The following is a 138,050-nucleotide window of genomic DNA, read 5'->3' as shown; positions in this document are numbered from 1 at the left end:
ATTTGAATATGCATTGTCTGATGAGAATATTGAAACTAAGGCAGTGTAAAAGAGGATTGCTTTACAAGGAAAGTCTCCGGGGACTGTCTCTATTGGGCTCTTTGTTTGCTTTGAAGGTCTTGGTGTTTCAGTAGCTTTTCCATCGCTGCTGCTTTGCTTATCTTAGCAATGAATTGTTTTGTTCGGTCAAAGGACCTGACAGTGAAAACTGCAGCAGCATGAACAAAAATAGGGAAGGATAGTATACAGGCTGATAAACGACTACGTTTTAGCTGTATAGGGTAAAAATATATCTAAATTCCAGGTTTCCACCACAAACAAACAGCCATGTCTACATGAATAAAATTAGGATTGAATCGAAACGCTATAGTGTTAGCAGTTAGAAGATTTCAACAACTAATTTAATTTTCTCAAAATTTAACAATTATTTGTGACCTGTGGGTCTTGAATAATTGATACATTTATACTCTTAAATCTTTTCATGAATTTTCTTTTATATTTGCTGTATTAATCACGCATTTGACTCACGTCTATTACTTTTTATTAATATTGAGGAACATTTATCATTATTAACTTATTATCAACATATATTGAATTTAACCTATAAATATAAATGGTGATAATAAGTAAAATCAACCGATAATGTTGACTTAAAAAAATGATGGATTGTGAGATCTCAACCCTTGGATTCAACTTATCATTACATATGGATGCAATAAAGTTGATATTTTAAATCCTTGTGAGATTTTTCATAATATACATCTTATCAAAAAAAAAAAATTTCATCTTGAATATCTTTTTTGGTATTTTCTAACTTGTTTCCGGTAATAACCAAGTGTACTACTATATATATTTTTTATTTCATTTTCTTTGGCTTGTACGATAGAATTTAAAAGAACAAAGCTTTCATCAGATAATTAATTAATAGTCTATGCTAGTATTTATCTTAGCATAGCATACTCTATGCTAGCATTTATCTGAAAAGTGACTATGACCGGAACTATATCTCTTATTGACCAAGCATTCTGATCCAAAACCATTAAAGGAGTACTCTGCATAAAATTTAGGTTCCATTTTACTTGTTGCTTGTACTATTTATATCTTCTAATTTGTTATAATTCAAATATAATTATAGATTATAAAAGCTAAATCATATCATACCAAATAAAAAATATTACATGAAGGTCCAACATGCAACATCAATTCAAATATATTGGTTCTATATAAAATAAAATTATAAATCTTGTTATGTATGAAGATTGACTATCATCATATTACCTTGTAATAACTTCTAAAATCTTAAGAATATAAACATCAAACTAGGAAAAAAAAAAGATCATTGCATGCATCTTTTGTTATTAAACAAACAAAAGTTACTCCATCATAATCCCAAAGATCAAAATCACAAAACCTTGCTCAAATTATTCTACGTCAGCATGAGGCATTAGTAACATCATTGCTCCAATTTTAGGGTTTTTTGAACCTCGTTCATCACCAGCTTTTGCTAGGGTTTTCATTGACATGGGCATGAGGGATGAGTGACCTCAGCTACTGCCCCAACAATATTAAGGCTCCCTCACCATATTTTCTTTGCCCGAGCATTAAATGCATTTTTTGCCAGACTTTTGTTTGCATGCATGGCTGGTCACAGGCTTGAAATTTGATGCTGGCCGCAGGGCTCCACGTACTTAGGACTTAATTGGAGTCGGGACCAAATCGTGTCCGAACATCGGGGCTTTCATTTGGTCCTAGCCAGAGGACCAAATTAATTCCATTCTCTAAATGCTGGATATTGCTACTGACTGCTGCATCTAGGGTTCTTGTCAGTCCATTATTTTTTTGTCATCTACTCTTTCTTAATTTGAAAGTGAGATTTCGTTGAAGAAATAGCTAAAATTTTGATTTGTTAATTATTTTTATTACACTTATATATTTTTAATTAGTAAAATGAAATATAATTGTAACACAAAACTGAACCTGAGAGTATTCAAATTTTATGATCATATTCTTAATCTATGGTCACATTTTTGTACGATTATATATAAATTAGTTATTAAATCAATGTAATTCTAATGTATAGTAGCCAATCAAAAACTTTTTTAATGTATAGTACTATATATAAAGAACATTCAATTTCAACTATAAGTGGATATGATCAGCTATTTGTTTGATGCGATGCTTGCTTTTAGGTGAATATTTTGTTCCAATTCAAGAATTTGAACTATGAAGCTTTTAATAGTCATGTCATTAATATACTGAATTTTATTTGAGAAAAAAAAAACGTAGCATATTTCAACTTCATATGTACCAAGAAACCATGATTTAAACAAATGAAGAAATAACATGAATGAGGAACCAATAAAGCATACAAACCACTCTCTTTGGCTGACCAACTTGTCTGACCAAGTGAAGAAATAACATGAATGAACAGAATTTGATGCATTTGTCTGACCAACTTGAAAGGCAGAGAAGCTACGTATTCCTTAATTAATTAGCAGCACCTCTCTTTGCCTCTCCCTGTAAACATAAGCACATGTGAAGCATGTTCTTTTACCATCTTTGCGTATGACCATTTGAGTGTCAAGCTCCATTATTGTATATATAATGTTCAGACACTTGTGGCATAAGGTCGAAGCCAGTCATTTTTGTTAAAAAAGAAAAAGAAAAAAGAAAAATTCTTGCTGTTAAATTCAGCAACAAATGAGAAGAATGTAACATGTAATTTTTTTAGGCTGCTGGGGTTACAGTCAATGTTTTTTTTTTTTTTAAACTCAATCAATCAATAACTTTTTTAATGATAATAGATCACAAAATATCCAAAAGTGCATAGCAATGCCAAGACCAGTAAAGTCCCGCATTGCATGGTTACATCTAAGAAGAACACCTTAAAGCAATCTAAAAACAATAGCTGTAAAACAAAACAATACAGCCCAACATTTCTACTCACCATAACAAAACAGGAGAGCAAATTCAAATAAAACATATGACTAATCCTGTTAATCGAAACAGCCTCATACTAGTTAACATTACCACCATTAGGGTCAATGTTATAATGGTTATTCTCATTCTAACTTAATATCCATGTAGTTTTTGCTGTAAAAAAACCGAAGAATACATTCATATGGTTTAAATAATTATCCCCTATAGAGAAAAGGAAAGGAAAAAGAAGAAGATCAGAGGAGGAAGAACCAGTATAACTGCTTGTAACTTTGAAATCGACTAATAAATTTGTCCAATCAGAGAATGGCAGTGACACGTTGGCTTGCATTTAATATATATTGTGGTATCACTTGTCAAAAGGTGGACTGTGGTCCTTTCAGCCACCAAGGTCGATGGCTATTAAAGGTTGCTAAATAATTGATGTAAACAGTAAACAGAGATGTAGACAGTAAAGTCAGCTATGCGACTCTATGGTTGTAATCTAATGTTCCTTCTTTAGCCTTGTCAAATTAAACTTTATTGTCGACCAAGGGAAAAGACATGTGAATTCCATGTAGTTTAATCAAAATCATGTCGTCTTGTTGTAGCCTAAATTATTAAGCCCGAATCGTTCTTTAGATAAAGAAAAGGATTTTACTCTTGTCTTTATGAATAGCATAAAGAAATGAAGATTGAACTTTGCATGACCAAAGTGAAATTACTTTAGCCAAGAACTATCGAGAAAAGCAATAAAGAAGCAGACTTGACTGGAATTTCTAACATGTTGATCAGGTACCCAGATATTGCTATTTCATTTCATATTTCAATTATCAACATACCTTCAGATGGACTTTAAAACATTCAGGAGTTAATAGTAATCAGTGTGAGAATCTCATATTTAGAGTAAACACATCATTAAATAAAAAGCTTATGGCTTGACTTTTTTTCAACTTATTTATCTTTAATTGAAAAGAGAAGCCAAGTTAAATAAAGATATTGAGAAGCTCTTAAAAAAATAATTTTTTTTAAACCAAAATTTTAAAACAATGAGCTTTAAGAAAAGCTTTAGAGAGGATTTCAAAAATACCTCCTTTTCAAGAAATTTTTTTTTGTTTAAAAAATGTCTTCATCTATTAAATATAATCTCAACATTATCTATTTCTATTTTTATATGATTTATTATTAATTATAAATTTTATGATATATAAAAATACTTTTTATATTTATAAAAAAGTAAACTTTTTTTAATTATGGATAAAAGAATTTACGATTAATAGAAAATTGTTTATTAAATACATTTTACGATAATTTTAACTAAAAATTAATTTGTTAAACAGTTTATTTATAAAAAAACTTATAAAAATAAATTTACAAAACAAATTTAACTTAAATTTAAAAATTATTATTTTTTATAAAAACTTCATAATAATCTTTAAACTAAAAAAAACCAAACCAAACCAATCTGGCTCGTAGGCTACATCTGCGTCCCCGCTGAAAAGAGATTCTTTGACTGTCAGCTCTGTCTCTCAATCATCATGAGGAATATTTTTTTGAAAGTTTCATTGCCTTAACCAAATCTTAGTAAAGTGGGTTCAAAATCTAGGGCCAGATGCACTGGAACACATTAGACCCTGAGAAAAATGAAATCTTCAGATTACATTCTATATTCCATTAATACACAGAATGATACACGTTTGTTTCAGGGGTATAGATTACGGTCTTTACTCTTTATACAGGAAATAAAGTTAGCCAAGGAAGATATCCATAGCCCCAATTCCTGAAACAAACCACGGGCAAGATATCACAATTTCAACCCCGAATGATTTCTCCAGAGGACTATCAGCTATTTATCCCAGCCCATTGTTTCCTCAAATTTGAATTCAGTGTCAATTCCAGCTTGTTGCCACCAAGAAGTGTAACCGAATCGATGACTCGAATTTGCTTCCAGGGAGAGGTCAGGAAGGTCAAACCACATACTGTCACTGTCCACTGATTGAGAAGACGGGGACCCCTGGGTTTCGCATGACATTGTGGTGGAACTTGGGGACTGAGGAGCGGGCATCTCATCCTGACTTGGCACCGTCTTGACTTCAATCATGGCATTGTGCTGGTCAAACATGGCATAGGCTGCCTTATTAGCAGCTTCTTGAATGTCCCTACGGGCAGAACTGGCAGGGCGAGGAAGTTCATGAGCTGACTCAGGAAAATTCAAGTAAGCCGAGTTACCTTTTATTGCCATCGAGGCCACATCATGGGCTCGAGCTGCCATTTCTGCTGTAGGGAATGTTCCAAGCCAAATTCTTGATTTCTTCCTTGGCTCGCGTATTTCAGACACCCATTTCCCCCAGCTTCGCATCCTCACACCACGATAAGTGGGGTGCCTATAGGCTTTTCCTTTCTTAAAACTCTTCTCACCTCTCTCATTGGCTTCCGTCAATCTTTTTTCTCTAATTGATCTTTTCTTCCTGAAAGATTGCTTTATGTACTTCAAATCCATAAATGCTAAAGAAGAAGGGAATGCAAAGGTGTTGATGGAGCAAGAGTCTGAAGGAGAACAAAGCCCTGAACCAGACTAGAACAACTTAATACCTGTCTTGCTATGATTGAGAGCTATTGAATTTTTTGTACTAGTTGAGTAAGGCAATGAACAAAACTGGGAGAGTTTGCGTGCCTTTAATACTCTTCAATGGGCCCTTAGGGTAAAAGATAACAAGATATAAGTTTAAATACACCGCCCAATTTCAATGAAAGGAGCCACAGTACTGCCTACTGAGTACTGAACCTGAGTTTTCCTTCACTGTCTAGGCTACTCGACACCTTGTGGATAATATAGAACCCCTCTGGAAGAAAATTGAGAACTCTGACGTCATTAAAAAATAGAGAGAGAGAGAGAGAAAGAAGGAAGTTGGAGCAATGATAGAAGATTAATTTCTCAAAATTTAGACCCATTATTGACGTCAGATGAGTTGTATGGGTTTCTTTTCGACCTTTTCTCTACTGCTATATGGATGTATACGTGGGAAGTAAACACCACATGGACCCGTTGAAACCATGCATTTCACATGGCAACTAGAGCATTCGGGCCCCATCTATTCCACCCTGTTATCCCCACTTGCAAAAACAAAGCAACACACAACCCATCATTCCTTTAAGTACGTCTTTCCATGGCAAGCTTAATTTTCCATCAATCGTATTCGTCCCGGTTCAACGGAGTAACGAAGAAAAATCTTTTCGCATCTCCGTGCCCCTTGTATTCTAGCGTGGTGCTATTAGCTCCAGCAGACGTGGGTGATTCGTCACTGTTTTGGAATTTTGCAATGTTGAAATCTGGGCGACCTTCGCTTGTTCTGTACATTTCGTTCAAGCAGGACAAGTTCTGGCAATCATATATAACACTGATTCTGCTAACGTTTTGTTAGATAATCACTAAGATTTGCTTGGTAAAAGATGATTTGGTTAAAGATTAAATAAGACTGCAAAAGGTCATTTGAATTTGGGTAGTGGAGTGAAGAGTCTCCTGATAAGGTAAACATCAGCTTGAAATGCATGAGATCAGAATTTGAGATGCATTGAACCATGATGAAGCAATGTCACACTAATTTCAGTTATTTGCCTATATATGTCTGCTTTCTGCAGCACCATTCTTTTTGGTGTTTAAGGTGGAGTAGTTAAATGAAAAATGCCATGATTAGCAAGGTATTTGGATAGTTTTTTTTTATATATATTCACCACCATTGTGAAATATATATAGATAAATAGATAATAGAGGTAGCAAAAGATTTTTCTACTAGTGCTTTGAAGGAAGGAAACAATAGGTAAACATCAGACTTATATCTTATAGGGAACAACCAAATGTATTTGGTAAAATGATCTACATATATAATATGATAATGAAAACCATCTATGGAAATAATATGTGCTGGATCCCAAACATCAGTATAAAGTAAGTCTAAAGGCTCTGAACTTGTCAAACTTGATTGATTAAATGGAAGTTTGTAACTTTTATTACATGGACAGAAGTTACAGTGGACAATATATTGGGAGAATCAAAAGATAAACCAACTGATCTACGCATATGACTCAGGAATTGGAGGATGGACGACCAAGTCCATTGTGAAGGGAATTTTACAAAGAGCAAGGTCGTTGCAGCACTTGAAGAATGTGGCAAGTGTCTTTAAAGCTCATATATGTCATTCCTACTCGGACTCAGAGCGAAGTTAGAGCATTTTTAAGGGGTTTAAACAAAAAAAAAAAGGAATTGAACGGTCAACAAGAATTTTATATATCATTTAATTCTCACATACAATACATGTATGTTCACTTATATAAGTTAAAAGAATAAATACCAAAACACAAAGTATCATAATGTAGTTGACTTTCATAAATAAATATCACTTACAATTATCTTTTAAGAGAATTGTGCTTGTCGGTTTTTAGATTCAAATTTATCTATTATTGAATCTGTATTGAAAGTAGTAGCTATTTCTTTCAAAATGTAAATAACTAAAATCAAAAGGTTCCTATACAAAGTATTTATCATCAATTTCAAGAATTCATTGCTGCTTGGCAAACAATATTTAGGCCAATACCACATCAACATCAGGTCAAGCATTACCCATACAAATAATCCTTTTTCTATGCCAAAAGCGAAAGGGGGCATGATGATTTTTCAAATTATAAATATATTTTTAAAAAATCCAAAAAAAGAAAATACTCAATAAAAAATGAAAAAAAAGTTTGATTGAAGTGACGAATAGCTTCAGCTTCTAATTCTTTGGAAAGATTAACAGTAAAAAGAAACCTTCACTTGAAAACAAGAGTCAGGGGCGGCTTTGTGTGTTATGCAGAAATTGATAGCTTCCTAAGGAAACTTTCCTCTAAATGATTTCATTTGTGATTGATATATTGGATTTTTTCAATTGTTAATTAGCATTTTCTACTTATGATAAACTTAGATTTATATAAATCTAGTGAGTTTAAGTTAGTGGATTTACTCTTTTTTTTTTAAATTTGATAAGCTTAGTATATTAGGTTAGAATTTATATATGTTGGGCTTAGCTAGTAAGAATAAGTTTCATAATATTTTAAAAGCCAAGTTAAAAAGTTAAAAAAAATAATTATATGTAATAAAATTAAAATATTTGGGGGGGCCATGGCTCTTTTATAACAAAGAGAAGCCTCCTTAGTCAAACCTTTCATTAATGGTGTTCTCCGCCTTAGTCAAAACTTTCACTAATGGTGTCTTGTTGCTCAAATCCAACAGCATCATTATTAATCTTGCAAAGTCTAAGCACTAACCTGGTAACTTTTCAAGCTTAAAACACATGACTCTCCAACACTACAACTCAAGTTATGGATTGTTATATAGATCTTAACAATCATATTCACATCTAATGTGAGATGTATATGAAATATGAAGTATCACAATCTCATCCACTCAAATCTTTATTGTATTTATTAAGGTCACATATCAAGGCCTATTCTCACCAGCGCAATGTGAAAGTCTACATAGGATTAGTGCAAATTTTGATACCATTTGTAACGACTTAAGTCCAAACACTGATTCAGTAACTTTTCGAGCCTAAACTATGTGCTTCTTAAAAGTTCAAGTTCAAGTTGTTAGCAGTGATTAACTTAAATTATTATATAGGTTGGAATGAGGTATCACGATCCCCCATTCAAATCTTCAATGTCTTCGTCAAGGCTCAGTAGCACAACGTGGAAGCCTACATCAAGTTGATATTATTTTGCAATGACCTAAGTTCAAATACTAGCCCAGTAACTTTTCAAAACAGAAAGTAAGAGAAGAACAACAGAAAAAAAAAAAAAAACCACTTGACTGGCGGCTGCTAGAATAGGAGAAAGATCAGCTGCAAAGAGACAGAGCATGCAATAGCTGGATAAAAGAGTTATGAGAAGCACTTGTAACATATTTTTTTTCCTTGAATAAGTGAAGTTGTTGCTATTGGGAGTAGGTGTGGAATTGCTTCTGGAATAACCTTCTTTATGAGAGTAGCTGTTGATAGTTGAGCCATGCCTAACTCATCAATAGTGCTCTTCATGTGCTGCAAGTAGCCTGCAATATCCCTCTTCTTGGTTGATGGAGAAGTTTCTTTTTCAATGACATAACTCTGGTGCGATTCTTGTTGGCGACCATTTTAGATAAATTTTTCCATGCTTCTTGAGAAGTTGAAGTTCGTGTTGTTGCAATGAGTGGGACAATGGACTCTGAAATAGATGCCGCAAATGGAATGCAAAACAAACTGATCATGCCTATACCAGAAATTGTATTCAAGATTTAAGTTAGGTGTGTTACCAGTTGTGAGCATGGCTTAATTAAAGATAAGGATTCTTTCCAAAGATATAACTAGTAAGATCATGGCCTGTAAGAACAGTCTTAAATTGGATTTGCCAAGAAAGAAAATTAATAGGGGTTGATTTGAGAGGCAGCTGTGCTGCTGCATTGACAGAAATGTGAGCAGTGGTACTATTGGAAATGTTTTGAGGAAGAGTTGGTTGCTGCAAGCATGAGGAAAAAGGTGAAGGATCGAGATGCTAGTGAAGCAAATTGCTTTAATACCATAAAAGATTTGGTGAATTTGAAATGGTCTTAATTTTTCATTGCCGATTTACATGTATACATATACAAGTCTTATCTTATATAGTTACAATTCAAATATGTGTTACAATGAGTCAATCAAATAACAAAGAATATTGAAGATTGATTTGCAGTTCTGATCGGAATCAGAATGGTATTTGATTCAAAATTCTCTACTCAGCTGGCTGCATAATTTGTAGATGAGTCTGCTGAGCTCGCTGCGTATAGTGCTGATGTGTATTGAGCTACTATTCTTGGAATTGCTGCTGTTACGCTTTGCTTTGAGTAGCTGCTGGCGCTGGTTTTAATTGTTGCTGCTGCTTATCTGTTGGTTTTTTGCTAAATGTCTTCTCATAGGATGCTTTTTTCTGAGCTTTATGACTTTGATCCTTTACAATGATGAGACAAACCTTTTTTCTTTCTTTTCCAAATAAAAAAGGCCTACTGTCAAAGTTTAATGTAATATGCATATATGGCGGCATTGGTAGATGCTTCACATTTCTTGCCACTGGCCACAATATATTAAGTTTTAATTATCTTGAAAGTAATTAAAAAGGAAACCCAAAAAGCAGTTTTGAGACATGAATTGAATCAGATTCATATAGAGACAAGATTGAAGCCCAAATACTTTCTTGGTGACTAGGTGTTGAAAAATCAGAAGAGTATTCAGTGATTATTCTGTATTCTTTTCTCACGAAAATTATTACGTATGTAAATAAATAGAATTATAAATGGATAAAGGAAGGAAAGGACGAAAAATTTCTTTTGCGAGGGCTAAAATGTTTCTCCACCAGCCAAGCAGCCCTTTGTTTTATTTGTCAATGAGACACTGTAATCATTTGACAAGTTTTTCATACTGTATCAAGGTCTATTTCCAGGCCGAAAGCTTTTTCTGCCCCAACAGTATTCCTTTTGTGGAATATCCAACATACAAAAGTGTTGGCATTCATTTAAAGCGCAATAACCTACCATTGGACCACTCCTGGTCTCAACTTTCGTGGGCCTACAGGTATCGAGCCCGTCGCAACTTTTTCCCCCAGTCCGGACCCTCCCAGGACCAGGGTTACATCACCACGTCTTCAAATGCGCACCTTGTTCACCTGTTCTGTCAATTCCACTTGTTTATCAACAGGTTGAGTTTTGAATTTGGTCCTCCCTGGCGTCATATAGTCACAATCCTAAACAAGCATTTAATTTTTTGAATATATATATATATATATATATTGTACACTTCTCAATTATTTTTTGCTAAATCATTTTACACTTTGAAATATATTTTATAACAATATATAATTCCAAAAACTACTATTGACATTATTGCAATGGAGTTTAGTCAAAGTAATTTGAGGTTGTTTTTTTTTTCAGAGGGAACCTTTTTTATTAAAATTTGAAACTTTAATTAAAAATTTTGGCATTCAAATTTTAAGATGGATATTATGATATTAATAAGATGAAATCTCCGATTATCTAATCGAAATTATATTTATGAAAAGAAATATCAAAGTTTGATACAGTTGCTTGATTAACTTTTTTAAATCAACTTTGAGTCTAAAAAATGAAACTTAATTGAGTTTATGTAAATTATGTAGGTAGCTATCTAATTACAGTTTTCTTATATGAATTCTAATTCTCTTCGATTTGGCCTTTAATTAGATAGATATCTAATTATGGGTTTAGTAAAATGTCTTACATATTAGCAAAATCAATGATAAAGATTCATTTACAACTCAAATTATCCCAAGAGTTCAAGACTACTCACTCCAAAAAAAAAAAAAAGAGTTCAAGACTAGGATTAGGATCAATCATTTTACATCATGAAACTAATCTAAAAAATTATTTACTCTAGATGATTTAATGAAGTGTCGTTCCTAATTTTTGGCTAGAAATTGTTTAGTTGATAAAGGAGAAAGCAATGCATAGTGGTAAAAAAAATTGCAAAATTTGTTTCCAGGACAAATTAGGTAGGTTAAATGCTCATTTTAAGATTTACTGTTTGTCAGATATTTCGTTTCAGCAACTTATAATTTCATTTAAATTAAAATGTAACGTTTTGTATTTTATTTATTTAGAGAAAATTGATGACAAAAGTTATCAAATAATAATAAGATTGACATTTTATGTTAAGGTAATCTTAACAAGTATAGATTTGAATTTCTTAATTCTATTAATAGTAATGTAATAACTTTTGTCACCAATTTTCTTTAAACATATAAGATGGGAAAAAAATTACATTTTAATTTGAGCAGTTTTTTTTAATATTTATGATTTTAAACCATTAAGAAGGGGAGACAAACTTTTTCTTTTTCATATATTTCAATTTTCTTGTCTTAGAGTTTGAATTTAAAATCTTAAAATCTTAAATTCTAATGGTGGGATGTTCTTTAAAGGAATACAATTTCCTTTTTAGTTATGCGTTGTTCTTTTATTAAAAATTTAATATTTTATTTTTTTCACCTAATAATTTATTTATCTATGAGATATATAATTTTTTGACAAGTTGACAAGTTGATCTATGACATTTTATGATGAAGGATGAATAAATTTCGCTTTTTCCTGCTACAAATTCCAAAACCTCAGCTTGGAGGCTTGCACATATACCACGCACTCGTTATCTGTTTCTGCCCTAAGAATTTTCATTTGGTGGAAGTGGTTTGAAATATGTGGAAGATATAACATGCAAATTAGTGTTGGTAGTCATTTACAGCGCAAGAACATGCCACTGGACCACTCCTCGTTTTGGATTGCACCTGGGCTGGGACTTCGGAAACTTTGTCGGCAAATATTTAACGCTCACCTTGTTCACGTGTTCTTCAATTCTTTATTTTTTTTTTGATAAATCAGAAGATTTTTTCTTTTTAAAGGCATTAGCTATGCTTGTGTTAAAAAGGCCTAGTGGTTGTCAGATGGCCTCTCGGGAGGCTGTACAAAGCATCCAGATGACGCCAGACAAAAAGAAAAATGGCAAAATATGTACCCTCGCCCACTGCGGGCTAAAAATCAGTAGATTCTATTGATATTAGCAAATAAGACGAGAAAATTTTCTCCCTTCTAGGTGAGGACAGTTTCTCATCTCTTTATTGCCTTCCGCGTGTTCTAGTGCCTCATCACCACCTCTGTTACAAACCAAACCCCGCACTACTAGTCCCTTAAAAAATCACTCATTGTCCTTACTTAACTACAGGATTCCCTATAACACCTACACACAAGATGCTGATACATAGAGTCAGCCTAAATCTGTCCATGTTGTAGGCATTACACCCATTAATCTAAGTCTTACATGCACCTTAACAACACCGATGTGTCCACTGATAGAGATAACCACCCATTAATCTCATGTTTTGGGTTTGTGTTCATATATTTTACTTGGTGGATTCAACTCAACTTAATTACAGCTTGCCTATATGAATTCTAACCCTTTCAAATTGGGCTTTTAATTAGATAGATGTCTTACGTATTTGCAAAATCAATGATAAAGATTAATTTACAACCCAAATTGTACAGAGTATATTTTGAATGTCTCCACTAACAAATCCTTGACGGGTTACCACTATCTGAAGAATTCAAGACTTGAACTAGGATCAATCATTTTAAATCATAAAACTAATTTAAAAGATTATTTACTGTACCTGATTTAACGAAGTGTTATTCCTAATTTTTGGTTAGAAAAGCTTTAGATAGTGTTTGGTATGAGAGAAATGAGAGTATATTCTCTGCAATGTGTCCAATTAAATTACATTACAGTGTTTATTTTGTAACATATCATTGTAATGTAAGATTGCAATGCAATCACGTTACAGCCAAATGATGTAATGTGATTGCAGTTCAAAACCAATGCAATCACATTATATTATACTCTGTAATATTATTAAAAATATTTTTACCCTTCAATTTTATTACTTTCTTAAAAATATTTCATAATACCATAATTAAAATAAAAAATATTAAAATAAAATATATAATATAAGAATTAGAAATTAAAATAAAATAAAATATAAGAAATTAAAATTTATGTATTATAGGTAAAGAAATTAAAATAAAATATATAATATAAAAAATGATAATAAAAAATAAAAATAAAAATATGACATTAAAAATATATTTAAGAGATAATATTAGATAAAAATTAACAATAAAAAATAAAAATATATTAAACTTATATTTTAATAAATAAAAATAATTTTAAAAATTAATATTATATTTTTAATAAAATACTTATAAATTAAATGTTACAATGTTATCTTTTTTATATTATAATTATTAATTTATTTATATATTAAATACTGTAATATTATTTTTTTTATAATCATGTTATTTACAATCATATTATTTATAATCATATTATCTGTAATTATATTTTATTATAAAATATCAAACGTCATCTTAATTCGTAGTAATTTTCTGCAAGGTGATGCAACCATCGTGTGACTTGGGGCGCTTGGAAAATAAAAACTTGGATAGCGTCCCTCTTCTCTAGCATATACGATTCTCTCTCATTACATATGAGATGAACAGCTTACACGCAAAAAAGGTGAAAGAAAAATTGAAAAAAATTAGAGCAAAAAGTAAAGAGAAAAAAACAAAGATTGACACTAAAACTAGTGAACAAGAAGAATAAAAAGAAAAAGCTGACAATCAAAAAAGGAAAATTAAGTTGCAAAGGCAAATTAGAGGAGTGGCGAAAAAGTTGAAGTTTGAGGTGCAAAAGAGAGATAACGTTTTCAGCTCTTCATTATCCTAACAGTAGTATTTTTTTTTATCTAAATATATAATATTAAAAATATATATATTAGGTAGATGACGTAATAATATAAAAGGGGCATCAAAGAAGGCACAATAGGGATTTTTGTTGTTAAAAAACTCTCCCCAATTATAACACGATACATGAAAATTTTTTACTTTGGAAAACAAGTTACGTCTTCTCTTCTCCAAGTGAAACTCTTCATGATTTCCACCTTCCTTTAACAAATTAAATTTTACACTAAAATCCCAATGGACAAAGTATTGTTTTTTTGCATGTTTTGAATCAATTCCTTCTCATCTTACAGCAAAAACTAAAATCATTCGAGAAATTTCATTCATAAATCCCGTAAGTATCAAGGTGAAAGATAGAACAGGATGAAGAATAAAGCAAAGCAGTTTAATCAGAGGGAAGAAAGTACTAAACAAACGTGTAAAGAGGGAATAAATTAAAACGAATCAAGTGTATTCTAACTTATTTCAAAAGGTAAATAAATCTGACGTCGAGGTATGTTTTAATTGGGCTTGCAATAGTTTGGTTTTACCGGCGATCTTGATAGAATTTTAGCTCAATAGTTTAATATGTTTCTACATAATCTGCGAAAGCAAGTTAATTTGTTTTCTAATTTAATTATATATTTATTCAGGTTTGGTTCAATGCGTGGCTAATTAATTACCTGATGAAAAAGGTGGTCTTTTTCTGTTCTAATTAATTAGCTAATTTGTTATTTTAAGATTAGGCAAAGGCTTTACCTATATTTCACAACATCTTAATTTGAATAGGACGGGGAATAAATTAAATTCTTGTAAAATCTTGAAATCATGGAAACTCTCGTTTGTTTGTATTTGAGGTTTTGTACATGATTTGGTGCATTTTCTTCTCATTTGTTTCTCCCTCTTTTCCTTCTTTCTCTTAAGGGTTGCATATGGTTGGATTTGATTTGATTTTGAAAAAAAGTTAACTTAAAAATCGAAACTGAAATTGAAATGAATAGGCATTAAAATAGACTTGGCTCTAATTGAATTCCAACAATTTAGTTTCTTGATGCAAATTTTATTTACAATTCACGGTATGCATCATCAGCTGAGGAAGGACTTCCCCTCGATTACAAAAGCAGCAGCGTCTCAACCCCAAAGGTAGCCCGGCGAAAACATGAACACATCCTCGGAGGTAAGCACAACCTAAGAGGTCAGTCACTGAAAAAAGAAAAGCAGAGCAGAGCACAAGCAAGCAACTGCTGTGAGCATGAACAAAATAGAAGCAAGAAAAGGACCCCTGTACAATATCAACAACGAAAAGTATCAGAGACAGAAAGCATCCCAACAGGTGCAGTCATAATATCCATCGATGATGACCACATAGTAATTCAAACCCAGCAACCAGCAATATCCCAAAAATTTCAGACAAAGAGCCTGCAACAAGTCTCCAAACTATGGATCCAGAGCACCTGCAGAACACGGAAGGTCTGATCACCCACAGCGCATTACCAGTCACAGAATACAACCTCGAAAACAAGTTTCTTGATTTTTTTTAAAATTTAAAGATCTTTTTGAATATTATTTTTAATTTATTTACTTACATTTTAAAAAATTAAATTTATATTTTGAAATATATAAAAAGTAATATAGAAATTAATAAAAGTTGAAATTTGATTCGGTTTGGTTCTGATAATTATGATTTTTATTTTATAAATCGAAAAGCGAATCAAATCAAATTGGAATTTCAATCTCCACTCTAGAAACAAATAAAATATAAGAAATTGGTCATGCCATCTCCAACCATGCATATATGTGATGTTTTACGGTGAGGACTCAAGCGCCGAAAGGATGACTTCAAGGTTCTGTTCATATATTGGGAAGAGAAAGTATTTCCCATCATGACTCTGTGCAACTCAACAATTTGTTTCATTAAAAGTGAAAAAAAAAAAAGAAACAGTTTGATTTTGCATCAACGATAAGCAAGTACTGGCAGCAGAAGGTTTTGAGAGCTGTGCCGCCGTTCGGGCTTTAGCTGCCATGGTTACAACAATGTGTCAAGATAGGAGAAGCTGCCAGGGGCAGAACTAAGGGGGTGACGTGTGGTGACGACCATCACTTCTTAATTTTTAATTTTTTTTGTTATTATAGGTATAAAACTTTATATATATATATATATATATATATATATATATATATTATAANTATATATATATATATATATATATATATATATATATTTATAGATATAAAGTAGAGTTTTTCACAATTAGATGATGCTTGTATATGCAATTTGCAATTCACTCTAGACAATGTTTCTCAAGGGACAAGATCAGTGGACGGACGCATATTTCTTTAAACTGAAAAGTATATGGCAAGAGCTAAAAAATTATCGACCACTGTCTCATTGTGATTATGGCAAATGTAGCCAAGGGTGCTTTAAGAAATACTTAGATCAACAATAGAGAGATATGGTGTTTAGGTTTCTTAATGGCCTGAATGGATCGTTTTTAGCTTTGCTATCTCATATCATTATGATGAAGCCATTCCCTTGATTGATAAGGCATACAACATAGTCCTACAAGAGGAGACTCAGAGAAAGTTACTGATTCTATCACAACCTACATTAGAGTCCTCAGCCATGATGGTTATTGCTGGCAACAAGAAGAAGATAAAATCAGAGATGTTGTGTAGCCATTGTGGGAAGAAAAGACATTTGAAGGAGAAATGTTACAGGCTAATTGGCTTTCTAGATGATTTCAAGTTCACTAAAGGGAAGCAGAATGGTAGGAGGAGCAGTTCAGGAATGCTTAAAAATTCTTCAATGAATAGTGTTTCTATTGTTGAATCTACCCAGATCGAATAGGACGAGGATTCAGGAAACAACTCTTTTTCTCAAATATCATTTACTAAAGCACAAATTCAGAAACTACTAACTCTCATCAATGAGAATGAGTCAGATGTTGATGGTGGCATTACTTCAAACACACAGCAAACCAAACCTTCCTTAGTGTGACCTCTGCCTTAGCTGGTATAATCTTTGATCATTTTTGCTTATGCACATCATATACTCATATGACCATGCCATATCATGCATATAATAACATGATAAAACATGATTCTTGGATAATGGACACTGGTGCATCCGATCATGTAGCATGCTCACTTGACAGATTCACATTCATTAAGCTTGTGACATATTGTTATGTCCACCTTCCAAACAATGCTAGAGCAGCAGTAACACATATTGGTATAGTCAAATTAACTTCTACATTGACCTTGTATAATGTCCTATATGTGCATTCATTCAAATTTAATCTTGTATCTGTAAATCAGTTCACAAAATCAAAGGATCATTTCCTATTCTTTATTGATTCTTGTTGTGTAATTCAGGACCTAAGATCATCGACTATGATTGGGGTTGCTAAGGTCTTATCAGGGTTATACTTCATGCAAGATAATCAAGATGCACAATCTTTTGACAAATATAGTCTTGATAAACTTGTGAAAATTCCATCTGGTGTCTTTGTGAATTCTTGTTCTAAGGTTTCCAAACATTTCAATCTTGGGCATTGTAGACTTTGGCCATTTTCCAATTGATAAAATAAAGTTGTTACATAAACTTTTTCCTGAGATTACTTATAATGATGAGTTTTATTGTGATGTTTGCCCTTTAGCCAAACAAAAGAAATTGCCTTTTCCAAAACATATTCAGAATACTACTGTTATTTTTGAACTATTACATGTTGATATTTAGAGGCCTTTTACTCTTTGTACAATTACTGGAAATCGCTACATCCTTACACTTGTTGATGATTTCAGTTGGTTCACATGGATTTTCCTTATGCAAGCCAAATCAGATGTTTAAACCATCATATCTACATTTTTTAATCTAGTAAAAAACCAATTTAACTGTACTATCAAACAAATTCCAACTGATAATGATCCAAAATTTAATTTGAAAAAGTTTTATGCTTCAAATAGAGTTGTGCATCAATTATTTTGTGTTAAAACACCACAGCAAAATGGTGTTGTTGAAAGAAAACACCAAACTTTGTCAGTGGTAATAAGATCTTTATCATTCCAATCCAGTCTATCAAAAAAATTCTGGGGAGATGCTAGGGATGTCAACGGATACCTTATTATAGAGTACCCGTGGGTATTTGACCCAATTACACCAAGTTAGGGTATTTCATAAACAAGTTCGGGACGGGTTCAAGTTATGATTTCACTACCCAAATCGGGTTCGGATACCACCCCTTGGGTACCTGTTACCCGAACTTGATTATTATTAATAAATATTTATTATTATTTTAATAATTAAATTAAAAATTTACAATTTTTATCAACTTTACAAGTAATTTTTTTGTTAAAAACTAACAAATATATGAAAAGTATAGTTACTTTAATTATTAATAGTAAGGACATTAATATATTTTTAAATTAAAAAATTATTAGATTGTTTATTATGTTTAAATAATTTGAATATTATATCATATTATAAAAGGATATAATTACTATTATATATATAATTTTAATATAAATATATTATTTTTATTTCCTTTTATAAAAATAATGATTAGCATCTTTTCGTGTTATATATGACAAATTTTAAGAAGAAGAANTAATCATATAATATATATATATATATATATATATACTTATAGAAAGCTTTTGAGATTAGAATAGTTTTAGACCCTAAATGTTTTTTTTTAATTTCATGAAATTAAGAACAAATCCTTATAATTAATTAAATTAATTCATGAAACTATTGTTATTAATTAACTTATAATGGCTTTTAATATATATAGTTTATATATTGTGTTAATTTATGAGGAATATAATTACTATTTTATATATTCAAATATTTTGTATGTATGTGTGTGTATATATATGTACTTTAAATATAAATATATTTACTTTTTATTTTGTATTAACATTGTAAAAATTATAACTCATAAAATTATTAAGTACAGTATATATACCTTTATTTATATAAACTTATAACATAAAAATCTAAGGGAAAATTATGAGATTAGAAAAGTTAATTGGGTAATTGGGTACTCATGAAGAAGATTTTAATAATTTTTTTATTTAATCGGATATTTAAACGGATTAGGATAATTATAGGATAGTGAGATGTATTAGGGTTAATGTTAGGGTAATAATTTTTATATTATTCGGGTAGTTAATAGAGTTAAGGTATTTAATTTTTAATAGGGTTAGAGTTTGAGTATTTCAAAATTAACAGATACCCTATCTGTTGACATCCCTAGGAGATGCTATACTTACTGTTTCTCACATCATTAATAGATTTTGATAACTGATTTTTGTATTTTCATTGACAGTTCGTTAGTGAGTTGGAAATCTAGGAAACAAACAGTGGTAATACGCAGCTCAACAAAGGCAGAATATCAGTCTATGGCATCACCAAGCTGGGAAATCACTTGGTTGAAGTATCTGCTAGCAGATTTTGATGTTGTTCATGACAGTGCAGTGAAACTACATTGTGATAACAAATCTGCTCTTTACATATGCAAGAATCCAATTTTGCAAGAGAGAACCAAACACATTAAGATTGACTGCCACTACATTCGAGACAAAGTGATGGCAAGAGAGATTGAAACAGTCTACATGCACACCAGTGCCTCAAATTGCAAACTTATCGACAAAAGCACTACAGCCACAACAATTTCACCATTTACTCAGCAAGATGAGTGTTATTAATATACTCACTCAAGAGTGTTAATTGGTATATTAGCATATGTGTAATTAATCTAAGTTACAACTGTAAATAGTCTTTATTACTTTTACTACTTACTGTAACCAAATTTTGACTAGTTGTTAGATTTAGAATAGCTTTTTTTATCTTACAGCCGAAGGCCTATAACTAGTTATAAATAACTGATTGTAAATACTTTCTGTGTGATAACGAATGACTATTTATTTTTCCAATCAGCTTTTTCCTCCTTTGAAATGGGACTTTTGCTTTCAAGCAACCATCAAGGTCTGCTTCATACTCAAATCCGATTTCTAATGTCTTAAGAGTCTTTATCAATTAGACGAGAGATTTTAATAAAATCACTTTAAAAAAATAAAAAAAAAATATAAACCAGTACTAACATACTCATCACTACTCAAATCTCGATAATTGCTAGGCAGGTTAACAACTTTTGACTGAAAAGACGATTATATTCAGCAATCAAATAAACGGAAGATAGCGACAAAATTAAAGAAAGAAAACAAAGAGCGGGCATACCCTTACTCCAGCCTATTTATTTTGCAGTGTCGCCTGCAAAAGGAGCTTCGCATTGAAATAAAGGGAATACGAATTTATGATTGTTTCGCCATCGTAATTGCATTAGGCATGGCATGGCTTTAGCCATTTCCTCACTATAATGGAGGCAGCCAAAACTCGCGAATTTACCATAATCGACTAAACAAAGAACAATAGCATCTAAATTTGGGTGAAAAGTAAGCGGTGTAGGGTATTTAAAGGATCTATTGATGTCTTGGCTGCGGCAGCTGAACTTTAAAGACCACCGGTTATAATCTCTAGAGTCAACGAATTGGTGATTAAGCTCCCAAATCTTCAAACTTGAGCCATCACTGATTGCAAATTTAATGTGGTCGTTGCTCAACCCAATACATGCTGCCTCATTAATCTTAGCCGTCCCTGGAATCTCAATTTCTTGAACCACCCAAGGCTTTCTAGCTTCCTTGTTGACAACAAATCTTAAAATATGCCCTGACATAGACAATCTATAAATCACACCTTTGAGGTAAACAGATTGTTTCACCCATTTAGCTCGGCTGACATTGTCGTCTCTTAGCTGAATCCTCGAACTACTCCACTTACCAGTCTCAGACGAATATACATCCAAATTTTTAGCACGAAATCGTACGATTTTGAAGTGGGATGATTCAGCCGGATGATAAGCCAAAGCAGCGTAATTGTATAAAGCAGAGTTCGGTTTAGGCTTACAAATTACAAAATATTGTCTGGTTAAGGGGTTAATCACATAATAACTGTACATCCTTAGGCGTCCTCTATATTTTCCAACCTCCGATTCCTTGACAATGGATCGAACTTCCGATTTGTGACAATGGCACAGCAAAAGCAAGCCATTGCAACTTTCTTGCAAACCACTGCTCAATTTGAAAGGCAAACTCTCTTCAAAAGCGAAAGAAGCATGGAAACGGAGTTTCCCTGATAAAGGATCCCCTGACCAAGGTTGGTAAGACAAGTGTTGGACTTCTGCAAGTGGTCTATTCATATTTGCATTCTTATATAGGAATCCAGAATATATGGGAGAGCAAGCGGCAGTGATCAAACGGCGCCATTCTTTGGAAACGCACTTAAATTTTCCGCGATCTTTTATGTCTAATCTACGGAAGACGTCTTCTTTCAGGTCATCGGCTAATTCATCAAAGCTCGTCTTGTTTACGCCCTTAGTCTTCTTCAGCTGTTTACTTCTCTGTTTGCCCATCTTTTTATTCTTCCAGGAACCTGTTAATGGAAAAGATATTTTAACAGAAAAATTAACTAAGTTTATTGTCTCACCGAAAGAAATCGTTCACACGAAGGACAAAATTTAACTAGCTAGACAGGCTACTGACAAGAAAAAGAAAATTACCTATGCTTCTGTCACCGATGAGAAAATAGTACTCCCTAGGTTGAGTTAGGGTCAAGTCCTATACACAGCAGGAAGTATTAAGATTCTAAATATAAATGATGTACAATATTTTAATTCTTTTCAAAATTAAACTTTGTTCTACTCTTTATCATGCAAGTGATTTTTTAATGTATATGTTTCCTATATAATATGCATTAGTTTTAATTTATTTAAAAAGATAAAAGCAGAAAAATAATTTGTGGCTTTTATTACGAATTAATAGAAAAAAGAATACAAAGTGATTTCAACCTCCAACATGGGTATAGCAAATGCCAATTGAACTAGGATTTTTATCCAACCCAATTACATCTTCACTACTTAAACAAAGCCCAAATGGCTCACTACAGCAACAGATGAACATGCCCCAGAGCTCATACGCAAAGCTCTGTAAGACCCTTTGTATACGAAGCCAATCCAGATCAATCAGCAACCTCAACTTAAAGAATTGAGATTTCGCTTTTCCTAATCCAACAGTAGAAGCAGTCTGTCAAAACCAGACTACGTTTTTTAATAGCTTTCCCACATTGAACATGCCCTGCAACATTGGATTTAAACCTATTAATAATGCCACAGTTTGCTCCAAGGCTGACAGGAAAATTGAGGTGTAATTTGACCTCTGTGAGGGTTAACACCATTTGGGTAGCTGTCCATGTCCCGATGAATTATTTAACATTTGATTCTTTGGCTACGGAATAATCATTAAGTAGGATTCGTGTTGTGGCCTAGCATGTTTGCAAATATCATTGCTAAAAGCTCGTTTTTTTTTTTTTCTCTTCCTTTTCGGTTTCTCATGAGCATAATGTTGTTAATATAGAATTGTGCCTTCAAGTTTTCCGGTTGTTGCCTTGTACTAATTTATATACATAACAAATAACAACTTGGTGATTGACAACTCGGAAGCTTAGCCTTGGAGCCATTCATTCTGCCTTTTATAATAAGATTTGCACGTTTTTTATGGCCTATATTCATGTTTAAGCAATTAGCTGGGTTGCCAAATAAGCCAGAGTAGTAAAGTTTCTGCACTATTCTGTTAAGTTATATATTTACCGATGACAAAATTAATCATTTTTCCATCACTTCCATAGTTACTTCAGGCACATGTTTAATTCGTATTTCTGCATATAAAGAAAGATACTTGTATGACAAGGTTTCTTTCTAACAAGAGGTAATTAACTGGGAAAGAACCTCATCAATCAATTAGCCACCATATTCTGTGCAGTTACATATATATGGATTGATACTTTGAAATAAAGAAATAAAAACAAACCCAATTTCATAAAAAGAAAAGGTAAATGCAAGCAGGTACTTCCAACCTCAAAATGCTATTCTTTATTCTCAACGTGTCTTTGCTTTTCAACAATGCATTCACTTGTTTAATATAATCAATTTTTACGAACTGTCACGTTCCTGCAAAGTCTTTCACGGTGAACCCAACCTTGTCAAACCTCCCCTTTTCACTGCTTTGTCTAAATTTCAAATAATCTGCACAAACAAATGGCTTATAGATCCTCAAGTTGTCTTCTCCCACAACTTCATTAGGGGCAAATATCACTTTTTCATCTTCAAAGCACCAAAAGAAGGCCAAAGAAAACCGATTCACTATTCTCTTTAAAACAACTCTGTGTTCTGATGAACTTAACTTCCCATTGCTCCATGCGTGCATCAGGTCACCAATATTCACAACAAGTGTGTCTTCACAAGGGTTTATGTCCATCCACTTTCCTTCCTTTGATCTCACTTGGAGTCCCCCAATTTCATCTTGATAAACAATTGTTACACAGCTCATGTCTGTGTGCATGCCTAGCCCATCTACTTCTTCTTCTTTCATGCTCTTCGGGGGAGTGTAGTTGTTTATTCTCAAATAACCATGACAGTTGCCGAATTCAGACTCAAAAGATTTCTTTTCCAAATCTTCTCCCAAGCTTTTCAGTATAGCTTTTACTATCTCCTTTGATAGCTTGGTCATCAAGCTCCCGTATTCTTTCAATACCTCACTAGCAACAGAACAAGCCAAAAAAAGAAAAAACATATTAAGTTGTAGAACTGGATCACTTATATAATCACATTAAAACAAAATAACTAGTGAATATCATTCTGTCACTTATAAGTTACAGCTCTTGCCTCAATGATAAACGAGAAGCACATTTGTATCAGTCCTAGTATGTAATCTAAAAACTTTCTGTTTCTACAAAAAGCCATATATGCATGGTACACATAAATTCATGTTGTTACCACCTAGTGATTAAAAGAAATACTATTGCAATAGAGTTGATGTTGTTTTTACCTGAACTCTGAATTTGGCTGTTCGAAGAGAACATCCACCGAACTTTGTGCAGAAGCAAAGAAGTCCGGTCCGGACACTCGAAGACTCTCAAAGAAAGGGGAAGCAATGAAATGAGGGGTGTAGGTTTTTAAGGATGAAGTTGGACCGAGCTTGAGTTTGGACTCATCAGGGAGACTAAAGAGATGGTTTGAGAGGGAGTACAGCTTCCTGTAAAGATCTTTGGAGACTCCATGATTGGTTATGCGGAAGAAGCCCCATTCTCTGCAGGCTAGAGTGAGGGAGGAGAGGGAGGATGGACTCAAGGGCTGGGAGAGGTCAAATACAGGAAGTTCTACAGAAGTCTTGGTTTCAGGCATTATTTTATCTGTACATATGGAAAATGAAATAGTTTGTTCAGTTGGCTTGAGGTCTTACTCTTATATATAGCTAGTTGCCTAGAGATATGCAGGCTGGAGAGAAAGAAATTGACATTCAAATGCACATGACAGATGTACGAATTTATAATATTCAATTAGATTCTAGGTCCTACTTGACACCATAATTGTTTGATATATAGGAATAACCTAACCTTGGTCTATCCAATGTTAATCAACCCTTGATTAAAAGCTAAAGGTCGAAAGTTCAAATCTTCTCACTCCCTTGGCTTTGCTAATATCATTTGTACCTAAAACTTATAGTCCTGTGTATTTAGCAGATTTATATAGGCCAAGTCCCTAATCCAAAAGGAAATCAAAAGTCTTTCTATTCTATTTTTTTCCATCAGGGCTTTTCTTGATGAAATCTTTTTTAGTCCTTGGCAAATGATCCCATCCCTGCGTCTGATAATTTTGAAGAGAGCCCATATAACCATCTTTCTGAAGGAAGGAAACCAGAGAAGTCAAATCAAGTAGGAAGAAAAAAAGATTCTAATATTACTATTCTAATTTACTAAAAAAACTTGACAACTGTTGAAGAAAAGGGACTTCAGATCAACAGAAATACATGCGTACAAATTTAGCCACAAATGATTAAAGTATTGGGGTAGACAACCCTGTTATAAATTATAAAAGGCCTCAATTTATATATACTAGTTTTGTATGTATCTTAAGGTCAACTAGGATTAGGACAAACTCACAGTTGTCAATTAGAACCCATGGGCCAAATGCAGGGACCTTTTAAGAGTTGACTGAAGTTAATGTGAAGGTCAACATAACAGCTTGGCTATTCCTTAAAGAAAACAATGTGGGATTTTTAAAATGAGCAGAAGGTCATAAAAGAGTGGCTTGGCTTTGTTCATATGCAAGCAAATAGGCAGCAGCAGGCAGGAATGATGGCAATCTGCTGGTCATGAGTAACTTGACAAATTCTATCAATGCATAAGCTTTTTTGAGCTTAAATTCTTGTGAAGGAGGTGTTGACTACCTAACCATGTCAAACTGAAAATCCCAAATAAAGGTGCTGCTGTTATATGTTATGCATTAGACTTAAAAATTTCTTCTCAGTTTTTAAACTCCTGGGAGCAAATAAATTCTTGAATTAAAGAAAGAAATTGCAGATCCCAAATTTCATAGATTGTAACAAAGAAATTTTTTACATTATCACTCTTTTGACTGCTAGGTTTCAAAATCTAGAGCTTAAACATGTCAAACTGAAGATCCCAGATAGTGGTGCCAGTGTTACATGTTATGCAGCCAAATGCATTAGACCCATAAATTCCTTCTTCTCAGTTTTTCTACTGCTGGGAGCAAACAATTCTTGAATTAAAAGAAAAAACTGCAGATCCCAAATTTCATAGATTGTAACAGAGGAATTTTTAAATTATCACTCTATTGACTGGTTGCTCTGCTTTCTTTCTTGCGAGTGCTGTTTGCCAGCTTCAGACCAACTTACCATGGCTAATTTTTTTTTCTTGAAAATTAAGTGGATCATTTCATTATATAGAACTATTACTTACAAAATCAAACAATTATCAACTGTTATTCCTCCAGTCAATTACTGTCTTAGAATGGCTTACAAAAAAATAGCCATGACCATACCCTGTTAAACTATACAGAGTACATGAAGCCCCCACCCTGCTATCAGACTCAAACAATCATCTCAGAACAGCAAAAGAAATCTCAACAAGGGAATCAACAGACTCAAATCAATAAGCCACAGCCACCATCGCAAAAAAGAACATGTAAGAGTAAGAAACGTGACCTGCGGCCTCTTTCTTGTTCTTACTTCTCCTAGAACCGGTCAAGGGACGAAATTCCTCTTGACCTCCCATTTCATGTCACCATGGCGTTACGAAGTTAAGGATAAATGCACAATAGATCGTTGGATCTATCCACACTCAACTTGGTTAGATTGTCAGCTCTATCATTTCCTGACCTTGGGATGTTTCTAATCTGCCAACCAAGAGGTTTTTCTCGAAGCGCTTTGATTTTTAAGATCAATTGCCTCAAATTCCAGGGTGAGGAATCCGGTTTATCAATTCAAGTAACGACGTTTTTGGAGTCACATTTGATGATAACGCCACCTGAAGACACCCAAGCAGAAGCTACAAAGATCACTAATGCCTCTCTCAATATCCTCCAATTCCTAAATAACCCAGGCATCCTCTAGTAGAGCTCCATCCGTGTTGAACTTGAACCATCTTGCTGGCCGGCAATTTCCATTTAACCAATGTTTTAGGAACTTTTCTCCTATCAGCAGCCAAATTTGTCAATGGGGAACTAAAAATATCAGGAATAGTAGGATTCTCATTAGGCCATTTATATTTTGCCCACCAAGCCACCCTAGTCCTAATGATGTCCAGTATTTTCAGTAAGTCCCAACCTATCCCATCAAATACCATTTCATTTCTAAAAAGCCAAATTGACCAAATGATAGTTAAAAAAGACATTCTCTAAATTTTCTTCCTATTAACTTCAACGTGACAAGCATTCCAAGCCATAAAAAAAATCAGTTGGTTCTTTCGGCATACATCCTTTAATTCCCCCCTCTTCAAATCATGAATACCAAACTTTCCATGATTTCGTACAAGTGAAGAAGAGGTGACTTACCGATTCAGCTTCCATGTTGCACAGCATGCATAAAGCCAAATCCCTTAGCATGAAATTCCTCTTGACGAGTTCCTCTTTGACCACCACTCTTCATTTGATCACTTGCCATACGAACAACTATACTTTGAGAGGAGCGAACCTGGCCCACATGCTTCACCAAAGATCAATAGATGCCTCATTATTTTGTAAGGCCAATCTATAGAAGGAATTTGGTGAATAGCTTCCCTTTAGTGTGAATTTCCATATCAACTTGTCATTCATCTCCTAGTTAAGGACAATGCTGTTGAGGCAGTCATTAAATAGTTCCCAAGAATCAGTTTCCCAATCAAAAACTCTTATCCGATGGTCCACTTGCCATTGCCACACACCGTTCACCTTCAATCCAAATTCACAAACTTTGCCGGATTTGTTGATGGCGAAGGCAAATATCCGAGGAAAGGCAATACGAAGGGTAATGCCTTCAATCCACTTGTCATCCCAAAAATTAAAGTTGGTGTCATTTCCAATTAAGTATCTCATACCAGCACACAACAAAGTAGAAAAATTCCCTGAAGAGGTTAGTGGACAAATAATGTTCCCCCAAGTTAGAAGCAACAAGGCTCAAATTATCCCCATAGTTTTAGTGATGATGACTTCTCTCCGAAGACACTCACTCTCTCCACTATATCTCCAAATCTATTTATTTAGTAGAACTACGTTTTTCAGCCGGAGATCTATAAAACCAAGTCTCCGCTATCTTTAAAGTTGCATATCGAGTCACAATCCACCCAATTTATGACAAAAAGGCATCTCCTATTTGAAAAGTGCTAGCGGATCTGCACATTTGGTATTGCAATTGCAACATAAATGAAAAATAGCATTGAAATCAGTTATAAGACAACTGCAGCGATCATAGAATGAAGGCAAGTAGCTCCTCTCTTGTTTCTGCAATGAAAGCAATAGTTATTGCCGAAATCTGACAAGTAGTGATCACAGATAAGTTTCTGATCAAAATTGAAAAGAGCTGATAGATAGGGAGCCCTTGCAAGGAGTGATCCGAAGCCTTAGATATCAAAATTGAAAGTATCCTCCCTTAGTTTTACCAGGGTGAAAGATTAGTTTTAGCATTAGCATAACAGCTTGAGCGCCATCTAGCTTTGTAGTTGGGGTCCAAAGGCTGCCTTGGACGTGAAGACAATGCGAAACAAGGTTACCTTCAATTCAAATGTGCGGATCAACAAATGCGTCTGAGATTGCGGTTGTTGGTTGCGTTTAAGAAGTTCAGTTTACTGACATTGCCACCCTACAACGCGTTTGTGAGTATATTTCTTGCATGAGTAGCGGGGCTTTTAAACCTACGCAAGGATTGGGTAACAAAGCAGCAACAAAGCACATGGCTTATGGCTGCAACACCACGACCAACAATTAAGGGGGTGATTGGTACGGATGATGGGAAGGGCAACTGGGCAAGGGCCAAAGAAGGCGTAGACTGATGGGGGTATCAACCCATTACTATCACCTTGGCGGTTCCGGTTGGCGGCTAGGATCTACTATCTCTAAATTGTTCTGGACCTGAGATGTTGATACGTAGCCAATCTGGAGAGGCATCCCAATCTTTGACTCATTGATGGGAACAAAGTCAACTATGGTACCTTGATCTTCTACCAATTGGACTCCTTTAACTCAAAACTATTTGCCAAACTTGGCTGCATCATATATAACTTCATGGAAAGAGTTGTTAGCCCTGTCCTTCGCCAAACCTTCTACTAAGATGTAAGTCATGTCTAAAGATGTGATGGATATATATCTTGTAATCAGGTTTTATTATATTACTTGATCTAATTAAGTAAGACTAAATTACCTTATAATTGTATTTGATTAATTATTTTAGAATATTTTTTATTTAAACATGATTATAAATAATAATTTTTAACTATTAAATTTTAATTATATATAATATTACTTTTTATTATAAACTTTTATAATTAACGAAATACTTATTAAAATTCATTAGTTGTTTTAAATATGATTTTAAACTTTAATTTATTTTTTATGAATTAATTTTAATTTATTAATTTAATTTTTATTAATAGTATGTATAAAATTTATTTTAAATTTATTTTAATCGAATAATTAACATGTACAGATATTTAACATGTAGTATTTAAGATATTCGGATGCAAATTGAGTAGTAAATAAAAAAATTAATCGAATATTTATAAGATTCGAGTAACCTATCAAATGATAAGATTTAGATTACAACATTTCAAAAATAATAAATATCTTGTCCATTGACATCCCTAGACATATCCACCCGTCCCTTTTCCATTTTCTCCATCTTTACTAAATAAAATTCGACCAGAAATGTTTAGTCAAAAATACCCTGTAAACTCTCTGGACCATCAATTGTCTAAAGCTTAAATAGTTAATACAGCAGAGTTGGTGACACATTAAACATGTATAGTGGGCCTGTAAAAGTACTGGGGCATCACATGTGAATTGAGGCATGTGCCATTACTTGTGTTGTCCCACACAAGGGTAAGATAATGTAAGAAAGAGACAAGATCTTATCTATTCATAACTTGCTTGTCCACTAACTGCATGATGAGTGCTGTCAGTTTTTGATATACACCCAGGCCTACAGAAACAGCTAATGATAAAGACTCACATTAATATCCATGTTCAGTACTCATTTTTCTCCTTTTTATCATGTAGCCACTTTCCTTTTTTGTAAAATTTAATTGATTTTGATAATAATTTTTTTTTATAATATCTCGGGAATGAAAAATTTTAAATTTAGAACTTTTCAAAATTTATAATAAATAATAATGAAAATTGATTTTGTTTGATAAAAATATTATGAAATTGAACATTCAACTTTCAATTGTGAAATAAAGGAAAATATATTCCTCTACAAAAGTCTAAGAAACAGAGACAATAGTTGTTCAAATGTTATGTTAAACAGTTAAAGTCTTATTGTGTACCCAAAATATCTTAAAATTATATATGTGAATTTTTTTTTCTCTCCCCTCTAGTAGAAATTATTGTATCAATTATTATCCACAAAGAATCTAAGCTACTAGCAAGTCAGTGGCTGAGATAGGATAAAAGGTTGTCTCCATGAACCAGACCGACCTGAGCAGAACCACTCTCCCAGAGGCACAAAGCAATTAGTTACCTTCTTGTAGTGGAAATGGAGCAGAGCTCATGGGATTTCTGGGTAGAAGAAGCACTTTTAAAGGTTGAATCTCTCAAGTTGCTTCGGCCTATAAGGCCCATTCAGCTCTCAAAAAAACAAGCAACAGAAAAGAGAGACGATGAAGAATACGAGGTATTCAATGAACTGCAACCATGGGATCGGTCCACTGTTGAAGTCTCCATCTCAGAGTCTTTCTTCCAGCAGTGGCTTCGTGGTAGGCGCATTTTTCTTCACAAAGTTAATAGTGCATGGTTGCTAGGAAAGGCAATGGTCTTCCGACCACATTTAAGGCTTTTGAGTCATCATACACGCACCTTTATGTTGTTATTCTTTTCTTTCTTCCTAATTACTAATTGCAAACCGGAGTCCAATTTAGTTTTGCTTCTTAGTCATGGTCAGTAATGAAGATCGAAGGGAGTCACCACCTCACTTGAAGCTGAACCGAGCTGATCATTTCATTATGTAAAATCCCAAATATATACCTTAGGGTCATAGTCTACGTACTACCATTTATAAGTCATTTGTTTGTTTATTCTCGATTTGAAATTCTAACAGGGTACTTTATTTTCCCACGTGCCCCTCATTATTTCCTCTCAAGCAGACGTATACTTACGTTAATATTCCAACAATGATATATCAAAATTGGCTTTTGGTTGTAATCCTATAGGAGATAATGAAGTCTTGCGGAGAGATGATTTACCTGTTGATAAAGACAATGCAAACCAACAGAAATTGAAGAAGCTAGTTCTATTCTGTGGTAATGATTTCTTAGGCTTGAGTTCGCATCCAACAATAGCAAAAGCTACTGCTAAGGTATTCGTCATAATTGGTTACTTCCCAAGGAATTGAAATAATGAAACGCCGTCTTCATAGTAAGCAGATTATATGATCTGATCTGGAATTTCTCTCTAAGAGATTTTTCAACTTTAAATCAGGCTGCTACGGAACATGGAATGGGCCCTAGGGGATCTGCGTTGATTTGTGGATACACCAATTACCACAGATCTTTGGAATCTAGCTTGGCGGACTTGTTGAAGAAAGAGGTAATAAACTTTTTGCACGTGTAAATACTCGAGCATTTCACTCATCATGATCTCACTGTTTAAAAAATAAATTGGTTATTTAATATTTCCCCCCTTTATATAAAAAAAAAAAAATCCCATTCCCTCAAGTCAAAAAAAGAAAAAAAATTTGCACCGTATAAATAGAGCGCCCTGAGTTTATTATCCTTAGTTCAGTGATGTCTGCTGCTTGCTTTGATTTTAGTAAAATAACAGCATAATTTATCAAAAGGGTTAGTATTTTATTGGATTGAAGATATATTGTGAGTTCACCCTTGACATTTGCATAGTCAATTCTTATATTTTAGACTGGAAATTAACTGATCCATCCTTGTTTCCAATTCATGCTCCCAGGACTGTCTTCTTTGTCCTACAGGGTATGCAGCTAATACAGCCCTAATGGTAGCGATTGGAAGCATTGCTCCTCTATTGGCTGCAGGGAAGAAGCCGTCTAAGGAGGAAAAAATTGCCATATTTTCTGATGCACTTAACCATTTGTCAATAATTGAAGGAATTTATCTTGCTGGACGACGTGGAGGTGTGGAACTTTTTGTATATAGACACTGCGACATGTCTCATCTTAACGAACTCTTGTAGGTTCATTTTACATTTAGAATTCAATACCATTATTGTTTTGGATTTATTTTGACAAGGGTTTACGCATATTATACATAGCAATGAGTTTTGGTCTTTTACAGAACAAGCTGCAAAATGAAGAAAAAAGTTGTGGTGACAGATAGGTTTGTCATGTTGATTACTGAATTGCTACTTTCAATAGCCACTACATTCACGTTTTCTGTTTTTTGAAGCTGAGAAGATTAAATCTACTGATTGAGGATTCTGAAACTGATCGCCAGGACCTGAATTCTGTCTTTTGCAGCTTGTTTAGTATGGATGGAGACTTTGCACCAATGCTAGAGTTGGCTGAGCTTCGCAAAAAGCATGGATTTTTGCTTGTGATCGATGATGTAAGTCCACTATGTTTTTACAGATGATAAAAGTTGCTGCTTCTTCATGTCTGTCCTTGTAGGCAAAGATCAATTACCTATGGACCGGATAGCCGAAGAATCAAACTTTAAAATAGAAAAAAAGTCTGAAAACGAGATTCTTAAATAAATCCCTGTTAGATTCTTTTACTATGCATTTCTAGTCGAGCCTGATACAGACCAAGATACCATCTCTTCAATGTTTCAGGCTCATGCAACATTTGTATGTGGAGAAAACGGTGGAGGAGTGGCTGAGAAATTCAACTGTGAAACAGATGTCGACATATACACTGGTTCTCTGAGTAAGGCAGCAGCTACTCTTGGTGGATTCATAGCCTGCAGGTAACTTCAAATACCTTCAAATAGGTCTCCCAAAAAAGGAATTAAACAAAGAATCCAATGGTACTGTCCACTGTATAGGATTAGGAGCATATAACATTATGTTTCATCAGTTTGTGATTCTGAATGCCACATGAACAGCAAAAAGTGGAAGCAATTCATTCAATCAAGGGGACGCGCTTTTATATTTTCAACCACTGCTCCAGTGCCCTTCACTTCAGCCTTACATGGTAAACTGCACTTTCTTCTTGTTAGCAACTATTCACTCGCCTAAATACTATACTTGAACCGTATTGTAGACAGATGGTGCGTACTTGGATGTAGGAATCTTGCATTCATGTTATAAATGCTTTCTGTCACGGACAATGTCGACTTTGCAGCTGCTGTTATTGTAGCGAGAAAAGAAACATGGCGCAGAAAGGCAATTCAGGAGAGGATGCGAGAGTTCCATGCTCTTACTGGAATCCCCATTACAAGTCACATAATATCAATTGTTGTCCGAACTGAAGAGAAAGCTGTCCAAGCTAGCCGGTTTGTGCTGTCTCCCCTTCTCTGTCTTTGACTATGTTTCATCCACCGAACAAATTCATCTGACAGTGTCAATTGCCATGGAATAGGTATATGGTGAAGTCTGGTTTCTACGTGACTCCAATCAGACCTCCAGGAGTCAGTCCTGATTCATGCAGGTTGGTTCGCCCTTTCCTTACTACCCTTACCTAGGCATGTTTATCTGATTTTCCTGCATCTAGTTGTTTAGCCTGGAATAGCCTAGTCTAGCAATACAATTGTACCATTGTGCACTTTGTAATCTTTTTGCTTTTGATCTATCCTTTTTCTTCTCGTTTTCATTGTCAGATTGCGAGTGACTCTTACTGCAGCACACACAACATATGACATAAAGAGACTTGCAGCAGCACTCTCCAATTGCATCAATTTCCAAGATATCAGTAGCCGTCACTCTAATTTACTTGCCAAGCTGTAGAATTTCGATTGCCTTTTCGATCATATAGATCCATCATCTATGGATCATATCGATCCATGATCTAGGGACCATATCATTTTATATTTATCGAATGTCCTTGAAGAAAAATTGTACCAAGTCGAATTGAAACATGTTTGCAAATAAAGATGGAGCAGAAATAAACCATTTATCTACATAGAATCGCTCTATGAAATCTTTGTTTATGGCCAACAAACATAAATTTTTTTTCCCAAAAGAAATTGCCAAATTACCACAAATTTACATTACGCGCGCCCTGCACCGCATCCAAGGTCTTGAGTGGTAGGATAGCTGGAGTAAGTAGAAGAAGCAGCTTCAAAGCTTTAATCTCTCACGAGCTGCTTGCACCTATTTAAAGGCCTATTCTATCTCTCCAGTCAACAAGAAGAAGAAACAAAAGGCAATCAAGAAGACTACGAGGTTACTCCCCAAAATGCAGCAGCCTTGGGACTGGTCCACAGTTCACTGTTCAGGTTTCAGTTCCAGTCTATTTTTCACTCTTGGATTGGGTCTTGACTTTGTGCGGTTTATTGGATGTCTTTTGGGTGTGATATTTTGGACTTTTTTATAGAGAAATTCTGAAGAAGAGTTGCAAGATGTTTCAAGATTTCTTTTTTTTTTTTTGAAAAGTAACAAATTTCATTCAACCCGAGAGTAAAGCTCCTTTGCCAAGAGCAAAAAGAGGATTTGAGGGCATTGTGCATCTCTCTAGTATAACGGCCTAAAAGCCTCAGTATTCTCTGTACAAGAACAGTATCTCTCATGACACAAAATAACTCATCAGTCACCAAAAACAAAAAATAAATCCCCTCCCTCTTACATGCAACAGTGTACCCACCTCTTGCAACACAAAGCACACTATTTAAGTCATCAACAAAGTTGAAAAACTTAAAGCATCAAAATCAAGTCCAACAATCAACAAAGATAGAACCAGGGGATAAAACACAAACAAACTCACAGAAAGCAGTAAGTGAGATTCCACTTCCCCTTCCAGTTCCTGCATCCCGATCAAATTCTCCCATCAGCTTTAATAAAAATGTGAAGGAGCTCCTCTTGTCAGTTAATCCCAGCTTTAGCAAGGTTGTCAGCCATTTAATTTTTCTCTCTATCGTCATAATGTGCGGGTCCAAGAATCCGACGATTAGTACATGAAAAATTTAGAGAGTCGGTACCAATTTTTTTTATTTAGGTGCGATTAGTCACTTATTATGTTAGTTCTTTTTAACGGGATCTTGAATTGATTTTAGGTTCGTCAAAAGAACAATAACTTAATTTGCGATTTTTTAGAATTGAGTTCGGGAGTACAGTTACGCATGAGTAAAGATTAGCACCCTCGTAACGCCCGTTCCACGAATGACACCATTAATCATATGTTATCCTGTTATAACCAAAATTGTTGATTTTATACTCATGTTTCTTTAATTATTATTTATTTACTTTATTCTCTATTTTATTAACAAATTAAAATATTTTATTTAAGTTTACGGATGTGATGTGCACATAATGCAATTATGAAATGTATAGTATAAAATCCGGATAATGCCAAACAAAAACTTTTTGTTGAAGATATTTCCTAAATTCGCTCATTGTATTGGTGGGATTCGTGGATATTCTCTCATATAGTGTATTACCCGGGAAACTCGCCTTCACAAATTTAACGAGTAAACCCCATCATCGGGGTAGTTGTTTGCATGTAAAAACAATATTTTCATGAATACAAATCCTAATACAAGCAGAAACCTATTATTAAATATGTTTTTCGAGCCTTCCCATCATACTGGTAGGATTCAAAAGTATTTTTTTTCAAGGTATCTTTTTACTTAGAGAATTTTTCGAAAGAACTCGCCTTCGCAAATTCCTTCGAAAAGTCCAATCATCAAGGCCTCAACTCATGCATATAACACATCTACATGCCATGACATTTAACGATGCACTTATGATGTGTAATATACCTATAAATTTTAATATTCGTTTCTTAATCTTCCTACAATTCTTTTATTATCTTTTTGAAATTTCTTTTTTTGTTGTTTATCTTTATGTGTGTATATATATATCATCAAATAATATTTTATATTTATTATTTTCATCTAACTATATTTTATTTTATTATATATATTTTTTATACTTAAGTATTTATCGATTTTGAGACATATATTATCCTTTTACCCAAAATCTATTTTTTTAAACTTAAAAATTTTATTTCATAATTATTATATATATATATATATATTTTTTTTTTATAACTCAACTTCTTTCCTGCATTTTTATTAACCTATCCTATTTTCTTTTTGACTAACTATTCTATTATTTTTATATATTTTTTATTATTATTTTTTTTTTATTGGGACTTAAAATTAAAATCTTCTCATCATACTAGTGGGATCTTAATCAAAATCTTTAACTTAAAAAAATTCATTCAAAATTGTAATTTATCGCATTCCGAATGAATATCTCATCATCCGTATTAATCATAAGACAATCATTATATTTTTATATTTATAATTCCATACTATATCATATTCTTTTATTATATTTTTCTATATGCCTATATAAAAGATAAATTTATATAACTAAATATTTTATTTCTAGTATGTGCCTAACTTACTTTTTTATTAAATATATTTTATATTTACGTTTATTCATTTAACTCATTTTCATATGATTATCTATTTTAATATTATTTTCACTCCTTATTTAATCTAATTTTTTATGACTAAATATCCAATATATATATATATATATTTTACATTTTTCTACCTTTTTAACCATTAATTCTTTTATAACTAGATGACATCTTTGTCCCTTAAAACCCTCCCAAGTCCGGCCTCACCTAGACAGCTTTTGGCTGCCTCGTCGACATTAAATTTCAATTCTCCTAGGTCTGGTTTACTCCATCTTTCAGCCACTCTCTCTCTTTTTGCATTCTTTACAATAACTCTTCGAGTTGGGTTCCTAAAAGTGTCTAAAACAAAATCGTATTTAAAAGGCCACCTAGCTTTTGTGCCAGTGGCCACTCTGAGCGTACTTACGTGAAACACCTGTTCAGCATCCCACACCATTCCTCTGAAAACTATGTCATTCCGCTGAAGCCATATTGACCATGAGATGGCATAGAAAGCCATTTCCCACAACTTGTGTTCCCTTTAAAATAAAAGATGTTTCACGACAATAAGGGAATTGAGAGTAATAACGAAATTTAAAATTTTACATGAAAAGTGTATATATATATATACATATATTAAATTTTATATGGCCGCCACACTCAGCATCCCTTAGCTCCAGTACTCTGATTGAGAGATTTTGGACTGATTCAGAAGTAACAAAACAATATGAATGCCTGGGGCAGGTTGTAGATTTGTCTATAGTCACTGACATAAGGATGATCAAAATCTCTGATTTGCTGTGATTCGCTAAGATTCAGATAAGGGCTGAAAGGCGGTGAAGAAAATAGCAGTGAGAGAGGAAGGAAGGCGGCTAAATTCTTTTTCAGATTAGTGTACAGGGATAGAGTTAGAGAGCCTGAAAAGTGTGAATGCAATGCATATTTTCAGACGTCGTTCCCTATCCGGCTATCACCTGAAACATGGTCTAGTATTATTTTCATATCTCACAAGTTCTAGTAACCTTCAACTATCCAATGGTTGACTCTGGAGTTAATTTTGGAGATGAAGATTCCATCCCTTTGCCACCGTAAATATCCACCAAACAGTGCATGAAGCCAGCTTCTGCGCAAAAAGACATGAAACTATGCGAGCCGGGCTCGAAAATGACAGTGTCAAAATGGTTTATTTAAATCTTTACAATGGGACTGTAAGATTAAGACCAAAGACCAATTTGGATAATTCTGTGTTCGATGGACAGTCATGTCTGTGGATGAGGTAGTTTTTGCTATGACTCCAATGATAAGTGGCTATGCCTTTACCATTTTCACATGGATCTTGGCTATGGCAACAACTTTGCACCACTAAGAAAAATTCTTCAAACTGCGAAAGGGTGGACAATGGGGAAGGTCGAGCACCGTTCCACCAATTTTAGGGTTTGACTTGTTTCAGATTTAGTTCATTTTGAGTATTTGTATTCATGCATCTTTGGTCAAAGTTCCATCTCATTTTAAAGTTTGGGTATGTCATGGCTATTTTCTGAATTTTGATAAGAAAATTGTCTTAAATTAATTAAAACCATTTTTTATATGAATTATTTAAAAGTCTTACCTACTCATCTTCAGATATAATAATTTTGCTTTTTTTTATCATTTATTTTCTGTCATTTTCAATTATTAGATTACCCTAATTTAATTCAAAAAATACTGATATGAAAAAAAGTGCAACATTTTGCGTATCGCGTAATATTCCTTTTGATTTCAATTCAATATCATATATTAATCTTAATTGTAGGTTTTGATTAAAAATTTTTATTGGAAATATTCTATATAGTAAAATAACCAATATCTATACATATATCAATAATAAAGAAAAATATCTATTTAACATTATGTGCATCACCATTGATGTCATTCCCACAATAATTAATACATCCAAATGAGTCGATTATAATCATCGAAATTGAAAGGAAAATATCAATTGAATATTGTCTATAAATAATCTAATAATTCAAAAGGAATCTATTACGTCCAAATGAGTCAATTATATCATAAAACAGTTTAGGCTTGAGTTAATAGTTCTTGTTTTGCATATATGAAGCCATGTCAGTCTACGACAAATGTTTATAATATCAAACACATTCATAATTTTTTTTATCTTTTATATTATATAGTGGCAAGCAAATTTGTATGTATACTAGTTTTTTTTTTTTAAGATGATTTTATTAACCTCAGCAATTCGTATGCTATTTTAAATTTCTTGTTGTTTAGCAATAGATTTTTCATAATATATTGACATGGTCCGAGCAAAGAAAATTATACACTTCCAAAAGAAAGTACAAAACAGTAATTGGCTGTAAGATCCTATTTCCCCATCTCCTAACTTACAATGTAGGAAGAAAAAAACTGCTATTGTTGTTTTTTTATAACTTAAAAACTTTAAGCAACTACAGTTAAAAAAAAGTTAATCTAATCATTAGTGTTTAGCCTAATTATTTTATAATAGTTGAGACTTTGGTATAAATTGTGTTGAGTTCATGTGAATTTAAGTTTGAGGTTGTTGGCTTTTTATATCGATGTTGTTTTCATTGATTTCTGGAGAATAAAATATAAAAATCTTTCTAAATACACTTTTTAAGTTGACTTTGACCTTTTTTATTTCAAAATGTATTTTTTTGAACAGTCTAATATGGTTAATAAAATATTAAAACCCTAAAATACCCATATTCCTTTCCCTCACTGATTTTGTTGTCTTCTAAAAATTTTCTCCCTCTACACTTTCTCTCTATTTCTTATTTCTTGTCAATATCAATCACCACTTCCATCCCTACTTTCATTTCTCGTTTTCTTAAATGTAAAACCCAATGGCAACAAAATTAAACAAAAGTTTTAAAATAAAATCACTTCTCTAATTAAATGATAAATCCAATAGACTTGAAACACATGAGAGTAGGGCTACCTTCATCAACAATAGAGGATAGATTTGATTTCACCAAGCTTTTGTAAATACCTGAGCATTTGTCTCATTTGTTGGTGTATAATTTTTCTGCCTAAAGAGTAGGGTTTTAGATTTAAAATGTTCTAAGGTAAAATTTTATAAAATTTGAGTTAATATTTTTGATAAAATATTGTAAATTTATTTAATTTTTGTCATTGGTATTGGAAAATTCATTATATGGTGTTCGTATGTTAGTGATAAAGATTTTGGGTTATAGTCATGGTGGTGCATATAGACCGAAAAGGGGAGAGAACAAATTGGGAGGGATAAAGGGGAAGAAAAAGAGAGGAACCCTAGTGTTTTTCGACACCAGCAAGAAGAGAACGAGAGGAAGGGAAAGAATAAAGAGAAAACAGAAAAACAAGGAAAATAATAAAAAAATTGTACCTAATTTAATTTAATTAGAATATTATTAATTATTTTATTTTTTTTACTTCAAAATTATCAGCCTTTTTCAATTATTAATAAAATAACACTAAATAATATATGTCTTTCCATGCACTTTTGTGGAAGAAATTTCTGTGAAAATTACCTTTGCTAATGCTACTCAACCTTGGGCTCAACTCCTCCAAAGTTATGCTAAATTTACGAAATACGAAGGGATTAAATTAAGAAGGATTCCTCATTTTGTCCTAACTATTCCAGATATTGGATATAAAGCAATTAGGTTTTAAACATCTTTAGTAGAATCTCATAATAAAAGCTGTTAAGCAGTATGAATCGCTGTGATATGGTGGTCCCTTCACCGCAGTTCCGTCTTCTTGCGGTTGTTGCCATTGTAAGCACTGATCTGCAATGATATTCTTATTTATGCTTTCCGAAAAAGAAAACAAGATGCATTGCAAGATTCATTTGTTCTTATGTAATTAATTATAAAATAAAAATATGTTCTGTTTTAATCAATTATATCTCTAGTGATTTTTATCAAATTATATATATTCCAAGCTGATTTGTGGAATCGCGTCCAAATTAAAAGAAAACAATTAAATTGGATTTAAATGATCGGGTGTTTTCATTTTTTAACAATTAAGGTCTATATATTTGATAAGAGGTTCCACTATAAATATGGATGGACATGATCAAGTAGAAATCAGTGCACTAAGTAGAGCACAATTAGGGCGCCTCTTCCCTATTTTACACAAACACATTGCCCCAAAGATATTTGCTTTGAAAATAGAAATTATGGGGAAGAGCTCATGGGATTTGTGGATCGAAGAAGCACTTGCAAAACTCGAATCTCGCAAAATGTTTATGCCTCTAAGACCCATGCATTTACCCACTCTAAAACAACAACAAGAAGCTCAAACAGATGAATATGAGACATTCCATGGGATTCAGCCTTGGGATCGACTCTCTATCCAAATTTCACTCCCGGATACTTTCTTCCAGCGTTTACTCGATGGTATCAATTTCCTTCACCAAACTTAACATACGTTACACGTACTACGTATACATAGGTTTTATAATTAATGCGGTTACTAATAGATATATTACTGGTGGCTCTGTGTACGTGAAGGAACTGAACTTAACTGCAAAAATGGAAGAGACGATGGTAAACTCAGTCCAAACCAGCAGCAGCAATGCAAGAAGCTAATTCTATTTGCTGGCAATGATTTCTTGGGTTTGTGTAGGCATCCTTCAATTGCAAAAGCTACAGCAAAGGTATGCTTGTTTTTTTTTTTTTTGGGTTAAAGAAAAATTTATGTTGGCTTATTCCTATATTCAATTGACGAATGAATTCGAGCTTCAACTTAAAAAATCAGGCTGCAGAGGTACATGGAACAGGTCCCAGTGGTCTCCACTAATCTGCGGATACACCGATTACCACAAAGCACTAGAGTCGAGCTTGGCCAAATTAAAGAAGAAAGAGGTAGGACACAAACTTTGCCTGCTCTATTTAACTATAACAAAAATAATTTAAAAAAACTAAAAATATGGTGTTAACAAGATCCAATAAAATGGTAAACAAAACTATTTATCAATTTGTGAAGTTTAGTAATTAGTGTATCAGCTATGTACATGTCACATAATAATTAATAAGTAACAAAAAAGAATAATACTATATATATATATATATGTATGTATTTAATTGAAGAAATGGTGTCACATGACACCACTTATTCACTGAAATGTCAAAAATTTTTATTTGTTATACTATTTTATATTAGAATTTTATGTAGTTAATGATGTTAATAAACTCATTAATTTTTTTTAATTTTGTAGGAGTGAGTAAAAAACTCAAGTCAAAGTAGATTTATCAAAAAGTAATTTATATACTAATATTTAAATACTACATGAAAAGATAAAAAATTTTCTTTAAATATTAATTTTTTTAGTTATTATTATTATTTAGTTATGACCCGACCCAAAAACACTCTTAGCTTCACCCTATCCAATATGCTAAGTTTATCAGATTTTCAAAAATAAGATTAAGTCTACTAATAAAAATTTATTAAATTTTAATATAAATTTAAATCTATCATAATATAATATATTTTAACCGTCCAGCCTAATAGCTCAAATGTTAATTAACAATGTTTTTTAAGTCTAATGTCTTGTAAATTTTATTTAATTTTTTATATGAATAAGATTGGATTATATATAAAATTTTGATTGACCATTTAGTGTCTTTTTCTATTTGACTCCTTTCAAAAATACCTTTGTGGTGATTAACTAATTTTCTTTTTAGTCTCCGGGCAATACCCAATAATATTTTATATATATATATAAGGAACGAGAAGAAAACATGGGGTTTGAATGGCCTTACAAGAATGACTTGTCTGTGTCAGATTATTGTACTTCTTCTTGGATCATTCTAAATTTTTTATTACAGAAATTTCAAGCAGAAACTAACAAGGGGGGGCATTTGGACGTATGCTCCAGGCCTGTCTTCTTTGCCCTACAGGGTTTTCAGCCAATTTGGCCGTGATGGTAGCAATAGGAAGTCTTGCCCCGCTGTTGCGTGCGGGGAGGGGGCCAACAAAGGAAGAAAAGATTGCCATATTTTCTGATTCGCTTAACCACGCATCCATAGTTGACGGTATTAAACTGGCTGAACGATATGGATGTGTTAAATTTATGTATAAACACTGTGACATGTTTCATCTCAACGCACTCTTGTAAGTTTATTTTTATATTCACAATTTTATATTTTTTTCATGTGTTTCTACATTACTAACCTATAACAATGAATGGCATCCGAATATTAGATTTATTAATTAATATATTATTTTTTATTTAAAAAGTAAAATTTGAATTTTTTTTCTATTATTAAAAAAAAAACAATGAACGTTTTTGTTTTTGATATTCTCCTTTACTTTCGCAGAACAAACTGTAACATGAAGAGAAAAGTGGTGGTGACTGACAGGATAGCTATGTTGACTATTGAATTTCTTCTTTCGGTTTTCAATGCATTCATCCTATTTTAGCTGGGAAATTAATCTTGGAAAGGCGCAATAAGCTTTGAACTCTGCTTTTAACAGGATAACTTGAGCATTATCTTACGCAAAAAGCGTTAAATAAAGACAAAAAAAAGTCAAACTGCAAGTTCTTTGAATGGGGAACATCTAAAAGATGCTGTAACCCTATAATTACTCCACATAACTCACCAATAGCATATTCTATGTTAATGGAGAAATATTAGTAAGTGTGATTTAATTTCCAACACAAGATTCCATTTATGTGAATTTCTGATCTCTGAATGCTACTTGAACAGCCAAATCTGGAAGCAATTCATTCAATCAAGGGGTCGTTCTTTTATGTTTTCAACAGCTCTGCCGGTTCCCTTGACTGCTGCCTCATATGGTAATGTTCAAATTTTGTTTTCTAATTCCATGAGTACAGAAGTTTGGGCTTCATGATAAATGCATTGGGTTGCATAAATGATTCTTTTCTCTCATATACATCTTAGTTTACTTCCACAATCAAATAATATGTAAGGGATCCAGTGATGAGCGTTTTAAAGAAGTAGAATTGAGACAAAGAAAGCAACTGGCTATGTGAGAGTACGTAGCCGATTAATGTCTAATTCTTCGGCTGCTGACTATGTTGAGTACAACGTATGAATGTTTCAGCCTCCATCGCGGTGGCAAGAAATGAACAATGGCGTAGAAGGGAAATTCGGAAACGGATGCGAGAGTTCCAAGCTCTGACTGGAATCCCTGTCACAAGTCAGATAGTATCCGTTGTGGTAGGAAATGAAGACACGACGTTGAAAGCTGGCCGGTTTGTTCCATCTCACCCTTCGATCTGAGCAGTCTCTCTCTTTCTCTCACTGATTATGTTCATCACTAAGCAGCTTCTAACAGTACTGTCAAATTTGCCATTGAATATAGGGAATTGTTAGAATCTGGTTTCTACGTGGTCCCAGTCGGACCCCCAGCAGTTCCTCCCAACACTTGCAGGTTTCATTTCCTTGTCCTTGTTACATCCCTTCGATATACCAATGGGCATTTTCTTGTCCTACTGGGTTCATTCCTTTTTCACATTATTCCTCCCAATGGTTTTTTTTTTCCGGGCTACGGTTGACTCTGACTGCGGTACACACAACAGAGGACATAAAAGCTTTGGTAAAAGTACCATCCAATCACGTCAACTTTCAAGATAACAGAAGCTATAACTACGATTTATATGCCAAGCTTTAGAATATATGTGTGAATGTGTGACTAGTTTGGATCATGAACGTAGTAGATCCATTATTGTTTATTGTCAACAGACAATGGTGCTAATGTTTGCTGTATGGTTTTCGAATTTGGTTGGAATGGCTTGACCCGAATGTATTTGAGTTTCTCAAGTGCTTTCTTTCGTGTATTTTTTTTCTTGCACACAAATTACAATGCTGAGCCCAAATTTGTTCTGTGATTTTAATTCTTCGCCCCTTTCATCTCTTACCAACTTAATTGCTTAATTTAACAAGAAATTTTTTCAAGCGCCTCATGCATATAAGTAAATTCCACAGCAATAATATATTAATCTAAAAAGTTATTGTTTTTTTTTTCTATTTTTAATAGTTGAAATGTTTAAAATATTATTTTAATTTACGAGTCAAATCAAATAAATTTATCAATAGAATATAAAAATTACAAATTAAAAAACAACGGGGAATGTGTAACAATCACTTATTCTTGCAGTAGTAACAAAACAATCATAAACTTGTCAAGATTTTAAATAAATTTACACCTATTTTCTATCTCACTTCCTTATCTCTCATCATTAGAGTCTACTAGGTGGCCCTAATAGAACACGTGAAGTGGTAGTAAAATAAAAAAGAGTAAAACTTGTACATAAAAATTCTTATTTTGATAAGTTTCTTAATACCAAAGTTATTAATTTAACACTAATAAATTTTGAATCAAACTACTTGAAAGCATAGAATAATGCTAAAATTTTTTTGAAAAAAACGATAAAAGAATTTTTTTGGCAGCAAATTAAAATAAAATAAATAAAATATTATTATTATTAAAGTTTAAAATTATATTCAAATATTTAATTTATTGATTAATACATAATTTTTTACTTAAAAATAAAATTCAAACCTTCACTCCAATTATAAAAAAAAAAAAAATTCTAAAGTTAAGCCAATCAGAAAGAATCATTGTTTTTAAGCTAACTTGGCACTTTTCATGGGATTTTGCCTGACGCTTAACAAAGTCAGCAAAAAAGCCAAAAAGCAACTATCGTTGTTCTCAAGGTCTTGACTGCTAGCTGCCGCTGGTCCCTTATTTCCGTGTAGCACTGCTTTCTCTTATCTCACAAAAGCGGATACTTTTTTATCAATTCCTTTTTTTGGAACCAAAAGAAGAACAAAAAGCAAAAAGCGCAAACCTTTTGGAAAATGGAGGCGAACAGCTTGTGGCAAAAATGGGTTGAGCAAGCGGTTTCAAAGCTCGAATCTCTCAAACTGCTTCGATCTTTAAGACCCCTTTATCTTTCCAGCGTGCGACAGGAAGTGGCCAATGTTGGAATTTCCAATGAAGAAGAGTACGAGTTGTTCGATGCAGTGCAGCCATGGGATCGTTCCTCCATCGAAGTCTCTATCTCTGAAGCCACTTACCGTAAGTGGCTTCTTGAGGTTCCCAGTTCTGGTATTTCTTTTTTCTTTAATTTCTTTCTTTGGATTTTCTGTTTGAAAAGAAATAATGGGTTCTTTTTAATTTTGCTTATATAGTTATGGAAAATGGTGAATGTTAAATGGATGAATGTAGTAGATGCCAAGTACCCTTTTCTTCTTCTTCTTCTTCTTCTTTGATTAGAAAATGAGTGAACTTTGCTCCAAAAATGATAAACTTTTGAGTTTTGTTTGTTGAATTTTGCTCCTTGGGCTTGTAGGAGATGAGATTGTCCTTAGAGAAGGATTAGCTGATGATAAATTTGGCACGTGTCAGCAGCAATTCAAGCGGCTAATTTTGTTCTCTGGAAATGATTATTTGGGCTTGAGTTCACATCCAGCAGTTCGAAAAGCGGCTGCAAAGGTTTGCTTCATGATTGACTTGTCATTTTATGACATAATTTTCTGCCATATTTGTTGATTAAATATTTTTCTTTTGCTAAATTAATTTCATAACAGGCAGTCCAAGAGTATGGAATGGGCCCAAGGGGCTCTGCTTTAATCTGTGGATATACTTACCACCATAGATTACTGGAGTCAAGCTTGGCAAGTTTAAAGAAGAAGGAGGTATAGACCTCGGATTAGATTTTACACCTAGAGTTGCTAACATTTAATTCTTTCTTTTCTTTTATTTAAGTCATTATTGGTATGTTCAATTCATTAAGGGGTTAAACATGTTTGGAGAATAATAATTAATGATAAAGCTTGAATGACACAATTGATATTTTGTCCACAACTGGATTATAAGTTCTAAACTGGTTTTTGAAATCCAAGATCTGTTATGTGGACTATAGTCATTGTAATATTCTTATTCTTTCAATTTTTGTTCTTTTGACCATCAATATTCTGTTCTACACTTTCAACTGAAAACTGATGCTTTCCTTCTCCCACTTTATGCTTTAGGATTGTCTTCTTTGTCCTACAGGGTTTTCAGCCAATATGGCATTTATGGTAGCACTTGGAAACATAGCAACTCTCCTTGCGGCAGGCAACAAGCCTTCGAAGGATGAAAAAATTGCCATTTTTTCTGATGAACTGAACCATGCATCAATAATCGATGGTATTCGTCTTGCTGAAAGACAAAGAAGTGTAGAATTCTTTGTATATAAACACTGTGACATGTCCCATCTCAACGCACTGTTGTAGGTTTTTACTTTTCACATAGATTCTCTGATGATCCTTCCCTTTCTAGGGCTTCCTATAACCATGCTACATAATGACAAACGTTTTCCTATTTTGACAGATCAAGTTGCAAAATGAAGAAAAAGGTTGTTGTGACAGATAGGTTAGTCATGTTACAACTGTTTGTTACAATGCCATTTTTTATGCTATAAAAACACAATAAACAAGCTTTCTCCTGTGTTTTAATGCTTATTTGGATGTCCGAGAAGATTGGCTTTAATTTTTGGCACTCTGTTTGTTGCAACTGTACCTTGCATGTTTTGCATCTTATCAACCAAATATGTGTTGAATATAACCAGATTTTGGCAAATGTGTTCGTTTATGAAAGAGGCATTATCTACCATATTTTGCAAATTACTTTTCATGTCTTATGACTGCATGGTTGAAAACCTGATTTCTTTGTCTGTTTGTTTGACTGGTATTATATGTTCTTGATTCTCTTCTACAGCTTGTTTAGCATGGATGGAGACTTTGCACCTATGGTGGAGCTTGTGGAGCTACGCAAGAAGCATAGCTTCTTGTTAGTCATTGATGATGTAAGTTCACACTGGCATTTATGTAACTGAAAGAAGCGATTAGGTATCTATGTGGTAGATAATTTTTTCAGGATTTAATTTAGCTCTTCAATATATTAAATTTTGTACTTCTACATATTTCATTTGAAGAAAAAGAAAAGATCTAACTTAAGACAATGAACTTAATCTTGTTGAAGTATTCTCCATTTATTCTCAGTCATTAGCTAAACAGCCTAGACTTTCATAGAGATTGTGCAAAGTATAGATGAGATAGCTTCTTCCTTGTTACATGATACATCTATAGTATATGGCATCAATAACCAAAACATTGTGTTCCTATTCTTTCCAGGCACATGGAACATTTGTTTGTGGCAAGAGTGGCGGAGGAGTGGCAGAGGAATTCGATTGTGAAAGAGATGTTGACATATGCATTGGAACTTTGAGCAAGGCAGCAGGTTGTCAAGGTGGATTCATTGCCTGCAGGTAATTGATAGATTTGCATTTCAGTTTTTTTTCGTAATTTTCATTTTAGCAGTTGGTTGAGCTTATTTGTTGGCTTACTGTTTTTTCTTTTAAACTCTAATGTGCTTGCCTTCAGACCCCCACCCCCTTTTTTTGGGCATAAGAACTTTGGTCTTTATTGTTGCATGTAGTTGTTGCTCTTATTCACACAATGTTATTAAGTGAGTTTGTCTTATTTACTGAGTGTAGCACAGTTATTCTTTGTTGTGGAAGCAATAAGAGACCAAATTTGTGGATACTGGTTCATTCCCTGTGGTAGCAGTTACAATTGTAATATGTTCCAATTTAGTATGCCCAATTTTGAGGGCCCTTGTTGACTTATAATCATCTAGACATGTGATGCATCTATAGGTTTGTCCTGTATAGGTCTGTCCTCTTTATAATCATTTGATATTTATCTATAAGTTTGCAGAGCTACAATTTGATAACTATATGAATATGCACTTTTAAAAGGAGAATCTTTGTCTATTCAGATTCTTCCATGCTAATGTAAAATATATATTTTGTTTGTTTTTCTGGGGGAAAATGCTTTCAAATTACACTGTAGCATGACATAGTTCATATTTATATAAAAATTCTTCATGATGTTTCCCCTTAAGATATGTGAGCTCACAATGTATATTGACTTCTGTTTTCCAGGTTTCTCCACATCTCTCTTGCATATACTAACTCACCAAAAATACTTGTGTAGTATAGGGAGCACCCTGAATTGAATGTTTCATGTCCTTTTATGTGCATATATCATATTTACTCAGACCTGTTTGGATACCATGTGGTCAGCAAAAAGTGGAAGCAACTCATCCAATCAAGGGGCCGTTCCTTCATATTTTCTACTGCGGCTCCAGTTCCTTTAGCCGCTGCTGCGCATGGTAAACTTCAGCATCATTTTCATTGAGACACACATTCCTTTTAATTTTGTCTTTTTTGTTAATGCACAGAATTTCAGCAAAAACAGATCTGTTCTTCTCTATTCTGTTAATTATTACCACAAACAGGATTTATTTCTTTTGGAGTAATGATCCCTATAGGATGTAGTCAGGGAGAATTAACTTCTAGGAATAAAAGACAGGTAGGGTAGGGGTGGGAGAGAGCACAGTTGCTTAGCTGTGTGATTGTTGACTGTTAGGAGTCATGCTCCTAGAATATAAGGTTAAGTGATCATAGAATGTACAATATCAGAAGTGATTCCTCTTTTTCCCTTATGTGCAGATGTAATTGTAGCTTTTGCCTTCTTGCTAACCACATAAATACAACTTAGCAGCTGCTGTTATTGTGGCAAAAAGAGAGATGTGGCGTAGAAGAGCACTTTGGGACCGGGTGCAGGACTTTCGTGCTCTGACTGGAATCCCTATCTCCAGTCCAATAATATCTCTTATTGTGGGAAGCGAAGAGAAAGCCCTGAAAGCTAGCAGGTTTCATCTCTCTTGCCCCCTTCTTTCTTCCTGTTTGGCTGCGAGTGACTGTAGTCATTTCTACGCACAGCTTCTAACTGTTCCATCTCTCATGGAACAGGCAGTTGCTGAAATCCAGCTTCCACGTGACTGCAATCAGACCACCAACAGTGCCGCCCAACTCTTGCAGGTTTGTTGCACTTAATAATCATCATCCATCTTGTCAGTTTTAGTTGTCTGGTAACTTTCTTGGTATCATATCCCCTATTCCTCTAGTAGTTAATACTTAGTAGTCTACTTTGGGCATTTCTTGTTTAACCTTATGTGGAATTGAGGCATTTAGCATAAAGCTGTTGCCAATCCTTTGGCAGAAATGATTTGAATGATGCCTGGATGAGGGCCGTTGCAAGTGATATTGATTTGCAATTACTTTCAAATATCCTTCATTCAAGATAGAAAGCATGCTGCTTCTTTTTTTCTTTCATATTTCCAATTCCTGGTGTTTTATTTCCTACACGTCAACCTAGATCACCCCATTTTAAGCCCGATGAACTAAGCGTTAGCAATAAGGTAGTGTGAAGTTGTTCCCAGAGCAGTGAATACCATTAATCCACCAATCCATTCTATGTGAAGGCGTACAGCTAATGATGCATCATATACCAGTCCAAAAACACAAGGAATAATGGAATTAATTATCATGTTTTTTCACTTGTACATTTATTTAGGTTGCGAATCGCTCTGAGTGCAGCACACACAACTGATGATGTGAAGAAGCTCACAGCTGCACTTTCCAGTTACATCAACTTTCGAGATATTGGCAGTAATTATAGCCTCAACATATATTCTAAGCTATAGGATCTGATTATTTTTGAAGGACTGCAAAGGTTTAACATGTGTACTTATGTAAGAGAACAGGCATGTAATAATGTGGATGATTGAGATAAACTGATTTAGATCAGGATTCAATTTGAATGGGCTTGGCTTTGCCATACATTTATTCATCATCCATAAACTATAATGATTTTTGGGTTCAGAGGACTCGAGATTAATTTTAAAAATTTTAAGGCCTTCCTGTCCAATTTTGTCTGTTTGTGTGGGCATTCTTGAGTTTTTTAATTTTTTTTCTCCAAATCTGTGAGGGAGAACCGGGGCCAAGGAGAGGATAAGCGGAAGGGGGGCAGGCTATGGTAGAAAGAGAGCAACGGCCTGATGAGAGGTGAGGAGAGCGGAGGGGCGATGAGTAAAGGGCGGAGGAAAGGAGAGAAAAAGTTGCGCAAGTTGGATGGTTGATCTGCCGAAAGGGCCACATTGGCACCGAGCAGGTAGGGATGGCAATGGGTATCTGGATACTTGTGAATATATTATTCGGTTATATAAGATATATAAAATTAGGAAATCTTATAATAAGGTTTGGAGATAGTAATTTCATTACTGATGTCAGGTTTGAGTATCATTTCTTGAGTTTTCGATACTCTAATCTGATTATGTTTTTTTTTTAATTTCATGTTATTAAAGATAAATTCATATTATAAATAAAATTAATTTATGAAATTATAATAATTAATTAACTTGTAATTTTTTTAATATATATACTCCATATATTGTGTTAATTTATAAAGAATATAATTGTTATTATATATACTTTTAATATANTTTTTTGTTAACATTACAAAAAATTATAACTTATAAAATTATTAATTATAATATATATATATTTTTTTATTTATATAAACTTATAATATATATATATATATATATTTAAAGAGAAGTTGTGAGATTAGAATAATTTTAGAACTTAATTATTTTTTTTAATTTTTTATAATTAAGGACAAACTTATATAATTAATTAAACTTATAATGTTGTTGTCTTATTGTAAATTTGTAATGTTGTTTAAGTTGTTATTTAATTATTTATTTTTAGTTATTTAAGTTGATTTTTGAGATATTTGTTTTTGATTATTTAAATTTAAATTTTATTGTTTGTGTACTTTTATAAATTTAATTATTAGTAAATTATATTGAATATGGATGAGAAATAGTATTGTATATCGATACAACTATAGATTCGGATTCGGATAATTAAGTATCTATAAAAAGTATTTTAATAATTTTTTTTCATGAGTAGGTTTTTAAATGGGTTTAAATAATTATATAGTACTAAGTGTGTTTTAAAGTTCAGATTAGGATAGTAAAATTTAAAAATATGCGGGACAGTTATAGGTTCGGGCATCTCATTTTTTAATTAGGTTCAAGTACTTCAAAATTAATGGATATCCTACTTATTAACATCTTTATAAGCCGGGTCGAATCGGCTGCCTCTTGACTCGTCAATGAGGGTATGGGCCACATGTTGCCTCTTTTGTTGATGAGGAAACTAAGGGGAGAAAAAAAAAAGCGAAAATGAAGGAAATAAAAGGAAGGAGAAGAAAAAAAAAGGGAAAGAAAAAGTTTTGGACATTTTCTCATATTTCCCCTTCTTTGTTTTTTTAAATACATTTATTCAATTAATTTGTTTTGTCATTGAATAAAAATATTTTTGGTTGTTTATAAGGAGGAAGAAAAATATATAAGAAGGAAAAAAAGGAAAAAATGAAAGAATATGAATTTCCTCTCATTTTTAATTATTCTTTTCTTTTAGATAATTTCATTTAAAAATTATAATTCAGAATAATTTTAAACAAAATATGAAGATTTTTTTCTTAAAAATTTAAAGAGAGAAGGAAAGATAAAAAGTAAAGGATAAAAAAATGAAGCATAGGCTTTGGACTCCTGCTAAGAAAACATGGTTTTGATGGATTAAAAAAAAAGTTTTGAACATTTTTCTTTATTTTTTCCTTTGTTTCCCTTCATTCTTTGTTCTGTTTAGCCTATTTTCTTAAATGTTTTCCAACAAAAAAAAGTTATGATTTAGGATAATTTTCAAAAATATATTGCCAAACAATTATTTTTATATTTTATCAATTTTTTTAAGAAGATTCAAACCTTTTTTAGAGTAAAGAGTAAAAGAAAACATGGTGTTGGTGTTCAAATTGTATTTTGATAAAAGAGTAAAAGAAATTTAAAAGGTTTTTTGTAAAAGAAAATAAGAAATGATTGAAAAAGAAGTAAAAATTATAAAAGAAGAAGAAGAAGAAAAAGGTAAGAAATTTTTTATAATTTTTTTTGTTTTTTCTTCTTTTTATTAGGTTTTCTATTTAAAAAAGGTCTATAATTTTATATATTTGTATAAAACTCTGCAAAAGAATTATCAATTTAATTTTTAAAAAAAAATTAAAAATTTATAAGTGCCGTAGCATGGCGCTGGGGATTTTGGCTGTAATATTGCTACTAGGAAAGGCAAGAGTAGGGATAAATTTTGATGTCCTTTAAAACTGATTCTTACCTTATATGTCCATTCCCGGAAGCATAATCAAAATGGTGGGACCTTTTGCAACTAAGATACGCAGGCAAGGTCTGCAATTTAATATTTCAATAGAAGGCAGCACATGAATCACCAATTATCTCCTACTTCCCATCTTTATGCTAAATACCTAGACTTAAACCAGAATAGATTCACCACCATTTGGTTACAAGTTATCACCATTAGTTACCAAAATAAACATTTCCAGTATTATTTTTTTTTTGGTTGATGAAAATTGCCAGTATAAATTTCAGATGATGAAAATACCCTTCTTTTAGACTCTCGTAGAGTTATTGTCCATGGAAGAGCTAGGAGTAGACAGAGCCAACCATGTTCCTGCTCCCACTGACACGCAATGGTAAGAGGGTGAGGAGCATCCCTTTTGCTGCTGGTGGTTGCCTCCGTCCCATTGGCTCATCTCATTCTCTCTCTTACCAGGCATCAACTGTACAAGAATGCAGCAATTACAATTCACAAATATTGTCTCAGTTTCTTTTGTGTTAATATCAACAAAATAAACGACTGAAACATACTCGTGGCATGGAAGTAGAGGTTGTCAAATGAAGATGCCTTCTCTGGTAGGTGAGTGGGGAGAGTGAGGTTTGGCTTTGACTGTGAGACCCACAAAATCCATGGTCATGGGGGTTGCCAGGGACCTCGTTGAGGTTTATGAGAGTAGTTTTGGTGGTGATACTAGTTGTGTCGGGGGTGATGCTACTGTTTGCGTATTGGGCGGTGGTGGCCTCCAGTGGCAGAGGAGGAGGGTGTCTGCTGACAGCTGTGGGTGAGAAATTGACAGCAGCAACAGTACTTCGCCTCTCAGCCAATGGTTTGACTGTGGAAGTTGGCTGGGGCCTATGTTCTTGAGGGCTAGGGACGAGGCGGGACGCGGTGGTAGTGGAAGAGCAAACAGAGGAAGGAGTGGGGATCGCAAGCTGGTCATCAAGTGGAACCACAACCTGACCGGACAGGGCCATGTTTGGCCATAGGAAGGTCCCCTGTGGCTTGCATATCCTGAACCCACTCTTCAGCCTTTCGATTTTTGCTGCCTTGTCCTCTGTTGTCACTGTGTTTCTTGTTGTTCTTGGCACTGCTGAGGTCTTCCCTGCTGCACTACTATCTTTTTCTTCTTCATCTGATATTACCAGTACAGCTTTGTTACTTTTCTCCATTTCTTTTGTCTCTCTTCCAGTGCTTAATGGTGGTGTTGTTGATCTCATTATTAGTAGTGTTGTTTCGGCTGATTCTGGCTTGTTTAGATCTTCCACTATAGATTTTAGCTTCCCCATCTCTCCCTGCATGATTCATCAATGCCATGACTGTAAAAAGCTCATTCAGAAAACATTATAAACTTCAATAAGAGGAACGGACGAGTGACTGCCTCAATACCTCCAGTCCACACAAAGATTGTGCAATTTCCGCCAGCTGTTCCTCAAGTTTTGCTTTCCTGTTCATCAAATCCACGTACTTTTCCTGTGCAACAATCCAAGAAATTGAGACTACATAGGATGGTAAAGAAATAAGTCAAGTTTTTGATATTTACCTTCATTGGAAATAACATAGTAGTATCATGAACCAAGTTTTGGCTTGCAACAGAATAATTTGGGGTGGTGACAAGAACTAGATCTTCTTCGGGCTTCTTGTTCTCTAGCATGTCTCTTTATAAACATTCAAAAACGAAAGTAATTCGAATCATATAGCACATATAATGACCAATACCAGATGAGGAATAATTCCTTCTAAGGAAAAGTACAATGTGTAATCAAATGATAAAACAGGAAAATGAATAAAGGTGCATACTTTTTCAGTCTGGCTATTTCTTCCCTAAGCTCCTTGAGCTCTCTAGCACAAACAGGATCCAGGGTGGGATTATCACCAAGCTTCCAACCAGGAGGTGGAGTCCAATAAGGATCCTGCACCCCAGCCGCCTTCCTGATGTCCATTAAATCAGCACTCTCCAACCAATATTCCATTGCTCCATCGGAATTATGCCGCCTCATGAATCTCTCTTCCCCTCCAGGCGCCACCTTCCCAGCCATGTGCTTCAGCAAATGATCCAACAAACCAGTGTCCCCAATCAGCTTCCTAGCCTCTGCTCTCAATGCTGGCCTAAGGATTGGGTTCCCAAATATTGCTCCCTTCTCCTTCATAATCTTCAACATGTTTTCCTCAGCTAAATTATACCTTTATAACATTCATTATTCAATCTCAGAAACCAGCTTTGTAGAAAATAAATACAACCTAACTAAAATAATTAACTACAACTCACCTCTGAACAGACCATCTTTCAATGGAGTTCTTCACTTCTCTTCTCTTACCTGGCTTGTAAAGAGTGATTTGTTGATTCTGCTTTTCATGCTTTGCTCTCTTTGGCATCTGGGTCCTGTGGCTTGCTCCATGGCGCTTCCTCTTACAGCTCTTCCTCTTATCTGTCTCCGAGTTCTCTTCATCGCTAACCCTTATTTCTTTCTCTTCTTCCTCCCCTTCATCATCATCATCTTCTTCTTCTTCTTCTTTTTCTTCATCGACTTCATTCCGCTTCTCTTCCTCTTCTCCTTTAACCCTTCCTGACAAATTCAGTTCCCGCCTCTCCTCCACGTGGCGGCCCAGGAAGCGAACTTGCCTACGCCGACCCCACCGGACCATCCCCGTGGACTTCAACACAGACCAGCACAAGCCTTTCTTGGAGACCACATTGACGTAGCTGGTAATGATAGATGGGCTTGGGCTTGGGATTGAGCTCGGGTTCTTCCCTGTTTCTTGTTCCCTTTGAAAAACCACCACCCAAAAGCTCCATTGATTCCTTTGCGTTGCAATTTCATGTGGTGGGATCCTACGGTATAAAACATCTCCAGCAAGCTCCGATCCCATTGCGTACTGTTCATCCAATGAGGGTAACATCTTTGCCTCCAGTTTCCTGCGGTTCCTCTCGCTGAAGTATGCTCGGAGAGAACACACGCTTGGGTACCTTAATGACACGCTGCACTTAGACTTTTTGCTCACCTGCAACCAACAACAGCAACACCAATCTTTAGAACACTAATTCTAGGATTGAAAAGGTAAAAGGAAAACGAATGCTTTTTTTTTTCTTTTTAATTCATTTTGGTGAGGTTTTCGGTACCATGATAACTCGAACTAACTTGAGTTGGTCTGGGGTTTTATGGGGAAGCTTCGAGTGATCGATTTCGTAGTAAGAGCCAACTTTAATGTGAGCTACAGCATCTGTACCCAGAAAACTAAGATCAGACACGTTTGGGACACTGAAGAGGGGACTCTAAAATGTGAATTTGAAGTAGAAACGAGGGCATAAATGGAACATGCATGGTAAAAACACAGAAAGGAAGAAAGGGGTGCTACAGCATATGCATAAATGGTTGTGTTTACCAAGGTTAGAATCTGGTGAAGAAGGTGGCAGTAGTTGTCTGCCCAAACAAAGCCTCATTGCGGCGTCCTCGGAGGTCTGTCCTGCTTGCCTTTTCAAGTACATCATCTCCTGCCATTCAAAACACACCCACCTCACCCAATTCACTACTTTTTCTTATAACACCATAAGTCCATAATCAAAATACAATCTGGGCATTTAAATTTTTGTAAGTGAAGAGAGGCTTTTTTTCTTTTTCCATTTTTTTATTTATTAGCTACGACAGAGTCTGAATTAAAACCACAAAAAAGTTGAAGAAAATAAAACATAAGGAGGTAAAGCTAAGGGAGCGTATTCGCCCGCGTTTTTGGTGCGCGCGTATGAGACGAAGGATTTTGCTTGCTCGCGGCAAAATGAAAACGACCCTTTCTGGTACATGACGCGTGAAATTTAGTAGTGGGCAGAAGGGCGCGTGGAATTGGGTGCTCGTGTAGGGATGAGAGATTCGGAGAATCAGAGCGTAACAGAAAAAATGGGAATAATTGAAAGCGGAAGAAAAAGCGTGCAACGAGGAGAGAGAGAGCTCACAGTGAGGTTTGTAGCAGCTGCTGCTTCAGCATCAAGTTTATGCCACCTTTTCTCCATTGATTTGCAATGGATTCAGATCTACAAACTACAAATACAAAATAAAATTAACTTGTTGTAACAGTACTGTAATGAATCCAAAAAAAAAAAGAGAAGTTGATGAGAAAAGGAAAAATGTTGGATTAAATTGCTTTGAGCTTGAGGTAATTTGAATGAACATGCATGGAATGTGTTAGGGTTTCCGAGAAAGGCTGAAGTAAGAATATATATATATATATATAGTATTTATATATATATACTCTAAGTACAGTCATGAAATACATATCGGCTGTGCACGAAAATGATTCCTCGTAGGACTGTAGGGGGGTACTAATTTAGCAGATTTTGCAGACCTGAACTTCTTTAGACATATTCTCTGGGAGAGATAAGAAAAAGCTTGATAAATACTTAAATGAGATAGTGAAGCTTTCACCAAAGGACATCGATCAAAGGGCAAAGCACAAAAAGCAAATGGAGCTGAATCTGAAACATGCAGAGATGAACTGGGGATGACAAGAGCTAATTAATTGTTTGGGACGTTTTGTTCTTTTAAGTTTATGTGTGATCAGAGGATAACATAAAAATGAATCAAACAAAGAGAGAATGGATCACTTCAAAGTACAAAAATCTCTACTCAACTAAATTTTCTCTCTTAGTTTTCTTTTTTCTTCCCCGAACCAAACAGCAAAGTAACAAATGAAATAGGGAAAAAAAGCAGATAGTATGTGGGGAGAAACGATATACCTTAGGTATTATTTTATAAAATTTGAAGTTGAAGTAATGTCGGCTCAAGTACCTGCAACTGTTTGGATCGAAATGAGATTTGGAAACAATAAGAACAATCGAAACGAGAGAAATGAAAAATGGAAATATAGAAAACGGAGAGGGAATGAAGGCAGAACAAGAGACGTTGCTGTTTGGTTCTGAGATTATAAGTAAGGAAGAAGGAATTAGAAGAAAAATGGCTATGGGGAGAGTGAGTGAAGGAAATTTCTGTTAGTAGTGGAAGGAAGAAAACGATAATATGAGAGAGAGAGAGAGGGGGAATGATTACCCGGACGTGTTGTATCTCACGTGAGCTTTTTCCCTCCAATCTCCATGAACCCGTCACCCCAAAAGTAGTTTAGGTCCAATTTACTGTTTTAGCCTTTTTGCCGCATTGCAGATTTACAGTTATTTCTCCTCACTGCTAGCGCAAATTTGCAAGGCGGTCTAGTCCACGTGACATTTGCTAGTTATAGCATTTTTACACATTTTTCTAACACATATTTTGTGAACTTGGTAATCTTAAGCAATATACGAAAGGATATGAAGTTAAACCGATTTAGATTCAGTTTTATTATATTTCATATTTTAATCGTATCGATACAGTTAGCATGTTTAATTAATCATGTTAATCGTATTATTATTTTTAAACATTTACAATTGACACGTTTAATATTAATGATGAATTTCATGAATATGATAATAAATTTTATATATATTATTTTTGTTAAATTTTATTTATTATATTTGATATTTTTATTATAATTATTAATTTTAAATTTTAATAATAAAATTATATTTAATTTTTAAATATTTTAAATTAATCGTGTTAAATATGTTAATCGTATTAATAAAAAATTATATTAATCATTATGTTTATTAATCGTGTCGTATAAAAAATCTTAATATGTTTAATAAATATATTAGTTGTATCATGTTACACGATTATTAAACATATTCGTATATATATTTTAAATATTAATATGAATAATTATTCATTTAACCACATATTTAAAATTCGAATTACCAGATCGAACTACCAGATCTATTGAAATTCTTTGTCCAATATTTGGGAGTGGTTAATGGAATCAGCTGCTCTTTCTACCAATTAAACAAATAGAGGGAGGATAAAAAAGCCCTTCGCGGCCCAGAAAAAGAAACTGGAAGCCGAAATTTGCACTCGAATTTACTAGTTCCAACATCACCTAACATAGGATCAAGGTACTAGAGATAGAACCCAGTGTCTGTCAACAACTTTTCAAGGCTTAACAAGTACACCACCACTTAGCTTAGGCCGGGTGGCTTGGATACTCGGTTTATACAAGTGACCCACTAAAATAAAAATTAAATGCTAAGTGAACCTAGCATCTGCCATGGCCCATACCTCATCAACATCATTAGAAACTTTGAAAAAACTAGGCCACGTTATTTGGACGGTAAAGGTTCAAAATTCAGAATATGTGGGTGATAGAATTGAATATTTGCTCATTTAATGGAAGAATTGAATAACTCTTCTGACTCTATATGCTATACATGTTTGGTCAGATATGACTAAGCGTGATCAAACAAAAGAAAAATACTAGGCGGGCGTAGAGGACATTTTATATTGGGATTTATAACATATTCCGTTTCCTGGTCAGTTTGTAGGCATATTCTTGTGCACAGTGTATCCAAAGTCAACAGTAGGCGGCACACACAAAGAGAAAAAAAAAAAAAATTCTCTTCTAGTATACTATGTGATAAACGTTGAATACGAATGTTGTATGGTTTGCACAATCAGAAGAGCCTTTTCTCTTTAACTCAATTTCTTGAGTCTATTAATTTCCCTGATGGAAACATTGGGGATTTTTGTGTCCTATGCAGATTTTAGAAACAGCCTTCTTCTACATTTTGGAGTTAGCTGAGTGTCGACCAACCAGAGGGCTTTTTGAAGACTATCAAGAGCTTGCTCGTACCGTAGAAACCCCATGAACCAGAACTCGAAACAATCTTTCGTCACTACTTCTAAGTACTTTTCTGCTGGCTTGTTCACGTTCTCACTGCGGTTGGCCTTTTTGATCTTCCTTATTGGTATCATAACCTGCAGCACATGTTTAACTAACTGTTACAATTTAAACTGCACCATGCTCTGATTATTTACAGTAAAATTAAACTCTGAGGAAAATCACAGAATGAAAAGTATTGAAAACCTTGTAAGGTATCCTGATTGATTGTCCCGTAGCACAAGAAACGGTGATTAAACTATCACTGATGAAGGCAACCTTTTCAGTAGAACTAAACAAGAGGCCTGCGATAGGGCCAGCTGTTGTTGACAGATAGCATTGGGAAGCCTTTAGCATCTCCTCTCCTTCTGTCATTCCAAACATTTGTTTGAAAATATTCTCCCTTCCGCCTTCTTGAATGATCTTGGTCCCCAACCTCAACTTTCCCTTCACTGTTTCAGACAGTTTTGACCCCATTTTCACTGTAATTTCAAGCATCACCACAATTCTTATACATTCTAATCGTAAAAGATTTATTCAATCATGTTTACTCTACGTTGATTAAAGTTAAAGAAGAGGATTCTCAACTTACCATGGTCACGGAGCCTGGATGCTATGTTGCTGCTTTCCTTTCTCAATTTTTTTGTATTAGCCATCTTGAAATCCATTTCTTCTGCTTATTATGTGTAGCCCAAAGTACAGACAGAAAGAGAAACAGGGGCAGGCTAAACAAGGAGTAAGGAGAGAATTCAAAGAGAGTTGTTAGGGCTTACAGGATTAGAAGGAGGAGGAGGCATCTGAGGAAAGAGCAGGGACTTTGGATTAAGCTGACAGGTTCAGATAGAGAAGGTGGTTTTCCCAATTGAATTTATGGATGGACTATCCATGACCTTATCTGCTAACTGATCCTTCATGCTTCGAGGGAAACCCACTCATTCTCTTGAAAGCTGACACAGACTTTTGGCTTAGCTACACATAAAGCATAACCCTTATCTCGGACTGAACAAAGGGCAGAAGAGCAAAGGGAATTTAATCTAGTCTCTGTTGCCAATAGCCACTGTTCCAGGTATACACTTATCTAATAAGACTAGCCTGTACCAAATATTGGATGTTGATCAGTTTATATACGTGTATATATATTGTATATTTTGTTTGAAGATAAATGTGATTATCACTAATTTTTCATCTCCAGAATAATTATCTTAACAACCATTCTTTCATTGACCATATAAATTTATCTTTAAAATATCTTTATCCAAGAAGAAAAAATAGTTTTCAAGCATTGTAGGTGTTAAAATAATTTATATAAATTATTTTAACAGTTGGACATTTCCTATTGTTGTATCGAATCGTATTGAGTACTAATTCACAAACATAGTGATTCTAGAAGGAGTGGCATGCAATTTCCAAGGTGTTTCAGTTTTCTCCAAAAGATCTCGAGAAGTTCCAAGTCAATAAAAGTGGCCACATTTTCTGTTTCCCAACCAATTCTTTTCCAAAGAAACAAACAGAAAAAGGCAGTTTTTCCTTTAAATAGAACCTGAGAGAGTGGATTCAGTTTACCATTACAGAAATTCTGCATCATCGTACACACTGCTTGGCAAATGGCAACTTATACACCAGTTGGCAGTAACATTAAGATTCGTCACTTATTACTTAGGAAAATGAAGCAGAACAATATGTAAAAGATTGGGCCGACCAAAAACTCTCATTATACTATTCCCTTATCCAGTCTCTAAAGTATGAAACCTTTTCCTAGTTCTTGTTATATATATATACGTGAAAATAAAATATTACATTGCCACACCATAGCCTTCAAAGGAATTATGTTATAGTACAACATGAACATCTGAATATACCATATTCCTCCTACTCTTCCCATGGTTTGCACAAATCGAAGGGTTAGCCACACTGGCAACAAGTATTTTTCATCAAATTCCTCGGACTCAAAATTTTGAAGCTCTCTGGATGAATATATATCAGGATTTATTTCGTTGTTTGGTTAAGTATCAGGATTCAGTGTTTGATAGCATGTTTCTAATATAACTTTAAACAGCTATCTAAGACATTTATTCTAATCTAAACGACTACTCCGTGCAATACAGTGGCAGTGGACCTGCCAGTTGTGACAGTAGCAAGCCTTCTTCCCTTTTGTCGCTATGTTGGAGGCCAGAACTGCATAGTGCACCATAGGCTGCACCCCCAATATTTGTCAAAGTGAATCGCTGCTCGGATCTCAGCATAAACCTGCATTCAAACTACGAAACCTTTGCAACTTAACTATGGCGTCTGTGCTACATGTTAGTGGAGTGGCTTTGAGAACCCAAAGACTGCTGTAAACGACTCTGTTATGCAACAATAAAACAGAGATGAACAGAGGGTATAAAGCTCACACACTACATTCATTGAAGAAAGCTAATAAATATTACATATAACTTAGAACAAAAAAACAAAAGAACATAGCCACCTGCTGAAACGTGGTTTACAAATATTAGTTAACAAACTAAACATAAAGCATCCATGATCCCATGACATAGTTACAGTTTTGAAAAAAAACAGCAGACACACACTAAAACTACATATATCCAAACTGAAAAAACACGGTCAAGCATTATCTTCAACACTACAGTCTGTAAAACTGAGCGTCTCCCGTCTGACCCATTTAATAAGTCGTCTGAGCTAAACCCAACATTTGTCTAGGGATTTAGCCCAATTGCCCCAAAGAGAAGAACGCAGCAACCAAAATATAGTGACAGTTCCTCAAAGAGGACATCAGTTTCAACGTACACTTACATATATGGCGTTGAAGTTCTCACATAATCCCACCTGTTACAACATAACTTGTTTTTCATGCAAACTGAGTTCAAAGAAAAATCAGAGTACAGCAAAGAGTTTTCTTCTGATGCCTCATGGAATCAGCAGAACTGACCCAGATGTTCTACGATTCTCAAGGTCTGCATGAGCCTGTGCTGCTTGAGACAAAGGGTACTTGTGATTCACACGAACCCGCAGGATGCCAGATGCAACATTAGCAAACACCTCCCCAGCAGTTTCGAGCAACTCATCCCGAGTTGATGTGTATTGCATCATGGAAGGCCTAGTCAAGAACAAAGATTTTGCAGCAAGTGCAGACAATGGAACTGGATCTGGTGAACCAGAAGACTGCCCAAAACTTACCATATACCCACGAGGCTTTAAACATGCCAAGGAGCCCTAAAAAAATTACTTTTAGTAGAGATTGCATTCACAGCAAAATGTAAGAGTGCAAACGAGAGACCTGGCTCTGTGCAAAATAAACTAAAATTTTCAGGCTAAAAAGTTCGCTAAAATTACTCATACAAGCATATCATTTGGCCCATTGGTTTATAACCTAAATTGTTTGATGAATTCAATAATATAGATTCAACCTAAAAGAAGGTGTATTAGCAGCAACAGGAAACAACATAACGAGCAAAGAACAAACTAGATGATAGAACATCATTTTAAAGTACCAACAGAAGTTTGAGTGCACACCTTATAATATGGACATCTCTTCCATTCAATTATGAGTAGAATAAGGCAAACAGAACAGCAATTACCTGAAAGGTATCTTTCCCTACAGAATCATAGACCACTTCAACCCCTTTGCCTGAAGTTATCTCATTGACACAGGCAACAAAATCCTCTTCCTTATATATTATGACATGGTGACATCCATCTTCCTTTGCTTGAGCAGCCTTCTCTTCGGTTGAGACAGTTCCGATGACAGTGGCACCAAGGGCATTTGCCCACTGGCATAATAAAGATCCAACTCCACCAGCTGCAGCATGAACAAGAACTGTGTGTCCAGATTCAACCTGTATTACAAGATATTGTGTTACAACTTTTGTTAATATGGTTAAGACTCTGATTCTAAACTAAAATAAGATCAAGGAAATGAGGATTAATGTAAGGATAAAGAGAAAACAACGAAGGCGGGAAAGCTAAATTTTACAATTATAATTATAAAACGTGTATCTATTCAACCTACCTTGAAGCAACGACGTACTAGAAACTGGGCAGTCATACCCTTCAGCATGATGGATGCAGCGATAATAGGGTCAACAGAAGGAGGAACTGGCACAACCTTGTCTGCTGGAAGAATTTGCTCCTCAGCATATGAACCCATAGGATTACCAGCATAAGCTACAACATCCCCAACTTTCCTGCCAGTTAGTCCAGGTCCTACAGCTGTCACCTCTCCAACAGCCTCCATACCTGTAATTAAAGAAGGGAAGCAAGTGATTTCTATATGAACAAAGAAAAAGCAAATGATTTCTGCAATAACTATCATTGGCAAAGATGCATATTAACACAATAAACATAGCCTTTCCTGTGATCAATCGTCATCCAAAGAGCATCCTTCGCATCCAAAAACGCAGAAAGCATTTTATACTAACGGAAGTTGACAACTAAAACTAATGCATACTGATTTTTCATCCCATTTGACTTCAGCATGCTCTGTACTTCAGGACATTTAAGTCATTCCAAGGAAAAGCAGACACAAAATACTTATTGAAAAGAAAATCCTAAAGAAGTACCTCATTCAGATATTAATGTCAAGTTTTATATAGATTACATCTGATATCTGAAGTTCCATTTTTAAGATAATCATAAGACCAGGTCCAAAAATGGAATAAATTGCGCTAATCATTATCTTGAAGAACTAACATAAAAGAAATTTGATTGCATCAACTATGTAAAGAAAGATGAGTGATAGACTTACACAATGAAATGTATGGTACAGAAATAAGCATTAACAATTGACCATAAGAGCAATTTAGTAGACTTTATGCAACTCTATTGTTAAATTTTAGCTCCCCTATTTTTCCAGAATTTCTAGGCATTCGCATAATTCTTCAATGTAAGTACCCCTAAAATTCAAGATGACAAAAGAGTCAAATTAGCAGCATTTGGACAATAATTAATGAGAACAGACTACAGAGACTTTCTGCACATTAACTAGTCCACAAAACACATCACATATCATCCTGGAAAGTTTTTCATTTCCCATCATGTAAAACTTGTTCTACTTTTACACTTTGATACAATTCACACAAACCTGGCGTAAAGGGCATGGTAGCAGCCTTATAAACTCCTTTGCGGAAATAGATATCAATGAAATTAAGTCCAATGGCTTTGTTCTTAATGCGTATCTCACCCTCCTTGGGGTCCCCAAGTTCCACATTCTCGTATTTAAGGACCTATCATCAACATCAATTGAGAATAAGTAAATATGACAAAGAAATTCAGTTGGCTATGGAAAAAATAAGACAGCGGTAGGCCGATGCCAAGAAGTCAATTTAAGCAAATCATAAACACTCCAATCTAAACAGCTCCAATGTAAATTCTCAGGATATAAGAACATGCACCAAAACATTATGATCCGTCTTAACAACGGCTATAAAGGGGGGAGAAATGATCAAACAGTTAACTTTCTACAAACCCAAAATAATTCAATCAAAATTAAATAAAAAGAAGCGCAAAACTGAAAGTGGCTAAGCATGAGAACAACAAAATGATTGATTTCTATTTACCCAAACAAGTGGACAACCATTCGATCAAACTCATACAAGATACAAGAGCAAAGCAATGATGTATTAGAAAGAGAAAGAAAGACCTCAGGTCCGCCAAGTTCATGAACCCCGATAGCTTTGACCATTTTTTTCGGTTGTGATAATGCCTCTGCTTCTGTACTCAGTGCCTTGGCTATTATCAGTTTGCTCCTGAGAGTAGAAGATAAAGCTGAGTGTTTAACACCCTTATTGTTGGTCAAATTTTGCACCCAAAATTTTGATGTTGAGACACTGAAAGACTCTGGGACAAAGTGGAGCAGGTGCAAGCGTTGGTTCGGGAACCCAAGTTTTAACAGGCCCATTTTTACTTTACGTTTCTGACTTGTACGCCTACAGAATATCCGTCATCTTCAAAGCAGAGTCCCAATAATCGGATGCGCCAGGTCTTTTCCTGTGTTTGGTGCAGGAGCGAATTATAATTCACGGGCGCGGATGGACGTTTCTAACTCGATGAAAGCAAGGGACCTTGGGCTACAGCAATCCATTGTAGAAGTTGGTCCGGATTCACAATTAAGCAATGGGCTCCGTCCCTCGGCCTAGTTATAGTTAGCAGTTGCATTGTGAGCTGTCCCCGACTCATCTAACTTGATTCCCCAGGAGTCGCCCGCTTGTAAACATCTTCTTCCCCTGACAGGATCGAATATCCTTCTTTTTCTTTTTTTTATATCGAGAATTTCGATCATATGGTTTGGTTTGGTTCTGAATTTATTTTGTTTATAATTTGTGTGATTGATTCTGTGAATTTATGTAAATGAAAATGGTAATTTTCGTTAACTAAATACAAGCACTAACTTGAAATTTTTTTACCGCATGATTATAATGACATAAAAGCTCAAGTGAAAATTTGATAATATTCTTTTTTATTTTTCATTTCTCTGTTCTTTTCTCCTTTACGTCATGTGATGAATTTTAATCCATATCATCAATAATACATGGTAATTTTTTTTTGTCACAAATTTTTGTTTCATATAAAAACTTAATTTGATATAAATAAATTATACGGATGACTCGAATGGTAGATTTAATTAAATTTAACAGCTTTTTTGTATTTAATTTTTTTTTCCGTATTTTACTCATTTTTTCATTGTGCCTTCTTAAAGGATGGGACTTTTGAAAACCTAAAATTAGCCCGTTTTTCCCATGACCATTTTTCATTTCTAGAGATTAGGGAGGACTAGTGTTGAAAAATGAAAAATAGCAAAACGGAAAACGATGTCTAATTACATCCATCTTGAGCACGTGATGAAATCAACTCATGCACAATATTATAAGGCACTAATTAGGACCGAAGTTGAACTGCTAATTAACATACGTAATTGTCCATGATTAAGCGTTGCTCATTTGGTCATGTAGGCTCGCTTCAGCTTATAAGATGGGAGAGTTTTCACAATTCCAGGGTTTAAACTTTAACTCCCTGTTTGATGCATGGCCTTGGGAGCACTGCCCAAGCTTACAGGTAATTAACTAAGGATCTATACGTGGCTCCAGGCTTCCAGCCTTGTGGGATCACGTTTTGGGCAACCAGGGTTTGGCCTGATAATTGAGATTTTAATCGGATTGAAAATGGAGGGTGTAATTCTGACCCAGCATCAAGCTTCCACACCGCACCCCATGATTGTTGCATGGCTCGCCATTCACCCGACCCACTTGACATCTCCTTCAGATAGACACCGGCAAGATCACCATCTCCCTCTTCAAACTCAACCAGCACTGCAAAGTAGTTAGAGTTTGACCCCATGTCAACGTGGAAGACTATTGTTTTTCCTGAATAGTAACAGGCAACTCTGCAATCCGCCAAACAAGAAAAAATGATAGGACTGTTCCTCATAATTTGTATATTTTCCATGATTTGAAAATGACCATAAGTTTTTTATTGTTTTTTCAGTCTTTCATAACATTGATTAGAAAAAGGATTATTACCTTGCGTATCGAATTTCCAATACTCCAGCGTCTCGAAGTTTATCTTCTTTACCGGCAATTGCCATGGCACCAAATGCTGTTCCACTCAGATCGAAATGTGCAGAGTCGGATGCACAAAGGCCTCCAGGGCAAAAATCTGTTATCACCACCCTGACCGGTTTCCCTGAACAAAAGGGATGTTTGGTGCACTTTACCTATAGCAAAAGACACATTAATTACTATAAACAAACAACAGACAGATCAGGTCAGCCTTTGTTAACAAGCATGATCGAGAAGCAAAAAGTAATTAGATCAGAATATGCAATTCAACAAGTCGAAGAATGAAAAGAACAAGGAAGGCAATGAAAAATGACACTTCTGGGACCGTCTCTGTCTCCTGAAATTTTGTACATATGGAACTATCTCATCCCATTGTCTGCCAGAGAAGAAGGAAAAGTAGTAACAAAAGCAAAAGCTACGAGTGACTGCTACTATTGAAATGGATGGCCAGGATGAGATGTATAACTCAGTGGCATACTGTACTGTGCTTTTTGAAGTATGGGCATGTGCTAAGTCTTGACTCTTGAGTTCAAACTTCCACTAATAATGGGCACTACTTGTACTCGAAAATCTAAATGCACTTTTTGAAAACTTGTATAAATTAAACTGAAGGAATAGTTAAACTTAGAAATTTCTATTGTTAAAGGGGGAAATGAGAAGTTTTAAACGTGTCATATCCAAGTACTTGGAACTAGGAAGTCAAGTTGAACAATGTTGATGTGCATGATTCAGGCAAGTTGCACAATAGGCGTTAGCTCTAAAGCTGCAGCTGGTTCTTACCTGATAACAGGCTCCACATTCTTTGCCTGATTTATAGAGAGATGGGCCGATTCCAGTTACCATGGAAGAGAAAGGAGGCAGTGACACTGCATTACCATACCCACAAGAACCTCCTGCATAAATGACACGCATAGATCGATATTCATTAGTCAGCCTAGTCATGCTTTAATATATATCCCCCCCAACCCACCCCATCCTTCCAAGTCTCTCTGCATTAATTACCATCACTTCCGGCGCCGTCAGGGCTGCCATACCAAGTGGCTCCGGCGGATGACCAATGGATTTCAATGGTTGATAAGTTGAATTGTTTGGACTTGAAGGAAACACACAGCTCAAAGTGGCAAAAGAAGACTAATACTATTATATATGCTAAAGGTAAACAAATAGAAGAAAGAGGAGCCATAGTTACACTTTCACTAGGCACTAGATAGAGGCACTACAATAATTTAAGGGGCTTGGAAAAAAACTCTTAAACGTATTGCTATTGGCTACTTAGATATAGTTGTTGCTTACAAAATACCAACCGCTTGTATTTATAGAGATGAGCATGTGCCTGTCGCTAACAATCCATGTAATTATATCAAAAATTTTTCATTCAATATTTTAATGATCTTGCTGGTTGAACTTTGGCTATAACCAGAAATCTTACATCTGGGGTCACATCTAATTTTTTTTATTATTTGAGATTATAATTATTTCTTCTATGAAAATGATTTATGAGAATTAACACTATTATCAGATATTTAAGAAATTCAATATAGCATTTCGGCAATCAAAAGATAGTTCTAAATTGATATCCTTTTCACTCTCAGCTGAATTTTGGGCCATCCGCCAAGGTTTAAATCTATACTCAAATAGGGGATACAAATAGGTTCAAGTTAAATTAGATTCTTTACTTGCTATATAGAGGATTTCAAGTTCAATTTTAAATTTGGAGTCGAATGCATATCTTTTGAGATATATAAAAAAGTCTTTTTTAAGAGATTGAAATGTTTCTCTTATTCACATTTATCGTGAAACTAATTAATATGTCAATTTATAACAACTCAACATGAAGATCTCTTTTTGAGTTTTCATATTTTTAAGTTCCTTCTTCTAGAATTACTTTTTTTTTTTATTAATAGACATGTTAGGCATGGTATAACCTAAGATGATGTATTTGGATTTTGTTTGATTACTATCTATTTCCGTATTTAAAAAAAAAAAGAAATTGAAGCCTCCAAACAACAATTAATAAAATTACGACCATAGAGACAAATCCCTTGACATGGCATCCTACCTAACGTCTCACAAACAATTATTACTCATAGCCATCATTCTTTTTTTTTTTTTTTTGTGTTTTTCTAATCTTGCATCATGCATGCTGGCGCTATTAAATTATCTTATGGCTTCTCTTTCCCCTTTGTTTTCATGTTGCTTATGGCTTTGTCTCTCCTCGTTATTTAAGATACAAAGTGATCATATTTTGCATAGAAAAAACCATTTTCTGACGAAGCAATATTGGAATCGGAATTGATAGCAGTTCCTTCTTGACTAAACTGCATCTATCTATCTACCATGAAAGAATCTTGTCGGTACAGCTGGGGCCGAGCTGATGAGAAAAACACGTTTTCTTCCATGGATTTTGCCGTTGATGGCGGTTGTTGGTCGTTATATCACCTTGAGATTGCCGCCAATCTTTTCAACATGACGGCCATGATTGAATATCTTAGTGCTCCTTCCTGGCCAAAACTTGATGCATGCAGGTTGTTTTCTGGGCGTTTTGCTCTCTTTCAAATTGAATTATCGACCTTATCTCGAAAATGTGATCAATGAAATATTGATGGTATAGTTTGGATTTATTTGTTTAAATTCTACTTTAACAGCAATAATTGAAAATATCTGGATGAGAATGAACTCCCACCCACCGAATCTATCATTCTCTTAACTCTCAATAGTCTTGCAGATTATCATGAAATAGTTTGTTCATCATCATATCTTGTATGGGATCTATATTTAGACTCATGCTACTCAATTTTACCAAACACAATGAAATGCCTCATTTCATACAACTAGTGTGTAATAGTATATTATATATATATATATATATATATATATATATATATATATAATGCTTTTAGCAGTGAATTGATTGAAGGTTAATGCTTGCAATAATATGTTGACGGTGACATGAGGTTTGAGGTATCCCCTTTTTTTAAAAAATGAAAAAGTATTAATGTTGAGAGTTTCAATTGATCCATCCAGCTCTTATAAAAGTTTCAAATTTATGAGAAATTGGACTTGGTCGACATCTAATCCCTTCTTTAGGCCTTAGGGACATGTCCGATCAAGTTTGTAAGTTTTTTTCTTTTTAATTTAGAAAAAAAAATTAATTCAATTTTTTAAATTAAAGATGGTAGTGGTTAATTCGATTAAGAAATTTTTAACCAAATTAACTAAATGTATTGTAAAAATTAACCGAACCGACCGAAAATGAAATTTTAAACAAATCGATTGAAAATGAAACTTTAACTGATCGATTAATTTGATTAATAATCAAATTAATTGAATTTTTTAATAATATTAGTATATATAATATAACAATGTATATTTATATATGTTACTATTATATAAACCATATAAGTTATAATATGATTAATTATTATATGTGCTTAACTTATAAATGGCTTATATATAAAAATGAATTAATTTGGTTAAACGAATTTTTTTAAAAATAATAAAAAATCAATTGAATTAATGAATTTAATCATATTTATTATCAAATTAACTTAACCATTTTTATCAAATTTATTTGATATTTCAGTTTTAACTGAAAATTATTCACTCTTACATAAATCTAGTTTAATTATTACTGAGTCAAGTTGTTAGGTGTCAATAATAGATGAGCTACGTCTTGGGTATATAAACATTGACTTTTTATCACTTATTATATATAATTTTTGAATTAAAAATATAAATACATAATTTATAAATTTATTTAAACTCTATTTTAATATTGCAAGAAATTGAATTTAAGTTTTGAACCGTATATAAGCTTGCAAGTTAAATGGGTTGGTTTCCTTAAATTAGACGTTGATATTCCTACTATTAAGGTTAGCAGCATATTCCTGCTAGCGGATAACAGAGGCTATGCCCAAATATGCATTGGGCTTACATATGACCCAGTTATTGCAATGCCTTGAGGGAGGGTTTTGTTTAGTCCATTCATTATAAGCCTTGTTGAAATTTTAAACCTAGTTTAATTAGATTATTTATTTTATGAAAATAGTAATTATCCAAAAAAAAGAATATTATTTAATATTGTCAAATATAAATAATTACTTAATTACATGACATAAATTTAATTATCAAATGATGATGAATCAATTACAAATTTTTTTATATGATTGTGTTTATATTAATACACACTTAAGTACAAAAAATTATGTTTATATTAATATTAAAGAAATATTTTTCTTTATTTAGCTTGATATTCCTAGACTTTAAAGGTAATAAATCCGGAAGAAAAAGGAAAGGAGCTTTGGCATGATCATTACAAAGGTGTCAAGTAGGAAATGAGAAATGTTTCCAATTTCATTTGGGACATAATATTTACAGAATAATTTTGGTCCGTATTTGCTTTGCATGCAAGGCGGGGTGATTGTGCGGTAAAGCTGGAAGTCAGAGCTTCAGGACGGACAGACAAAACATTATCGATTAAACAGGTCGGAGGTACAACTGTTGCTGGTCAACACCCAGAGAGTCAAAATTCTGCTAACCAAAGCTTTTGCAAAGGAGTAACAAAATGAACGAGTGCCATCCAATAATTGAGGGATTCTTCCTGGAGGTTTCTCTTTGCCTTTTCGATAGAGCAAGCAAGATGTATAAGTTTTTTTATGCCTGATTCCGTAATTTATAATTTATCATGTACTGACAGTGAAGTCCACATGGCTCCAAAGTTTCTAGGATCCAGTTCAAAGTTCAAACCTCACATGCTCCAGCAAAATACAAATAACAAGTGATGAAACTCTTGTCTTCTCCTTGATACCAATGAGTCAATGAGATCTTCAAGTCAATTAATACCGCTCTAATCATATCATTCCATTGTCTACAGCTTTGAAACATACTCTTCTCTCCCAAGCACAGCTGTGGGTGAAGCCATGGCAGTTGCTTTAGCAATTACAGATGAAGGTGGGCAATACAATGGTAGGATGACCTTGTTCGTTGTGCTGTCATGTATGATGGCCGCCATGGGAGGAGTCATCTTTGGCTATGATATTGGAATTTCAGGTTTGTCTCAACTCTCAACCAAATTATTTGTATGCTGTTATCTTTCTTCTTTGCCTTAACCAGCAAAATTGTTAATCTAGTTTTAAGCTGAAAATCTTTTCATGCTACCCTTTTCCAATTAATTATGGTTTATGAGATATGATCACTAACCAGCATGAAAAGTAAACTCAGTGTGAAAGCTCTCTAGCGACAGTCTCTTGGCTGCTTAGTTGCGATATATATTTATCCCAACAATAAACCTCTCTGTCAGACCATCCTCGGCAAAGCAGCTTATTGACTAGGTGGTTACCTACGTTAGTGCATTTTGCAGGAACTAAGCTTGAGATTAACAGTGTCAACCAAGTATTTCACTGTAGAACTAAAGGCTGAGAGGCTTTGTCAAACTTCCTACATCCTTTCCCTCCATATTGCTTAGATGTAAGCTAAGCAAGTTAGCTTCAGACTTAGAACTGCAAATGACTTTTCCTTAGTCTTGGAAACTCTGAGCCCTCTGGACCTTAGAATCCCAATCACAACCTGTCTTCTGCAATTGAGATTCTTGATTAGTTATTTCCTGAACTCCTTTGGATTATGGGCAAGAAAAGAAAAATGATCACCAGTTTCCTCATCACTAATAATGCAATGTGCACAGGATGTGATTGTAATAGCAACACCACAACTTTGCAATCTGGCCAGGCCAGCCAAAGTAAGGACTAGGTAGGGACACTGTTAAAAGTATGTCTGGTGTAATGATGCTGAAACCATGTTAGTCTATGCCATTCCACCTTCTCTTGTCATAAGTCCAATGGATTTTAGCAGTTGACAAACTTGCAATGTGCCTAATTATGCCACCATGTCTGCTTAATCCGTTCCACAAGATTATCAAGCCTCATCATTGCATATGCATATATCTCTGTCATCACATGGTTATAAAATGGCTGTAGTCTTTTATTGACAACAATCAGCAGCTTGTATGGGCTTCTTTTAAAAGCATCTAAATTCAGGCAGGACTAAAAAAGGTGGTCCAATCCAAAATTGTTCAAAAAAAAAAAAGGAAAATAACCAGAAGAGAAAAGGGTTGCTGTAAAAAGTTCTAGGTCATAAGCATTCTTTTTGGGATAATTGATTTCCAAGATATCTGCAGCCCTTCAATTCTTGATTGAAGTCAATAGGAGTCAACTTATATAGCAGACAATCAATTATTCATGCAAAAGTATGTAACTAAATCCTATTATATCAACTTGACAAGTTTTATTCTGCCAAAAAACAAGAGAAGCGAGCTGATTATAACAATATATTGGCTCAATTTGTCCAAAACAAGGAGTCAACTACATGCCAATTGCCATAGAACCTTGATGTCTTCTTGTTAGTAATTCTTAACAAAAGTTCTAGGCTCTATTTGGTTAATACTTTTGTTTTTTACTTTTTGCTATTTGTATTTGGTTTTCTATTTTTTTTCTTTTTTCTTACTTTTTTTTTCCAAAAAAAGGGAAAAAAATTACTCCTAATGATCTCATTGACTATGTGAAGGTGGAGTGACATCTATGGAGCCCTTTCTCAAGAAGTTCTTCCCGGACGTATATAGAAAGATGAAGGAAGACGCCAAAATCAGCAACTATTGCAAATTTGATAGCCAACTGTTAACCTCATTTACCTCTTCACTATACGTAGCTGGACTTTTCGCTACTTTCTTAGCCTCATCAGTTACAAAAGCTTTTGGTCGCAAGCCATCAATCCTGGCAGGAGGTGCTGCATTCCTTGCTGGTTCAGCCCTTGGTGGTGCAGCTCTCAACGTTTACATGCTCATATTTGGTCGTATCTTGCTTGGGATCGGGGTTGGATTTGCAAACCAGGTACATGCTTAAGCAAATTCCACTGGAATGTTGAAGCCTTTTTTCTGCATGATCTTTAATTGTTGAACGATACATTATTCTCCAATTTTCTTTATTTGCCCTGCAGTCAGTCCCTCTGTATCTCTCCGAAATGGCACCACCTAGGTACAGGGGAGCAATCAACAATGGCTTCCAGTTCAGTATTGGCATAGGAGCACTGGTTGCCAACCTTATTAATTTTGGCACCGAAAAGATCGAAGGTGGTTGGGGCTGGCGTATTTCCTTAGCTATGGCAGCAGTTCCAGCCTCAATCCTAACACTAGGCGCAATTTTCCTTCCGGAAACACCCAACAGTCTAATCCAGAATAGCAGTGATCATGACAAGGCTAAAACTTTGCTGCAGCGAATACGAGGCACCAGCGATGTCCAAGCAGAACTCGATGATCTCATCAAAGCAAGCTTAGTCGCTAAAAGCATCAACCATCCAATCAAGAAAATCATACAAAGAAAGTATAGGCCTCAACTAGTAATGGCAATAGCCATACCCTTTTTCCAACAAGTGACAGGCATCAATGTCATTGCATTTTATGCTCCAATTCTATTCAGGACAATCGGAATAGGTGAAAGCGCTTCCCTCTTGTCCTCTGTGGTAACCGGGGTTGTGGGAGCAGGTTCTACATTCATATCAATGCTTATAGTAGATAAATTCGGGCGAAGAGCTTTGTTCATGGTTGGTGGAATCCAAATGTTTGTGTCACAGATGCTTGTTGGGGGAATCATGGCAGCTCAGCTAGGGGATCATGGCACTGTGAGCAAAGGGTATGCTTATTTAGTTATATTCTTGATATGTATATATGTTGCTGGGTTTGGATGGTCTTGGGGTCCATTGGGATGGTTGGTTCCAAGTGAAATCTATCAGCTAGAGATTCGATCAGCCGGGCAAAGTATTACGGTGGCAGTAAGCTTTGTGTTCACTTTCGTTGTTGCACAAACTTTCCTAAGCATGCTTTGCCACTTCAAGGCAGGGATTTTCTTCTTTTTTGGCGGATGGGTGGTGGTGATGACTGCATTTGTGTACTTTTTGTTGCCAGAGACTAAGAATGTGCCAATTGAACAGATGGAAAAAGTGTGGAAGGAGCATTGGTTTTGGAAAAGAATTTTGGGGGAAGAGGATGATGAGATTAAGATTCATCATTGAATTTAACGAGTTTTCGATCTAATTGTCTCGCAAGAAGAACATAGAAAACAAGTTTGACTAGCAAACTATAGTTCTTTAGACAACTTTTAAATTTGTAATTCAAATCTTAGAAGCAAGAATCTCAATTTCTCAGTTCTATAATTTAGGATCCCACAACTTTAATGTTTATTAGAAAAGTCACTGTGCATGTAATTGCCCCGGTCCATAGCCAATTGTAGCGGTCAATTCCTCTCCGACACACTCTCTCTCCCCCCTCTCTCGAAATCTGAGCCATGGTTTTTGGCGCGGGGTTTTTAGGGTTTAAATAGTGCAAAAACTTGAGGGACATTTTAGAGACAATTTTGCAGAGGAAGAATAGCCAGCCATGGCAGCCGCCTCTGATAGTGATAATCCACAATTGGAATTACATTTAGTATAAACGGGAAACAAACTCATGCACCCTCCTTCTTTATCTGCCGATCACCTCCTCCCTCTGCTCCACTGTAAGCCCTTAATTCCATCTTCTTCAATATTATCTTTTCTCTGCTTGAAATGAGCTTTTATATTTCATTTCGTATTCAAAAAGTTGCCTTTTTTTCTTTTCCCTTTCTTTGATCACTGTTTAAATTTTTTTATATTTAAAGGTTTCCCTGCACAAATAAGCAAGTTGAGAATTGTCTTTCGACGGTGGAGCAATTGCCGAGCAAATCAATGCAAAATGCCCTTTCCGTATTAATGAAGGCATTGGCTGCAAACCCCCTTTTCAGGAATTCAAATGAGGATGTCAAAGTTGCAGGTTCTTTTCGCATCACCGAATTAACCCGAATAACTGCAACAGGTGCTCCTTGTGACGATAATCAAATGAAGGTGCCTTAATTCCATGAATTCGTTTTCGATGCTTTGCCAAATTTCAGTCGGCCATTTGTAATCCATGTTCTCTTTACATGATGTGTGTGTTCATATTAATGTGTGTTTAGGAGGTATTGAAACTGATTGTATCATCATTGAAATATTTGTTTGACAAGTCCAGCCGCTCATACATTAAGAGGACCTCGAGTCTTGAAATTCTTGCCAGGGTCAGGTTATGTTCAGTGATGCTGGATCTTGATTGTGATGCAGTCATCATTGAAATGTTCCACAATTTCTATAAAGCAGTGAGGTACTAACATCTTCTGAGAATTGCGTTCTCTTGTTAACCTTTATTTGTAATACCCATCCCAAAATTCCCTAGAGAACATAATAGAAACTTATAGTCAATCCAACATAGCAAGAAAGGCTTGGTTGTTGTTGTATTTATTAAAAAAGCAAAATCATATGTTCTGGTGTTTTGTTGTTTGTTTTTCAGGGATTATCACCTGGAGAATGTCTTTTCATGCATGGAGATGATTATGATCCATGTCCTGAAAGAAAGTGAAAACATCTCTATGGAGTTACTCTTCCCAATCTTACTTGTTATAGTAATATGATTGCTCCTACATGCCAAGAGGCATCTGGAGCTGTTGAGCAGAATGATGCCACTACTAATGACCATAAAGTAAGCATCTCAGTGGTATCTAATGCATCTCTTTTCTTTTTGAGGACTCTAATCACTTAGTGCAGCGGTTCTGTAAGCATGTGTGCTCTTCAGGGGTGACAAATAATTTTGCACTACTTAATTTTCCAAGTTTCAAAGCTTTGTTTTATTCCCTTGTGCATGTTGTTCACTCAAAACATCATATGTTGGCTGGTGGGGACACAATTGCTGATACTTTGCAATGGCTTTTGAGCAGATTTGGTCTCTTTATTTTATACCTTCATTAAATCGCTGTAGGCTAATGACAAGCCTAGAGGGTCATCTTTGAATAAGGGCAGCCCAGCACATTTTGTTATTGTTAACTATCTGTCTATTTAGGTCTCTATTACCTATCTATCTACTTCTGTTTTGCAGGGATTATTTTCTTAGAGTTTAAGACTTATAAATGATTATATTCTTTGCCAGGAGGATAAAGGAATTCCTAAAGAAGCAGGTTCCACTAAACAAGTTAATCTTGCAAATGATAAATGTCCGAAGTTGGTTATTAGTTGTGTTGTTATTCAGATCAGGAATGATGACTCATTGGCAGATTTAAACTGCCCTTAAGGAAGAAAGAGCTGATAAGCCCAAAAATGTTGATACAATTGTTGTTGAACCAGATGATTTGGGAACTGAGAAGGTGGTCAATTTTGAATGTAAGTTAGATACTAAGAACAGATTGACAAACCTAATTTGCTATCTACAGAACCTTTGAAAAATTTGTATATTAATGAGAAGGAATTTGAGAATGTGCCAGACCATGATAAGAGCAAGGATCTCCCTGGTTTGTCACTTGAGCACCTGTCCATTGATGGGACTGCATCCTTGCAGAATAAAAAAGAGACAGGTATTTAACCTTCTAATTTGGAATCTACAAAACCTTCTGAAATTTTGTATATTTGTCAGAAGGAAGTTGAGACGCTGCCAGACCGTAACAAGGACAGCAAGGATTGCCCTGGTGCATCACATGAGGACCTTCCCATTTATGCGGCTGTGCCCTTTCAAAATAAGAAAGAGATAGGTATTGGACTGTCTTTGGAATCTACAGAACCTTCTGAAAATTTGTATGTTTATGAGAAGGAAGTTGAGACCATGTCAGACCATAAGAAGGACAGCAGGGATGCCCCTGGTTCATTGCATGAGGACCTGTCCAATGATGGGGCTGTATACTTGCAAAATCATAAAGAGACAATATTTTGACCTTCCTCACGTAAAGCAAAGGAGGATGAACTGACTGACTTCCTCAATACCTAGAGGGAGTGTCGCTGATGCTCAGCCCCAGAGGGAGGACAGCATGATTAAGGAGATCATTCCTGTAGTTGATGATGCCTTCAGAAAGGCATCTGAAGGAACAAGTGATTCAGAAGCAAAACAAAATAAATGCTTGTGGGGAAAAGATGACTGCTCTGATTTCAAAGGAGGATACAACTCAGGCAGAAGTAGTTGAAACTGGGAAAGAAAATGGCACTGCAACTGCCTCAAAGGCAAGATCGCTAAAGCTGTCATTACGGACGTTAAATGCCAGCAGTAAAAATGGTGATTGGTTGTCTTCAAAGAAGCTGGAACTGAAGAAAATGGTAGCTCAGGAAAATGTATTTCTGAGAAGGATGGAACAAAATCTTCAACCAGAAATGACGGCAATGCACTTTGCCATTTAGCTGTTTAGTTGATGTTCTTGATTGTTGATTATGTTTTTCTAGATTGTTTAATTAAAGGAATCGTATTGATGTTATTTATGAATTATTATGAGCATTTTATTTAGTTCCACCCTTTATACATATTCAACATCATCGTTTTGATTGCCTTCAAACCTGTGTCCTTTAGCTTTGCTATTTCTCTTTGCATTCTTGTCTTAAAATGTATGAAGGAATTGTTCTGTATTTTCTTCTTGTTAGGTTAAGGACCATTAATTTCTTGCTCTGCTAATAATTCTTTGCCAGGCCTCTGTTTCTATAGAATATGGTGAGAATTCAATTGGTTTGGAAGTCAAATTCTGTTGGCCAAAAGATCAGATGTAAGTATGGATATTAATTTCTAGATTTCCTTATTTATATATCTAAAAACTATTAATTTGCAAAAAATATATATATCTAAAAACTATTGCTGGGGGTGATGCTTGATAATATGAACCATCAATGTTGTTTGTTTTTCTTTTCTTATTTGTATTGCGAGTGGAGCAAGTAATTTTATGTACCTGGACACATATTTCTGATTCCCAGTTCTGGTTGTTTCCCTCCGTACATAATATTGAATGAGGATTTGTTGTGAATTGCAACATGTAAAAACTATGTATTCTTTTACTCTCCTAGTAAAGTGTCTTCAGCAGCCAAGTTCAAAGCTATGCAAAAGACACAGAACTCCCTTGATCAGATGTCTTCAGCAGTGAAGTTGTAAACTAAACAAGGACATTGGATCAAAAGTGCCTGGAGAAGTTGCAGGACTTAGAAAGGATTGGATGATGCTGAGTTTGCAAGGGTTAAAGATGATAAAACTGCAATTGCAGTTACGATGTGAAAGGCCCTCAGCATTTTGTTTAATTGAGGTTTCTGTGGTAAGCATTGTACCTTGAAACACATCATGATCTTAGATTAATTATATGCATGAACGTTTTATTTAGCTGTTGATTCCGTTTGTATATATGCAGATTAATGCATTTCCGAAAGTCAACATAAAAGATTTCTTAAACCTTTTCATCATGAACACTAATTCTGGGTTCGAATTCATGCAGAACAATGATTAACTTACTGGTTCTTAGGGTTTAATTTTTCTTTTGAAAATGATAAACTGTTAATGTGCTCAATTGTTAATTACAAGAGAACTCTGTATCCAGTCTTGGTCTTAAAAACAAGGTTTTAACAACTGGATCTTACGTTCCCTCTACTTACTTAATCCTTAATGGATCACGAATTTGTTTTGTATGCAAGAAAACTTGTTTGCATTCTAGCCTAACTCAATGGCTGATAGAGAGGGAATTAAATCCATGAATCTCTCACTAAAAGCTTTTTTACATAACAGTAATAGCTTAAATGTACTGCTTAGAAGTGCTTGTTGCTGGTTAAATTTTTGGCTTACGTTGGAAAGAAAATTCTTGTATATCTGCAAAGAAAAGGGCCATCACATCATAAATTGCTGGTCATACGTAAAGTCCATATTCTGTTAAATGATTTAAACTACAAGTTCAACCTTTCAACAGTCATGCTCCTACAAAATTCAAAGAAAGCGATATGATCCATGGCATACGGCTGCACTCTACCTACTAGTCAAGGAAGACTGCTCAGTTTAAGCCTTCCATTATCTATAATCTTACAAAGTAGACTATATCTCTCACATTTGTTCGTCAGTGAGCTTTGGGGAATTGAGCTATGGCAGCTGGGTTAGCAATAACAAGTGAAGGTGGGCGGTACAATGGCAGGATGACCCTTCTTGTTCTTCTGTCATGTATGATGGCTGCCACAGGAGGAATTATCTTTGGTTATGATCTTGGAATTTCAGGTCGTTTACTTCTTCTTTTTTTTCCTTTTTAATCAATCCGTATGCAATATGTTTTCCTCATCTGCACTATCAATCTTTCCAGTTATAAACTGTCAATCACTTTAAAATAGTTCAGCCTTCCGTAGTAACTTTTGGATAATGTTTTTGCAGTTGACTTTGTCCCTTTTGTCTTAAAAATAAAAGGTTGCCAAATCATGCTTTGCCAGTTCATGTACTGGGTATTGAAACACTCTCCGTAGGCTAAGGTCTATTTCCTTGTATATATATGGAAACTCACCTTTTATTTTTCTTGAAATAGATTGTTTGGAACAACTTCACAAGTAGTTGAAATATGCCATAGCAAAAATAACAGGAGTACTTAATTTTTAGAGTTTGAAAATATATTGATACTTCAGCTAGAGAAAATTCAAATGATCTCATCAAGTAATTATGTGATTGTAAAGGTGGAGTGACATCTATGGAGCCTTTTCTCAAGAAGTTCTTTCCAAAGGTTAACACAAAGATGAAAGAAGACACCAAGATTAGCAATTACTGCAAATTTGATAGCCAACTGTTGACTTCATTTACATCTTCACTCTACATAGCCGGCCTTATTTCGTCTTTCTTCGCATCACCTGTGACCAGAGCCTTTGGACGCAAGCCATCGATTCTTATAGGAGGAGCTGCATTCCTTGCTGGTTCAGCCCTTGGTGGTGCTGCTTTTAACGTGTACATGTTGATATTTGGTCGTGTCTTGCTTGGGGTTGGGGTTGGATTTGCAAACCAAGTACGCATGATATATTCAAGTTTCCTTCTTTCTTGCGCAAGATCATATGCTAATTTCTGGGATCTAATTGTTTATGCTCTAATATGCATTTTCTTTGCAGTCAGTCCCATTATACATCTCCGAAATGGCACTTCCCAGACACAGAGGAGCAATGAACATTGGCTTCCAATGCGGTGTTGGCATCGGAGTGCTTTCAGCTAACATTATAAATTTTGGCACTGAAAAGATTGAAGGTGGATGGGGTTGGCGTATCTCCCTGGCGTTGGCAGCACTCCCGGCCTCATTCCTGACAATAGGAGCTCTTCTTCTCCCTGAAACACCCAACAGCTTAATCCAGAACAGCAATAACCACCAAAAGGCGAAAAGTGTGCTGCAACGCATACGAGGCACCGCTGATGTCCAAGCAGAACTTGATGATCTCATCAAAGCAAGCTCAATTTCAAAAACAACCAACCACCCATTTCAGAAAATTATACAAAGAAAATACAGGCCTCAATTTGTAATGGCAATAGCTTTACCATTTTTCCAGCAAGTGACAGGCATAAATGTCATTACATTCTATGCTCCAATCCTGTTCAGGACAATTGGGCAAGGTGAAAGTGCTTCACTCATGTCTGCAGTTGTGACTGGCCTTGTTGGTACTACTGCTACATTCGTATCAATGCTTGCAGTGGATAAGGTTGGCCGAAGGGCCTTGCTTATGATTGGGGGAATCCAAATGCTTGTGACACAAATAATTATTGGAGGAATTATGGCAGCTTTGCTAGGGGATCATGGTGGATTAAGCAAAGGATACGCTTACTTAGTTTTAGCTTTAATTTGTGTATATGTTGCTGGTTTTGCATGGTCATGGGGTCCGTTGGGATGGTTAGTTCCTAGTGAGATTTTTCCTTTGGAGATTAGATCAGCAGGGCAAAGTATTACAGTAGCAGTGGGCTTTCTCTTCACTTTCATCATTGCACAAACTTTTCTAGCTATGCTCTGCCACTTCAAGTCAGGGATTTTCTTCTTTTTCGGAGGATGGGTGGTGTTGATGACTGCATTTGTATACTTTTTCTTGCCAGAGACTAAAAATGTGCCAATTGAGCAAATGGAAAAAGTATGGAGGGAGCACTGGTTCTGGAAAAGGATTGTTGGAGAGGTGGATGAGAAGGTTTACACACAGGGGGCAAGATGTTAAATTTGATTGAAGTTGCATTCTCATTATATATCTAGCAAGAAGAAATTAATATTTCTGTGGAGTGATTCCAACCACAGTTGCTTCATTATATATGCAAAGCCATAGCATGGTAGTTCGCAATTATAGTAGAACATACCACTTAGGCTTAGGTCAAGTGATGAGATTTGAATACAACAAAGTTACTTTCAAGTGGTTATTCTGCTCGTCTATATGCAAGCTTGTAGTCTTCAAATTAATAATAACATCAAGAAAATGTGACAACAGCCGCCAAGTTCCATTAAAAAGGTATTAATTGTAACTGTTGACTACTAGGTTGTTTTCTGTATGAGAATGCAAAAATTCACCTTTCTTTTTTCTAAGACATGCATCATCATCTGTCAACAGAGCAAACTGATGTGAAATTGCTTGGCTGTTCCTCAAAAGATGTGGCAATATAGGAACAACTCATAATCCAGTCTCCTGGTAGGGTAGCACTTTGATGATGCAAATCATCATTTAGAATTTTCAATCCAACATCTATCTTCTTTCATGCATCATGACCCCAATCCAAGTTGCATCCCTAAGACTTTGATGAACAGATCAACGTGTCATTGAACTGTATTCTTATATGAATGATTGATCATGAAGCGAAATTGTTGGTTTGTTCTTTAATGAGAGGACCACGAAGCACTTGTCAACTAAAGCTTTATTTACATGAAAGAATCGAAATTCTTAAGAGTAAAAATCAAATAATAAAAATACCAGTCAAACCAATTCAAAGTGTGACTAGTAATTTGTTTTGAATTGTAGAGCCTGGAGCCAATGAAGGTTAGTATTGATTGTGGACGCCATAAGTGCTGAAATTGTGATCCAAATTTAGCCGTCAATTTCATTTCCAAGTCTCTGCCGCAGCACTTATTAGCATTCAAATCAGATTGATATGTACTTATATCTGTATATGTATGCTAACTTCCTGGAAATGATAGCAGTATCGTAAAGAAGCAACGACGCGCCTGAGAAAACTTGAACTTGGGTAATTAAAACCAATGTCAGGACAGTCAAGAGTCTTCGGAAGTGGTCCTGTACGAGAATGCCAAAAATTTTCTTAAATGTCAAATTAAAGCTATGAATGGCGAAAGAAAAAAAGAAAAGTTGAAATATTTCTTGTGCTGGGCTTCAACCATTTCAGCTTGTCTCAAGGAAGTCACACCCACACCAAGCAATTTTGATCTTTAGCTGTGGCATTAAAACCTGTACTATGAAGTGGCATGCAATCCCACTATAACTCAAAAACAGTCAGACTCCATATGCTTCCTTTTGGACCACACGAAAGGAGAGAAATTCTGTCGCTAATCTTCCACTAGTCGACCAATAAAATAATGCTCTTTTCACATAATCAACTACTGTTATCTTTATATAAAGTATAAAGTGATCTTTCTTTCTTGTATAATTGGGATAAGTGGTCACCTGGGAGGTCGTAGCTATGGCGGTTGCATCAGCAATAACAGGTGAAGGAGGGCAATACAACGGCAGGATCACCCTTCTCGTTGTTCTGTCATGCGTGATGGCTGCCTCCGGAGGACTTATCTTTGGCTATGACCTTGGAATTTCAGGTCTGTCTCAAACTAATCTTCACTGCAAATATTCCTCAATATATATATATATGCATACTGATTTTTAAAGAATAAAATTAGCACTTGAATCTTAATTAGTTTATTGCTCTTGGTATAAAGTGAAATCCAGATGATCTCACGTATAAATAAAGCCATTAACGATATTTATGTAACTGTGGTTTAAGGTGGAGTGACCTCCATGGACCCTTTTCTCAAGAAGTTCTTCCCAAATGTGTACCGAAGGATGAAAGCAAATACCAAGATTAGCAATTACTGCAAATTTGATAGCCAGCTGTTGACCTTGTTTACATCTTCACTCTACATAGCTGGCTTTATTGCTTCTTTCTTTGCATCACCTGTGACCAGAGCCTTTGGACGAAAGGCATCCATGCTTGTAGCAGGGGTTGCAGTCCTTGCTGGTTCAGCACTTGGTGGTGCTGCTTCTAACGTGTACATGCTTGTATTTGGGCGTGTTTTTCTTGGCATTGGACTTGGCTTTGCAAACCAGGTATTCTAATCTATTTCCTCTTCTTTTTTTCCTTATTTTTTTTTGTATTTCTTCTTCCTTTTGCAAAATCTTCTGCGAAATGAACTTGAACAATAAGTTTGGTAGCAAATTTACATGCTAAATTCATAGAAAACCCTGCAATAAGGAGGGTAGAAATGAGTAAAATGCAGTAATATCAGGCCTTCGTAAGTTAAAACTGGGAAAAAGAAGTTCCCTAACAAAAGAAATGGCCCTCAGATTGTCTTCCATTGACTTGTCAAGAAAATGGTCCTCCCCTATTTGTTGTAGTCCAATAATGAGGGAAAGACTAATTAATTCTTTACCAGTCTGACCATAAAGCTCCAGAAACACTAATTTAAGCATGCTAAATGATCAATTCCTGTTAATTCAAGATTGTGACAGAATTTAGTGCTAAAAATAGTTACTAGTTTTTATGCTGCAATTTATTTGCTATGCAGTCAATCCCACTCTATATCTCTGAAATGGCGCTACCAAAACAAAGAGGAGCAATGAACATTATCTTTGAATGTGGAATTGGATTTGGAGTACTCATAGCTAACATCATCAATTACGGCACCGAAAAGATTGAGGGCGGTTGGGGCTGGCGTATCTCCCTATCCCTGGCCGCAGTCCCTGCATCAATCCTGACACTAGGTGCACTTATTCTCCCAGACACACCGAACAGTTTAATTCAGACTACCAACGACCACGAGAAGGCCAAACGTGTGCTTCAGCGTATAAGGGGCACCATTAACGTGCAAGCAGAGCTTGATGATCTCATCCAAGCAAGCTCAATCTCGAAAACAATCAACAACCCATTTAAGAAAATCATACAGAGAAAGTATAGGCCTCAACTGGTCATGGCAGCAGCTATACCATTTTTCGCACAAATGACGGGGATCAACGTCATTACATTCTATGCTCCAATACTTTTCAGGACAATTGGCCTACATGAAAGTTCTTCGCTCTTGTCTGCAGTTGTGATTCGCCTTGTCAGTACTTCTTGTATATTCATATCTATGTTTGCAGTGGATAAGCATGGGCGAAGAGTACTGTTTATGATTGGGGGAACTCTAATGCTCGCGACACAAATAACGATCGGAGGGCTGATGACAGCTTTGCTAGGGGATCATGGTGGATTGAGCAAAGCCAGTGGTTACTTGGTTTTGGTTTTGGTATGTATATATGTTTCCGGGTTTGGATTGTCTTGGGGCCCTCTCGGATGGTTAGTCCCTAGTGAGATTTATCCATTAGAGATTCGATCAGCAGGCCAAAGCATTACAGTAGCAGTCAGCTTTTTCTTCTGTTTCCTTGTTGGACAGACTTTTCTGGCCATGCTTTGCCACATGAAATCAGGGATTTTCTTCTTTTTCGGGGGATGGGTGGCGGTGATGACCACATTTGTGTACTTGTTGTTGCCAGAGACCAAGAACGTGCCCATTGAGAAAATGGAGAAAGTGTGGAGGGAGCACTGGCTGTGGAAAAGAATTGTGGGAGATCAAGTGGACGAGAAAGCCTTCATAAGTTGAAATAAGCTTTCATCTTGATTTGCAAGACGGATATAGAATTAATCCCTGTTTGATTACTTAAGATAGCCAGACCCTGTTGCTGTTGTACGAATATAGAAGATATAGAATATATTACTGTACTTCTCTATAGTTAAATCCTTTTCTAGTTAAGAAATAATGGAGCCTAGGCTCCTGGTGGGATATGACTAGGATAATGTTGTCATTCAAATGTCATCCATCCAATAACTTGGAATCTAAAAATTAAGAATTTTTAACTTTTACTACTTAATTATAATTATTTATTAATTAAAAATTCCAAAGTGTATTTAATAACTCCAAATTCCGATATTTCTTTATTAACAGTTTCCTTATAATTTTATTGAAACATTTGATTATTTGCATTACTTCAAGTATATATTAATATTTATTGTCACATGTGTAAAAAATAAATATTTATTTTATAATTTTAGAATAACAATTATATATAAAATTAATTATTTCTAAAGTGTAAAGTTTAAGGTGTAAATAATTAAAAAATTAAAGTTCTTATGTAATAATTGATAATGTTTGTTATAAAAATGTTTAAAATAATAATTTAAAAATAATATAATTAAATACGTTTATTTACGTCAATCAAAAGTTTTATAAGCATGTACTAGTACATATAATTTTATGAATTATTTATATAAATAATTAAAAATATTAAAATTCACATATGATAATTTAAAAATATAATAAGTGAAAATATTTATTTTTTTATCAAACTGCAACGTGATTATCTAATTTCCCTTATTTTACCATTATTTATTTATTTTTATAATTGATAGTTTATGAAATGACAAAGTAATTGATAGCGTTACTTTTTAATAACTGATAAAGAGAGAAAGTCAACACTGTCATTGGTTTAAATGCCGCCATAACAAAAATATAATAAAAGCTTACATAAACCATGTCAAAATAAAACCTGATTACGTAAAATCTCGAATTTTGGTTACGATAATTATATTTTTAATTAAAAAGTTATTAGATAAATTTTCTTCCTTAACAAATTATAACAGGATATGTAATTAAAAAGTTAAATTGTCACGTGAATATATAGGAATCATATTTTTTTAATATGGCATAATAATAATCACATGATAATTTTTAATTATTTATTATTATATCTGTAAGGACACTTATCTAATATTTTTTCATTTTAGAGGACTAATTTAAGAAAAATACCAAAGAAAAATTTTCTAATTTTTTAAAGTTGATTTGGACTTAATGGGCCGCCCAAAATTACAGTTAGGTCCGGCCTAGCAAGAAAAGAACGTAAATTACAGTTAGAACCCGCTTTAAGGCTGGATGGTCACCAAGGCTAGACTTGAGCTCTTTGACTGGGTGGTCGTCATCACAATTGCAAAGTCATCTCACACTTGCGCCTTCAACCCCACATTCTCCCATACTGTCCACAAGAAAATGGTAATTGATGTTCCGTACCTGTCAAGTGACAATGCTCTTTTATAATCTTCTACTATTGTGTCTATAACTTTTAACTTCAAGCCATCTCACTCTCCCTCTCTCACCTGTTTATGCGAGTGAGCTTGGAGGTCTAAGACATGGCAGCTGGGCTTTCAATCATAAGTGAAGGTGGGAAATACAATGGCGGGATGACCATGCTTGTTGTTATGTCATGTTTCATGGCTGCCATAGGAGGAGTTCTGTTTGGTTATGATCTTGGAATTTCAGGTTTGTTTCAATATGATCGTTTATATACTTTTCCAGAAGAATTTGCTGATCAGTACAGCCCGGCCGCGCACAAAAACAGCGGTGTTTTAGGTCAAGGCTTTTCATGATTAACCAATTTGATTTAAGTTTTATATTCTCCGATGAATATATACTGTATATACCTTTTGGTAATAATTTTATGCTGTTTACACATATCTGCAGTTCTTTTTCTTGTAATCATGATATGACAGATTCTAAGCGGTGCATGTATATTACTTTGCAAAAACTTTTTTATTGATGTTGTAAAGAGAATTGAGATGATCTCCATTGACTAATCGTGTAACTGTGAAGGTGGGGTGACCTCTATGGAACCATTTCTCAAGGCATTCTTCTCACAGGTGTACAGCAAAATGGAACAAGACACCGAAATTAGCAATTACTGCAAATTTGATAGCCAACTGTTAACCATATTTACTTCTTCCCTGTACATTGCTGACCTTTTTGCTTCATCAGTGACTAGAGCCTTTGGCCGCAAGCCATCTATCCTCGTAGGAGGAGCTTCATTCCTAGCTGGTTCAGCCCTTGGCGGTGCAGCTTTTTAACATTTACATGTTAATATTTGGTCGTGTTTTGCTTGGAGTTGGGATTGGTTTTACAAACCAGGTAGCATAATCAATTCCTACTGTTTTTTTTTTTTGAATCAATAATCATAAGTTCTTGTTCAAGCTTCATTTTGTTTTGTTCTACAGTCAGTACCTTTATACATCTCTGAAATGGCGCTACCAAGGCACAGAGGCGCAATGAACATTGGTTTTGAAGTAGGTGTTGGCTTTGGAGTACTTGTAGCCAACCTTGTTAATTTTGGCACCGAAAAGATCAAGGGCGGTTGGGGCTGGCGTATTTCTCTAGCCGTGGCAGCAGTCCCAGCAGCAATTGTAACACTAAGTACGCTCTTTCTCCCAGAAACACCCAATAGCTTAATCCAGCAAAGCAATAATCACCAAAAGGCAAAACATGTGCTACAACGTGTACGAGGCACTACTGATGTCCAAGCAGAACTCGATGATCTCATCAAAGCGAGCTCAAACTCAAAAACCATGAAACACCCTTTTAAGAAAATCGTACAAAAACAGTACAGGCCTCAATTTGTAATGTCTATAGCTATACCATTTTTCCAGCAAGTGACTGGAATCAACGTCATCACATTCTATGCTCCAATACTTTTCAGGACAACTGGCCTTGGCAAAAGTGCTTCGCTACTCTCAGCAGTTGTGATTGGTCTAGTGGGATTGGCCTCTGTATTAATATCCATGATTCGTAGTAGATAAATTTGGAAGAAGAGCGTTGTTTATGGTTGGAGGAGCTCTAATGTTTGTGTCACAAATCGTGGTTGGAGGAATTATGACAGCTATGCTAGGTGATCAGGGTGCCCTTAGCCAAGGCTGTGCTTACCTGGTTTTGATTCTGATATGTATATACGTTGCCGGGTTTTCTTTGTCATGGGGTCCTTTGGGATGGTTGGTCCCTAGTGAGATTTATCCATTAGAGATTCGATCAGCTGGGCAAAGTATAACAGTAGCGATAGGCTTTTTATTATGCTTCCTTGTTGGACAAACTTTTCTAGCTATGCTTTGCCGCATGAAGTCAGGTATACTTTTCTTCTTCGGGGGATGGGTGGCGGTGATGACTGCATTCGTCCACTTCTTGTTACCGGAGACTATGAATGTGCCTTTTGAACAGATGGAAAAAGTTTGGAGGGAGCACTGGTTTTGGAGAAGATTTGTAAAGGAAGAGGAGGGGGCTAAGATGCAAGAAGCATGACGTCGAATTTGAGTAGCTTTGATTGCCATTTGTACCAGATATATGCAATGGAAAAGATTCATAACACCAACTCAAACAGATTGAGGTTTGGGCCTATACATTGTATAGCTCAGTAGAAGTAAATTTTAAGGAAGGTTCAGACTGATTTGGACATTGCAGCATCTACGGAAATCGAATCCTATCGAAGACTTGTATAGTTTTCTCGGAAAGGAAATTTTGGTGTCTGAAGAAAGGCATCATCTCTTGAAAGAGTGATAAAAAAGCCAATGAATGATTGCTTTTGCTTCTGTTCATATGGTAGGAATCTATAGAAATATAGAGATATATAGAAGTAAATGTTAACCTAAACAATATTGATATAATATATAGTATTACATGCTTTCCATTTATATATTGGTGAGTTACCATGAGGTTGACTATTGAGTCTAAAATTTAATGAGGTACTGGACATCCGCATCAACACCCAACTTAGCAAAATTTCCCATCTTATACTAAAATGTAATTTATTTATGTTGAGCACGCTTAACCCATGAAACAAGCCATTTTCGACCATCCAAAATCAAGGAGTTTTATGTTGGACTATCAACCCCAACAAAGCTAGCTAGCTTTGTCATCTAATGCAACACTAAAGTATAGAGTCAACATTTTCTTGATATTTTTATGACAGCACTCATTAATGAAAGATATGTACTTGTCAATTTATTTAATTGATCATTATATAATGGAAAATTACTCAATTAAAATTTGTCACATATTTTATCTCTCTCTGTCTCTCTCTCACACACACATATATATAGTTACAAGATATAAGATTACAGATAAGGTATCCATTATTTAGTTATCAAAATCTTTTGAAATGTTTGAAATTTTAAAAAATTAAGCGTATCCAGGTCTTTAAATCCTAGGTAAAAATAATCTCTCAAACTCTTTTTTTTTTTTTCAAATATGTATGAAATCAAAATTCAAATAGTTATTCCATATTAAATTCCTAAATCTTGAAAACTATAAAAAAAAATTATGATATATCCTAATTAATGGTTTTCAATAAAATTCTTTATTATTCATTAAAAAACAATTTTGATTTAATTAACAAATTTATTTCCCTTGATTACTTTTTTTTTTTGATATAGCTAACCAAGATCAAAAGCTGAATTTCAATAAGCCAAGTACTCAAATAACAGTCCATGTTCATATCTTATAAAAGCTAAGGATAAAAAGTGTTGTACCAAAAATGGACTCTTTCAACAGATGGAAACAGAGGCAAGTAACTGGACAACTTCAATTTTTTTTTTTTAAATTACAATCACTTTCTCCCTCTTGGTATTTTTTTAAATAGAAAATCTATTATTTCCAAGTCAATATACACTTAAAGCAGCACTTTAATTCAATTTTTTAGGTATTAAAATTTATAGTAATTGAATAGCATATTTTACTATTGAAAGCTAGAGAGAACAACTTTCAGTAATAGAAAAAAACTTTTTAGCAATAAAATTTTCACATTTCCTTTTAAAAATTAATTTTTATAATTTTATTAAAAGTTGGTTAGCAACCAATTTATCAAGGAAAATTAAAAATCATAAAGAGAAAAACAAGAATTGAAGCTAATTTGGTCATGCTGCTTGCGGCTCTTCGGGCGCGTGGTATCCAAGTTCCAACCAAAGGAGCAGCAAGCAGCCAGCAGCCAGCAGCAGAGCCGTTATAATCGTTGGAACCATCCAGAACCATGTCCCCGTATTCTCCGAGAAACGTCCCACGTGTCTTTTCTGTATTTGTCCAAACCATTTACTAAATATCACTGACTATTGGCTGAATATTTTAAGTTTGAACTCTTCCCGTCTTAAAAGGACTTTTCTCTCTCTCTTAAAAAAAAATAATAAAACCAAACACAAAGGAAAATAAAAAAAAAGCAGTATTCCACTTTCATCTTTCGCCATCAGCTCCTGATTCAACTGGCATAAAGAAAAGCTCTCCCTTGATCGTCGCTCCATTGAAGCTGCAGCGAAGGTGAATATTTTCCCTCAAATTTAGGGCTTGCGCCGATCATTGATTTCGGTTATCACCAATAAGGCTTTAAGAATTTGTTAGGCCTCCGTATTTCTTTTGAAACCAAAAACAGTATTAATACTAATCATTTAGATTTTCCTTATTTCTTTTTAAATCAGAGCATCAGTTTGTCTCTGCAAAAAATTGTCTTCTTTTTCTCTTAATTTTGAATTTTTTTTTGCAGTTTCTTTTATATATTACCTTGTAAAATTAATTTCCGGTTTTTATTAATCGGAAGCGATGCCTTCAGCCGTATCGCAGCAGTGGCAAGAGAAGGCGACTGGTTTCTTTTCTTCCTCAGGTTCCTTTTAATCTATTAATTCTGCATTATTTTCTTTTTTGAATTTTTGTTATTGTTGCCACATCAGCGAAATGTTTCTTTGTTTTTTTTTTTTTCAAAAATTTTGATTGCAGGGGTGAAACTGAAGGAAGCTAGCCAAACGGCCGGAACATTTGTCGGAGAAGTTGCCATGGATGCTAAAGGCAACGTCGCTGACGTGGCGGAACGAGTTGGTTCTATGGTCAAAAGCCGATGGGCGGTTCTCCGGCAGCCGGCGACAAGACATGCTGTACAGGAAAGTCTTATATCGGCTGCTGCTACGACCGGAACCTTTCTGAGGAAAGGCATCACCGGAACAAAAGACAAGGTTGCTGTTGGGAAAACAAAAGTTGAAGAGGTAAATTTTAGCTCTACAAATAATTTAAATTGAAAATTTTTATATATCTTTTAATTTTCAGCTTAAATATTATTATATGTCTTGTTTAATGTGAAACTATATTGCGTGAGAGGGAGAGAGGCTGTCATGTAAATTTCGAGGGTTCCTGTTTCATGTGGCATAGATATGTAAATTATTCCTTACTATGCTGTTATACGATTACTGTCTTCATCTGTGATTGATAATTTGTTTTGATTATGATCGATTGCTTTCAACTCTGTCTCTGTTCTTTGTCTTCCCACGCTCCCGCTTTGTAAATCGCCTTTTAAGCTTGGCTTCATATCAAAATTTATGTTATGCTAGAGAGATATCATTTTCGTACCCCACTGAAGGGGTATTTGTTGCTTGTTTGTTTTGCAATTGGGCTTTTTTTTCTGCTATTGCAAAACTTTCAAGAAACTGATGAATTTTGGATGTTTTAATGCTTTTCCATGTTTTAATGGTAGTTGTTGATGTTACAGTTGATCTTGTGTAGTTAAAATGTAATCTATACTTGCCATTTATATAATTGCCATTCTTATTTGTAACAGAGAAATAGACTAGTGTAGTCTAGGCTCCTAGAGAAGTTATGGTCAAGAATGACATATATGTAATGGTGAATTTGTTCCAGGTAGCAAAAAAGACGGCACAGAAAAGCAAGATAATTTTGACAGATATAGAACGATGGCAGAAGGTATAGGATTGTGTTACTTTTAATTTTGTTATTTGCTTTTATATTTGCCTTCTTACATGTACTTTCAAGCTTCTTGAAGCGTCTGAATTTTTATGTGTTTTCTATTTGCAGGGTGTTGCCAGCACTGATGGTAAGTTTCTTTATCTTGGTGGGTGCACTTTCCCAGATGGTGACTTCTTTAGGACTCCTGGTCATTTCCCTCTTCTCTTAATGAAATCTTGAATAATTTGGTTCTACTTTATTCTTTCAGTACTTCTACTTCAAGAACGCAATGTGAATTTGTGTGTGGTTTTTCAAGAAATTTCTATATTAAGAGCCAACTTTTGAACTTGATATGTCCTGTACTTACCATTCCAAATTATTTACCTAGCATCAGGAGCATCTGACATGTTTAATGCACAAGTTTTTCTACCAAGTGCAGAAGTCTTCAATATATTTGATTCAGGTGTAGGGAACTGCTTTAAATTGAAATTCTTGTTTCTTATAGGCCTAGCCATTGAGCAACTCTTAGTCCATACACATCTTGTGAGAATGCTTCTGATTTAAACTAGCATAAGTTTTAAAATGCATTAGTTTTCCCATTTTCGTACAATTCTTTTTAGTACGAAAAGTTTGCCTTTATTGTATTGCAGTGCTCCATGCTTGTCTTAACTTTTCACTTCTTCTCTATGGCCGATGCTTCACTAATTAGCATTTGCTGTGAAAATAACATTTATTCTTATAGTTTTGACTTAGCCAATTATAGGGGCAAAGGTTTTCGCATTTTGCTTTTCATACTCGCTCATTGATTAAATTAATCACTCAAGTCAAGTATTCTCTAGATATTCCCGGTTGCAGTGAATAGTTGCTACCACTTATTTTTTTCTTTGTCCTCAGTTTTTGGAGTTCCTATTGAGGATACTGTGCAACGGCAGCAATCCAACAGGCCCATTCCGCTTATATTGGTGAAATGTGCAGATTATCTCATTTTATCAGGTAACTCAGATGAAAATTAAATGAAAACTATTGGACCTGGTAGTTATATAAGCAAATGTTACTAAATATACACTCTTTTCCAGAGGGTAACATATTTGTTTGACTTTTAGGTCTAAATTCGCAATACTTGTTTAAAGCTGAAGGAGATAAAAAGGTCATTCAGCAATTGGTTTCTACATATAACCAAGGTATCTTGCATGTTATATGCTCAAATTTGACTGTGAGTTATTCTGTTTGGATTGCATCATAATTTGTCCTCATGTGTGTATCACAGATTTCAATGCTTCAATACCAGAGGGTGTGAGTGCAATTGATGTAGCAGCTCTAGCAAAATATTACATTGCTAGTCTTCCTGAGCCACTGACTACCTTTGAGCTTTATAATGAGATCAAAGGTGCCCGCTCTAGCATACATGCTATGAGAAACGTACTGAAGAAACTTCCTAGTGTAAATTATATGACACTTGAGTTTGTCACTGCATTGCTGCTTTGCGTTAGTCAGAAATCAGTCCTTAACAATGTAGGAGTTATCTCTCTCTCTCTCTCTCTCTCTCTCTCTCTCTACATGCATGCATTGCCTTTATAAAGTGGTTCTAACTAAGATTTGAATATTACTGTTAAAGGTTATGTTTTTCACATATGTGAAAATTATCACTGAGATCTTGCAAGCCTTGATTTTTGACCGTATACTGAGCAATAATATGGTTCCCCCTATGGACCACTGATGGGATATAACTGACTTTATGGCTGACGTGATCTAGCACTGAAGTTTTCATGGATAATTTATTCCTTCAAGGTCATTGTTAGCTTGTTTGTTTATGGTCATTGTGAACAAAATGCCTATATAAAGCAGTTTCTTGGTTTTTTCATAATGGTCCTCTGCCCCTTCTTTCACCCCCATCCCTCTAAAACAAATGACTTGCAATCATGTGCATGAAGTTGTTATGTAATAGATTATAGTGCCTATTAATAATGTTTAATGGTTGTTTATCGTCTAACAGATGGATGCCCGAAGCCTTGCCATGGAAATGGCTCCTGTTATTATGTGGGAGAAGGGTCAGAAACCAGAATCTTATAGGAAATACTGGAGTCGTCCACCAAAAAGTCCTTCCAAGGGTAGCATGGATTCAACCCCTGCTTATACTGCTTGGGACATGCTTGCTGGTAACTTTTCCTATCTGCTACAATCTGTCCGTATGTCACTAGATTGTGCATGAGAAAACATAATTGCATGCCAATTGGACTTTGACTCCACTTTATTGAGGGACAGCTAATACCTAATATTTTATTTGATAGAATGCAGTCTCTACTTATCGAAGCAACTCTTAATCACAGGATTGGAAATAGTGAAAATTAAGTTAAAAATGTTACTGTGTTGTTTTAGAGTTTAAAAAGAACGCAAACACCCCCCTGCTCCTTTTCCCTCTTCTTTATTGCTCTCTCTTATTTCTTCTTGGGACCTAAAACCTTCTTTGGCTGCCAAAATTTTCCCAATATACATTTCTTTTCTATTTTTTTTTTCTAATACTAATGGTTCCTCTGTTGATTTGACCCTTCTATTAATTGGATACCCCTGCATCAACTTATCCTTGTTCTGAAGAAGTGGTGACTAAAAATGTTGTCAAACAACCAGAAGTTTCTCATTTTCCTTCATCTATTATATGGCTACAGATGACGGAGAAGATATGGATGCTTCCTCCCACATTCCTTTGGATGATGGCATGCCAGTCGATTTTGGTGCCATTGAAGTTATTCAATGCCTCATAGAACAACACAATCCCATATTCACAGATGCTAATGAGACAATCTGGTGATGATCGAGAAGAACCCCTTTTCTCATGCCTCGTAAAAGGTGCCTGGCAAGATCAATCATCTCTTGGGATGAAATTCTAAAAAATTTGGTCAAGATGATTATCATGCAGTGGAGGATATTTTGTTGGCAGCCAAATCTGGGGAAGCATGTGCATCTGTGCCTGTACATTTTAGTCATTAGGGAGTTTCTTTTTAGTATACTTGTATTTGGAGAAATATTCATTCTGCCTCTGCAACATAGTTTCTATTTTTGGATAGGGATGAAATGAAATATGCCTAACTCTAAAGTGACTGCTTGGACCGGAAGTGCTGGTTTGTTTTTCAGGAAAAAAAAGAGTTATGTCTTTGAAGCTCTATTTAAAACCTAGTGAAGGATGAATTATAAATAATTATATTCAAAGCCTTTTGTCTTTTAAGTTTTAACAGTATCACTGGCAATAGTGATAAGAATCCTCTGTAATATTTAATAAACAGAAGATAAAGTTCTTTGAATCCATATCTCTCACTCTTTGTGCTATTGAATTTAAGATAACAACAATATATATAACATTAATTGACAGATATCAATTGTCACTGTTTCACTCCTGAGTTGTCAGGCTAGCAAAGCAGGCAGTTTACTCAAGAATTGGTTGTATATATAGTAGGAAAGTCCCATGGGTTAGAACTAAAAATACAAGCACAACTGTTCCACTGCATACGATTACCACTCTGATGAGTTCGGAAGAGGATCGAGGTAGTCAAACATGTCAGATGGAAATTCATCAAAGAAGCTATCAGGGATTGCAGGGTTTCTTCTGTCTTCCTTCTTCCCAATTTGAGCATTGTTGTTCATACCAGTTGATGGAAACCTGGTGAACCATTTTGGTTTACTGTCAGATTCAGAAGCCTCCTGATGCTTGAACATGCCCTCAAAGTTGAGACCATTGGGTTCTGGGGCAAGGTCCTGGCATTGTGTCAAGCTTGGGAGGTCCAGTTGTAGTTGCGGTTGTAGAGAAACAGGGTAGTTTGCAGAGGGCTCAATGGATGGTATCATCTGAATGGTCGCAATGTCTAGTATTGGAAGGCCTGTTTCCAAGTTTGGTAAATCTGGCTGAACCAGATCAGGTAGCGGCACCATCCTGAATTCTTCGAAGTTTCCTGAAAAGGATGGACGTTTAGCCTGATCATGGTGAGATGATGACCCCTGCTCTAATGGAATGAAGTTGGAAGGCGGGACCTGAAACATAATACATACAAGTTCAAGAAACCTAAAAAGTTAGAAAATCCAAGTATCCAACACATCACATGAAATAGCGTGAAAAGAGCAGGCTTCATGTATCATAGAAGAAAAAGAAAGCTTGCTTATTAGCTCTTGATTTTCCCTTCAATTCCTTACCTCCACCATTGGCATTTCATGGAGAACAGGATCCTTCCCTTTGTTCTTATGTGAATTTGATGTAGGCGTCAGCAAAATTCTCTCCAGCCGCTTGCGTCTAGCACTCCAGAAATTCTTCACGTCATTATCTGTTCTTCCTGGCAAATACCTCGCAATCTTCGCCCACTTGTTGCCAAACTGTGCCTGCAGTTCTATCACCACCCTCTCTTCCTCTGCTGAAAATTTGCATCCACTAGGCACAATGTTTTCCCAAAAGAAAAAAAAGGATTACATGGTTTATTAGCTGTACTCTAATCATGCAATAAACAGAGGATGAAGCAATCATTACAACATTTTTGTCCTAACCCTGACAAACCCACCATGCACAACAGCACAAATTTAGCAACATTGAAGGATAAAGCAATCATTTTCTGTTTTTTACTACCAGCTGCTGCAAGTACATAAACAACAGTTCTCTTCAAAACCAAGAAAACCAACTAAGAGAATTCAAAAATTAATTAGCAAACACATTTTACTTATTAAAAACATATCAATACCTGTCGATCACAAATGTAACAAAGAAAAAATGTCATATCTTCCATTAAATAAGTTTTTGACTAGTTTTGGGAAAAAAATAAGATGAATTCCAAGGAGATAGTGATGAGAAACTTACGTCTTCAAGTTGGGTCTAAGCTTGTTAACCCATCTCAGACGACAAGATTTTCCAGTTCTCGGTAAAAGTCCCATGGATCGAATGGAGCTCCAGCCTCTTGGACCATATTTTTTCACGTAGTTCAGTAAGACTTCATCCTCTTCAGCAGTCCATGGCCCTTTCTTTATACATGTTCCTTCACTTTGACGTTCCATTTCAAGAATTTTATTCTCTTCTTTTCTTTCTCTTTTATTACTTTAACCACAAATTCAGAAAACCCAAGTTACTAATCCTCTTCAAAAGTGTTAAATTACCTGCTTTTTTGGCTTCTCTTTCCTTTTGTTTCCGTGAAGCATACGAGTTTATTGGCAAATGAAACAGAGGCAATGTCTGATTTTTTTTTCCATTTTTCAAATTTATTTGTTCTTTGATTTTGTTGGAGGAGCTTCATGGATGCAAAATGAAGAAGCCAATGTAACCTTCCCAAGTCAGCAACAACATTCCTTTCAGCCTCTCAAAGAATGACAAGTCACAGTAGACCATGGGGGATTTACAGAACTGGAACTGCAGAGGATCCGTCTTCCCACTTTGTTTCAGGTGACGGTTAAGACGGTTAGTGGCACTCTCCATTACCCACTAAACCCCGCTTCTTTTTCCTACATTTTAAATCACATGATCAAATCACAAAAAACCCTTGCTCCATCCTCAAAATAACACAAAACCCATAACAAGATTTTTGATTGGTCTGTGAACCGCACGTGATCAAGGTAGCTAGTGACGCTAGCCTTACAACCTTTACCTGCAAGTCCACCTAAGTTCTATGGAACATGATCCAAAACTTAAAATAAAACAATTCCCTTTTTCCTGAACTCCTCCGTCTCAAATGGCTCCCAGGAACCTGTCCATGTCACTTGTCTTCCTCTTCACTTTGTTTTCCTTGGTAATCATTGAAAAATTATTGTTTTTCTTGATTTTTGTGATACGGGTTTGGGATCATCTTTTTCAATTAATGATCTTTTTATGTTATTTCTCTGGAATCATACATTTCATATTGGCTATCAGGTGATAGGACATGAAGGGGTTGGGAATTCAGGGAAGTACCCAATAGTGGTGAGCACATGGCCTTTCCTGGAGGCTGTGAGAGCTGCTTGGAAGGCAGTTGATAAGGGGTTCAATGCTGTCGATGCTGTGGTGGAGGGTTGTTCTGCTTGCGAGGAATTGAGGTGTGATGGTACAGGTTGGTAGCATAAACTCTGAATTTTTGCTGTGGGGTTAATTTGTTAGTCTTTCTTCTTGAATATTTAGGACTTTTGAACTCATTGTTTAGTAGACTTCTTAGGTTAAGCAGGAATTGCATCAAAAAAAAAAAAAAAACATGAAAACTCCAAAACCCATCTCTCCTTTTAGGCTCTCCTCCCTTTTCCGCAGCCAAAAAGACCCGACCCTCGCTTTCAACCTATTCAAAAACCCGAACCCAGACCCCAAACCTCCCGGTAAACCCTTCCGCTACTCCTTACTTTCCTCTTATCAGAACCAAGCTTGGCAGGGCCAGAATGTTTGATAAAATGGAACAAGTTCTTCACCAACTGAAAAATGATACCCGTTTAGTCCCACAAGAGATCATATTTTGCAATGCCATGAAGTTCTATGGTCGTTCGTGTTTGCACGAACGTGCACTGCAGTTGTTCGAGGAAATGCCTGACTATGGTTGCCAAAGGACTGTAACGTCTGTGAACTCGCTGTTGAACGCGCTTTTGTTGAGCAAAAAGTTTGATAAAATGAATGAAGTGTTTTTTGGGTATAGAAAAATATGCCCACCTGGATGCTTGCACATATAATATATTGATTTGTGCCTGCTGTTTAAGTGGGTGTTTTGATGATGCTTGGAACCTGTTTGATGAAATGCAGAGGAAAGGTGTTAAGCCAAATGTGGTGACATTTGGGACGTTGATTCATGGGCTTTGTATGGAGTTGAAGGTAAAGGAATCATTTAAGTTGAAGGATGATATGGTTAGGCTTCATGGTTTGCGTCCCAATGCAAGTATTTACACCACAATGATTAAAGGGCTTTGTGGGATTGGTGAGTTGAGCTTGGCAATTAGGCTTAAGGAGGAAATGGTTAGGAATAAGATGAAATTAGATTTGGCTATATATTCTACTTTAATTATTGGGCTTTTTAACGTTGGGAGGCAGGAGGAGGCTCTTGGGATCTTTTAGGAAATGGCTTTAAAAGAGTGTAAACCGGATATGGTTACTTACAATGTGATGATTAATGGGTTCTGTAAGGTGAAGGATTTTGAAGCAGCTTACAGAGTTCTTGAAGATAGGGCAGAGAAATGGTGTAAACCAGATGTTATTAGCTATAATATGTTAATTGGTGGGTTGTGCAAGGAAGGGAGGTGGAGTGAAGCTAATGATTTATTTGAAGATATGCCATGGCAGGGGTGTAAACCTGATGTTGTGTCGTATAGGTTGCTTTTTGACGGGCTTTGTGGTGGTTTGCAGTTCAAGGAAGCAGCATTCGTTTTGGATGAGATGATTTTCAAGGGCTATGTGCCACATTGTTCAAGTATACATAAATTTGTCTCTAGGTTGTGTCAGGACGGGAACATGAAGTTATTATTGATGGTTTTAAATAGTCTAGCAAAAGGAAATGCAATTGATCAAGATACGTGGCTGATGGTGATTTCTAAGGTTTACCAGGAGGATAAACTGTCAATTGTATCCGAGATTCTTGATGCTCTGATGCTATAGTGGTACTGACAATGTTGGTTTATCTTGTCATGACCTTGTTTTAAGTTTTAACTTCTTTGAATGTAGGTAATTTGGAAGTCAAGTTTCAACTTAGCTAGGAACATGTTGTACTATTCCCAATATTTAGCTTGGCTTGTGGTTTGACCATTGAAGTTCTATATGCAATGAACTGATTAGACTACAAAGAGAGTTGTGTTTATGGTTTGCAGGAGGTAAAGATTTATATCAAGATATGCTTGACGAATTTTAAGGTTAGGTAATAGCTGCCTATTGGAATTGTGGGTCTATATGGTTGTTTGACCTTACATTGGCAACTGATTGCTTTATAAGGTACAAGCATGAGTCAACTGCTTAATCGTTTCTCCTCTTAGCTAGCAGCATCTGTTATCTCACAGAATTTTGGAACTGGAGCATTCTGTAGATTTGGTGGCAACTGTTGTTCTGGATATATGCTATTAATTTTCTTGCAAATTGGCCTTATTATTGGATTATCTTGATTGTCTTTTGAGTTAAATTCCCTAGACAGTTGTGAATGACTGCAATGTAGCCATTCTGTGAAGTGAAATATTGGGTCAAGGGACGGGGACCTAAAAGACAGCTTATTGGATGTTTATATAAGGTGTGTCCTAGTGATTTCACTTTGGATGATTTGTTCAACCTTGTTGCTTTTCAAACTGGAATACAGTGTTTGCATGTATTGCTTGGGTTGCAAATCAACTGAGCACTTGACAAGCAGCTTGGGCTCAGGAACGTCTTCACTCCCTACAGTTTATTTTTCCTGCTAGGTAGTTGAGCTTAAACAAGATGTCTATCTTCAATACTTAAATGAGCTGAGTCCAAACACCAAGATGCTTGTTCTTTTTGGGTTTGCAAGCATTGAGCTGAGTGTTGAGATGTTATATATAGCATGAAGGGCCTTAAAACAGACAACAGCCATTGTAGGATTAAACAGGCTTGATTTTTCTCCCAATTTGAACAAAATTAATGTAATAAAGGCAGAGGTGAAGAATAGGATCTTCCTGGAGATGGTGTCCAAGGTGAACAAGGAAGTGAGGAGGGATGGACAAGGTAAGACTTGACTTTGAGTAGGGAGGTGATTATGAGAAATGCTGTCTTCTCTGTTTGTCGAGCAAGAAATGTAGTATAATGTTGGGGGATGAAATTTCATTAAAGTTGAAGAAGCAGATTGGTTTATAATGTTCTTCTACATCTTCACATTCACTCCTAGTTGTGAGCCCTTTGGCTCTACATCTACAAGGCCAAAAGAGGGCTGAATTTATTGTTGAAAGTTAGGATTCTTTGGCTGACTTTTTTTTTTTTTTAATTTTGAGGTCCAAAGTTTAAGGAGCTCCAGAAGAAGTAATGTTGCTGCAAGTAGCTAATGTGCTGCTCATAAATCAGTTCAATCATGCCTTAAGCTGAATTTGAACACATTAATGCTAGAAAATGAGCTTGAGCAGCTTTTGACATCTATTTGGAGTTGCTATTGTTGTTGCTTGTACTTCCTACAGAAATAAATACATATTGTACATAATTGTTGATACTCAAAAAAAAAAAAAAGAAGCAGGAATTGCATCTATTAATTAACTAGACCAAGCCACTTTGTTACCATCAATTAAACATATCATGCTAGAAAAATTGTTAATTGAAATCAGACTGAATCCCATTGAGCAGTATCTGGTTGTCCCAAAAGTGTGAAATCTTTGCTCGTTTCATGTTTTCCTTGTGAAGGTTCTTGAAGCTGTAAATTAGATCAAGAAGATTAAAAGAACAAAAGAGAGCTCAATATATACCGTGACCTCTTTAATGTAATTTACGAAAATACGTTGTCAAACTAAAAAAGGAAAAAGTAAAGAATCTCTGCATTTTTGTGGTTTTCTATAGAATGTCCATGCCCTGAATGACTTGAATTTGATTGTAATAGTGGGCCCTGGTGGAAGTCCGGATGAGAATGGAGAAACTACAATTGATGCTTTGCTCATGAATGGGGTAAACGCCAGTGTCAACTTTGTCTTAAATATTATTTTGATCCTTATTTCTCTGCTCATATTGAAAACAACAACTAAATCTTGTGTGTTTGCTAAGGACATGCGTTAGGTCACAATGGAGGTTGGAGCTGTTGCTGCTATGAGGTATGTGAAGGACGGCATCAGAGCTGCAAGATTAGTTATGCAACATACCAAACACACAATGCTTGTAGGAGATCGAGCTTCTGCCTTTGCCATTTCAATGGGTCTTCCTGGACCAACCAACCTCAGTTCACCAGAGTCTATGGAGAAATGGACAAGATGGAAAGAAAACCACTGTCAACCTAATTTTTGGAAAAATGTTTTACCTGTTGATAGCTGTGGGCCTTATCAGTCAAAAGATAACATGGGGCTTAACAAGGGGGTTTGTTCTGAAGCCAAAGCAATGGGGATTATTGAATCCAGGACATCTCTTGTTGGTCCTCATAACCATGACACCATATCGATGGCTGTTATTGATAAAGTAAGTTGATGTAACTGCAGGTTCATTGTGGTCCAGGCGCATATATACAGAGGTTCACATTTGTTTTAAACGAATTTCTTTTTCTTGCACAGATGGGACATGTGGCTGTTGGTACATCAACAAATGGAGCGACCTTTAAGATCCCTGGCAGGTAAGATATCCCCTGCTATTTTTGTAGATTCCTTGACCTGACTTTCCCCCCATTCAAATGTTGCATTTTGTAGAATTGTATACAGCATCTGGTAGATTATTCACTCATATAAGCCGGAGGAATTGAATGATTCCAAATAAAACTCTATATCTACGTAAACTCACAATATTAAAATTAGTTAAAAAACAAGATGACTCTTGGCTCTAGATAATTACAGCCAGTGGACGAAAAGACCATCTAAAGTAGGTAGAATAGATCTCATTACTGAACTATAAATATTAAGCAGCAGCAATCATGTCTTGCATTTTTGAGTATCAAGGGTTCTGGATACCTCTTTGAAAAGAATAAGTCATGCATGAAATTTGCCTCTAAAACATGGATAAGCTGAACTGATGCTCAGGTTTTTTTTTTTTTTTTTTTTTCTCTAAATTACGTTTTGTGTGATTAGTTACACGTGTCACTCTAGTAATTATGTTTTACACATCACATAACATATTATCTTCCCTGATTGTTTGCAGGGTGGGTGATGGACCTATTGCTGGATCTTCTGCATATGCTGATGATGAAGTTGGTGCTTGTGGTGCAACTGGAGATGGTGACATTATGATGCGCTTCCTTCCATGGTATATATCAAACTTGAAATTTTGAAGTTCCAGCATTTGGATCATGTTAATGGTAATCAAATATACAAAAAAAGGAAGTGGGTATTTTCTTCATTTTGAGATCAGGGTCATTCTTTAAAATATTTTCTGAACGACATTCTTTGAGTTAAGAAATCTTTAAAAGGAGTGATGCATTCTGTGATTAGCATTGTTTGTGGTGTTATGGTTAGTTAGCATGTTACGCATGATAGGTTAATCTTTTGCTCACAAAAATTCAGCCTGGTCCATTTTGTTTACTCTGTTGTTACTTTTCTTAGTTCACCCTTTGCAATTCTTCCTACTTCAACTAATCTGGTGCGCTATGTGCAAACCTTATCTGACGCAATCATATGACATCATGCTTTTATCTGTTTTCAGTTATCAAGTTGTGGAGAGCATGAGACAAGGAATGGAACCCAAGCTTGCGGCCAAGGATGCAATATCACGAATAGCAAGAAAATTTCCAGATTTTGTGGGTGCTGTTGTTGCTATCAATAAGAATGGAGTGCATGCTGGTGCCTGTCATGGATGGACATTTCAATACTCGGTCAGAAGCCCAGATATGGATGATGTAAAAGTTTTCACTGTACTGCCCTGAAATTCCTTCTGCCTCTGCACTAGGAAAATTGGCATTATATGCGTCCTCTGTGCAGTATCACTACAAATTTTCAACAACTAATCCTAGGACATGTATTGTTCTACATTACCAATGAATATTCGTCTATATTTATCGATGTCCTGATAAGAAGCTTTTATGATGTTAAGAACTGGAAGAATTCTACTCAAAACTCGTGGAAGTTGTTCTAATATCAAAACTTTCTGTACCCATTATAATGGTTCCTACTCATACTTTCTCTACTCATTTGGAAGTTGCTTCTATGGTTTGATTTGTGGAAAAGTTGCCTTAACTTCCTTACCACCCGATATTTGGAGAAGTTTCCAAAAGGACTACATACCAAAAAAACAAGATCGCCAATATCCAACGGCTCCTGAACCTCAACGACACAAAGTATTCGGGTTGAGATTGGACCTAACCCGAATCCTCCTGACCCAGTTTTCAAATTTGGGGCTTTAGAAAAGTAGAAATGCCAAACTTTGCATCTCTCAGCAGGACAACTAGTCAACAACCCAAAAATGCAACAAAAGAAAAAACCTTGTCTCTAAACTGGGATTTTCTTCATTTGAAACCCGGTTTAGGGACCCTTTAATTCCAACTCAATTAAAAAAAAATCTAGTGACTTTTATTTCAGAAATCCCTTTCTTTTTATGTTTTTATAAATTTAATGTACTAATAATTGTTAATCTAATAAAATGGAAATAAATGGAGGTGTTTGTAATTCTGGGGATAAATCCCAACGAGAAGCGGAAGTTGAAGGTGAAGCATCCTCTTTGAGTTCGAATGTATTGTTGAATCATACCGGAGAGGTCACTCTCACTCTTAATTCAGACGGGTTGTCTTGGGAAGCGCTTGATTCCTCTGATAATGTAAGTTTCTTTATCTTCTTGATTTACATATACACGAATAGTAACTACTCAAATCAAATTTTGATTTTTACGTATTATCATTGTGTTATCCTGTTTGAAATTTATTAGTTTTGTACCTATTTTGGGTGATACGAAAATGGGCTTTTGTCTCTTTGCCATTTCCCTTCTTGAAGTTTATGAGCTGAGATACCCTTTGATTGTTGAGAAAAGACATCGCATGTAAAGGATCCTCGATTCTTTTCCGCTTCTTTGAGCTTGGTTTTACACGTATAAAATATAGTGTCATATTTGGCTTCTGACGACTTCATCTGTTTATTGGAACAGTGTGGATCAACTTGTTTGGGGATTGAATTTGTTCCTAAAATCACAACTAAAACCACAACAGAGTTACAGTTCTCTGATATCTATGCTGTAGAGTTGATTCATGGTGGAATGATTCAAGAATCAATCAGTACAAGTGCTAGAGAATGTTTCTTCGGGACTGACTCTCATGATTCCGAGGTTCGTTTTTATTACTCTTCTTCTTTGTCCCCTTCTCATACAATGATAATATTTTTCAATGACTTGTCTTCCTTTCTGATGCAGATGAACCACTTCATAGTTCATTCTTTTCAAAAGTCTATGTCGCAGCCTTGCCTTTGGGTCCTGGCTGTGTACACTTTTGGCCACAAGGACTTGCAGACATGTCAGATGTGGATGAATAAAATTAATGATTCTCTAAATAAGGAATTTGGGAGACCAAAGAATCTTCTGGTATATGTCTTCTATAGTTTGTAAAAAGTTGTGGTTCAAGATATATTTCTGGTGACAAATTGAAGAGAACTTATCTGCAAGATCTTTTGTTTTGTTTCCCCTTAACTAGGTATTTGTTCATCCAATGAGTGGGAAAGCAAATGGCCTGAGAACCTGGGAAACTGTGGCTCCTATATTTTCACGTGCTAAAATAAACACGAAGGTAAACTTCCACATAATGAATGCAGATAGGTATTTCTTAGGTAATGAGCATCACAGTATTTAGTTGACATGATTAAATGTCATATTTTCTTATTTAATATTCATTTTGCTTATCATGGACATTTAAACACACTAATCCAAATGATAAAGGTCCACTTAGTACCTGTTACTAAGTCAAGCATGAGTAGTTATCCTGCAATAACTATTGTTTCCATTTCAGGTGATTGTAACACAGAGGGCTGGACATGCATTTGATGTGATGACATCTACTACAAATGAAGAGCTGAATTCATATGATGGTGCTGTAGCTGTTGTAAGTGACTGGATACCTGCATGTCATGATGTCATATGCATCTTTCCTCTACCTAGAGTAGTTCAACTAAATGTACCTCATCATATGTAAGTTGCTAAGTCGATTGAAATAATAAAAATGTTGTCAACTTCAGGTTCATGTTTGCAGAGTCTAAGTAGTACACATGTAGTTTAAAGCTTTTGTAGATAGTAACTGCACCTAATGACCTATTTCTAGAATTTTGTACTCCATTCTTGGGTGGATTTGGTTCTGTTCTCTGTTCTTTAATTGTTAATCTGTTTGTACACTGTGGTAAGTTTATAGTAGTATTTTCCATACATGACTTATGCTGTTGTTATTTTATTTTTTAATTTGCAGGGTGGTGATGGTTTCTTCAATGAAATCCTTAATGGTTATCTTCGTTCGAGGCATAAAGCTCCTTTCCCTCCTGCCCCTTCAGATTTTCTTGATGCTCTGGGGAATGATGGCAGCTCCTTAGTTCATGATCCAGCTGGAGCGGGTTCTGGGACTCACAACGAAGAGAGTTATCCTCTTCTCCCCAGTTTGGCACATAATGAATTAGGATTCTCTCATTTGGGTGTGTATCATGATAATTATATTTCCATGAAAGTCAACTTTGTGGTTGTTCTGTTTATCCTGTATAACCTTGTTTACATCTATTTACAGGAACTAATAATAGTTCTCGCTCCATAGGTTAGTTTTTACCATATCTTTACAAACTACGGTGATAATAAAGGACTCTGTTGTTTGTCCCTTACTCAGTGGTGGTTTTTTTGTAGATTATCTACATATATCATTGCTTGAAACCTGACCAATTTTTTAATAATTATGCAGATCAAGAAATTGAGTATCCCCTCCCTAATCAGAGGTTTAGATTTGGGATAATTCCTGCAGGTTCAACGGATGCCATTGTGATATGGTATATTCTTATGACTTTTCCTTCCTTATGTTTTCTCTTATTTTAAGACTCAAAATAGTTAGGATACGTCTGTAGCTGAGCATTTGGATGTATGTGGAAGGCCTTTTGGATGATTATTTTAAAGTTTGTTACTCAACATACAGTCCAGTTTTAGTGCCTAACTTTATATTCTGCTTTGGATATGGATGCTACCCTAATCTTTGATATTTTTGCACTAAGTGGCTGCTCAAAGTGGTTAATATTGCTAAACTGGGAGGGAAGAAAATTAAAGAAATAAGTGACTGTTGACTGGATGACTCCAATCTATCAAAATGCCTCTTTCTGTCAGATACTCATATATAACTAAATGCCTTCTACAAGTCTCTTTCCCCTTCTCATTTTATATTTTTGGATTTGATGTTCAACATAATGTAGATGGAAGGATCTGTGGCATTTTAAAAAAGTTCTTTGGTCTCTGGTTTCTTTCTGCTTTTTGTATTCTGTGCCTTGCATGTTAGTTCATCTAAGTGTGTTACACACAAAAGTAGGGCTCATTGTCCGATGCAGTGGTTAATGTCTTGGTCTGACAAGCATGTGTGGGTCTAAGTCTTAAGAGCTGTCACTTATGCTAAGTACTAATTGTTAGGACTTGTGTCCAGATCACCTGTCCCAGGACTTTACTTTGGTGTAATTATAGCTAGGTATTAACATATACATTATGGCTCCATTTGTTTCACGGAACTGGACTTCCAGAAGTTCATTTCCGCATTTTCTAGTGTTTGGAAGCCAGAAAATCTAAAGGTCAAAGGAAAATGTGTTGAAAATCAATGAAAAAGGTGGTAAAAGAACGGAAATTATCTTCCACCTTATAAAGGCAGAAGAATTTCCAAAGAAGTTCCCCTGGCTCCAAACCTCATGACCAAACCCTCACCTTGTCCTAACCCAGTCAACCCAACCTCTCAACTCCAGCAACTCATGAATGGTGACCAACGGTAATATCTCCAACTACCTCTGTAGCTGTTATTCCCACTTCAAACTCCAAGATCTTTTGCCCTCCTCTCTGTTTCCATATTCAAAGCAATTCAAGCCAACTCAAATCTCAGTTTTCGCCTTCAATTGCCAGCCTCCATCAATGCAAGCCATAGCAAATATCAGCCAACTCCTCCTTAGCAGCCAGCAAATTGAACCACCACTGAAGGGCCCTATCATAATAGCAGCAACATCTCCGACGAGTTTGTTCCATACCCAACCATCTTCTAGTGTCACTCCATCTCTGCTTTACTCCTCAATTAAGACACTTTTTTCTTTTCTTTTCAAATTAGATGCTCCAACTAAATCTGTATGGGTTTTGATTTTTTTTCCACTCAACTCCTGTTTATTTCAGATTTTGTTTGGTGTTGAGTTCATTTGTTTCGGGAATTCCTTGACTTCATTTATATAAATTTATATAATTAATTTGATACTCTAATTAGCTTGACTTGGGTTTTGGATTAGTTTGATATTCCAATTAATTGTCATTAATTTTGCTTGAATGGGAGAATTAATGATTCTATACCTAATAGATGATTCAGCTGGCTTGAAAACTTGGAAAAAAATGTTGTTTCTCATTTGCTGCATTACCCATTTCTTATTCATGAACTTATGGGTTTTGTTTAATTTGAAAATTTCATGAAAATTTCCTATGGTGATGGAAAAAATATTGTGTCAGGATTATATATGAATAATCCATTTTGAAGATTTCTTTTAAAGCTTAAACATGGTTTTGGGATTATTGATTTTGGGTTTACTTAATAATGATATGAATTTTAAAAATAGAAATTGGTTTCTGCGAAGTCATCCGAACAATAGAAAATATTCTTCACAAAGTCATCCAAACAACAGAAAATATCATCCTTTCAGACAATGCATTTTCTAGAAAATAGTTCATTTTCTGGAAGTCCATATTCGCGAAACAAATGGAGCCTATGTGTCAAATCTCTTTAAGAAAATGGTATGTGATTTCTACTGCTGATGGGCATAAACATAATATCTGACTGAAAAGCCATGTAGCTAATCATGGATGTCGTTCATTTTGACTTTTACATTTTTGTTAATTTATTTCTTGCAGCACCACTGGCGCTCGAGATCCTATAACATCTGCCCTGCACATTGTCCTGGGTAAAAGAGTGTGCCTTGATGTTGCTCAAGTTGTAAGGTGGAAAACTACATCTTCCTCAAAGGTTGAGCCTTGTGTACGCTATGCGGCTTCTTTCGCTGGGTAATTTCTTGTTATAACTAATTTCATGAATCTATGAGAGTACTAGCATATAAATGTTTCTGGCCTTTTGGGTCCAGAGCTTAGTACTATATTACTATTTTCTGTGCACTGTACAAGTATGGATTACTATTTCACTCATGTGCAGACATGCTGCTGCTAGCATGTGTGTCTGCTAGTTAATAACTATTGAGTATGCTTATGATATTTAAGCATGGTCAGTGTAATTGAAAGGCATCCTAGTTTGCTTATGTTCTTTTGTTGCTCCTTATAGAATTACCCTGATGGTCTCTTTACAACTCATCAGTGAAATTTATCAGGTATGGATTTTATGGAGATGTCATTGCAGAGAGTGAAAAATACCGGTGGATGGGCCCCAAACGTTATGATTATGCTGGAACGAAAGTGTTTTTGAAACACAGGTATTCCTCTCATATTAACTTAATGAGTTCGTAGAGCAATGAAGTTAGGTTTTGGTGGCATTCCTCACATAATTTATTGTCAGCATCAAGAATTTTTTGCAATTTGTAGTTATGAAAGAACTGCAGTGAAGTCTGAAATTTGGAATGATAAGTTCCCCTTCTGTTGTATAAGGCCTTTGAAACTGGTCTTTTTGCACTCAAGGATTTCAATTTTTGTTTTTATCATAATGCATTTGGCAAAAATTTTCCCTTCAACTCCTTGCCTTGCTTTAGGAAAAAAATGAGCTTATTTTCCCTTCTAAATAAGAAATGATGAGCTGGATTCAGGTCCTATAATATTGACTTCAAGTCTTCAATATAAATATCTATTAAGCTGCCTATTTCAAACTAGTTTTTCTTTCTGGAGATAGCACTTTTATCTCAGCTTGTTAATGTTTGTCATTAATTTTAAGCTTGATTTCCCTTCTCAAGGGCCTGTCTTAGCAACGACAATTTCTTGCAAATGGTGCTCCTTAATATATAATAGTTAGCCCACCATGCTAAGTCACGGTAACCTTTTTATTTCGTTAAGGTCATATGAAGCCGAAGTAGCTTACCTGGAAGTTGAATCAGACAAGAATAATTCAATTCCAGATGCAAGTAGGATGTTTGATAAGGTGCGGAGCTTGAAACGAAAGAAGTCTGAAAGAATTATTTGCCGAGTCAATTGCAATGTGTGTAATACAAAGCCAGTTTATTCTTCCGCAAGAAGCTCCCCTGCAAAACCTTACATGCGTCCACAAGAAACAAGGTGGTTGAAATCTAAAGGGCAATTTCTCAGTGTTGGGGCTGCCATAATGTCTAACCGAAATGAACGAGCACCTGATGGTTTGGTGGCTGATGCACACCTTTCAGATGGTTTCCTGCATCTTTTATTAATTAAAGACTGCCCTCATGCTTTATATCTCTGGTAATATGAAGCACTTTCTCTCTCTCTCTCTCTCTCTCTCTCTCTCTCATCCTAGTTATTAAAATTTTTGGAATCCAGGGTGTCTTCTAAATTGGTGCATTTGCAAATTTTGTATTGTTTCTGCATAGTTTTTCATCCTTAAAAGAACTGCTTTTAAGTGATGAATCATGATCAATACCCACAGGCACCTTACTCAGCTGGCAAGGAAAGGCGGAAACCCCCTGAATTTTGACTTTGTGGAACATCATAAGGTATATTTTCTTGCCATGTCTCATCTTTGTTGTGTTACCCTAAAGATCTCTTTTGTAGCCATTGTTAATGATTCTTTCCAGACCCCAGCTTTTACATTCACGTCCTTAGGCAAGGAGAGTGTCTGGAATCTGGATGGTGAGCTTTTTGAAGCACACAAACTTTCAGCGCAAGTGTTTCGTGGCCTGGTTTGCTTATTTGCATCTGGTCCTGAGGTATAGAAGACGTAGGAAAGATGGTCTCATCAAAGCAGTCAAGTAATTCACTCCATACAAACACAGTTTTTGTGTTATCAAAAATTCAGTCTAGTGATTGATGATATACATCAGCAGGGCTTGTAAGGTGGCCTTAAGGAGGTCATCAGTTGGCTGATATTACAGTACAAGAAATTAGTATGGTTATGATGGAACAGCATTGTACATTATGTATGAATTTTATTTCGTATTAATTTCTCAATTTTGCTTGACCTCGTAGCATTGTTATTCATTAGTGAACCCCAACTCCTTGGCATTCTATATTCTATGTTTTAGCTATAGATGAAAACTTTTAAATACAATTTGTTTTAACCATGTGCTTGTATATGGAAATAATAGGGAGACAAAGAAATTATCCACTAAACTGTAAATAGTATAATTATGACATTGAAAATATGAATGCAACTACGTAAATAATTTGATTAAATGAATATGGACTATAAATAATAGAAATTATTTTAGGAACTTATGTAAAATGAAACTTGGCACCATCTTTAATTAGTCCAAGTCTGTCAACTTTTGTTATTGCTGAGAATGATCGTCATTGTCACGTCAACTTGGGAGTAGAAGAAATTTTCAAACACTGAACCAACCAAGAGGTCACATCACATTCACCCGCACCAGCAATGGTTGGTCCAAAGTGCGGAGACTTGGAATAATATGGTTTTGTCTTGATTTATCTTGCCTCCAAACTCATGTCTTTGATATTTCCGCTGCCACCACCAAAGACAAGAACTGCAAACCCATTCTATCTGTTAAAGCGTAATCCTTTCCCTCTTACACAACCAAAGGCGCTATACTTCTTGCAATGTCTACACCAGCACAGTAACATCTCTCCCTCTGTCTGGATTACATGTGTTCTCTTTTTCACCATGTTTAGCTTATCGGTTGAATGTTACATTAAAATTCTTGGATGTTGATCATTTTTTTAATGTTAGTCTAATTGTTATAAGCTTCAAATTTGTTCAGATATTATGAATCGTTGCCGCCTGTGAGCAAGTTCTATGGAGTGGCTTGTTTGTTGACCACATCCGCCTTGTATCTTGGTCTTTACGATCCCTGGAACATAGCACTCTCTTACGAAGATGTATTCAAACGTTTCCAGGTAAACTAGTTAGCCAGTTTTTTAAATCCAATTCACAACTAGGAGAGCTTAGTATGTGGTTGATCACGGATATTGTTCTGCTGCAGGTTTGGAGGCTCATCACCAACTTCTTCCTCCTTGGGCCATTTTCACCCTCTTTCGCCATCCATCTTATAATGATGTGAGAAAGCTGACTCTTTCTAATCTTTTAATGGATAGAAAACAATTTCGAGAGTTGAAACTTTTTATAGTGCTTCTTTTTTCTTTAGTTTTTGTCCTTTGGGGGGCAGAGGAGGGGCAGGGAGAAAGATAAATTTGCACCATCATTATGTAAAACTATATGGTATCATGTTTAGTTAGAGAAGAAAATACTTTACTTTCGAAAGATAAAAGGTTAGGTTTCCTTACCATTTCAAGTTTAATTGCATAGAGCAAGGTACGGTGTCTTACTAGAGAAAGGGCCCTTTGACAAGAGAACAGCAGACTATGTCTGGATGTTGATCTTTGGAGCATTGTCACTTTTGGTAAGTAAAATGGAACAGCATACCGTTTTTATTTTCTTTGGTCTTCATTTCTAAAGCCAGCAATATTCAACTCCAATCCCTACACTTTTTATATTATAATCATTACCCTGTGTAGTACTAAATATTATTTCGTTCAGCTTACAAAACAACCTTATTTTATCAGCAAAGCACTTAGGCTAATATTCTCAATTATCAATCTACACAAAATGAAAATAATGCCATACTTCTGCTTGATTCTAGGTGATGGGTGCTATTCCATTTCTATGGACACCTTTCATGGCAGGTTCGTTGGTTTTTATGATCGTCTATGTATGGAGCCGTGAGTTTCCAAATGCACAAATCAGCATCTATGGTATAGTGACATTGAAGGTATGCTTGGTTTTTTTTCCCCTAAAGTTTTAGTCAAATTAGGAGTTTTGATTATGCTAATGCTGGTGCTAAGGAAATCTCAGATCATCAGGGTCTATTGTCTTCATATTCTAGTAGTCCTGGGCTTCTCCACCTATTGTCAGTTTTAATCAGAGGCTGCTTCTTCTTCTCAGCTTATCCTTAAAGAAGCATGATTTCCTTTATGCTCCACAGTGTCTGTCTAAACAAAAATCTGCATCTAGTTTAAGTGTTATCACAAGTATCTTGTGGAAACTCTCATTAGTTTCTAATTGTTGGATTTTGTTAATGCAGGGATTTTATCTACCTTGGGCATTTCTAGCTTTGGACTTGATAGTTGGGAGTCGTTTAATGCCAGATATTATTGGGATGGTTGCAGGGCATCTTTATTACTTTTTGACAGTACTTCATCCTCTTGCTGGTGGGAAGTACGTTTTCAAGACCCCTCTTTGGGTGTATCCTTTCTTATGTTTATTCATCTTTTGTTTTTCGTACTTTCCTTCTGTTTTCTCTACGTTTCTTGAGTGTAATGCGTTAGCTTTGCTCTTAAGAACTGTTATTTCTGCGCCCTCTTTGACGGAGAAGTGAGAATGCATGCCTTCTTAAATTTGAGATCCACGTAAAGACAAGTCCTAGGGGCGCCAGAAGATTGGCTAATTGCTTGGGACATATTTGAGTACGTTACTTAAATCATGAATTGTTATAGTCCTTAATGAGCTGTTCCAGTCACAAACTAGTAGCATATTGGGGGAAGGGAATCCAAGTAAATTCTCCAGTGCAGCGTGATCCATCTGCTGGAGTTGCTTTCCAAGGAAGAAGCTTCCGACTAAATGGTAATCGAACGCGAACAAGCACGCCATCAGAGCAGGAGCGTCAGGCCCAAGCAAATAGTTCAGCTGCAAGTCAGCCTAGTTCAGGTGATAGTGTTGCCTTCCGGGGAAAAAGTTACCGTCTTAGTAGTTAGTGGTAGTTAACCAGGCCTTCTTGTACTTGATCTGTGGCCTATATGTTGTACAAGGTTTTATGATATGAATTATCATGCATTTGCAGTCGGATTTGTCATAAATGTAAAAGAGTTTAAATCCTGTGTTTTGAACCTCTAATAATTCTACATATCTCTATCCTTTATCACCTCTTCCTTGTAGCCATCTGGAAATTCACAGATATTACACTCTTCAGAATTGCTGTTCCATATGACTCGTGAACTCGAACCTTTCAATATAACTAGATTTTCCTGCCCTTATTTTCTTTTTGGCATAGCTAAAAAGGTAAAAATATATAAAACCCTCTTGACTTGATTGACAACAAGTTCCTAAATGTTCACAAAGTTAATATAGAACTCGAACCTGCTCACCCCTATTCCACCATATGCAGTGCGTTGCCTTGACCTTCACCAGGGTTTATGACACGTGTTGCATATCTGAATACCATAAGTAACAGTTTGTAGTAATTTTCTTGTTGGATCAATGGTAACTTTCTCTTTCTTAAACAACCAGCGGCCTTATGGGTTGACTGGCTTTTCACCAGAGAAAAGGATGTGCAATTGACTTGTTGAACCTGCCTGGTTGTCATCCCGGGCCATACCCCCCGGACTTTCTCGTAGCTTACAACCTGTTACCTAGTCTCTCACCTTCCACTCTTAACAAAACACGCTAGCAATTAATTGGTCTTCTCTGATATTCTGGGAAAGTTCAATCAACTTTTCTTTGGATGAAATTAATACTCAACTAACTTCTGATTAGTAGGGTTCTTGCCACCAAAGTTGCTCATTATTGGCATAAATAAACAGAGTTAAAGTACTACAAGAAAAAACATTAGATGGACTGAGAGTTGTTAATAATAAAAAAAGTGCAACGCCAACCTAATATCTCTCTACCCACACCAAGTTAATAGATTCTTGGAGTTGTTGCTTTCCTGGGCACGCTACACCCTTTTAGAACTAGGTCTTCTTTCCTGGATAAAGAGAAGATCCCATGTGTGTCACAGTAAGGTCAATGCTTGCGTGCACCATGAACAGGCGTCAAAGAAACAGTAAAATTTAATAGCAAGTCACCTTCAAACTCAATTATATACCAAACATTACTGCACTAAATTACTCACGAATTTAATCTTCTCTAGGAAGTCAAGAAACCAACTCATAGTGTCAAGGAACAGTGGTAATGAACAAGTTAAAGTTAGTTTTTCGGTTTTATTTACATTTTTATTCCACAAGAATTATATATGCAGTATCTTTCCTTAATTAGAAATTATAACCACAAAGAAGTTTAGAAAAATTGTTTACTTTGGTATATCTGTTTTAGAAATTCCAAAATTCTTGCCTCCTTTAAATCTGTTTTAAGTCAACTAAGATAACCCAAAATTCTTATCCTAATCCCCATTTTTGTTTCAAGCAACTATACAGGAAAAGGGCATGCTAGTACTGTCTTAGACAGAAGATATTGGCAGTGCATCAAGACAGGATGATCTTGAAACAAGATTCTAATAAAAGTAAAAACATGTGGACAAAGCACTGTATTGACCGCTTCTTCGATGAATAGATTTTGACAAATTTGGAATTAACTGCATCGTTTGACTTTGTCAGGTTGATGAAATGTAAGCGTAGTTTCAGTACAAGGAAAAACGCGTTGATGGGCTCCTGTTTGGTAGCCTTACGTTCACATGTCTTCTCCTGCATGACAAAGCTTTAACTCACTGTTAAGGAAAGGCAAAGTGAGAGATTCATGTGAACTGGCTGGGATTTGACCATTTGACACTGAAAATGACTTTGAAAGGAGGGCCTCCATGAAAGAGGCAAGCTTTTTATTCTTTCTTTCTCATTTGTTTCCATCTAAGAAATTTCCTTCCCCTACCCAAACAACCCTTTCGGAATGACAAAAAAACGTGTCAGGGGTCAGCGTCAGCTTTAACTCAAATTCTTTGAAATTCTTACCATCTTCCTTCCTTTCTGAAGATTTTCTAATTTCTGAAGATTTTCTAAGAAGGAATACACTCATATTTGGAATTTATATAATCAGAAGCAACCAATAGGCGGCGTATGCTTAAAAAGGACAAAAACAATCCCTTTGAAAAGTATACATAAAGAACCACCCCCAAGCCAAACCGATACATTGAACAATAGATAATCATCACCCAAGTAGCAGTACCGAAAGCCAATTAAATATTACAGAAATTGTTGCTATCATAGGAATGGTAAACGCTGCACGGCACAGTAGCCTTTGAAATCTGAATATAGATATCTAGTAAGAGTAAGCGAAAAGAAAGTGGTTGTGGGGACACTCTGCTTTGCGTCAACTTCATCTGTCTAAGGTTAAACTAACCCCGGACTTACATTCAAGTGATATAGTTTGGTATAGTGCTGGGAAACTAAGTTGTTTCATTGTATTGGTTTGACGCCCAACCGAGAAGAAAAATGGTGGGTTTCGAACTAGAGGGAGCTTGAATGTTTCGAGTTGCAGAGGAAACTGGTATGTTTTAGTTACTCTCTTTTATCGTCCAGGTTCTCTTTGGATTTCATATTTGTATTCGTTTCATGGGGCTTTTACCAGTTCTGTGTTGTCTGACTTTGGGTTCTGTTTTTCATGTATGTCTATCTTTTTGTTGGTCGTTGCTGTTAGCATCATTCTTTTGACAGTTTCACACATGGATTCTTTTAAGCTTAAGCATTGGTTTCAAAGTTATGTTTCTGGTTGGGAAATTTCATGTCCTGGAATCCGGAAATTGGTTTCTAATGGAAAACAGAGAGTTGTTGATAATGCGAAATGTGGATAGGTGCAGAGATATTGTGGTCCATGAAATTCTTTTCTCATTTAATGTTATCATACCTTTTCGATTGCCTTAATGAGTTCTTTTGGTCTTCTAGATTCATTTCCATAGATTTGTTTCTTTAAGCAGCCTTGATTCACTGTGTTTGTATATATAATCTCTGTGGGTTGCTGGCAAGCCGTGTAACATTAAATCTGATGTTTTTTTTTTTCTAGACATGGCACTAAATTCTAAGCAAAAGGGGTGGGTGGGTGGGGGCAGTATCATTCTCTATCCAGGACATGCTTCATAGAACGCATTTTCTTTTCTTTTCTTGTTTTTTTTAGGCTTTTGAGTAGCACTATTGCCTTTTAGTATCATGATTTATTCCAGAAAAGATTTCTATATTCGCAAGTTCTTTCCTAATAGTCCAGTCAGGTGTGCAGTTCCTAATGAACAATCAATAATCAATCAATCCATCTCTTTACAAATATTCTAATACGGTATTTTCTGTAAAGCTTCAGAGTCTTAGAAAGTGGCAGAGTAATGGAGAAGAAAGAAATTGTAGAAGCAGAAGGTGAACCGGTTCCGGTTCTGCCACCTCCTCCAACGTTAAATATTGGCATAGCTATCAATGGAAATAGAAAAAGCAAGTATGTGGTCAAATGGGCATTGGAGAAATTCATTACCGAGGAAAACATCATGTTTAAGTTGTTACATGTTCGTGCAAAGATTACGACTGTTCCTACACCAAGTAAGTCCAGGTTCATAGAGATTATATGTGTTCAGGGTTGATAAGTTGACTTGTATCTCCAAACCTATTCATAGCTTAACTAATATTTGCAGAACCTTTAGATAGGCCTCTGAAATATCTGTTCTAGCTCATTGGAATTTGCACATAATTAGCATGAATGGTGTCCCAAAGAAAAGTTTTTGTCATTTGAATTTTTTATAGGCTGTCTAATGTTTTCAATTAGTGAATATGTTGACAAACATATGGAAAAATGCCTTTTACAAAGTGGACTAACATTTAAGGTTTGATTTCCGGGTAAACAATTTCAAAATGACTATTCAAGCCAATAAAACTCTAAGAATTAATGTAAATTGACTAATTCATATTGTTTCTAGTGGGGAACTTCATTCCTATTTCACAAGTACGAAATGATGTAGCTGCAGCTTATAAGAAGGAAGTGGAGTGGCAGACAAATGAAATGCTTCTTCCTTACAAGAAAATGTGTGCTCAAAGAAAGGTACCTTCATTTTTCCTACTGAATCTTATTATTTGTGTATGCTGAAAACCTCAACTAAATTTGCTTTAATTCTAAATCTAGGGGCAAGTTGATGTTATAGTCATTGAATCAAATGATGTGGCAAATGCAATAGCAGAGGAGGTTACCAAGAGCACTATCACTAAGCTTGTTATAGGAGCTACATCTCGCGGGATGTTTACAAGGTATGTATACATATAGTGGTGGAAAAAGGAAATTGATAATGTTGACCATTGATCTAGTAGCCTGACTAAACCCTGTATGGTTACATGGGAGTATTTGAACTTCCTATGAATTAGTTGTATGGGATCTAGTAATTAATTTAGAACGAAAAACTGAAAGCCAGATAGAAATTAATTTGATAGCACTGATTTTCATATTTTTAGAAATGATGTTGCCTCAGCTTTTTCATTTCTTCATTATCGAGCAACCATTATCAGATTTTTCCTGTTTCTCTCGGGAAAAGGAGAGTGAACATCAAAGAGCTGATCTTGCATATCCGTATACTCTTATTCTCTCTATTTGCAGCTTTGTGCTAGCTTCACCAATAATCTTGTTAACATGATTATATCTGTAGGAAGCTTAAGAAAAATAATCTGTCTTCAAGAATCTCGGTCTGCACTCCAAGCTTTTGTACAGTCTACGCTGTTTCAAAAGGACAGTTGTCATCTATTCGACCATCTGATTCGGAGACAAATGTAAGCACTAAAGATGACAGTAGTGAAACAAGTGTTTCTTGCAAGAGTTCATCAAGTTACACTTTCAGTTCAGAGACAGGTACTTGTACAAATATCCTTCACTTAAAGATTGACACACAACTGCCTGTTGGCAAATGATAAAATAATAAGCATGCTAATGTTTCTTGCCGAAAACAAGGACCGTATTCTTTGTTGAGTTGTAAAATATGAATGGGGAATGCAAAACACTGTTGCATCAGGGAAATTTTTGTTTTCTCTGAACAATAGAAAAGAGAAACACAAAAAAGTTGATGACTAATAATCCTAACTGTCATTTCCCTGCCAATTTGATTATTCACTATTCTGCAGTCCATATACTTTGAGTAAGACAACCTTGTATATTATACCTGTTCTTTCAGCTATGCTTCACCTTTTGCAATTATAAGATTTAAAATAAATTCTTGTAAAGCACATTGATTTTTCAGAATTGAATATTTTTTTAGAACTCTTTGATTTATCCTCTTTCCCTCTTCTCTCTGTGTAACAGAAAACTTCAGCAACTGACATTCACCATCTTTAGGACTTCTTGTGAAAAATGATATGGTTGAAATTTTTAAAAGATATAATACTAACTCTTTTTTGATCTGAATAAAATGCTGATTACTAGTTTCGTGGTGTGTTGGAATAGTCGGTAAAACTCATTGACAACCTCCACTGCTGTTTTCTGTAATTGTAGAATTGGGCTCAGTTGCATCCTATGCTACTTTCCATTCTCCTTCCCTACCAGTGCAGCGATTTCAAGCACTTTCAACCATAAATCAGACATTTTTACATTCAAGTACAAGTTCTCTTGAGATTAACCAGTCCAGATCGCTTGAGTCCACCCAGTCTAGATCTCCTGATATCAACCATTCTAGATGTCATTCTCTGGACATTGTGGCAGGAAAGGATGATATGAGCACCTGTCCTAGCAGTTCAGAAACTAGACAAGCAGTCAGTCGGAGTTCTAGTTGCAGAAGCTTGCCAACAGATCAACAATCATTCTTATCAGATCAAATTTCTACCTCAGATGTGCTGACAGACAATTCTTTCTCTGAACATCAGGTGGCTGTTGCCTTTATTTTTCAAAAATAGGATCCACTAATGCACATTATTGGTACCCCCTATGAGATCATAATTGGCCTAGCTTAGGTTGATTTTTTGTTTGAGCTTTTTCTTCCTTCAGGTAATAGATACTAAAGGTAGTTTTTAACATTTGTTAAAGAATGCATCATGATAGCCTTAATAAGAAAGGTATTTCATTATTTTGTATGATCATTTATTTAGTTAACAAATATGCATGGCTGAACTCCCGAATTAGCACAGTGCTTAAATGATTTCTGCTTAATGTTTTTCAGTCTTTTAGTATAGTATATAATACACATTAGTTCAGCAACGGTCATGACCAACTTCAGATTTGTTGTAATTGCATTTATATTGATCTTTAAGCAGCAGCATTGTTTCAAGCAGATGCTTCAGCAAGGAAAGCTGTGATGTTACTAAAAAGAGTAGTGCCTTTTGGTTTATTTTTGAGGTCAATGTGACATTTACATTTACACTGGAGCTAAGTTTGGGTTTACAATCATATATGCAGGTATATGTTAACTTTGAGCTAGAAAAGCTGAGAACTGAACTCAGACACGTTCAAGGAATGTATGCAATAGCTCAAAGTGAGACGATTGATGCATCTCGGAAGGTTAGTTGCATAATATCACCTTTGCGTTCTCCCTGAAATTATTGTGGTGTAAATTATTATTATTATTATTTTTACTTTGTGGTTGAAGTTTCAATGCATCTAAGACTTCAAAGAAAATTAAATCTTTGCTGCCATTTAGCATTACTGGTCCTTCTCAACAAAGGTTTTCAGCCATATTTCCTGATGTTTTATTTCCCAGAATTTACTGAATGCATTAGTTGTTGCTGAGCTTCTTACTTTCTAAATTGTTCTAACAATCTTCTTTCCTTATCTGAATGCATAAATTTTAAATTGTCAAGTTATAATGAATTCCTTAACTGATAGAATGGTCAGTATATTCTAGTTGGGGTGAACTTCACATTATGGTCCAATCTCTTTTTAAGAACTAACCCTCTATAGTGTGTAAGGTCAAAAAAGGATATTAAGGTTTAGAGACCGATCCAATTCTTTCTCTGTTAACACTAATGGGCTCCACCACTGTGTTTTCTCAGTTGAATGCTCTAAGAAAACATCGGCTAGAGGAGGCAATGAAGTTTAAGGAGATAAGTTTTAAGGAGGAGAAAGCTGAAGAATTAGCTAGACAGGAGAAGGAGAAGTATGAAGCTGCTAGAAGAGAAGTTGAGCATGTGAAGGAATGTGCTGACAGAGAAGCTTCACAGAGGCGAGAAGCAGAGATGAAAGCCTTTCACGATGCTAAAGAGAAGGAAAAGCTTGAAAATGTTCTCATAGGTTCTGTGCAGCAATACCAAAAGTTCACATGGGAAGAGATTGTGTCAGCTACGTCCTCATTCTCTGAAGATCTTAAAGTTGGGATGGGAGCATATGGAACTGTCTATAAATGCATGTTGCATCATACAGCTGTGGCAGTGAAAGTTCTCCACTCAAAAGAGAACAGTAGAACTAAGCAATTCCAGCAGGAGGTATGAAATTTCTTGGATAAAACCAAACCATCATAGTTCATAGATAATTAACGAAAATCGATGTGGAATTTCATATGCCTTATGTGAGTTTGCTCTTTCAATAATCACGTGGAAATTGTCTCGACTATCTGACTTGTGAATGTGGGCAACATTGCATCTTATTATGTTTTTCTGTTAAAATAGAATGCAACCTTAATTATGCCTCTGGTGTAATGCTATTGTTTTAGGACAATATGTGATCCTGAGGTGATCTGACCAAAAAAATTGCAACTAAATACTTGTGTTTGTATATTGTTTCAGCTTGAAATCTTGAGCAAAATTCGCCATCCACATTTGCTTCTCCTTCTCGGTGCATGTCCTGAATTTCCTGATCACGGTTGCCTAGTCTATGAGTACATGGAGAATGGTAGCTTAGAGGAAAGATTGCTCCGGAAGAACAATACCCCACCCATCCCATGGTTTGAGAGATACAGAATTGCTTGGGAAGTAGCCTCAGCTCTTAATTTCCTCCACAACTCAAAGCCAGAACCAATCATTCATCGTGACCTGAAGCCAGCAAACATATTGCTTGATCGTAACTTTGTCAGCAAGATTGGTGATGTTGGACTTTCCATGATGCTTAATGCAGATCCTCTCTCATCATCCACCATGTACAGGGACACTGGACCTGTCGGAACACTCTGCTATATAGATCCCGAGTATCAAAGAACTGGGTTGATATCTCCAAAATCTGACGTTTATGCATTTGGAATGGTAATTTTGCAGTTGCTAACTGCAAAGCCAGCAATAGCACTAACTCATGTGGTAGAAACAGCAATTGATGATGGTAACTTACCAGGGATTTTAGATTCAGAGGCTGGGCCTTGGCCGGTTGAAGAAACAAGGGAATTAGCTATATTGGGACTGAGCTGTGCAGAGCTTCGGCGCAAAGATAGACCCGGTTTGAAAGATCAAGTACTTCCAGTACTGGAGAGAATGAAGGAGGTGGCAGATAGGGCTCGCATTTCAATTTCCAAAGTGCAGTCTGCACCTCCTAACCACTTCATTTGCCCAATATTGAAGGTAAGCCAATATAATCTCTACCACCTTTAGAATGTATAATAAACAAAAAACTAGAGAGTATATGACAAGGATTTATAGTTGTTGCTACTCTAACTGAACATGAACTTGAGCATGTGCACTGGTCTTTCCTAATTATTCTAGATAATGCCTTCTCACTTTCTTCTATCCTGCAATTTTCTTTGTCTAATTGAAATTGTTGTGTTTTGGTCTTTGTTCCCCGTTTTACAGGAAGTAATGGATGACCCATGTGTTGCTGCAGACGGCTACACTTACGACCGCAAAGCAATTGAGAAATGGCTAGATGGGAATGATAAATCCCCAATGACAAATTTGCCTTTGTTAAATAAGAACCTGCTACCCAATTACAATCTTCTTTCTGCAATTGTGGAGTGGAAGTCCAGAAAACAATGATATTTTCCTCGCTCCAACCGGAGAAGCTTTCTTTATGGAACTTGAAATATAGTACAGTTTTTGCTAGCATTGTACACTGTACTACCTTTTAGGAAGTCCCTCAGCTTTGACGGGCATTTTAGATGGAAGAAATAGGTTTGTCAGAGTAAAGAATTGCAATTGTATATAAAAGCTAGGTAGTTTGCTATAAGAATATCAATACACAAGCTTTGAGGATACTCTCCAAGCATTTGGTGGCCATTTCCATACGGCATGAATTTTTTTCCCAATAAATAAAGGTAACAATATTTTGACATCCTCTTCCAAAATGGAAAATATAAAACATGTCCTAATTAATAGAAGTAAATTATTATATAAAACTTTCTCATAACCCACTAAATCAAAGATGCACCTTATCATTGATTTATTACATCATCATAATATTTAGTTTCTTCTCTTATAAACAACTCATATACGAATTCACATCTTAATAATAAATGTAGGTTCCTTTTTTAATAATAAATGCAAGTTAGATTAATGAAAAATACAAATTTGTATATTTTAATATTAATAATTTTAAATTTTAATATTAAATTAATAAGTTTTCAATTTATTTAAATTAAAAAGATACCATAAGATTAAAGGTGCATGTTGTCCATGATTTTAAATCTTTTTTTAAGAGTTTCCATACTGTTAAAGAGCGAAATTAGGATTTTGTCATATAGTTGCTAACATATGCTTATAAAAGCTTAAGCTTATGAGTTAAAATTTGATAACAGCGCAAAAATATGCTGCTTCGCATAAAAATTAATATAATATAATTGATGATTTTAGGCCTCTAAGGGACTTAATTACTTGTGTGTAACCTTTAACTAATCATGAAATTGTTATTATCTTTCTGCTTAAAACCCAAGAAAATCACTAAATATTTAAAAATATTTTTTTTAAATCCCCAAAATAAAGACCACCTCAAAATTCTGCATTCTTTATTGTTCATAATAATAATAATAAAAAAATTCAACATGAGATCCATGTCATCTTCACGCCACATCACGAGACCCAGTAAAAAATCGCCACGTTCTCAACTGAGCCACCGGCCAAATGGGTCCCACTTAACCTCCTCCTAGATCCTCTCTTTTCCTTTCCCTCCATCCATGCGCTTGAAAAGAAAGGGCGACGCAACCGTGTTCGTTACCAAGAAACATAATAAAAAAGGCAAGCTTTCCTTTTCTTGCTTTCGAACAACACGTTACTGTCTTCCTCTTCAGACCAGCAAACGTTACTGTTACAAAAGGTTTTTCTGTTCTCTCGCCCATCTCCAAAGAAACGCACTTTCTTCCTTATCTCCATATCCGCCGAGAAAAAAAAAAAAGAAAATCAGCTTTACCATTTCTGTGAATTCCCCATCTCTTTATATTCCCTTCTATAAAATCCCCTTTCAATTAATACCCATATTTTTTCTTTGCCTCAATTCTTAATCAAAGTTCTTTAATACCCAGGAACTTTTTTTTCTTTTTTTATCATGCTTTTCTTCAAACTTTTCCTTCTCTTCTCCTTATTATCTTCCACTTTCTGTCACGAGACTTTCAACGCCCACCTTCTCCCGAGACCATTAATCATACAATACCCAGAAGGCATCGAAACCCAGTTCGAGAATTTCGATGAAGAGCTCCAATTACAGTGTACCAGCTGGAGATTTACCGTGGAAACCAACAACTTGAGTCCCTGGAAGACAATTCCGGAGAAATGTGGGGGCTATGTTAAAGACTACATGACGGGTCGAGGTTATACGATGGATCTCGAAAGGGTTGCGAATGAGGCTGGGGTTTACGCCAAGAGCGTGGAGCTGAGTGGTGATGGAAAAGATGTTTGGGTTTTTGATATCGATGAGACTTTACTGTCCAATCTTCCTTACTACGCTGAGCATGGTTATGGGTAAGTTATTAATTTGGTTTTATTTTGTTTGTATTTTCTAAAAAGTTGTTTGTTTGCTAAGAAAATGTGGGAAAATAGAAGATATATGGAATTTGGATATCCTGTTATGAGATTCTAGGATTAAGTATATTGACACGTGTCCATTAACTTTAAGAATCTAATTAAGGAATTTATATAAAGAGGTTTGAACTTTTTGGGTATTATTCTATTGTTCTCAAGCCTTTTGGTTGCTGAGTAAATGTACGAAGGGAGAAGAGAATGGGGATGATATTATTTACATTAGGTTGAATCAAGCATCATTCACATATGGTTGTGCTATTTTTGGATCACAGCAAAGAAAAAATTGTTTGGAATTTTATGTGTCTTGTGTGTGTTTGTGCGTGTTAAATGTTGAGCTGTTTGGTTTATTAGAAACTTTAGATTACGAAAGATAATTTTTTTGGGATATGAAAAATGTAAACATGCACTAGGTTGGTAATTTGGTGGAAAAAAGTAAAGGAAAAACGAATTAGGTACTTGTTTTCTCATCAATTAATCGTTTCCTGAGCAATCTTACAGAATACCAGCATTTGGATTAACAGGACTTTGGGATTTTTACATATTTTTTGCTCTTGAATTGTTGTGGACGTTGTTTGTTTGTATGAGACACTGAGACTTTGTGAGAGTGAAATGCTTAATTTCTAATATGGGTTTAATGGGGAATTTGCAGCTTGGAGATTTTTGATCCTGTCGAGTTTGATAAGTGGGTTCAGAGGGGGATGGCACCAGCAATAGACCCCAGCCTGAAACTCTATGAGAAGGTTTTAGATTTGGGCTTCAAGGTTTTCTTACTGACTGGGCGAAGTGAAGAGCAAAGGTCTGTTACCATTGAAAATTTGACCAAAGCAGGGTTTCAGAGTTGGGACAAGCTTATTTTACGGTGAGAATCACTAGTCTTTTGATTGAAAAATGTGAATTTGGTTACTTATATATTCTATTAAATGACATGTGTTTGACTGCAATGCTATTTTTATCTGTTTTCTCATAGAGTTCTAATTGTTGATACTGTCTATAGCAAGTAGTCCAGTTTTTCTATGCCATGATGTGCCTTAACATTTTCTTGGTAGACAGCTTCCTTGATCTAGATGTTGGTCTCTGAGTTTCTGATTGCCTATTTAATCTGAATCCTCTTTCCAAGAGACAGTATTTATGCTCAAAGTGTAGACAAGATATTCCTTTTGACATGCTGATTGTGTGCTGTCTTGCATATCTGTGTTATGCTTGGGAATTTTCGAACTCTGGTGTCCACCTCATTTTTTTTCCCTTAAATTTTTGTTTATTCCTTCCTGCATGGGGTGAAACAGTGAGGGAGATCAGGTTTTTGTGGTTGTGCACCAAGTTCTGCTTTGCTGAATGAGATAATAGGAAGAATAATGAAGATTTTTCTTCTATATGGGAAAATATTTAAGATAATCCAGCTGGGGGCTTCTCTGCTAAAGTATGAATGTGAATTTTTTTAGTTTCCCTGAGGGAATGCAAGGGAAGCTTGTAAGGATTAACTTTGATAGGGCTTTCTAGAAAATATTCAGCCTTGGAATAGGTGGCAGTTTCATATTTTCACTTGGATATGTAGTCCATGCTAAGGTAGCGGTCTCCTTTGCTAGGTTCCTAGTTCCTGGATCATTTAGAATATGCCAAGGAGCTGTATGCTTGTTTTCTTACATCAATGATGGTTTCTGAAACCACATCTAACATGGTTTGAAATTATGGAATCATACTTGTGGTAATATTACAGCTATTTCTGTGGTTAAAAATTGGCATTGCCAGAACCAGGGGTACATTTCCATTTTACCATATCATGCATAGGATCTTGGCCACATGATTTTTACCGGTTCACCTCCACAGAAGGGACTTTATTAGTTGGTTTAGCATATGTAACAAGTATACTAACAGTAGTTTCAAATCGTAGTTATATCTGTTTCAGTCTCTATTCATTGAGCATCTGAACTCTGTCCATAAAATTTTATTTTTAATATTTTCTATATTGCATTTAACTAGGTAATAACCCTTATTAACTGAAAATAGGTAGTAATTGTGCAATTTATTGGCTTCATGTGGCCTAAGATGTTGGTATATTTGATCCAATCCATTTGCAATCCTAACACTAGTTTACGGTTACTATTTTTTTTTTTTAAACTCTAGTATCTCCTTTGTAGCATAATTGTGGCTATCAGCTTTTTATTGCATGCTGTTTATCTTATTTTAACAAGTATCTGTGCACAATTTATGCCTGAATGATAGAAAGGCATACAAGAAAAGATGAAGATGCTTTTATATTCAGTTGTTAAAGTTATATGGTTGACATTTGACGTTTCGTTCTTACCTTAGTTTTCACTTCTTCATTCTTTTTCTTTTGTTTTCTGTTGTCTAGCATAAACAAAGAAACGGAAACTTTTATCATGAAGCAATGTCTTCTATATTTGCTTTGAGAAATGTTCTATTTAGCCTTTAGGCTTTGTAATTATGATGTAATAATCTCTGAATGATCCCTGTATTTTCATTCCATGCAGAGACTCTGAAGACCATGGCAAGCTAGCGACAGTATTTAAGTCAGAAAAGAGGAGTAAGATGGTTGAAGAGGGATTTAGGATTCTTGGTAACTCTGGGGATCAATGGAGCGATTTATTGGGCTCCTCGCCGTCCAGTCGTTCATTCAAGTTACCAAATCCTATGTACTACATTCCCTAATAGAACCCCTCTGTTTTCAGTCAGCAAGCCTGAATAATTCTTGTCTAAAACCAGCAGGAATTTTATTCTTGTAACTTGTAAATACATTCATGCCCAGCAACTATACTGCAATAGACACCAATGCACAATTAATTAACAAAAAGAAAAAGTGATTGATAGTATGTTATAGTGGAAGGAATTATTTTCCATTTATATCTGTGTAATTGCTTCTAGATAGCTTTCTCTCCCCCCTCTTTCTTTTCCATTTCATCAAATTGTATCAGATTAAAATTAAGATTCTCGTTTCTTTTCTTGTTTTTGTCGACCTACTAAACGATTGTTGTACTTCTCCCTATGGTTGGGCTTAATATTGAAACTGATGTGAAAGCAAGTTGTACAGAATAGTGAGCCAGCTAGAACTGAGAGTGAAACTAGCTGGGGAGTCCATACAATCCGGCCTAATGGACTCCTTACATTTTTGTCATTTTATATCAGAACGTTCAAGCTCTTACTCTACTCCCTAAGTACCACCTAGTGATCATTTGTTCTCTCTTTGAGGTTTGTTTTTTTCTTTCTTTCGGTGTCTTTTCTTGTCAATTTTTCTATTATTGTTTGCAGAAAAGAAAAGTAGATAACACAGTTGCTGTTTAATGTACAACAAGACACTTAACTGCATCCAGGGTTAGAATCTTTTCTCCTTTCAATTCCATATATTCAAGTCCTTTCGTTCAATCAATTTCCTCAACCTGTTTTGTATGTGGTGATGATGGTGATCTCTATTCTCATCCTCAGCTTCACTTGGCAAATGCATATTTCCCATGAAGACAATGACCAGAACCTAAAGGCACAGTTTCCTAACCCTTCCCCGTGAAAAGGATGCGATGTTTGGCATCACCGGAAGTCTCTGCAGATTCAGCATCTACCATCTACCACCCCAATTATTTGACAGGACCACATCGCCAAAAGCCAAAAGCCACCCCTCGCTTTGGCGTTCACTAGAGGGCGGTTCATTGGTCCCCGCCCCTGCCTGATGATAGAAGGCCTTTAAACTTTGGATTAAGATAGATAGAAAGGGTAGGGCGATTGGGGACTACCTCTCATGCTGCCCTGCTGTTTACTCAACAATAACGAATTATTATGTGAGCTTCAGGCTTCCAGCTATATGAATCATATTTTTAATTTCGGATAAACTCTATTTACATATATAGAATTTTAATTTTTCAGTTTGATCAAAAAACATTCTCATTTTACAATTAGCACATTATGATTAAGGTTGGGACATAAAATTGTTCAAATGCTCTCAATTTAAAAAATTAACTTTGAAAGGCTGCCTTTTTTGTTAAGGGAAAGGGAAAGCTTGATGTCATAATTAGAGTCTGGAGAGAGAAATGAGATATGTTTTCACATTCTTAATTATGGAAACAAGAACTAGCACATTCCTTCAAGACAAAGGAGATACAACTCTATCTGCCTTGAAGATAAACAAAATCTCTATCAAAATTTGTCGACTTTTAGATTTTGAATATCCGCATTCTGCATGTGCCATGTGTTTTCATGCGTGTAGCTTTTGAAGTCTGCATCGAGCATAATATAAACTGGAGATAAAGGATGGGAAGATGCCAAAATGACAAAGGTGAGAGAGATTTACAAGCAGCACACTTTTTCTTTTTTCAGTGTGGGCTCATGTGATGATATTCTATGATATTGTGCTGTTTGAAATCTGGGAAAAATACCAAACCGTATTTATGAACCAACATGAGTTGGATTGGATTTGGATGGTTTTTTTCTTAGTTCTTTGAAGCAGACAATTCTATTGTCCCATTACCACATGTGCTTCTCTTATTTTAATCTTAGTTTTCCCTATTTTTTTAAATGATGTCTCTACACATACGTCCAATGAAGATTTTTAAATAATCAAGGTTTTTCCATCCTAATTCTCACTTAAATCTGTCCCGTTATATTCTTTTTTCTTTTACGTGATTATGACATGTTGAAATTCTTGGAGAATAATATTAAAAACGAAATATTTAAATGATTAAATTTATAATTTTTAAAATTTATAAGATTAGAAATAAAATTATCTTCATTATTCGAGTTTCTCTTTAAAAAAAAAAAAGTTATGCTTGTATCGTACTAAAAATGAAGTAATTGTTGGGTTATATATGTAATTAATCCAATAGTTCATATACTTTACAATTACTTCAATGTATGCAAAAAGGAATTACAAACAAACTCCCCATAACAAGCAATTGCCTACAACAACTTCGTTTTCCTTTTTTGTCAACAGTACAAATTCATAATTTTGCTTTGATTCTTCCTAAAGCGTTACCTTCTAATAATATTGGCAGGTGAAGCAGCCACATTGATGCCTCTTCAAATCTCATATTTCTATATACCCATATCTCCAAATATATCTAATTAATACTTTGTTGAATACGTATTTTATAAGGCACACGATTTTTAAGTTTAATAAACCAACACCATACCTGTTTAATAAATGCTGTGCTACAAGAAAAATATGATGAATGGATTCCTTTTAAGGTGAAAGTTCTAAAAATACATGCATCACTATGAATTAATATATTACCATTGTTTAATTCTATTTAAATAAAATATATGTGTATTTTATAATAAAATTAAATGCTTTAACCGAAAATATGGATGGGAATAAATAAGATTGAATATTCACCAATTTTGAGACTAAGAAATTTTAAAAAATAGAAAAAAAAAATTGATAGCTTAAATTAAATTAGATGGGAAAAAACACTAAAACACGGTGGGGCGATAATGGTGGAGATAAGAGGAGCATTATCTCACGTGGTGGGAAGGGGGTCCCATCCAATTTTACTCTGGCTTTGACTAAAACAACAGGCCATGGCCATCACCATCACGTTCACCCCTCTCGCTTCGCCTGATTATGTGTTGGGGTTGGGTTCCCCGTAACAGCTCATCAATCTGCGCCGTTAATTTACATTCCTGATTTCTGATCTCAACCACCACCGGAACTCCACCTTTCAATCTTCGCTACGCATCACATCTCCGAAGTCTAACCAGTTACACGTGTAGTTTCCTCTCAATTTATAGCACACCTCAAAAATTATATACAATTATTTTTTCTAAATTTTAATTATTAATCCATCAATTAGTATATGATTTTTTTATTTACAAAGTAAAATTTAAATCTCTCTTTCTCTTAATTTCAAATAAAAAATCATTACTTTCTAGTTAGAATTAATGATGCCATTTTTCCGCAATTAGGAAAGGGCAAAAGGGGGGTTGCCTTGATTTATTCTCTGTTAATCATTGATTTTGATGATGGTGAATTGTCTACTTCAGACCTTTTGTTGGAGTAGAGAATCGGGCACCGGTGAGTCACAAGGCAATAAAAAAGAATTATGGGCCAGCTTTGGTCCCGAATGCAATTGAAGGTTCTTAATTTTATACCATAACAAATGTCATACGGACATCAATGAATTTGTATTGCCATTATCACAAATGGGCCACCAATGGAATCAAATCATTCTTATGATTGAATTTTTGCCAAAAATTAAAATAAAAAATAAAAAGGGTCTTAGCCCAAACAAAAGAAAAATAAAAATAAGCAAACAAAATAATAATAAAGTATGACAATCACTTCTGTTAGCATATGAATCAAAGTATATGAAGAAAGTGGGACTTAGGTAAGGTATGGTCCGGCATCCTAAACCTTTTGTTTCCTTTTTCCTTTACAATCCCCAGTCCCATCTTCTGCTTTTCAATTTTTAGAAAGAAATATACTAAAATTTTCTTATTTTTTTATTGCAAGCCGCATTTGTAAGTAACAAGGGGGAGGAGGGTCCATATGTCCCTAAAAACAGACCAGTAAGCTAAGCTCTACCCTGTTTGAAAAAAGGGTGAAGGCTGCTTGCTTCAATGTTTAGGCTTATGTTTGGCAGGTTCTCTAAATGGATATTTTGTCCTCGTATTTTGCTGCTTTTGAGGTTTATCATTGGAAGATTGGATGTAAAGAATGTATTTTTGTTTAACCTATAATTTATGCTATTTGCTAACTGTAGTGATGCCATTATGTTAATCATCTAACTGTGTTGTAAACTCAAGTGCGCATTGATTAGAATTGTTGAATTTTTATAGTAGTAGGTTAATTATATGAACAAATTATTAAAAGAAAAATTTGGGTAAAAAAGTTGTGTTATTTCACACCAAAATCAGTTAAGAATATGCTATTTTATGAACCCAAAGATACATATACTGATTCTGAGAAATGCGCATTACCCTCTTTAAACGTTCTTTAATTAGAAAAATGTAAAAGCATAACCATAACTGGTATGATTTGACATCCATTTCTTGACCTTAATGTGATCCTATGGAGATAAGAACCAATACAAGAAAAGCCATGGGGCAGTTGATCCAAATTTACACTAACGGCGCCAACAAAATGGTCAAGCAAGACAGTAAAGCTTCACATGGCAGTCGCTCTTAATTGTCTTCTTCCTACCAATTTTTGACTCTGAAGATGCATTAGCCCCTCAGCCCTCCTCTATCTCTCTCTCTCTCTCTTCCAGTGCAAAGGAAGTCCCAGAGTTGAAATTATCGTCCTCAAATTAGTTCCTTAGAATCTTGGGTTCCACACCCCCACACAAAGCACAAAGGTTCAAATCTATCTACAAGTTCTTGTCTCCTATACCCGACCTGTCCCTAACAAAAGAAATTTCCACTCAAAACCCAACTTTCTATTTTAATATCTAGACACTACACTGCTCGGATCTTCATTTGCTAACCGAGCTGCAAACCTTGTCTGTGAAAACCATAAAAGAATAAAAAATTTTGATGAAATGAAAAACACCCACATGTTGAAACTAGCTCTCGCATTGTCTTCAACAGCTTTCTTGTTCATTCTCGTACTTATCATCTTCTTTTACCGCAAAAGAGCACCGAGGAATGACCAGGTGGGTGACATAGAAAGCAAAGAGCAGAAGCATGTAGATGAGTCACAAATAGAGGACTTGATCACTTTCAGCGGCGGGCAAGACCTCACCATCTGTGACATTCTCGATGCTCCTGGTGAAGTGATTGGCAAGTCCAACTATGGAACCTTGTACAAGGCCTTGTTGCAGAGGAGCAACATGGTCAGATTGCTTCGGTTTTTGAGGCCAGCGTGTGCCTTGAGAGATGAAGAATTTGGGGATGTGGTTCAGCTGTTGGGGTGCATTAGACATCCCAATTTGGTGCCTCTTTTGGGATTTTATGCTGGGCCTAGAGGAGAGAAGCTTCTTGTTCACCCTTTTTATAGGCATGGCAATCTGGCTCAGTTACTCAGAGGTGAGTCCTTTTTTTCTTCAGTTCTGTTCATTTCATTTTGATGCTTGGGGTTTGGAAGAAAATGCACAAAAAAGTTTAGGACATTGATTGAACAGTTGAGGTTAAATTCAGTTACTTGGCCTAGTTGACTCGAGTTCTTATTTATTTTCTGAAACTCAAGATTCACTTTTTTCTCTGTTCTCCCATCAATCAAACAAGGTTTTGTTTCTTGTCAAGTTTCTCATTTTCTAGTAACAATGGAAGAAAAAGGATGATAGATTCTCCTTTTGATCTCCCTAAAGCAGAAAATCCAAAGGAAAAATTGATTTCAGACAGGATTCAATCCGCATACAAAATTATTAGCTAAAATTTGACAGTAATTCTAGATTTGAAGGGGGGCAAATTAATAATTAAAATATAAGGATTATTGAAAAGCTTTCTGTTTGCTATTCGGGTTTTTTTTCCATTCATGGATATATTTTAAGGCTTTCCAGTTAAAACTCTTCTTCATTTCACTTTTTTTTTTCACTTTTAGTTTAAATTACAAAAAAAAAAAAAACCTATGTTCTTATTTGAAGTAGAATAAATTCGTATATTGTAAAAAATTTGATATTTGTTTAGTTTTTTCTTTTATTTCCTTACTTTTCTATTTATTATAATTAATTTCATTTGAAAAAATTTTAAACTTTTTTTTTATTATTATTTTTATCATTTTGAGATATGGGTTTTTGTAGAGGTTTATTTATTATGACTTTAATTGAATGGAAGGGGAGAGGGGGGTGGTTTACCGAGAAGTCCTAACCTGCATTAAAATTGTTTATGAACTTTGTTTTGTCTGTCTGTAGACTATACATCCCCTTTACACGCATTGGCAAGCATCCATTAGTGTCATTGCTGCATATAGTTATATGTCGGCATCAACCTTTGTCCTTTTCCCTTTTCTTTCCATAATTCTATCTCCATGAGAATGATGGTTTGAGTTTACCCTGCTATAGTTTTCCTATAATGTTCAACAACCAAAATCAATTCTGTTTTTAACTGATTCGAATGCTAAAGTAAAAGTTAAAATCTTCTTTCTGCATGATTCCTTTTAGTTAGAATGTGTAAGATTTTGAATAGACTATGCTTTTCTGGGCAGATGGAAATGGGGAGTGTCATAGATGGACCATAATGTATAAGATTTCCATTGGTATGGCCAGAGGATTAGATCATCTACACACTGGGTTGCAAAAGCCAGTAGTCCATGGAAATCTTAAGTCTAAGAACATACTTTTGGATCGCAATTACCAGCCATATCTCTCGGATTTTGGCTTATATCTACTCTTGAATCCTACCTCTGCCCAAGAAATGCTTGAAGCTTCTGCAGCCGAGGGCTACAAAGCTCCTGAGCTCATCAAAATGAGGGATGCAAGCGAAGAGACTGATGTATACAGCCTTGGGGTCATCTTTCTTGAACTACTTTCAGGAAAGGAACCAATAAATGAAAAGCCAACCCCTGATGAGGATTTTTATCTGCCAAACTTCATGCGAAATGCAGTTCTAGACCATAGAATTAGCGATCTGTATCATCCAGACATACTTCTTCAGAACAGCAATGATCAGGGAAATCCTGTTACTGAAGAATCCATCCTTAAATTCTTTCAGCTTGCCATGGCTTGTTGTTCTCCTTCTCCTTCTCTTAGACCCAATAGCAGACAAGTGCTCCTGAAGCTTGAAGAAATTGGAAAGTAGGAGCTCGTGCATGCATTTTGCAGGGATATATATGAACAGTGGCATTGGTATTAGTTCATTGTTCGATTGATGTCAGGCTAAATTTCTACATTTAGATTTTGTGAATTGCATTTGATGGTCGCAGTAATAGGGGTGACAATGACAATATTGATGTGTACGGGGATCGTAAAAATGGGTACTCTTGAAGCAAAAAGGTTGAATGTTTGCTACATGACAAGGGTTTTATAATTGGTGATGTTGACATTTGTAAAGAAAGTTTCTTCTCAGGGTACTCTCCTAAAGCAAAAGTGAAAGTCTCAGCCATCCAACCAGGATTGTAGAATTTGTGATTGGGTTTGTCGGATTGCTGGATTTCTTTATTATCAAAGTATCTCTATGACAAAATAAATGATCCAATCTGGCCCCAGTAAAGAGACACAAAGGCATGTAAATTTGAAACAATTGTTATGTCACTCCTACTATCCCTATAGTTGGATCTCTATGGATTTTTGGGTTATTGCCTTACCCATCAAGTGGATATGGAGCAACAGAAATACTGGAATGAAGCGAGGTGCTTGGCAGTTACAATAGGTGATTTCTGGTCAGTTCCCGTGGCCTGCAGGTCAGTTTCCAGCCTTTCCAAGAATTGATATGATGGACATAAATTTTTAATCCCATGTTTGGTGGCTTGTTTAATCTTTGGCTCCTTCCTTGGATAGCAACAGCATTGTCATTTCGATAGTTGACTAGATTTTTCCTTTATTTTTTTTTTCAAAAAAAAATTGTATTCTCATTGATTATCTCTTATCTTAGCGAATCCTTAACTGTATATTCAACAAGCTATGTAGGCCAATTTACATCCAATCAAATCTTTGTTGCGTATTTGTGTATTGTAGTGCCCCTATCTTTTAGCTGGCACAGGGAGTTAAACGAACAATTGGGTGCTGGGTAGGTGAGCATGCATCTGATTGGAAAAGCTGAATAGCTTGTTGAGCTGTGATGGGGATTCATTCAATTTATTCCCGGAACAGCTACAACCACTTTTTTAGGTTGGCAATTTTGGTCAAATAGTCCCCTGAATTCTGCACTTGATTGTCATCTGGCACCATATAATACTTTTTGTGGACCCTTTCCTTTTTCCTCCTTTCTTTTCTAGCCAAACAATGAGACAATCTGTAAATGTCCTTGGCTGGCAAGGTTAATGCCTATGAGCAAAACCCTTTGTTCCGTTCAAGCAATCTTTGGCTGCTCCAAAACATTTGGAATATACACTGCATTAGATTCACACTTGTCAGTTTTCTTAGTTTGGTTGTGTTTTGTTACGTTTTGCCAGTTTGCATTCACTGCTTTGATTGTACATAATTGGTCATTACAAATCTAATCAACTTTAACTTTTGTCTAAGCTTTTTGCCACTCCAATAGTTTTTTCATTCTGGAACACCCACTTTTTCATTTTTGCACCCAAGCTTTCATGATTCTTGAGTACCATTGCAAAATAAGTGCCGCAAACACCGGTAATGAGCATCATCTCCCACAAGCATCTTGGACTTTTGTGGGAAAAAGTGTTTCTTCTAATTTATCCATTGAATAGAAACATTTTCCTCACTCTGAATTTCATATAGCTTGTGAAAGTGATTTTGAAGTTGTACTTTTACCTATTTGCTACTCAAAACTCATTATTAATCATGGACTGATGCGTAAAACCCTTGCATTGTTGAAGATAATTGAGCGAGCATACGTACAACCAGCCATGAATTAGCCATGTTTTCGTTTATAATTTAGTTCTTATATCAGAAAAAAGAAACAGTCAAAATTGACAGAAGAAAAGACAGACCTCCAGCTAGCTGGTCTACTAGAAGCTTGAACAACCTATAATCTATCCTACATTTGCTAAAGGCCAACTTCCTACTCGGGCGAAAGTTCCGATGTAGGGATACACATCCTTACCTTCGAACGTTGTACATCCCTCGATGTCTGTGCAACCAGGAGCAAAATCATGGAGCAATGTGCAAGTTCTATCTTTGAAACTGTAGGAGATGGCCTTACCAGGTATATGCAACACCATGAATGACCCTTCACTTTCTTTACAAACAACAGCTAGTACGCTAAATGCATGGTAATCCCAATCTGATGGGTGAGCGTAGCTACGAGTCATCTCTGGATGTTGCGATATAAGTGCGTTGAGGTCGACTCGGTACTTCACAAACCACCCAGATAAGTCTTTTTCCATCTCATAAACATCAAACTGCCGGGTACTGTGCCTGCCATTGGTCAAGATAAGATGCAGGCGGCCTCCAAGCTCTCTAAAGTATCTGCAAATGGGCTGTTGGCCCCAATCATCAGGAATTTCAGGCATTGGGATTTCTCGAAATCTCTCTTGATCAACTTCAAAACATAGGAAATTCCTAGAGTAACTCATCCAATAAATGGCACCACAACAATAGGCCCATCGACTGTAATTAACCTTGGGAATTTCACTAGAGAAACTCCAAAGTTGAGTTTCAGATGAGTATATCTCCAACTGGTAAAGATAAGGAGATGACCTTGAGCTCCGAACAAAAACAACTTTGTAATAGCTCGATCTCGAGGGATCAAAAGCCAAAATAACACAAAAAATAGTGTTTGGAATTCTGTTGCCCGGCTGGGGAAGGATAGTGTATTTGTTGGTTGTGGGATTGTAAATGTAGTAGTTCCGATTATATTCTCCAGTACGGCGGTTGCTGCGGCACAACAACAAGCCATTGCAAGATTGTAAAATACTGATGCCTGCAGAGTCATCAGCGAAAGTGAGAGATCTGATTGGATCACGAACTGGATTTCCATCTAGTGAAAGGAAGTGGTATTTAGGCTTGTTCGAAGAAGGCGGCACCCGCAAGAAGAGGGCAGAGGGAAATTTTGAGCTTCCATTAATGAGAATATCGTCTTCATTGCCTATCATCTCTGCTGGTTTGGTGCGTGAGTTTTGAACTTCCTGTCTATTCATGGAGATCATTTCTTATACAGCTTCAGATGTAATCTTGCAAGTTCATTTCGTTTATAATGCTCTCTGTGGCTTGAATTCTTGTTGAGTTGCTTAGAAAATTAATAGGAGAAAAGTCATTGGAAGTTGTTCTGCAATTGCCAAGCAATTGTTACTTGGAAGATTGCACAGCACCTTGGTAGGCATTAAAAAAAAAAAAAAAAAACCATCACCATCTAGGATCTTTTGACCGGTAGATTCTTACATGAAAACCGGCAGAAATTTCAGCAAGCGAGTTCATATGAAAATGGGGCTGGGGTTATAAATAAATAAAATTGCCCCATTTATCCAAAGAAAAGAAAAAGAGAAAGATAGTCAATTATCATATTAGCACCAGTTGATCACTGTTCTCAAACCTATCATTTAAAGTTTGGATAAGGTACTAAGACTTGGGGTTGACATGCAAATTGATAGTAAGATTTTTCACCTTTAGTTCATTTTTCTTTCATGAAATTTCATGGAACGTTTCGGTCAGTTTCATCTGAAGTAAATTTGACTTCAATTGGGTTTTTTGATTTGGATGATTTCAAGCTGTCGTTATCCCATCGTCAGCAAACATGGAGGCATCTCCAAGTCTCTCTGCCGATGGTATGGTTCAACTTCCTTGAGTTT

General features: G+C 35.4%; 20 protein-coding genes and 3 pseudogenes across 33 annotated transcripts; 15 read left to right on the top strand and 8 right to left on the bottom strand.

Annotated features, from left to right (window-relative positions):
* On the bottom strand, positions 4,556-5,700 carry LOC18605327 (ethylene-responsive transcription factor ERF039). The gene has a single exon (XM_018117196.1). The coding sequence runs from the start codon at positions 5,414-5,416 to the stop codon at positions 4,763-4,765; it is 654 nt and encodes a 217-aa protein (XP_017972685.1). The 5' UTR covers positions 5,417-5,700; the 3' UTR covers positions 4,556-4,762.
* On the bottom strand, positions 23,226-27,243 carry LOC18605325 (gibberellin 3-beta-dioxygenase 4). Of its 2 annotated transcripts, XM_018117268.1 has the most exons (3): positions 27,213-27,243; positions 24,191-24,521; positions 23,226-23,900 (listed from the first exon to the last, which is right to left on the bottom strand). In XM_018117268.1, the coding sequence occupies exons 1-3, from the start codon at positions 27,241-27,243 to the stop codon at positions 23,306-23,308; spliced, it is 957 nt and encodes a 318-aa protein (XP_017972757.1). In that variant the 3' UTR covers positions 23,226-23,305. The 2 variants fall into 2 exon arrangements, with proteins under 2 accessions (XP_017972757.1, XP_017972756.1); XM_018117267.1 differs by lacking the exon at positions 27,213-27,243 and having other exon boundaries at positions 24,191-24,546.
* On the top strand, positions 30,245-33,935 carry LOC18605323 (8-amino-7-oxononanoate synthase). Of its 2 annotated transcripts, XM_018116755.1 has the most exons (11): positions 30,245-30,608; positions 31,062-31,207; positions 31,330-31,437; positions 31,810-32,048; positions 32,154-32,195; positions 32,336-32,423; positions 32,650-32,783; positions 32,922-33,010; positions 33,161-33,311; positions 33,398-33,466; positions 33,636-33,935. In XM_018116755.1, the coding sequence occupies exons 1-11, from the start codon at positions 30,389-30,391 to the stop codon at positions 33,760-33,762; spliced, it is 1,413 nt and encodes a 470-aa protein (XP_017972244.1). In that variant the 5' UTR covers positions 30,245-30,388; the 3' UTR covers positions 33,763-33,935. The 2 variants fall into 2 exon arrangements, with proteins under 2 accessions (XP_017972244.1, XP_017972246.1); XM_018116757.1 differs by lacking the exon at positions 32,154-32,195.
* On the top strand, positions 40,443-44,020 carry LOC18605322 (annotated as a pseudogene).
* LOC18605321 (8-amino-7-oxononanoate synthase) lies at positions 45,110-50,094 on the top strand. 2 transcript variants are annotated; one of them, XM_007038264.2, is made up of 11 exons: positions 45,110-45,460; positions 45,705-45,847; positions 45,943-46,050; positions 46,387-46,625; positions 46,727-46,768; positions 47,114-47,201; positions 47,530-47,663; positions 48,483-48,571; positions 48,964-49,114; positions 49,215-49,283; positions 49,819-50,094. In XM_007038264.2, exons 1-11 carry the CDS (start codon positions 45,211-45,213, stop codon positions 49,946-49,948), a joined length of 1,443 nt encoding a protein of 480 aa, XP_007038326.2. In that variant the 5' UTR covers positions 45,110-45,210; the 3' UTR covers positions 49,949-50,094. The 2 variants fall into 2 exon arrangements, with proteins under 2 accessions (XP_007038326.2, XP_007038330.2); XM_007038268.2 differs by having other exon boundaries at positions 45,126-45,430.
* Positions 52,768-56,499, bottom strand: LOC18605320 (protein DYAD). The gene is made up of 9 exons (XM_007038263.2): positions 56,443-56,499; positions 55,878-55,986; positions 55,615-55,715; positions 54,763-55,496; positions 54,294-54,677; positions 54,037-54,151; positions 53,883-53,966; positions 53,027-53,788; positions 52,768-52,938 (listed from the first exon to the last, which is right to left on the bottom strand). Exons 1-9 carry the CDS (start codon positions 56,497-56,499, stop codon positions 52,768-52,770), a joined length of 2,517 nt encoding a protein of 838 aa, XP_007038325.2.
* Positions 58,709-60,426, bottom strand: LOC18605319 (GEM-like protein 4). Its single transcript, XM_007038262.2, has 3 exons — positions 59,818-60,426; positions 59,433-59,707; positions 58,709-59,323 (listed from the first exon to the last, which is right to left on the bottom strand). Exons 1-3 carry the CDS (start codon positions 59,891-59,893, stop codon positions 59,099-59,101), a joined length of 576 nt encoding a protein of 191 aa, XP_007038324.2. The 5' UTR covers positions 59,894-60,426; the 3' UTR covers positions 58,709-59,098.
* LOC18605318 (quinone oxidoreductase) lies at positions 61,627-65,193 on the bottom strand. Its single transcript, XM_007038261.2, has 5 exons — positions 64,864-65,193; positions 64,306-64,447; positions 63,235-63,461; positions 62,804-63,061; positions 61,627-62,438 (listed from the first exon to the last, which is right to left on the bottom strand). The coding sequence occupies exons 1-5, from the start codon at positions 65,119-65,121 to the stop codon at positions 62,133-62,135; spliced, it is 1,191 nt and encodes a 396-aa protein (XP_007038323.2). The 5' UTR covers positions 65,122-65,193; the 3' UTR covers positions 61,627-62,132.
* On the bottom strand, positions 66,093-68,059 carry LOC18605317 (expansin-B15). The gene is made up of 4 exons (XM_007038260.2): positions 67,781-68,059; positions 67,559-67,671; positions 66,740-66,933; positions 66,093-66,603 (listed from the first exon to the last, which is right to left on the bottom strand). Exons 1-4 carry the CDS (start codon positions 67,959-67,961, stop codon positions 66,270-66,272), a joined length of 822 nt encoding a protein of 273 aa, XP_007038322.2. The 5' UTR covers positions 67,962-68,059; the 3' UTR covers positions 66,093-66,269.
* On the top strand, positions 71,166-78,132 carry LOC18605316 (hexose carrier protein HEX6). 4 transcript variants are annotated; one of them, XM_018117684.1, is made up of 8 exons: positions 71,166-71,384; positions 71,475-71,555; positions 71,652-71,827; positions 73,337-73,659; positions 73,766-75,318; positions 75,460-75,974; positions 76,161-76,349; positions 76,794-78,132. In XM_018117684.1, exons 2-5 carry the CDS (start codon positions 71,485-71,487, stop codon positions 74,834-74,836), a joined length of 1,641 nt encoding a protein of 546 aa, XP_017973173.1. In that variant the 5' UTR covers positions 71,166-71,384; positions 71,475-71,484; the 3' UTR covers positions 74,837-75,318; positions 75,460-75,974; positions 76,161-76,349; positions 76,794-78,132. The 4 variants fall into 4 exon arrangements, with proteins under 4 accessions (XP_017973173.1, XP_017973172.1, XP_017973171.1 ...); XM_018117683.1 differs by having other exon boundaries at positions 71,166-71,555; positions 75,460-75,682; positions 75,846-75,974; XM_018117682.1 differs by having other exon boundaries at positions 71,166-71,555.
* Positions 79,561-82,001, top strand: LOC18605313 (hexose carrier protein HEX6). The gene is made up of 3 exons (XM_018117686.1): positions 79,561-79,859; positions 80,303-80,625; positions 80,726-82,001. Exons 1-3 carry the CDS (start codon positions 79,730-79,732, stop codon positions 81,803-81,805), a joined length of 1,533 nt encoding a protein of 510 aa, XP_017973175.1. The 5' UTR covers positions 79,561-79,729; the 3' UTR covers positions 81,806-82,001.
* LOC18605312 (hexose carrier protein HEX6) lies at positions 83,097-85,688 on the top strand. Its single transcript, XM_007038255.2, has 3 exons — positions 83,097-83,397; positions 83,583-83,905; positions 84,364-85,688. Exons 1-3 carry the CDS (start codon positions 83,268-83,270, stop codon positions 85,432-85,434), a joined length of 1,524 nt encoding a protein of 507 aa, XP_007038317.2. The 5' UTR covers positions 83,097-83,267; the 3' UTR covers positions 85,435-85,688.
* Positions 86,814-89,333, top strand: LOC18605311 (annotated as a pseudogene).
* On the top strand, positions 90,804-95,562 carry LOC18605310 (uncharacterized Rho GTPase-activating protein At5g61530). 3 transcript variants are annotated; one of them, XM_007038253.2, is made up of 10 exons: positions 90,804-90,948; positions 91,238-91,288; positions 91,402-91,664; positions 92,314-92,376; positions 92,488-92,506; positions 93,253-93,351; positions 93,462-93,539; positions 93,626-93,870; positions 94,352-94,514; positions 95,022-95,562. In XM_007038253.2, the coding sequence occupies exons 3-10, from the start codon at positions 91,458-91,460 to the stop codon at positions 95,162-95,164; spliced, it is 1,017 nt and encodes a 338-aa protein (XP_007038315.2). In that variant the 5' UTR covers positions 90,804-90,948; positions 91,238-91,288; positions 91,402-91,457; the 3' UTR covers positions 95,165-95,562. The 3 variants fall into 3 exon arrangements, with proteins under 3 accessions (XP_007038315.2, XP_007038314.2, XP_007038313.2); XM_007038252.2 differs by having other exon boundaries at positions 91,226-91,288; XM_007038251.2 differs by having other exon boundaries at positions 91,172-91,288.
* Positions 95,685-97,785, bottom strand: LOC18605309 (myb-related protein 305). Its single transcript, XM_007038250.2, has 3 exons — positions 97,190-97,785; positions 96,538-96,769; positions 95,685-96,378 (listed from the first exon to the last, which is right to left on the bottom strand). The coding sequence occupies exons 1-3, from the start codon at positions 97,381-97,383 to the stop codon at positions 95,863-95,865; spliced, it is 942 nt and encodes a 313-aa protein (XP_007038312.1). The 5' UTR covers positions 97,384-97,785; the 3' UTR covers positions 95,685-95,862.
* Positions 97,994-104,051, top strand: LOC18605307 (probable isoaspartyl peptidase/L-asparaginase 3). 2 transcript variants are annotated; one of them, XM_007038247.2, is made up of 7 exons: positions 97,994-98,108; positions 98,231-98,405; positions 101,847-101,911; positions 102,020-102,412; positions 102,505-102,563; positions 103,082-103,186; positions 103,583-104,051. In XM_007038247.2, the coding sequence occupies exons 1-7, from the start codon at positions 98,052-98,054 to the stop codon at positions 103,800-103,802; spliced, it is 1,074 nt and encodes a 357-aa protein (XP_007038309.2). In that variant the 5' UTR covers positions 97,994-98,051; the 3' UTR covers positions 103,803-104,051. The 2 variants fall into 2 exon arrangements, with proteins under 2 accessions (XP_007038309.2, XP_017973377.1); XM_018117888.1 differs by having other exon boundaries at positions 97,997-98,108; positions 102,008-102,412.
* LOC18605308 lies at positions 98,412-101,839 on the top strand (annotated as a pseudogene).
* LOC18605306 (ceramide kinase) lies at positions 104,296-111,214 on the top strand. Of its 4 annotated transcripts, none has more exons than XM_018118402.1 (13): positions 104,296-104,689; positions 105,014-105,190; positions 105,275-105,442; positions 105,552-105,644; positions 105,864-105,956; positions 106,314-106,533; positions 106,623-106,649; positions 106,791-106,875; positions 108,962-109,111; positions 109,429-109,530; positions 110,102-110,479; positions 110,664-110,730; positions 110,819-111,214. In XM_018118402.1, exons 1-13 carry the CDS (start codon positions 104,516-104,518, stop codon positions 110,837-110,839), a joined length of 1,755 nt encoding a protein of 584 aa, XP_017973891.1. In that variant the 5' UTR covers positions 104,296-104,515; the 3' UTR covers positions 110,840-111,214. The 4 variants fall into 4 exon arrangements, with proteins under 4 accessions (XP_017973891.1, XP_007038303.2, XP_017973890.1 ...); XM_007038241.2 differs by having other exon boundaries at positions 110,812-111,214; XM_018118401.1 differs by lacking the exon at positions 106,623-106,649 and having other exon boundaries at positions 110,812-111,214.
* LOC18605305 (derlin-1.1) lies at positions 111,672-114,110 on the top strand. Its single transcript, XM_007038239.2, has 7 exons — positions 111,672-111,807; positions 111,952-112,087; positions 112,174-112,247; positions 112,497-112,590; positions 112,831-112,959; positions 113,272-113,432; positions 113,704-114,110. The coding sequence occupies exons 1-7, from the start codon at positions 111,791-111,793 to the stop codon at positions 113,939-113,941; spliced, it is 849 nt and encodes a 282-aa protein (XP_007038301.2). The 5' UTR covers positions 111,672-111,790; the 3' UTR covers positions 113,942-114,110.
* LOC18605304 (U-box domain-containing protein 35) lies at positions 115,993-123,031 on the top strand. Of its 2 annotated transcripts, none has more exons than XM_007038237.2 (10): positions 115,993-116,441; positions 117,237-117,472; positions 117,847-117,968; positions 118,050-118,171; positions 118,564-118,763; positions 119,400-119,767; positions 120,297-120,398; positions 120,890-121,318; positions 121,619-122,380; positions 122,609-123,031. In XM_007038237.2, exons 2-10 carry the CDS (start codon positions 117,265-117,267, stop codon positions 122,789-122,791), a joined length of 2,496 nt encoding a protein of 831 aa, XP_007038299.2. In that variant the 5' UTR covers positions 115,993-116,441; positions 117,237-117,264; the 3' UTR covers positions 122,792-123,031. The 2 variants fall into 2 exon arrangements, with proteins under 2 accessions (XP_007038299.2, XP_017973847.1); XM_018118358.1 differs by having other exon boundaries at positions 115,994-116,441; positions 117,243-117,472.
* LOC18605303 (acid phosphatase 1) lies at positions 123,948-127,626 on the top strand. The gene is made up of 3 exons (XM_007038236.2): positions 123,948-124,705; positions 125,415-125,624; positions 127,255-127,626. Exons 1-3 carry the CDS (start codon positions 124,293-124,295, stop codon positions 127,430-127,432), a joined length of 801 nt encoding a protein of 266 aa, XP_007038298.2. The 5' UTR covers positions 123,948-124,292; the 3' UTR covers positions 127,433-127,626.
* Positions 131,657-135,309, top strand: LOC18605302 (putative kinase-like protein TMKL1). Its single transcript, XM_007038235.2, has 2 exons — positions 131,657-132,730; positions 133,848-135,309. The coding sequence occupies exons 1-2, from the start codon at positions 132,244-132,246 to the stop codon at positions 134,438-134,440; spliced, it is 1,080 nt and encodes a 359-aa protein (XP_007038297.2). The 5' UTR covers positions 131,657-132,243; the 3' UTR covers positions 134,441-135,309.
* Positions 136,111-137,681, bottom strand: LOC18605301 (F-box protein At5g07610). Its single transcript, XM_007038234.2, has one exon. The coding sequence runs from the start codon at positions 137,409-137,411 to the stop codon at positions 136,296-136,298; it is 1,116 nt and encodes a 371-aa protein (XP_007038296.2). The 5' UTR covers positions 137,412-137,681; the 3' UTR covers positions 136,111-136,295.

The sequence above is a fragment of the Theobroma cacao genome, chromosome 3, assembly GCF_000208745.1.
Source record: "Theobroma cacao cultivar B97-61/B2 chromosome 3, Criollo_cocoa_genome_V2, whole genome shotgun sequence".
Classification (NCBI taxonomy): domain Eukaryota; kingdom Viridiplantae; phylum Streptophyta; class Magnoliopsida; order Malvales; family Malvaceae; genus Theobroma; species Theobroma cacao.
This window is presented reverse-complemented; position numbering and strand designations above follow the sequence as displayed.

Coding starts and splice junctions, on each gene's coding strand:
- LOC18605327 (XM_018117196.1), bottom strand. CDS start 5,416: ATGGATTTGAAGTACATAAAGCAATCTTTCAGGAAGAAAAGATCAATT.
- LOC18605325 (XM_018117268.1), bottom strand. CDS start 27,243: ATGCTGTGCAACATGGAAGCTGAATCGGTAA. Junction 24,522..27,212: donor CATGGAAGCTGAATCGGTAA/GTCACCTCTTCT, acceptor AGACTTCTGTAG/AACTTCCTGTATTTGACCTC. Junction 23,901..24,190: donor CAGCCAAATTCAGAGTTCAG/GTAAAAACAACA, acceptor TTCTGTTGCTAG/TGAGGTATTGAAAGAATACG.
- LOC18605323 (XM_018116755.1), top strand. CDS start 30,389: ATGGAGCAGAGCTCATGGGATTTCTGGGTAGAAGAAGCACTTTTAAAG. Junction 32,784..32,921: donor GGTGGATTCATAGCCTGCAG/GTAACTTCAAAT, acceptor CCACATGAACAG/CAAAAAGTGGAAGCAATTCA. Junction 33,467..33,635: donor GTCAGTCCTGATTCATGCAG/GTTGGTTCGCCC, acceptor TTTCATTGTCAG/ATTGCGAGTGACTCTTACTG.
- LOC18605321 (XM_007038264.2), top strand. CDS start 45,211: ATGGAGGCGAACAGCTTGTGGCAAAAATGGGTTGAGCAAGCGGTTTCA. Junction 45,848..45,942: donor TTCGAAAAGCGGCTGCAAAG/GTTTGCTTCATG, acceptor ATTTCATAACAG/GCAGTCCAAGAGTATGGAAT. Junction 46,051..46,386: donor CAAGTTTAAAGAAGAAGGAG/GTATAGACCTCG, acceptor TTTATGCTTTAG/GATTGTCTTCTTTGTCCTAC.
- LOC18605320 (XM_007038263.2), bottom strand. CDS start 56,499: ATGGAGAAAAGGTGGCATAAACTTGATGCTGAAGCAGCAGCTGCTACA. Junction 55,716..55,877: donor TTCACCAGATTCTAACCTTG/GTAAACACAACC, acceptor TTCTGGGTACAG/ATGCTGTAGCTCACATTAAA. Junction 54,678..54,762: donor GAAAGATGGTCTGTTCAGAG/GTGAGTTGTAGT, acceptor AATGTTATAAAG/GTATAATTTAGCTGAGGAAA.
- LOC18605319 (XM_007038262.2), bottom strand. CDS start 59,893: ATGGATTTCAAGATGGCTAATACAAAAAAATTGAGAAAGGAAAGCAGC. Junction 59,708..59,817: donor ATCCAGGCTCCGTGACCATG/GTAAGTTGAGAA, acceptor TTGAAATTACAG/TGAAAATGGGGTCAAAACTG. Junction 59,324..59,432: donor CAATCAGGATACCTTACAAG/GTTTTCAATACT, acceptor CATGTGCTGCAG/GTTATGATACCAATAAGGAA.
- LOC18605318 (XM_007038261.2), bottom strand. CDS start 65,121: ATGGGCCTGTTAAAACTTGGGTTCCCGAACCAACGCTTGCACCTGCTC. Junction 63,462..64,305: donor TACCATGCCCTTTACGCCAG/GTTTGTGTGAAT, acceptor CTTTAATTACAG/GTATGGAGGCTGTTGGAGAG. Junction 62,439..62,803: donor TAGGGAAAGATACCTTTCAG/GTAATTGCTGTT, acceptor TAATTTTTTTAG/GGCTCCTTGGCATGTTTAAA.
- LOC18605317 (XM_007038260.2), bottom strand. CDS start 67,961: ATGGCTCCTCTTTCTTCTATTTGTTTACCTTTAGCATATATAATAGTA. Junction 67,672..67,780: donor TGACGGCGCCGGAAGTGATG/GTAATTAATGCA, acceptor TCATTTATGCAG/GAGGTTCTTGTGGGTATGGT. Junction 66,934..67,558: donor AATGTGGAGCCTGTTATCAG/GTAAGAACCAGC, acceptor CTTTTGCTATAG/GTAAAGTGCACCAAACATCC.
- LOC18605316 (XM_018117683.1), top strand. CDS start 71,434: ATGCCTGATTCCGTAATTTATAATTTATCATGTACTGACAGTGAAGTC. Junction 71,556..71,651: donor CAGCAAAATACAAATAACAA/GTGATGAAACTC, acceptor CATTGTCTACAG/CTTTGAAACATACTCTTCTC. Junction 71,828..73,336: donor CTATGATATTGGAATTTCAG/GTTTGTCTCAAC, acceptor GACTATGTGAAG/GTGGAGTGACATCTATGGAG.
- LOC18605313 (XM_018117686.1), top strand. CDS start 79,730: ATGGCAGCTGGGTTAGCAATAACAAGTGAAGGTGGGCGGTACAATGGC. Junction 79,860..80,302: donor TTATGATCTTGGAATTTCAG/GTCGTTTACTTC, acceptor GTGATTGTAAAG/GTGGAGTGACATCTATGGAG. Junction 80,626..80,725: donor GGGTTGGATTTGCAAACCAA/GTACGCATGATA, acceptor TTTTCTTTGCAG/TCAGTCCCATTATACATCTC.
- LOC18605312 (XM_007038255.2), top strand. CDS start 83,268: ATGGCGGTTGCATCAGCAATAACAGGTGAAGGAGGGCAATACAACGGC. Junction 83,398..83,582: donor CTATGACCTTGGAATTTCAG/GTCTGTCTCAAA, acceptor CTGTGGTTTAAG/GTGGAGTGACCTCCATGGAC. Junction 83,906..84,363: donor GACTTGGCTTTGCAAACCAG/GTATTCTAATCT, acceptor TTTGCTATGCAG/TCAATCCCACTCTATATCTC.
- LOC18605310 (XM_007038252.2), top strand. CDS start 91,228: ATGCCTTCAGCCGTATCGCAGCAGTGGCAAGAGAAGGCGACTGGTTTC. Junction 91,289..91,401: donor TGGTTTCTTTTCTTCCTCAG/GTTCCTTTTAAT, acceptor TTTTGATTGCAG/GGGTGAAACTGAAGGAAGCT. Junction 93,540..93,625: donor GGTTTCTACATATAACCAAG/GTATCTTGCATG, acceptor TGTGTATCACAG/ATTTCAATGCTTCAATACCA.
- LOC18605309 (XM_007038250.2), bottom strand. CDS start 97,383: ATGGAACGTCAAAGTGAAGGAACATGTATAAAGAAAGGGCCATGGACT. Junction 96,770..97,189: donor CTTAGACCCAACTTGAAGAC/GTAAGTTTCTCA, acceptor CATTGTGCCTAG/TGGATGCAAATTTTCAGCAG. Junction 96,379..96,537: donor ATGAAATGCCAATGGTGGAG/GTAAGGAATTGA, acceptor ATTATGTTTCAG/GTCCCGCCTTCCAACTTCAT.
- LOC18605307 (XM_007038247.2), top strand. CDS start 98,052: ATGGCTCCCAGGAACCTGTCCATGTCACTTGTCTTCCTCTTCACTTTG. Junction 98,406..101,846: donor ATTGAGGTGTGATGGTACAG/GTTGGTAGCATA, acceptor TGATTGTAATAG/TGGGCCCTGGTGGAAGTCCG. Junction 102,413..102,504: donor CGATGGCTGTTATTGATAAA/GTAAGTTGATGT, acceptor TTTCTTGCACAG/ATGGGACATGTGGCTGTTGG.
- LOC18605306 (XM_007038241.2), top strand. CDS start 104,516: ATGGAAATAAATGGAGGTGTTTGTAATTCTGGGGATAAATCCCAACGA. Junction 105,957..106,313: donor ATGATGGTGCTGTAGCTGTT/GTAAGTGACTGG, acceptor TTTAATTTGCAG/GGTGGTGATGGTTTCTTCAA. Junction 109,112..109,428: donor TATGCGGCTTCTTTCGCTGG/GTAATTTCTTGT, acceptor GAAATTTATCAG/GTATGGATTTTATGGAGATG.
- LOC18605305 (XM_007038239.2), top strand. Junction 112,088..112,173: donor ATGTATTCAAACGTTTCCAG/GTAAACTAGTTA, acceptor GTTCTGCTGCAG/GTTTGGAGGCTCATCACCAA. Junction 112,248..112,496: donor GCCATCCATCTTATAATGAT/GTGAGAAAGCTG, acceptor TTAATTGCATAG/AGCAAGGTACGGTGTCTTAC.
- LOC18605304 (XM_007038237.2), top strand. CDS start 117,265: ATGGAGAAGAAAGAAATTGTAGAAGCAGAAGGTGAACCGGTTCCGGTT. Junction 121,319..121,618: donor CTAAGCAATTCCAGCAGGAG/GTATGAAATTTC, acceptor ATATTGTTTCAG/CTTGAAATCTTGAGCAAAAT. Junction 122,381..122,608: donor TCATTTGCCCAATATTGAAG/GTAAGCCAATAT, acceptor CCCGTTTTACAG/GAAGTAATGGATGACCCATG.
- LOC18605303 (XM_007038236.2), top strand. CDS start 124,293: ATGCTTTTCTTCAAACTTTTCCTTCTCTTCTCCTTATTATCTTCCACT. Junction 124,706..125,414: donor TACGCTGAGCATGGTTATGG/GTAAGTTATTAA, acceptor GGGAATTTGCAG/CTTGGAGATTTTTGATCCTG. Junction 125,625..127,254: donor TGGGACAAGCTTATTTTACG/GTGAGAATCACT, acceptor CATTCCATGCAG/AGACTCTGAAGACCATGGCA.
- LOC18605302 (XM_007038235.2), top strand. CDS start 132,244: ATGAAAAACACCCACATGTTGAAACTAGCTCTCGCATTGTCTTCAACA. Junction 132,731..133,847: donor TCTGGCTCAGTTACTCAGAG/GTGAGTCCTTTT, acceptor TTTTCTGGGCAG/ATGGAAATGGGGAGTGTCAT.
- LOC18605301 (XM_007038234.2), bottom strand. CDS start 137,411: ATGATCTCCATGAATAGACAGGAAGTTCAAAACTCACGCACCAAACCA.